General features: G+C 39.7%; 6 protein-coding genes and 1 long non-coding RNA gene across 7 annotated transcripts in view; 6 read left to right on the top strand and 1 right to left on the bottom strand.

The window, feature by feature from the left end:
- The window catches only part of LOC139731086 (uncharacterized), a 19298-nt gene extending 3952 nt beyond the window's left edge, over nt 1-15346 (top strand). The window contains exons 4-12 of the mRNA XM_071641966.1: nt 1-818; nt 5018-5117; nt 5774-5863; nt 8339-8392; nt 10318-10412; nt 11169-11270; nt 12100-12178; nt 13636-13956; nt 15052-15346. The exon at nt 1-818 is cut by the window's left edge and continues 868 nt beyond it. Of these exons, the coding sequence (XP_071498067.1) occupies nt 1-818; nt 5018-5117; nt 5774-5863; nt 8339-8392; nt 10318-10412; nt 11169-11270; nt 12100-12178; nt 13636-13956; nt 15052-15116 (1724 nt within the window). The 3' untranslated portion in view covers nt 15117-15346. The remainder of the gene's footprint in view (nt 819-5017; nt 5118-5773; nt 5864-8338; nt 8393-10317; nt 10413-11168; nt 11271-12099; nt 12179-13635; nt 13957-15051) is intronic.
- Nucleotides 15347-32759: 17413 nt separating this feature from the next.
- Nucleotides 32760-36627, bottom strand: LOC139731085 (lipid droplet-associated hydrolase-like). The gene is made up of 5 exons (XM_071641965.1): nt 36456-36627; nt 35552-35689; nt 34994-35110; nt 33895-34124; nt 32760-33223 (listed from the first exon to the last, which is right to left on the bottom strand). The coding sequence occupies exons 1-5, from the start codon at nt 36625-36627 to the stop codon at nt 32888-32890; spliced, it is 993 nt and encodes a 330-aa protein (XP_071498066.1). The 3' UTR covers nt 32760-32887.
- Nucleotides 36628-42375: 5748 nt separating this feature from the next.
- Nucleotides 42376-47580, top strand: LOC139731084 (acyl-coenzyme A diphosphatase NUDT19-like). The gene is made up of 3 exons (XM_071641964.1): nt 42376-43083; nt 44176-44383; nt 46061-47580. The coding sequence occupies exons 1-3, from the start codon at nt 42385-42387 to the stop codon at nt 46282-46284; spliced, it is 1131 nt and encodes a 376-aa protein (XP_071498065.1). The 5' UTR covers nt 42376-42384; the 3' UTR covers nt 46285-47580.
- Nucleotides 47581-52637: 5057 nt separating this feature from the next.
- LOC139731076 (uncharacterized) lies at nt 52638-73267 on the top strand. The gene is made up of 5 exons (XM_071641957.1): nt 52638-53382; nt 67883-68052; nt 68504-68735; nt 69788-69972; nt 73070-73267. The coding sequence occupies exons 1-5, from the start codon at nt 52899-52901 to the stop codon at nt 73265-73267; spliced, it is 1269 nt and encodes a 422-aa protein (XP_071498058.1). The 5' UTR covers nt 52638-52898.
- Nucleotides 73268-74047: 780 nt separating this feature from the next.
- Nucleotides 74048-75727, top strand: LOC139731083 (uncharacterized). The gene is made up of 3 exons (XR_011710951.1): nt 74048-74087; nt 74614-74702; nt 75371-75727. It is a non-coding gene; the product is annotated as an uncharacterized lncRNA (long non-coding RNA).
- A 451-nt stretch (nt 75728-76178) lies between these two features.
- Nucleotides 76179-116203, top strand: LOC139731075 (uncharacterized). The gene is made up of 33 exons (XM_071641955.1): nt 76179-78346; nt 78690-78854; nt 79242-79495; nt 79768-79951; nt 80671-80774; nt 81385-81451; nt 83090-83262; nt 84203-84425; nt 85855-85982; nt 86307-86532; nt 88171-88251; nt 89085-89221; nt 89543-89701; nt 90166-90374; nt 90648-90827; nt 91371-91774; nt 94006-94268; nt 94570-94783; nt 95378-95515; nt 95910-96623; nt 97054-98613; nt 99105-101405; nt 101860-102033; nt 102813-102965; nt 103636-104020; nt 104931-105120; nt 105728-105936; nt 107357-107535; nt 108808-108956; nt 110137-110328; nt 112110-112278; nt 115175-115315; nt 116088-116203. Exons 1-33 carry the CDS (start codon nt 76753-76755, stop codon nt 116201-116203), a joined length of 11535 nt encoding a protein of 3844 aa, XP_071498056.1. The 5' UTR covers nt 76179-76752.
- Nucleotides 116204-117728: 1525 nt separating this feature from the next.
- LOC139731074 (uncharacterized) lies at nt 117729-142888 on the top strand. The gene is made up of 23 exons (XM_071641954.1): nt 117729-117788; nt 118742-118920; nt 119755-119956; nt 120940-121066; nt 121676-121903; nt 122548-122712; nt 123322-123811; nt 125277-125415; nt 126082-126246; nt 126826-127057; nt 127544-127734; nt 128381-128486; nt 130430-130669; nt 131651-131830; nt 132281-132910; nt 133434-133579; nt 134223-134334; nt 135298-135608; nt 136097-136324; nt 138301-138564; nt 139153-139462; nt 140602-140835; nt 142752-142888. Exons 1-22 carry the CDS (start codon nt 117729-117731, stop codon nt 140760-140762), a joined length of 4866 nt encoding a protein of 1621 aa, XP_071498055.1. The 3' UTR covers nt 140763-140835; nt 142752-142888.
- Nucleotides 142889-144179: the final 1291 nt, after the last annotated feature.

Genomic DNA, 144179 nt, shown 5'->3' with positions numbered 1-144179 from the left:
GAAATGCAAAAAGGTCTGGCCCTTCTGTCAGTGTTGATGGCAAGCCTCCGTCAAGTCAAAATACTTCCAAGTCAAAAAGTACTGCAGTCAAAGCGCCATCAAAGAAGCCTTCATTGTTGTCAGTGAATGATAAGCTGAAAACTGAATCCACAAATACTGGAAAAGAGACAAAATCTGAAACACACAGGACTAAAGATAAATTGTTGAGCAAAAGTCCGGGCAAGAGCAGCATCAAAACAGAAAGTAGACCTAAGCCTTCATCATCAGTGTCGTCGTCGTTGTCATCATCATCATCATCATCGCCTTCTGTGAAAGCTAATAAATCAAGTGCAATTCAGGGAGATGTGAAACATAGCGAATCCAGTGCGAATGATGGTGAAAAAACGAGGAGAAGACTTTCGAGTGGTGGTGGGAACAGTGGTGATGATGAAAAAAACTTCAGCAACACTGGCATGTCTTTTGCAGACTGCCTGATGGGTCCTATTCCCAGCGGAAAGCCGAAAAAAGTGAAAAGATTGAATAATGGAGCGGCAGCAGCGGCATCCACGAAGAAGGTGGCAACAGCCAAAGTGCCAACATCAAACAAATCATCCTCAAAGCAAGCAACATCTTCTTCATCGTCGAAGTTGATGACATCAGTTGGGTCAAAGTCATCGAAGAGTGTGCAGTCATCCAGCAAGTCTGGTGTGCGAGAGCCATCTAGTGGCAGCAAGTCTAAGGCATCAGGAAAGGATAAAGGGAAGGTTACTCCTCGAGAAAAAGTCAAAAAGGAGAGCCAGGGACTACCCCAGGAGATGAGTACACAGAGGACTAAAACAGTGAGTGTAGTGAAAAAAAAGGGCAAACATTGTTTTCCAATGATTATGCCTCCGCCAACGAAGTGGCCGGAAGCATTATGTTTTCGGGTCGTCCGTCCGTCCGTCCGTCCTTCCGTACGTATGTTCGTCCCGTTTTGTTTTTGTCGATATCTCAAGAACCGTGTAGTGGTTTTACGTCAAACTTGGTATGACTGTATATCCTGGGGGGATAATACTTTGTTTGAATTTTAGGGTCACGGGATCAAAGGTCAAAGGTCACAGGTTATTTTGTGAAAAAAAAGGTTGAAAATTCATGTTTTTCTCCATATCTCGCAAATCGTTCAAGGTATCTTCATGGAACTTAGTATATATGCTTGTTCCAATGGGCAGTGATTATCTAGGGAAGTTGGGGGTCTTGGTAAAAGGTCAGGGGGTCAAAGGTCAAGGTCAACTCCTCAAAATATCACTACTTTCCTTATATTTATGCAATGCCTGAAGGTTTTTTTTTTTTTAAACTTGATGTATGCATGTATTACCCAATATATATTCTATGGGAAGTTTCTTGTCAAAAGGTCAAAGGTCAAAGGTCAAGTGAAAGTGCTGAATTGCACTTTTTCCTCCATATCTCAAAAGTAACTCAAGGTATCATCATGGAACTTACATATTTATGCATGTTCAACCTAACAGTGATTCTCTTTGGAACTGTGAGGTCAAAGGTCAAAGGCCAGGTTTAGATAATGCTATTTTCCCATTTGATACTGAAATTATACTTTTTCTCAACACCTTGAAAATTGCTCAATGCATAAACTTGTAAAAGGGTCAAAAGTCAAGTAAAAATCATCAGTTCCCCAAATACCTGCACTCTGACATTTTAATCATTCATCCAATTGAACCTAGTTCTAGGAAAGTGAACATTCAGCACATTTGTGGCAAACCTGTCATTTTGATATTTTGCCAATTGTGTGAAACTGTCATCACACATTGTCAAGACATTGTACCATAGACCTATTAGGAGAACCATGCATTATGGCGGAGGCATATCAGTCACCGTAGCGATATATCTAGTTAGGTGATCCGAGAATCCTCTCGGATCACCTTCTGTATCTGTACTGATTCTTTGTTCTTCTTCTTCTTCTTCTTCTTCTTCTTTATTTCTCCGCAAAAGTTGTGTAGAGATAAGCTCAGAAAGTGCATTGCCTATGAATGTCAAACTTATACCATATGTGTATCATGTCCCAAAGACGACATGTCAAGTAAAATCGTAGTGATCAGTCGACCGTGACGTCACTATGACGTCATTATATGAAAACACATTTTCAATCATATCTCATTAATGGAGTGGAATTTCTCAATGAAATTAACGTCACATAAATTTCAATTCAAGGGAATTCTACCCATATTTTCAGAATTCCTCGCATCGTAAAGACGTGCGCGTACGCGCGCGTTGAAATATTTGTATGCTCCAATCAAGCTCAAATTTTTTTTGCATACGTTTCAGACCATTTGGAGCATTTTTTGAAAAATTGAAAAAATTGGACGGACGCGTACGCGCGCGCACATATACGCACGTACAGCTCATATGCAACAGAAATTTCCCGATTTTTTACATTTATCGGATGTCTGAAAAGTCAAGGAATATTTCTAGCAAGTTTCAAGTCAATCCGACTCAATATGACGTCATACGGGACTGTCAAAGTTGAAATTCCGCGCGCGCGTCAATGGCGATATACAGTACAACAATGCCCCAAAACCGCCAATTTTAAATCCGATTTTACTCGTCAGGATGGACGGTGACCCCCCATTTTTTTTACATATTCTGAAAGCTGATGAGTTGTACATGTCAGTTTATGGGTTGGCGATACTGAAAAAGTCATTCAAAGATATCAAATTTCTTAATAAAGTTAAAAAAGTAAATTTTCAAAATGACGTCATCAAATTTCAAGTTCATTCAAGCATATCTCACTTTTTCTTTAATTGATTTACGTCCAAATTTCAATATGTTGTAGCTTATTAAATGGTCTTTCAGATATATAATAACAACAATTTGATTGGATGACGGCATCACCTCGTAAAAATGGATTTAAAGTAATCTTGTCAAATTTGACCAGTTTACGTGTTATCTCTATGGGAGTGCAGTTTTTCTGGAAATGAAAACTGACATGACTATCTTTATCGAGCACTAGCTCACTTATGCTTCGGTGAATTTCTCCCATATTTTAGTATGTTGTAGCTGAGACTTTGGGCTATCGTTAATGTGCCCTTCGTTTTTTCATACGGAGTCGGCATCATGCCCAAAAACTTGGTTGAAATTAAAGCTTATCTTCCATGTATTTTCATATTCCTTTCTTTCTGCAACTTTCTTTGCAATAACTCAAGAAAAACAAGCTCTATCAGCCCAATATTTTGCACATGTTTAGTTTATGTCACGTACATTATTTCATAAAATAACAACTACTTGATCGGGCACCTTCTTGGGTATGTAAATTAGGGTCAAAGGTCAAAAATGTTTCATCCTGTATCTTGGTTAATACATGTCTTATCTTTCCCATATTTTGCATACGTAAAGACCATGTTACAAGAATCATTTCACAAAATAACCACTTTTTGCTCAGACGCCATCTTGTCTGTGCAAAGTAGGGTCAAAGGTCATATGTACTTCTTTCTTTATCTTTATTATGACGTGTTATCTCTATGGGAGGGAATTTTTCTAGATGTGAAAATTGACATGATTGTCTTTATCGACGACTAGCTCAATTACCCTTCGGTGAATTTCTTCCAGATGTTAGTATGTTGTAGCCAATGTAATACTCTTTTAAGTTTTGTTAATCAAAGTTTTAATCGGATGATGTCTTCACCACGTGAAAATGGATATAATGTAACCTTGTCAAATTTAACCAGTTTACGTGTTATCTCTATGGGAGGGAATTTTTCTGGAAATGAAAATTGACATGACTTTCTTTATCGAGCACTACCTCACTTACTCTTCTGTAAATTTCTCCCAGATTTTAATATGATGTAGCTGAGACTTTGGGCTATCATCAGTGATTCTTCATTTTTTCATACGATGCCGAGATCACGTAAAAACTTGGTTGACATCAAACTTATATTCGATGTATTGAGATATTTCTTTCTCTCTGCAACTTTCTTTGCAATAACTCAAGAAAAACAGCCCCTATCATTCCCATATTTGGCACATGTTTAGTTTATGTCACGTACATTATTTCATAAAATAACAACTACTTGATCAGACACCATCTTGGGTATGTAAATTAGGGTCAAAGGTCATAAATGTTTTAACCTGTATCTTGGTGAATACATGTCCTATCTTTCCCATATTTTACACACGCAAAGGCCATGTTACAAGAATCATTTCACAAAATAACCACTTTTTGGTCAGATGCCATCTTGGCTGTGCAAAGTTGGGTCAATGGTCAAATATACTTCATTCTGTATCTTCTTTATAGTGTATACCGAATTTGGTAACAGAGATAGCAGACCTAACTCTCTTTTCTAAATGAGAATCCAAATATCACACGTCCAATGTCTCTAAACACAGATGAAACCTATATGGTCATGCCTATTGCGATCAGGACTCGAATCATTGATTAAAAAAAATCGGATCACCTAATTTGTCAGTCTTGACAAATTCCAAGTCTAGTTTTTCTCTTGTTCTTGTTCCTATCCAGGATGTCTTCAAAAACAAACAACACCACTTTCCAATCGATCTCATTCTCATAGTATGCACCTTACTTTTTTAATCAGCTGCTTTCAAGCATTCATGCCGCACTATTTCTTACAACACAGTTCAAGAAATGACTCTGATAACTTTTGTTACAATTGACATTCCTGCCAGTTCTTTCTGCAGAGTATTGTGAAACAAATTCGTATATGAATAATAATAATTATTATTATAGTAACTATCATGAATGATGATTATTATCATTACTACTACAAGTACTGCTACTGCTGCTGCTGCTTCTATGTTTGTGATAGAGCTTCTGTCCATTCTTTTCTAAAGAAAGTTAGTATGCCGACTAAAGGTAATCATTCAAATTCATGAAATTCTTCCATTGAAATATTTTCATTGCAACTGATTGACAAATTGCCCTACATCAACGTCGATGTAGGGCAATTTGTCAATCAGTTGCGTTAAAGCTAATCAGTGCACAATTTTAGGTGTTGGTGTACATCTTGTATCATTCTTCCATAATATTTCACAGAGAGAAGAAGATTTGCATCAGGGTATAACTTTTAACCTACCTGAGATTTCAGCTGACTACAAACCTCTACGCCTACCGGAGCTTTCCCCTAAAAAGAAAGGTAAATGTAATGTCCTTGTTTGTTTCATTTCCTCATGTTAACATTATCGTTTGTTGGTTTGTTTTTATTAGGTGGGGATAAAGTTTTCTTATTACAAGGACTCATTTAGAAGCACTTTTTGTTTGATACTGTATTGCTTGTTGTCTTAGTATCAGAGATAATTATGTGCTCTCTTGTGAATTTGAGATGGCACTGGTATTTCATGTGCATTTTGTGAATTCTCTTTGAAAAAAAAAAGGATTGTAAAAAGAAAATCAAATCCGTGGAAGCTTTGAAGGAATTGAATTAGATTCTAGTTACTGATTTGCAAAGATGTCTATTTTGATAGATTATCATGTAATTCAATCATTCATGAGATTAAACTGAACAGTACTCATGGACAAAAGGGGCATAGAATGCAATGTAAATGTCCCCCACCTCTGCGCAAATATCACAATGGCATTTTAAAACAAAAAGCTACATCCACCCAGTGAAGTTAGGAGTGATTTATAGTTCTGATCAAGCCACAGACTTTGGTTCAGGAGAAAACAGACATAATGAAAAGTGGCTGAGTTATGCACTTGTGAGTTTGTTTTAATTGTTGCTGTTGTTGTTATTTTTTTTTGTATTCCTCAGTGACAATGATTTTGGTAATCTCTTTTATTTTGTCTCCCCAGTGTTGGGACCGAGTGATGAGGGATCCTACATCGGGTCAAAGCATGCCAGAACAAAGGTCTTCTCAGGGAAAGCAAGATCAACATGGAGATGTAAGTCCCTAGTAATAATGCTGTTTTATATAATTATGACAAAAATAATTCAGCATTCTACATGTAATGTACATTGTACATATGCAACTGTACCAACCATTAGGAAACTTCTGTGGTGATGACATCACCCAATCTCAATTGCATACATGTATGTGACTGTGACCAATAGTGCTTTGCAAAACTGTCATCAAAGCACATATTTATTTTTATGCCTCCGCAACGAAGTGGCCGGAGGCATTATGTTTTCGGGTCGTCCGTCCGTCCGTCCGTCCGTCCGTCCGTACGTCCGTACGTCCGTACGTCCGTCCGTACGTCCGTCCGTACGTCCGTCCGTCCCGTTTTGTTTTTGTCGATATCTCAAGAACCGTGTGGTGGTTTTACATCAAACTTGGTATGAGGGTATATCCTTGGGGGATAATACTTTGTGTGGATTTTAGGGTCACAGGGTCAAAGGTCAAAGGTCACAGGTTATTTTGTGAAAAATTTTTTTGAAATTTCATGTTTTTCTCCATATCTCGCAAATGGTTCAAGGTATCTTCATGGAACTTAGTGTATATGCTTGTACCGATGGGCAGTGATTATCTAGGGAAGTTGGGGGTCATGGGTCAAAGGTCAGGGGGTCAAAGGTCAAGGTCAACTCCTCAAAATATCACTACTTTCCTTAAAATGCAATATGTCTGAAGGTTTTTTTTTTTTTTAACTTGATGTATGGCATGTATTACCCATTATATATTTTTGGGGAAGTTTCTTGCCAAAAGGTCAAAAGGTCAAAGGTCAAGTGAAAGTGCTAAATTGCACTTTTTCCTCCATACAATTGTATCTCGAAAGTAACTCAAGGTATCATCATGAAACTTACATATTTATGCATGTTCAACCTAATAGTGATTCTGTTTGGAACTGTGAGGTCAAAGGTCAAAGGCGAGGTTTAGATAATGATATTTTCCCATTTGATACTGAAATTATACATTTTCCCAATACCTTGAAAATTACTCAATGCATAAACTTATAAAAGGGTCAAAAGTCAAGTAAAAATCATCAGTTCCCCAAATACCTGCACTCTGACATTTTAATCATTCATCCAATTGAACCTAGTTCTAGGAAAGTGAACATTCAGCACATTTGTGTCAAACCTGTCATTTTAATATTTTGCCAATTGTGTGAAACTGTCATCACACATTGTCAAGACATTGTACTATAGACCTATTAGGAGAACCTTGCATTATGGCGGAGGCATATCAGTAGCCATAGCGATATATCTAGTTGCCTATATCTTCTGTTTCTTTTTCATACATTGTAGGTCAATTCAGCATTCACTGTTCTCATTGTTCTGTTTGTTGGCTTTATTCTCTATCAAAGCCAAATCATATTAAAGTGGAGTGAAGGTCTTTCTGAGCATACATAATATGTATACAGCAGTACTGTAGGCCAAGAGAAACCCTTCTGTCTGTGGGCATCAGTCAGTGTGACTATAAAATTGTCCTATTGACTTCTGCGGAAAATATTAGTAGTCCGCTAGTTGTAGTATGGTAGTTTCTTGAATGTTGCCCACAGCTGCTGCTTGCAGAGATGCCAAATTTCTCAACTGGCAGGGAATGAAAAACTGTGATTTACATGTAGCAAAGCAACAGAAGGGGCTGGGTGTTGAGCAGATGTCTATGCTGCCCTACTTTGGCAAAAGGAAGCAAGTGACATACCATCCAAATCTGAGTTATTGATGTTTGCATAATTCACATAATGAGCTCTTCTTCCAGGGCAGGTTTCATGCAGAAACACTCATCCTACTATTAAAGAGATATGTTAGATAAGACATCATGATGCAGTGTAGTCCATTGACGTCAATGTAAATGACAGACACATTGCTCTTTTACGAGAAATGTCACTTTTGTCACTTGCTTCCTTTTACCAAAGTAGGGCAGTATACTCACATAACTTTTTTTCATCATTGTTGTCATTATCATCATGTTTGAAGATTGTCATCCATATGGCCTATTCTCCTCCATGCACAGACAGACAAATGTGTTCTGTACATAAACTAATATCAAGGGATATATGCAGTCATTTTAGATTTTAGGTTTTGTAAAATGCAATGATTCATTAGGGTATATGAGTCTTGAAATGACCCCTACACCTGCTACAGTGCCTGCATGTGCTTGAGAACCAGAGAGATGCAGACATTTTGTGAAGTTCAGTAATTTTGGGCTGTTTTCTTGTGTGTAATGCCAGCTTTAATCTATTTCATACTTTAAAGGCCCCTTATTTCATGACAAATTTGCATGCGGAAGAATTTCTGTGACTGAAGCAGCAATTTAAAGTGCAGTTTCTTTAATGTAATCTGCATCTTAGTATCCCAATGTATTTATTTTTGTAATGGATTTGTATTATGTTTTAATATAGAAGTTTATCCACATGAGGTGGCAGTCACATAATCCCTACAGATACAATGTAAGACTGTCTCCCATTTTTCTCTACACATAGATGTGCCTACCTTGTTTGAAAGCTGCATGAGGATTTTGCTGGACAATATTGATGGTAAGCCAACTATGTTAATGATTTGTATTTTTCCCATTGAATATTATAATTATCCTAGTACTTACAATGTATGTGTAGAGGTTGTAAGAAATAATTATGAAAAAGAGTTTGTAGTCTTGACTTAAAGGCATAATTTACTATTTGCAGATGAAACAAAAACCCAGCAATAATGCTTTGAAATAGTTATAAAATGTGAGTTAGGGATAGAAACAACCACTGTAAAAATTTGAATCCATATAATTGATGTTTGTGTTAAATACACAAAATGTGAACAATAGTTATGATAAAAATGTTGCCAGACTAAACCGTCTTGGAGTTACGATTTATTGAGAAAAACACTCATATCTCCTTATATTTTAGGCTTGCTTGCAAAAATTTTATATGGTAGGATGTTTTGTGATACAAAAGACCTACACATGTGTATCAAATGTGATATCTTGAACATTTTTGAAATCACTGCTCCCAAAGGTAAACAGGACCTTTAATATGTAGTTCATAATTGTGCAATATGAGAGAAGAAGAATATTTCAGTCAGAATACCACAGCAATTGACAATGCATTTGTACTGGTTGCATAGTCAATTGTAGGGAAATTTTGTCTCTGTATTTTCTCTTTAGTAATTAGATGACTCATTCATGTAAAGATCATTCATGTATAGACTACTTTTTTCTAGATTCATTGTTTTTCTTCGTTTCTTTTATTCTACAATGATTCTATATGCTGTTGAAAGAAGTGATCTATAGTCTGTGTACAATGTACAACAGTATTTTTATGTATTCTGTGTTTTTGTTTTGCTTTGTTTTTTATGCCTCCGCAACGAAGTGGCCGGAGGCATTATGTTTTCGGGTCGTCCGTCCGTCCGTCCGTCCGTCCCGTTTTGTTTTTGTCGATATCTCAAGAACCGTGTGGTGGTTTTACATCAAACTTGGTATGAGGGTATATCCTTGGGGGATGATACTTTGTGTGGATTTTAAGGTCACAGGGTCAAAGGTCAAAGGTCACAGGTTATTTTGTGAAAAAAAATTTGAAATTTCATGTTTTTCTCCATATCTCGCAAATGGTTCAAGGTATCTTCATGGAACTTAGTATATATGCTTGTACCGATGGGCAGTGATTATCTAGGGAAGTTGGGGTCATGGGTCAAAGGTCAGGGGGTCAAAGGTCAAGGTCAACTCCTCAAAATATCACTACTTTCCTTAAAATGCAATATGCCTGAAGGTTTTTTTTTTTTCAAACTTGATGTATGGCATGTATTACCCAATATATATTTTTGGGGAAGTTTCTTGCCAAAAGGTCAAAGGTTAAAAGGTAAAAGGTCAAGTGAAAGTGCTAAATTGCACTTTTTCCTCCATATCTCGAAAGTAACTCAAGGTATCGTCATGAAACTTACATATTTATGCATGTTCAACCTAACAGTGATTCTCTTTGGAACTGTGAGATCAAAGGTCAAAGGCCAGGTTTAGATAATGCTATTTTCCCATTTGATACTGAAATTATGCTTTTTCTCAATACCTTGAAAATTACTCAATGCATAGACTTATAAAAGGGTCAAAAGTCAAGTAAAAATCATCAGTTCCCCAAATACCTGCACTCTTGACATTTTAATCATTCATCCAATTGAACCTAGTTCTAGAAAAAGTGAACATTCAGCACATTTGTGTCAAACCTGTCATTTTAATATTTTGCCAATTGTGTGAAACTGTCATCACACATTGTCAAGACATTGTACTATAGACCTATTAGGAGAACCATGCATTATGGCGGAGGCATATCAGTAGCCGTAGCGATATATCTAGTTTTTTTTTAAAGAAATGAAGGGTCCACTGCAGCATGGTATACAGTACATTTGAATAAGAGTCATCATTTGTTTATTTATTTATTATTTATTTCATTATTATTATTTTTTCTTTTGCTATCCTTTGTAGCCCTCGATGAGATTGGAGTACCATATGACATCATCAAACCTATTCTAGAAAAGTGTACTCCGCAGCAGCTGTTACGACTTGAAGACTTCAACCCGGTGAGTTGATGGATGTCTGGCTACATTACATCCTGTTCTATCAGCTGTTACTTTGTGCTTACTTGACAGTCAGAAAGCTTTTGCAAATTGTATCTATTTAGTAATACAGTGAATTATGGTCCAGTTTTTAAAGTGTGTTTACATTCATATTCATTTATACGTAAGAAACAAATATGGAATCAGGAAGGATCTTTGCTTTAACCCTATTCTAACTGGGCTACTAGTATTTGAGACCAAGTTTTTACTGGGACCCCCCCCCCCCCCCCCCCCCCCTTCAGATCTTGGCTGCCGATGGGGCGATCAATGCAAAATTTTCCCCAAACATAGAGCCGAATGTCAACTACAAGATTATATGGTCATACAATAGAAAAATATTGATTTTCTATATTTAGTAAATTGACTTATATACAAAGTTATGCATGAAATCATATTGTCGCCTGTAACTCTGTTGAAAAGACTGAAGGATTGCTAAATTTTTGTGTCAGAATTCCTCAAGACACGTCAAACAATTTTCTTGCAAGAAAAATAGCATAATCAAGTTCAATTTCATTTATTGTTTTGTGAATTTATTATGTATTTTATTGTTTTTTGACCTTTTGTTTTCTATTCATATGTAAAGCAGTGTAAAATAGGAAGTGAGAAAAATCTGGACCCGTCTTTCATACGCGTATCAATGCATGCCTACTGCCCCTACCATTTATCCATAGTCTAGTGTAAGGATGTGTTTTAACATGATTGTACCCTTTAACTCTCCAGTACTTGATAGAAGACACTGACCCGCTGTGGAGAGCACATGCAGACCGAGATTTCAAGGGTCACCGACCAACGGACATGGAATCATGGAGGGAACTATACCTGGTAAGAAGAGTTGGAGGTCACAAACTACATTCCTATCATCACTGGCCTGTTATTCGTAATCCTTTGCAGAATATTGTTTTTCTGCTTGACACATCCTCTGTCATGCTTTTAAATCACCTTCCTATGCAGATGTTGTAGAAAGTCAGTTGATAGGCATAGCATATATGCATATTTTTATTGTTACATGTGAATACGTTTGTATGTGACCCTGCATCACAAAACATAAAGTTGCCAGACGTAGATTTTTAGTTGTGGGCAGACTCTGAAAGAGCAGATTTTATTAGCTCAAAAATTATGTATTAACTCATTTCAAATGGACTGTCCAAAGCTATCTAAATACTGGAAAGAAATAACACACTCTGGAAAAAGTGTGAGGTGAGAAAACAGGCTCTGAAGTACAGGGTTTGTTCAAGCGCTATTAATCTTTACCAAGTTGTGCTAGCTATGCAATGAATGGAACCAAAACAGGATATGAACCACCAAAGCAACAACAATGAAGGGATTATCAGATTAGGCTGAAATTCACCATGCTCTATTAACACATTATGTCCATGATCAATGCCAACTTTCAAAGCAGTAGCATAATCCTTTCAAAAGTTTTTGGAGTTGAAAGTGACGAGTGTGTGAAGGATTTTTTAAAGATCAAAAGAGATCTCTAAGAGAGACTTACTCTTCATGATGTGCCCTCCTGTCCCACAATTTTGCTTTAGTATACTAGTTTGCTGCTTTATTAAACAAAATCTGGCTCCAAACAGGTGGGCTGAATTGATCACATATTAGTTCTAGTTTGATAATGAATACTTGTATCTTCATCGCATTTTGATTTCAGAGAAAGATGGACGAGAGAGAGGAGAGGCTGAAAAATGTCACAGCAAATATCAGTGCTGCCATGGCAAAGAAAGACCCAGGTAAAGTACATGGCATTTTTTATGTATTTGCTTCTGAGCAGTAGGCCTAAAATTTACAAAGGTACATACATATGAAGACCTGAATATAAGAACGACCCAAGCCCAATTTTTGGCCAAATTCAGTTTGACATGGGAAATTGTAGCTTATGCATGGACTCATCTTGTGTATAAATGATAAATCCTAATTACCCCCAGAAATGCCTGAAATGAATGAGTTAAATCTTATATTAATGTAAGAATTAAGGACTTGGGTCATTCTTACATTCATATGATAGCGCCCTCTCTCATCCTTCTCTCATCTCTATAGCAGAATATCATGTATATATGAATCAAAGAAAGACCCAAGTCCATATGAATCAAAGAACGACCCAAGTCCACCACACAAAATGGCCTCTCCACAATTAATGAAAATGTTAATTGTCTTAATAATATATGTTCTAATTTGTATATACAATGTTGCCTTCCCATCACAGTTAAATAGAATATTATTGGACAATGAAAAAGATATGAAGTTTTTTTTTAGTTTACTCGAAATGGTCTTCCATGGACTTGGGTCTTTCTTATATTCATATACTCATATGTAGTTAAAGATCAAATTTATGGTATATAATTAGTCTGTTAACTAAAACTTGTGTGTGAGATGTGTATGTTTCATTATTTGATGTCTCTTAGCGTCACATGATATTTGATAAGCTTTAATGTAAAGATGTATATATATGTTCATTCTGTGTTCCTCTTCATATCTGTGAAAGGTGCTGTAAATGAAAACAAAAATGACAAATTGAATATCAGCTAAGCAAAGTATCTGGATTATATTTTCTTTTTGATAGGAGAACCTATAGATTGTAAATAACATTTTCTTTCAACTGTGTGTGAGAGAAAAGTATGATTATCATAGAGTTAATAATTACTAAATGGCTGAAAGAGGAAATTGTCCTGGATTGAAATTTGACATTTCATCATCATGCTGGAACACAAGAAATATTAGACTGCATTTCATGTAATGCATCAGCTTTTGATGTAGTGTAACAATGATATTGTACATGATGAACTCTATTCAGAAATTATTATGAACTTGTTGAAAAGTGCAGTTTTGCTCACTTCTCATCTTTTGCAAGTTATAGCAAGTGAATGCATACATGTATAAGTGAAAGTTTACGGCTGATGCCAGTGTAATGTAAAAATGCATATCACTTCATTTCATTGTTTATTCTGAGGTTTGTGTGCATCTTTTTGCACTGGTGTATATAAACTCCAATTTATATTAATGATTATTCAATTGCCAGTACAATTGTAAAAATAGTGTCATCTAGTGTCTTCTCACAACTATGGAAATTATTTTTGTGTGTGTGATGTGGCATGAAATGTATTTCCTCTTGTCAATACCATTAGCGTGTACAGTATGAAAGGTGTTTTATTCTTATTCTGTACTTTCCCCTTCCCTGGTACACTTGCAGGGCGCCTGACAAAGATGGCATTTGTCAATGGACCTGCCAAACCGCCACGAAACGTGATGCGACAACAGGTGCGCCACGGGACGGGGCGTATCAACAGCGCCCCGCCAAGCAACATGCACAAGTCCTACGTGCCATCCAAGCACGTCGGTGACCGCCCCAGCAGTCACAGCTTCTCTGCCAGCACCAGCAGCACGGTGCGGAGCAGCAGCGGTAGTGGGAGTGGAGGAGGAGGAGGAGGAGGAGGAGGTGGAGGTGGAAGCAGTAGCTATGGCAACAGCCCGGGTAGTGGTGGTGGTAGTGGAAGGATGTCTGCTCCAAGAGGTGAGTGCTCAAAATCCATACAGTGTAAAGTTCATTTTGTTTACATTAATTTTTGGGGTTTACATCTGTACATGTTGGCAAATGGAAGTTACATTTAGGACCTACACAATTTGTAGATTTAAAGTTTATGCTTACATCATACATGCACATGGAATGCCATCAGGGTATTTTGCATGTTTTCTTCATATGTAAAAACATTGTTAGCATAATTCATCATTTCTTAATGTATAACCTGCTGTACTTCATGCATTTTTTAATGCTGTATTCATAAACCAAGTACAAACAGTGAATCAATAGAATCAAATCCGTGTAAGCACTCTCGCATGAAGGAAGCCATGCACAAAAACACACAGATGCACATGTGCTCAGATATCTACTCTCTTGTACATGTACAGTGATCAATACATGTGGTGCGTCATCATGTTACCGGTATAAAGTCGGAGCTCATGAAAGGAAGAAAAATACACATAAAGATGATTCTAAATTGTAATTCTTTTTTTTTAAAGAATATTTTCTGTGTAATGAAGTAGGGCGATTGTATATCAATTTCAAACTTAGCATCTGGTAAATTCATATTTGCCCAAACCCCCCAAAATTATTTTCCTAACTGTATGGCCCGAATTCACGAAGGTGGTACAAATGAAAGTCCATGGTTTAAACCATGGTTTCATTTGTACCACCTTCGTGAATTCGGGCCTGAATGGCTTTTTGTAACTACTACTGACAGTACTTAATATTCTGTCATCAGCTTTTGATATAGTGATACAGGAAAATTACATGAAAAACTTTTCTTCAAAATTCTATGGAGGTGAGAAATGCTAGTTCTGTCTGAAATCTAAAAGTAATGGAAGAAAGTTTGAAAAGGGATGAGAATATGACTCACTGATCAGTGAGAATTGAACAAAAAGGGGAAAAATAAGAATATGTAGTTTTAAATATTGACACGGTTATTGCAGTGTTAATATTACTTTTATTCTTTTTCATCTTTTCAGGTCACGTGTTGACTAACTTATAATGTAAAGGGGCAATAATGCATTTCCAGCCATGTAAGATTTGACTGAAACCATGTCCTGTATATATGCACCTCATTTGCAGGAAAGGCTCCAAAGGCTCCGATGATGCAGAAAGCTTTGAAGATGAAAAAGCTGTTTCGCCGCTAGGCTTGGCAGATTTCGGCATCTACAACGAGTACGTGTACCTATCAACCTGTCACAGATATGGCACCCATGTGGCCCAAGTGTGTCGAGTTATACAGCATCTCTGTTGCATCGCTACCTGTGTGAGTCAACAGTGCCTGGGTAATTGATAGTACTCCTGGCTATTAACTACTTGCCCCACTTTCTGCACCAGTACATGTTATTTCAGCTTTAAGGCTACCATCCTTGTGAAGACAGAGTGTGAAAATCTTTCTGCTTTTACTGCAGCAAAATTGCAGTGTGAGTTGTTTGAATACAATGTATGTGTCAGTTCGTGAGTGCTGTCCTGCTTATAGGATATATTCTATCATAACATCAGATTCAACTGAAGAATATTGCTTGATGGCTTCCTGAAAACTTTAATATTTTGTCCATGCCTCGGTGGAATTATTTAAAAGAGATTCTCCCTGGTTCGGACCGTAAGTTTGTCCTTGAGATTTATGCAACACACACAAGTGTAAAGTTCGTGTTTGCCCTGTCACTGTGGAATCTCCTTGTGTTTGATGGGTGAGAGTTGGCAGCCCCTGACAATGCGACTGTGAGGTTGTGCATCGCATAGCTTCAATATCTTGATGGATAGTGCCTGATCAGATTGGGTAGATCAATTATCCTGATTGATGCTGGCAAATATTCAGTATTATTTATTGGGTTTTTTTGGTTTTTTTTAAATGATGTCTGTAATATACACTAGAGTCTGTTGTGTGAAAACAAAAACAAAAGGTCAGGCAGATCAAAATTGTGTAGTTTATGCGACATTAGAGAAATTGAAGATTAAGAATGATGAAGCAGAAACTTTTTGCTCATCGTTATTAACCCGTTGAGGACGAGTCCCGAGTATACTTGGGCAAGTGTCTATGGGAAATGTGTGTTGAAGCAAAATCAAATCATCCTCAACGGGTTAATGGGTGTGGCAGTGAAGTGAAAGACAATGTGATAATATGAACTTCATGAGTTGACCAGCACACATGTCTGATCTTCTGTTTATTCTTAACTGTGATATCAATGTTAAAGGAGATTTGCATATAAATGTTGAAGGTTTGAGGCAGAAATTTCAATTCACTTTGTGGCACTCCCATCTTTGGCGGGGCCCATGCCTTTACGTATTGCAGGCAAAGTGCACTTCTGCAACGTCGTGTTGTAATGCATCTACATGTCTGACCACATCATTTGACTGGACTTTTAATAGCTGCAACATGAAATTTGTGTTCTTTAGTTTTCACAATGTCTTGGTGGTGTCATTGGTTTCAAATGTACACCAGATACATCAGCCTGGTATTTTCTTGTGTTTTGGGTTTTTTTTTCATATTCAAGATTAGCTACATGTACAGTCGTGACTTAATGAATGTTCAGATCAACTCATCTTTAGCTCTCTATGTGTTTGCCAGCATTGCAATATTGTCTATGTTTGTTTGTTTACCTGGTATACAGAATCATGTGGTAAGAATGCTTTGTAATTAATGTGGTACAGTAAGATCAATATATGGTATATTCTGTGCAGAGAGGAAAGTAAATATATATTTTTTGAATATATTGACTTTGGAGTTTTCTCTTTGAGAGTATTAATATACAATGAACTTTATAGGTTTTTTTCCTGTCTTTTTCAACTGAAATTCCTCAGCAATGAAAAAGATGATTTGAATGTGCAAATATGAAAGCAAGAAACTTGCTCACTGCAGTACTCTAGCTTTATATTAGTGGTGCATACGTATGACCATGTATGTACATGTGCAAGTTTGAATTTAAAAAAGCTGTAGTTCCCTTGTGTTACTGTATGTAGTGCCTGTACAGTATGGCATTTATAAACTTATCAGTTTTGATGTGAACATTTGTTGACCAGTGCAGTATCAGAATGGTGAATGTTTGTCTCGTACATGTCAAGCATTTGTTATTTGCAGAAATCACAGTAAAGTGTTAAACTTTAAAGACTGAGCACAAATTCTCAAGGAAGCTGACATAAAGACAGAAATCAAATCACAAACAAATCTCTAAAAGTATGATGAGATTTCATTTATTCCCAATAGCCAGTTTAGGAGACTCCGCAAGTGAAATTTTTGACAACTTCCTATGACAGTGATTTTTATCAAGTACTTAGACTCGCAATCAAGCACCACTGGGACAGATTAAGAAAAAGCGATTTTTCACCTGATGACAATATGCATTATATTTTGTGCTACATGTGTATGGAGCCAGTATTCTGTCGTATTGATTTCATAAAATTCAGTTCCCTTGCACCATGAAATGGCATAAAATGTAATGATGAATACATTGTCATCATGAAAGCCAAATCTCTAGAGTGTTGCCAGAGGCTACTCTACTGTCAATTTCCTCCAACATGTGGGTGGCGTACATGTAACATTCAATTATATGCAATCAAATCTTTTGTTTATGTGCTAATCTGTGACTGAATCTTGTTGTAAAGTGCTGTGAAACCAGTCATTGACTGTGTAAGAGCGCTACATATAAATGATCCACTTGTATTGTATCGTATTGTATTGTATTGCATTTGTGACCACTAAAAGAACCACCACGAGACAGGTATACAACACTAGCTTCAAGACCCCCTCCAAACGATGTGGCAGTGAGGGTGAAGTGCCTTGAATACGGGCACCACTGCTGCAGGTTTAATAGGGGACTTGAACCTGGGACCCTGTGACCCGTAGTCTGTGGCCTTATCCATTTAATAGCCACAACAGCTTGTGTACAGTCTGTATTTAAACTTATAAACCAGTCTAGCACAGCCATTGTGTCAAAGTCACCATTTGTTTACTGTTTTATTGACAAAAGTGAGTTTTTTGTATCTCTGTAGCTCTCTCCTCCATTCAGTCTTGTAACAGCCTGATTTCTGTTGCAGACATTCCCAGTTACAGGGTCAGGTGTCCTTATTGGCAATTCATTATCTTGTTATTTGCAATCTCCAGAGTGGGGAGCATGTGTAAAACTTTGAATGCCATGCTTGCAAACTGACCTATGTATAGACTGTGTAAATTGCACCAGTTTTGCATCGTTTTGACTCACAAATTAAATGATGAAATGAGATTGAATATCAAGGGCTTTTTTGAAGCGTCGTTTGGGGTATATTATCTGAAATTATGTGTTACTGAGTACCTTCCAAAAGAAATGCTTTTCTTATAACTATATGCCATTATATGTCTTTTATTGGCATGATATTGCGCAAGTTCGTACTTATAAGACACTTTCTCGAGTGTGGAATTGCAATTGAGAGTCTCAGCGACAGAATGAAAAAGTATTAAAGTGTTATCTCTTTTCAGGAGAAGGGTTTAATAGTGATTTCTAACCATGGAGATGATACACAGCCAATTTGTGTTACAAGAGGCTGCGTTTTTAAAAGTTGTTTGTGCAGATATCAGTCAGCATAGAATCAAAATACTGCGAAATATACCTCATAAATTCAGCATTCATTAAAGACAAACTGCTCATTAAATTGCGAAGTGGAATATGCTTACCTTGTCTTGTAATAATCCACTTTTTTTATGTGACCTAGGGGTTTGCGTCTTCTGAAGTTTCTGAAGCAAGATTATCCAATGTGCTGGGTTAAACGAAAGAAAGATAAAAGTATTGCATTTACAAATGTAGCTATTACAATATGTAAGTTATCATCCAGTAAAACATGACTCATATACAGGTGTATTGATGAAAATTAACTTTTTTGGCAATCTCAAATCATGCTTTATGGTACATTGTATCTTGAAATGCAGTAACATTATCTTTGAGTAATCATGAAGTGTTCCAATTAACCTATTATGTGAAAGGTTTATAGCTGCATTTTTTTACCATTTGTTACAAACAATATAAGTGCAACTTCATCGGTCAGAGATTTATTATCTGTATTCTTCAACAAATTGTGTGAATCTCCTTTATGGCTTTGATTATGTTTTCAGCATGAAAAACATGGTCATGGATTGCAATTGCCCAAAGCAGTTTGAAGAATGTCTTCCAAATTTTGATCACTGAGAGTCAACAGCTTTGTGCTGAGATGCTGTGTAGAGCAAGCATTATGAACAGAATCAGAAAATACATGTACAAAATAATTTTAAGTGTAGGTTGAAGTGGAGTTGTGTGTAAGATCAAACAGTTTTGTTACCTTTGTAATAATTTTGCTCTCATTGTCTCTGCCTTAAGTTTCAACATATTTTCTTGTTTTTTTTTTCTTTGTCTGTTTCTTGAGAGTTGTGTTTCAAAATGTGAATTTGCTTTTCAGTCATTTGCAAAATGTGTACAGTCTTTAGTTTTCTTTGCACCTGTTGATGAATATACGTGTACAAACATTACACTAGGCAGCTTGCCATGTTCACCCAGGGAATATATCTGGATATTTCCCAGGTTGGAAGCATGACATAGAAACCTGGTAATTTGCACATCACTTTGCTGGAACACAGGGAGAGTATGGATTATTGATTTGTTTGTTTTCCTGTCACATGAATATGATGCTTTGTGGTTACTGTGTGTGGATGGTTTTTTTTTTTTCAATCACATTGTGGCTAGCTATATCTCTACATATTGTCTCTAATATAGAGTACTGTAAAACCAGAATCTTTTGCATGCATGAAACTTTCACCATAATTTTGCAAGGAGCCAAAATTTGCATAAAGTAAAATGCACATGAAAGTTTTTGTCTACAGACATTGAATGCCAATAATTGGCAATTCACAAAAAGTTTCATGGGGCGAAAAAGGCCATCGATCAGGTCCAATTGGCGAAAGTTTCATGGTGGGAATGTTTTTGGTTTTACAGTAATGTATTGCATGTATGTTGTTCAAAATCCACTTCATGAATATTTTAGTAAGCAGATCATGTGAACTTATTGATTATATCAAGTCTTCATTTGATGGAGGAAGGTAAATTGAAGGAACTTGTTCTTTTCTCAGTGCAATGTTTTGAAATATTTCTTTTCTTAGAAAAAAAACAACTTGTTTTATTGTCTAACAAAACCTTTACAAATAACATTCATTATACTGGTTTGTTGATGGAGAAATTGGTTATAAAGTAGCGAGTAGATTGGGCTTGTTGCTCTTTTTTATGCCTCCGCCACGAAGTGGTGCCGGAGGCATTATGTTTTCGGGTTGTCCGTCCGTCCGTCCGTCCGTCCGTCCGTCCGTCCGTCCTTCCGTCCGTCCGTCCGTCCGTCTTTCCGTCCGTCCGTCCGTCCTTCCGTCCGTCCGTAATGAATTTTGTGGACAAGGTAACTATCAAAACCTGTTGAGGTATCCTAATGAAACTTGGCATGTATGTGTATTAGGGGGTGAAGTTGTGCCTATCAACTTTTGGGTGCACATGTTCAAGGTCAAAGGTCAAAAGGTCAAGGTCAAATACATAAAATTTCACTATTTCCACCATATCTATTGAATGCCTGAAGATATTTTCTTGAAATTTAGTGTATGCATGTATTACCCAATTAAGATTCTCTGGTGAAAGTTTGGGTCATGGGGTCAAAGGTCAAAAGGTCAGGGTCAAATACATAAAATTTCACTATTTCCACCATATCTATTGAATGCCTAAAGATATGTTCTTGAAACTTAGTGTATACATGTATTACCCAATTAAGATTCTCTGGTGAAAGTTTGGGTCATGAGGTCAAAGGTCAAAGGTCAAAAGGTCAGGGTCAAATACATAAAATTTCACTATTTCCACCATATCTATTGAATGCCTGAAGATATTTTCTTGAAATTTAGTGTATACATGTATTACCCAATTAAGATTCTCTGGTGAAAGTTTGGGTCATGAGGTCAAAGGTCAAAAGGTCAAGTAAAAATATTAAAACTTCTTTTTTTTTATCCGTACCTTGGAAAATTGTTCAAGGTACCTTCATGGAACATAGTATATACATGTACTGACTGGAAGTGATTATCTAAAGAATGTAGGGTTCATGGGGTCAAAGGTCAGGGTCAAAGGTCAAGTGCAACACTTCAAAATTTTACTATTTCCCTCATATTTATGCAATGCCAGCAGGGTTATTTTTTTTTACACTTGGTGTATGCATGTGTAACCTAATAGAAATTCTCTGGAAAGTTTTTTTTTCTTCTTTTTTTGCCTCAAAGGTCAAAAGGTCAAAGATCAAGTGAAAGTGCTGAATTAACTTTTTCCTCCATATCTCGGAAGTGGCTCAAGTTATCTTGAAACTTAGTACATATTATGCATGTTCTACCTGAAAGTGATTATCTTATGAATTTTAGGGTCAAGGGCCAGATGAAAATGGTAACAATTTACTATTCAATTCAGAAATTGCACTTTTTCTCCACACCTGTACCTTGAAAATTACTCAATGCCTAAATGTATGAATGGGTCAGAGTCAAGTTAAAGTCCTTAAATCCCTAGATACATGCTCTCCTATTCATCGAATTAAACCTAGGTCAAGGAAGGTGAACATTCAACACAGTTGTGACAAACTTGTCATTTCAATATTTTGCCAATTTTGTGAAAATGTAATCACACATTGTCCACATGTACCATCTAGACCTATTGGGAAAATCATGCATTATGGCGGAGGCATGCCAGTCGCCAAAGCGACATTTCTAGTTTGTTTTGTTTTAGTTATTTGCCTTTTGTGAAGATAGAGAATATGCGGAATGTATTATGTAAAGCAATTGCTGTAGGGGATGCACTGTCTTTGTGTGATGAAAAATTGTGAAACAATTGAAGTGAAAGTTGTGGTGTTTGATTTGAAGAGATTACTAGGTATACATGTATATCCTCAAAACAAGATTTCCTGGTGTTATTTGTCGCGAGATCTCATTGAAGTATTGTTTTAACCTGTTGGTGGGGGAAGATTTTGTGGATACCCGTGGATTTTATACAAGGGAAGTGTCTGGGTACTGACAATAATGTGTCAAGTGATGAAAATAGATTATAATGTGCAGTACAATGTGCAAACTTATCATAACACTGCTATTGCTGTTTAGATCTTGAACAGAAATGCTGGAGATAACACAGAAGGAATGAGGTTAATTGAGGTATCACCTGCCTTTTCCAACATCTTTAAAGTGCAATACTGTGACATATTCTGGTATTAAAAAACCAGTCAAGTATTACTCTGTGATTTCGTTATTTGAAAGCTGCCCAGTCTCAATGACATACGTGTACACACATGGTGAAAAGTGCATTGTATATTTCCATACATGCGATTCATAAAGATTTTTAACAAATGGACAGTGATAGCCTTCTGAGGTGATCAGTTCTAACACCATAGTCCTCTTAAAAAGTGAGTGACAAAGTAGGAAAAAGTTTTGTGGGTAAATTTTGAGTGATTTCACCGAAATTAATCTGGAAAATATACGTTTAACTCATAAAGCTAGATCTCTTTGCACAATACATCAGTCAGAGAGTATTTAACCACCAGTATGTGGTTGACAGATGATGAGACATGCTGTCTATAATGAGTTTAACTGTTTACTCCCCCCCCCCCCCCTCCCCCTTCCCCCCTCCATTTTAATCATAGCAGTGAGATGCTGACATTGTTTATGCTTGTACAAAATTTGATTATCCTTGGATTTTTTTTCAAATGTTATGATTTTGATGTTGCTTTTGATTTCTACTATGGAAGCTGCGATGGGCTCTAACCTTTTTGAAATGTACATGAAGCTACATGTACTGAAAGATTTGGAGCCAAGGTTTGGAACCAAAATTGAAAGTCACCATGGGAAGAAATGGATTGGTTGTGCCTGATTGCAGCCATGATGGTCAACAGTCGTAAAAATTTCAAAGTTTTGTTCTATGAATACTGTCTGAAATTGGACCCTGGTGGCTTTCCCATTCTTTCATCACCATCTTTTTTTTTTTCGTCTAACATTTGCTTGCTGCTTCTGCTGCTGTGTTACTGCTATTACATTATGAAAGAAATCAATACAATTATCAATCAAACAGATGCTAATGGATACTTGGGAGCGCATGTCAGAGTGCCTGGTACATATACTTGTTATGTTTGCTTTTCATGAGCTGTATCACCCCCCCCCCCCCAAAAAAAAAAAAAAAAAAAAAATCTTTGTGTTGTGTTTATAGTCACTTGTCGTAAACATGTACTGTATGCGGAATTGCATGTACTCCAATGTGATTTGAAATGATTATGAGAAATTTGTACACCAAAGCCTTCAGAGGAGATAAAAAAATAATGAAGTTGTACCTAATACTAGTGTGTTTTGACTGTGTGAGGGAACACCCTTCTGTGAAATCACTTCGATGTATAACTTAATGTAACTGGCTTTACAAATCTTGGCTATAACAGTGAAGTCAAATACAGAATGGTGTAATAAAGATATATATATTAATTACTGGTATTACCTTGCTGTTTTGTCCCATTGGATTAATTCGAGTGACATAGTACTGTCTTCTTTCGCTTGAATTATCCCTTTGTCCAGTCAGTAAATGGTCCACCTTGTGTTTTGGCTGTCTTAGGGTGAGATTTCACGGAGCACGCGAACGATTTGCAAAGGACGCGAATGGCAAAATCCAGCATTCGTATTTTAGTCTGCAAAAGATCGCCAAACGAACGTGAGAGTTCGGAAGCGTCGTCAGTTGTTCGCGAATGTCGTTTTTACTTCGGCGAGAATTTCAAAAAAGTTTGAAATTTTCTGTGAACCTTTTCTGCACACTTGGTCGTGATTTGCTCGTGAATTGTTCTCGAAAGTGTCTTTATAGCCTCATCATATGCGCAAGACCTTCACAAGACACGCGCTATGTTCGCAAAATGTTCGTGAAACCCCAAACAGACTCCGAAACTTTGGAGAATGTCTCGCGTATGTTATGCGAAATCTGCGAAGTTTTTCCGATCATTTTACGACGTAATCGCAAACTGTTCGCGTACCTTTTGAGACATTCTCGCAAACATTTAGCGCACGTTTGGGGGATGTATGACTTATACGTTTTCTACAGATAAAAATCGTAGCATACATCTAAACATCAAAGAACTATTAACAACTATAGTAACAAAAGAAATTAAAGACTAGCAAAGAGAAAGAAATGTTTGATATACAAAAAAAATCGCAGAATACACTTAAAATGAATCTTAAGTATGTAAAACTTCATATGAACTATAGAGATTATGTGTCGGAGGAACTGAAAAAAAAAATCAGATGCTCGTTTCTAGTGGAGATAGGTATTAGGAAAAAGAAAGTAGGCAAGCACACGATAGAGAAATGAGAGAAAAAGAAAGGAGAAATAGAGGAAAGAAAAAAAAATTCAACTCAAGACAGCTTCCACCTCTCCTTGGGTACATTTTCTCCCGTGATTATTTGAAATGTTTCGTTGTTTGCATTTCCGTCGCGTGTTCTTCGTGTACGTAACATGCTGTACTTTAGCCGTGTTAGCAATGATACACACGACATTCGCACAAACGTCGTGGAAACTTCGCACAAAATGCGCAACAATAGTTTTCGGCTTCATTGTCGGAACACATTCGGAGAAAAACTTTTCCGAATGTTGGATTTTGTCATTCGCGTCCTTCGCAAATTGTTCGCGTGCTCCGTGAAATCCCACCCTTAGTGTGTTGGATATGTAGTGTATGTTCAATGTCATTCTGTGTTTTGAATCTGTCCATAAAACTGTTTAGTCGAACAACACTGTACAACCATGTATCATGCACTATCAACATAGCTGTTTAAATAGTTGAACGGCACTGTGCAATCATGGATCATTGTGGAAGTCAAACGTCCTTTCTTACATTTTTTTTTTCCCCCAGATGGTTGGAAGACAGTGTATTTCTCATAGATAGCATATAACACTTCTTTGTTTACATCCTCTATGATAATTCTTCCTATACAAAATGGGTGCTTCATACACACAGTATTGTAGGTATGCTTCTGCAAAAATAAAGTGTTACCTTGACCACTTCAGGGCATCACAGCACAGCCCCTATAGAGGCACACACACACACACACACACACACACACACACACACACACACGCACACGCAGACACAAACACCCGCACACGCAGACACAAACACCCACACACACACATACACACAAACTCCCCCCCCAAAAAAAAAAAAAAAAAAAAAAAATGTGGCTATTGCCAAGCGATGCATCACCAGCATATCGCAGATTGTGATTAGTGTTTTTCATTGTAAGTTTATTGACCTCTTGACCTTTGACCTTTTCAAACTTGACCAATATTCAAATTTGACTGACATCTTTGGTGAAGTATATGTGGTATGAGTTTTGTGGTCATAGCTCAAAGCTGTGGAAAGTTATTGAGAGCACACATACTTAAATCTGGGAAAGTTAATTGACATTTTGACCTTTGACAATGTCAGAATTCACCAATACTTGAACTTGACTGGCATCTTGGGTGATGTACCTGTGGTGGGAATTTGACGGTCATAGCTGAAAGCTGTAGAAAGTTATTGATAGTACACCACAATACTATGTGTACAGTGCTTATCAGGTAAAGTTCATTACTCCATTTGGCCTTTGACCTTGTCAGAATTTACAATCGTTTGAACTTGACTGGCATCTTTGTAATGAGGTAATGAACCTGTGGTGTGAATTTGGTCATAGCTTAAAGCTGTGGAAAATTATTGAGAGTACACCACAATACCGTGAGTAGAGGGAAAGTTCACTGACAATTTGACCTATGACCTTGTCAGACTTCACCCATATTTGAACTTGACTAGCATTTTGAGGTTATGTTCCTGTTGTGTTAGTTTGATAGTGAAAGCTTACATAATTACAGAGAGTACACCAAATTGCTGACAATGGTGACCAAAGGAAGAATGATGCCAAAATCTCACTTCTGCTTGGGGGTGACCAAAAAAAAAACTAGAAATGTTGCTATGGCGACTGGTATGCCTCCGCCACAATGCATGATTCTCCTAATAGGTCTATAATTCATGTGGACAATGTGTGATTACAATTCACAAAATTGGCAAAATATTAAAATGACATGTTTGTCACAAATGTATCGAATGTTCACCTTCCTTGACCAATGTTTAATTGGATGAATAGGAGAGCATGTATTTGGGGATTTGAGAACATTAACTTCGACTTTGACCCTTTCATAAGTTTACGCACTTGAGTAATTTTCAAGGTATGGAGTAAAAGTGCAATTTCTGTATTGAACAGTAAATTGTTATCATTTTCATCTGGCCTTTGATTCATAAGAGAATCACTGTCAGGCAGAACATACAGTATACATAAATATGTACTAAGTTTAAAGATAACTTGAGCCACTTCCGAGATATGGAGAAAGAAGTAAGTTCAGCACTTTCACTTGATCTTTGACCTTTTGACCTTTGACCTTCTTGGCAAAAAAAAAATCCCAGAGAATATCTAGTGGGTTATACATGCATACATCAAGTTTAAAAAATAATAATCCTGCTGGCATTGCATAAATATAAGGAAAATAGTAAAATTTTGAAGTATTGCCCTTGACCTTTGACCCCTGACCTTTGACCCCACGAACCCCAAATTCCCTAGATAACCACTGCCAGTCAGTACATGCATATATACTTTGTTCCATAAAGATACCTTGAACAATTTCCAAGATAGAGAGAAAAAAGTGAAATTTTAACATTTTACTTGACCTTTTGACCTTTGAACTTTTGACCTCATGACCCCAAACTTTTACCAGAGAATCTTAATTGGGTAATACATGTATACACTAAGTTTCAAGAAAATATCTTCAGGCATTGCATAGATATGGGGGAAATAGTGAAATTCTAAGCATTTGACCTTGACCTTTTGACCTTTGACCTTGAGCATGTGCACCCAAAAGTTGATAGGCACAACTTCACCCCCTAATACACATACATGCCAAGTTTCATTAGGATACCTCAAAAGGTTTTGATAGTTACCCTGTCCACAAAATTCATTACGGACGGACGGACGGAAGGACGGACGGAAGGACGGACAGACGGACAACCCGAAAGCATAATGCCTCCGGCACCACTTCGTGGCGGAGGCATAAAAAAATAATAATAGTAGGTAAGAATTGATTTTGCTACGCTAAAAATAGAGATGTTATTTCACTGCCTTGTCATGAACACAAATGGAAGACTGTGGTCATATGGTGGTAAGCAATGCTTTGCATTTATTATGATCATCTCTTCTTTGTGTATAATTTCAAGAAGGCAAGTACATCAAGACACAGACTTGATACTTTAAAAACATTCTTTGTAGCAAGAAAAGATGAGGAAAAGTGGGGTACAGGGAAGCCCCGTTATAACGAGGTTGGTGGGACCACCATTTTTTCCTCGTTGTGACCAGTTCCTCGTTATAAACGTATGCATGTTTCTACTATTTTAATATGTGCACATGAAAATGGGACCAGTAGAATCTCCTCGTTATAAGGGGCATCTCGCTATATCCGAGCTCGTTATAACGGGGTTTCCCTGTATGCACCAACAGGGAGCTTTAGATTTTGACGCGCGGACGTTTGAGCCGACGCTTGCGCTAGACGTTCTCCTCTCCCTGCGTCGTGTGGAAAAGTAGCTTTAGATTACGCTGGGACGCAACGTATAAAAAATAAAATCGCGCCCCCATATGATCAGTGCATGAAGAAGCTCTCTACGTCGCAAACTGTGCGGACGTGAAAATAGCCCACTACGCGTAGTAAACAACTCAGGCGACGCAAGCTAAAAATAGATTGACTTTACGCGCGCTACTGCGCAAGCTCAGTTCATGTTTTTTTCCTTTGAACGTCCGCGCGTCTAAAATCTAAAGCTCCCTATTGCCATCCTTGTGTTGGAGAATAGAAGGGAACATGGCAGGAACAATAAGTCTTATTCTAATGAACAATCAAGCAAATCAAAGCACAGAACATCTTTTGCTATCGACAGTGGCGTATCTAGGGGGGGGGGGGCAAGGGGGGCACGTGCCCCGGGCGCCACTCCTTGGGGGCGCAAAAAAAGAAAAAAAAAGCGAAGAAAAGAAGAAAAAAAAGAAAAAACGAAGAAGAAGAAGAAGAAAAGAAAAAAGAAGGAAAAGAAGAAGAAGAAGAAAAAAAACTCGCCCGGAAAGGGGGGGGGGGGGAGGGAGAATGGTGGGGGGGGGGGGGGGGGGGGCAGAAAACCAAATCAAACAAGATAAAAACAAAACGTGATGATGACGCGGACAAAATGACAATGTTAATTGTGTTCACACAAGAATTCCATGTTCCGTAAGCTGAAATACAAAAATTTTCGGCGCGCTCGCTGCGCTCGCGCGCCAACTATTATATATAAAAAGAAGGTAAGAACAAAACTTGATGATGACGCGGACAAAATGACAATGTCTATTGTGTTCACACATGTCATTTAATATCTAGCAGGCAAAATGTTTCACTGAGCAGCGGCTGCAATTTCTTTCGTTCTGAAGCGATCGCCAATTGGATCAAAAGACGCCAACGGTTTCGAACATACGGGGAGGGGGGGGGGGCAAAAAAACCCCAAATCAAACAAGATAAGAACAAAACGCAATGATGACGCGGAAATAAACAAATTTCGGCTCACTCGCTCGTACTAATTTAGAGTATTTTTTCAAGTCCTCAGTTTGGTGGTATAAATCGTTATCTATAAGGCCGTCACTATATCTTGATTAGAATTGTAAGATTTAATAAGCAAAAAATGACAAGAGTTCCGTGTTTAGTAAGCTGAAATATAAAAATTTTCGGCTCGCTCGCTGCGCTCACTCGCCAAAATTTATCAAAAAAAGGAAGAAGAAGATAAGCACAAAACGTGACGATGACGCGGACAAAATGACAATGTCTATTGTGTTCACACATGTCATTTAATATTTAGCAGGCAAAATGTTTCACTGAGCAGCGGCTGCAATTTTTTTCGTTCTGAAGGCGATCGCCGATTGGATCAAAAGAGGACGCCAACGGTTTCGAACATACGGGGGGGGGGGGGGGGGGGGGGGGGGCGCAAAAAAAACAAATCAAAAAAGATAAGAACAAAACGTAATGATGACGCGGAAATATGCAAATTTCGGCTTCAGTTTGTTGGTATAAATCGATATAAGGTCGTCACTATATCTTGATTAGAATTGTAAGATTTAATAAGCAAAAAATGACAAGAATTCCATGTTTTGTAAGCTGAAATACAAAAATTTTCAGCTCGCCAGCTGCGCTCGCTCGCCAAAATTTATATATATAATATATATACAAAAAAGAGAGATAAGAACAAAACGTGATGATGACGCAGAAATATACAAATTTCGGCTCACTCGCGCGCACTAATTTAGAGTATTTTTTTAAAGTCCTCAGTTTGTTGGTATAAATCGTTATCTATAAGCCCGTCACTGTATCTTGATTAGAATTGTAAGATTTAATAAGCAAAAAATGACAAGAATTCCATGTTTTGTAAGCTGAAATACAAAAATTTTCGGCTCGCTCGCTGCACTCGCTCGCCAAAATTTATATATATATATATATATATATATATAAAAGAGAGATAAGAACAAAACGTGATGATGACGCAGAAATATACAAATTTCGGCTCACTCGCGCGCACTAATTTAGAGTATTTTTTTTAAAGTCCTCAGTTTGTTGGAATAAATCGTTACAGGTATCTATAAGGCCGTCACTATATCTTGATTAGAATTGTAAGATTTGATAAGCAAAAAATGACAAGAATTCCATGTTTTGTAAGCTGAAATAAAAAAAAATTTCGGCTCGCTCGCTGCGCTCACTCGCCAAAATTTATCAAAATTCGCTACATTTAAATCACCCTCAAAAGACCCCTTTTAAGTGCTTGAAAAAAGCATATCATGTAGACTTTGTTTAAAGTCCCTACCGGGATGGGGTTGGAGTTGAACACTTTTTCAGAAATTAGGGGCGCAATTTTCGCGCTTGCCCCGGGCGCCGTTTCCCCTAGATACGCCACTGGCTATCGACACAGACCAGGGTCCCGTAACAACTGCCACATTTCTATGACAAATTTCCTCTCAGCCAATCAGATGCAAGGATTTCAGTAGCTCATAACAACTTTTGCATTAAACGCGTTATTGATTAGAAGTTTTATGAAACGGGGCCCTGAGGTCCACAAGTCATAATTTGTCATTCAATCTGTACTTCAAAGCCTGCTAAAGATGTACACTGTTTCACAGCATTCTGCACATAAGTTGTGGGCCCACATCTATAAATATGTTCTTTGCCATTCGTACAATGTTTTCTTTGATCAAGTATAAATATATCTGCAGCATAGTTTCTGAAATGGACAAAAATTGGCAATGCCGTGGTGACTGGTATCCTGTATGCACCTCCCACCATTAAAGCTTCAATCAACCTGCTTTGGAATGTTGGATCTACACAAAGCTGCAACTTCAGTAATCAAGTCACTTGAACTGCTATATACTAGACTCTGAAACTGAAATTCAGAGCAAATTGACAGTGATAATACTTGTCATAGTCCGTCCTAAAACAAAGTTTGGTTGAAGTTTGGGAATGTGTACAGTATTGTCCAACAGATACATAAAAGTAATGCCTCACTTTATACACAAATGCAGCCAGCATTCATTTAAGAGTACTTGTTTTCTCTCTTATCATGCTTCCACTGAACTGTTCAAAATACTTCTTGATAGTGTAAAGTGAATAAATAATGAAATTTCCAACAATGATTTTAACCCTTGCGATTCATTGAACCCATCCAAAATCAGAACCAAGACTTTTTCTGGAAAAGAAAGCCCTTGTGTTAAATTTGATTATCCCTGGTCTGGTATACATTGTAACTTTTATCACTACCTTAAGTTGTCTTATACATGTACAATGTATCTGACCTATGACATGCAGACCTCAGCACACGACCTGTGCCCTCTAGATGCCAACAATAAATTTTGATTGGTCAAAAGGATTGCAATGAGTTTGGCAGAGCTTCCCTGAGTCTTCGTTCAGATCGTGTGTAATGCCATGACGGAAGAACAAGGAGCAGAGAGATGGAAAACAATACATTGTACAGTATGTCCCCAAAAAAATTACAATCAAATTTTTGCATTGATAACACCCAACGTGATTAAACTGTCTAAATGCTACTTCAGGGTCTTAAAATATAACCTCTAATAGCACTATTTTGCAGAAAACCCCATTCAATTAGGTTAAGCAGTCACAGAGAAATGTGGAATGTTGTAAAGCATGTCATGAGTCTGATTCTTTCAAGTTCAGCACTTTGATGCTTTTGTGTGTGAATACAATAGACAGAACTTGGAGGGGAGAGATTCTTGACACCCTATTCAAAATTCCTCATTTCTCTTTGACCACTGAAGCAAATCAAATGGGGTTTTCTGTAATATGTGGGCAATGAGTTTTAGTTTCATACCCTGAATTTGTATTTGGACTGATTCACTATTTTTAAAGATATCAGTGCGGAGGGCCCCATTGTAATTTTTGGGGGACATACGGTATTATTTCTTGTTCCATCTTTTCTTCTTCCTTCAAATGACGTTGTTTTATGTGCTGGCAATGTGCATCTATGTACCAACAAATACATTACACATTAAAATGACTACATAATACTGAGCGCAGCTGCATGATCAATGACCAAAGTACACATAGACAGGATTTTTTACCCACCAAATGGATAATATTTATAACATATATATCAACATATAATAATAGTATTTTTCTAGAATCTACTACTCACTTTGTTGAATTTCTGTCGCAGACATGATCACATTATGCCCTGGTCAATGTCATCATTGATAAAATACTTCTCTTTCACATTCAAATTTAACTGTCTACAAAATAATCTTAGATGGGCACAGCAAAGGTTTACTTCAATAAATGTTTTCTGTCTTACTAGTATTAGGAAACACATTTCAGAAAGCATCAAGACCCGGGGGAGAACTTGATGTTTGAATGAAAAGGTAAAACTGATGCACGATCTACCAGTAATAAAGAGTCAGAAGAGATGGCAAGAAGTGTCGTTCATGCACACACAAACTAATAGAGTGAAATGTTTGTTACGAGGTTGGCTATAGCAAGATATGCTACACCTGTACAATGAGATAATTTGCAGATCTCATCCCTTGTACAAGGGAACCTCTTTCATGACGAACTGCTTGGGACTACTGAAATTTCTTCTTAATATTGGGTACCCTGCTACATGAGGGATAAAGCCTACAGATTATAAAAGGAAATGGACAGGCAAAATTACCTCGCTATGTCGAGTATTGCTCTACATGTTGTATATCCGACCTCGTTAAAAACAAGGTTGCACTGTTTATTCCTACAATTTTTATCCCTGATATACATTGTAAGGACAAAATTTCAGTGGTCCAACAGCAGCTGAAGTTGACAAGGTTCACCATGTACTATTTACCTGTCCTCTATCAGTTTGTTCTATATCACGTTAAGGGCGGCATAATTGGGCAATTCAAATGCACAACAATACTCACCTATCAAATTTGCACTTTTCACTATAACACTGCCACTGTTGAGTCATAATCTTGATTCCAAGTATTAATCCACAACACTGATTTAACCCGAAGTCAAAATTGTTTGAAATGGGCATAGAATATGGAGACTGCAGCAAGATTCAAACAGCACAGCAAAAGGTCTCACTGCTTTACCAAGTAATGACCCTGTCTGAATGAGGTACTGGTGTATGCATCATTTCAATGTCAACTTTCATATTATGAGTCTAGATCTCTCGATAGCAAAATGCCTGCAGTCGTAATGGGAGTGAGGTTTGTGACTGACACGCACACACCTGTTGGCACATGTGAGATGGGTGATGATATATATCGAATCATAATGCTCCTTGCAGAGGCAGCATCACAATGGAGCAAGGCCTGGTCAAAGGGGAGCTATTGTCAGTGTCCCTCCATCACAATGGTCTGGCTGCACCAGTTCCAGACCAAGTCTGCCACGAGCTCGCTCGACTCCAGGCAGAAAGCGTGCTCCAGTCCACGGCGGCAGAGCCGAACGTCCGCCCCGGGCAGCCGCTGGCGCATGCTCTCGTAGTGGCTCCGCGGCGCCCAGCCGTCCTTGGCGCCGTAGTAGATAACGAACTTGTCGAGGTGCGACTCTATGGTGCGGTGGTCGGCATGGCCAATGTTCTCCATCTCCATGGCGGCCATGTACAGGCAGTTGTGCAGACGGGCAGGCTCGGCTAGTTGAAGCAATGCATGGAACACACATTCTGGAATCTGAACAGAAAATAAAGTGACGAACAGATTGAATGGTGACTCTAGGGCCTGTTTCCCAAAGCTCTAAAATCAATCCTCAGTTCAATTTAACTGATTTTACAGACAACTTTTGGATCAATCAATCCTCAGAAGTTAGTATCTGTCTCATTAATCCTTTTGGGAACAATGTCTTGTGCCCACCTTGCCACATTCTAGAATACATCCTGACGGTTGGTGTATCCATCCAGTGCGATGGTCCCTGACCAGTAAAAATCACTGTCGGACCAGCAACTTTTTCAGGAATGAACCAGTCAAAAAAGGAAGAACTGGGAACCTACTGGTCTGACAGACAGGTTGGTCCAGTAGAAAAAATGGTTTCGTTTGCAACCCTGATTTAACCCTTGATATTGTTGTAGTCTATATCTTCTGGTCTGATTAACTTCAATGATTGAATATTTCAGGTCTTCTTTATTGTTTTCTGTGTATTCGGATTGCAATATAGTATTGTACATACAGCATTTAAAATTCATAAAGTGCCTACATTCTACTATTTTTACATAAAAAGCTGTTGAAATACAAATGGCTTGACATCGAACATCCCCCATGTGACAAGACAAACTTGGAAGTGAGGCCTTCACTGTGCCCCCCCCCCCCCCCATCTCTTTGAAGCTGGTTGACAAATTTCCTCTTACTCTTCGGCCCTTGAACCACCACTGCACCATTCTCCACTTCACCCAGTCTGAGAGGTAGTAGTTGATGTGGCAGAGCCCCACCAAGGCCCAGCGCAGGTAGACGACCATGTTTCCGATGGTCCTCCCGTTGGGTGTGTCCCATATGTGTTCCAGCGTCGGGAAGAGGAGGACAGCTTTGAGGAGGTTTAGTTGAGGCATTCTTCGGATCAGCTCAACAATGATGTAACAACCTGGAGCAAAAAAGGAATGGTGAAGTGGTGAAGTCTGACTCTTATGCAAACGAAATGGAATCAAGTTAGATTTTAAAGATGTATAGCACAAAGTATATCATTTACAAATTCAAGAAATGATACTAACGCAATAACATAATGATAAAAATGATAGTAAAGATAACACAACTACTACTATAATAATGATAAGAATAAGAATAACAGTACAGTACTTCACAATTCTAAAAAACTAGTGAAACAATGAACCATGAAATGCAACAAATCTCTAACATTTAATGATACATATGTGTACTGCTTTTATATGGCACATAAGAGTTTTGAAATGGTCCTTTTGGTTTACTCTCCAAACCATGGTATGAAGGATGAAGGAAAAAAAAAATCAGTGAAAGGTGAAAAAGTGATAAAGACTGCAATTTCAGCATAGCTAATCTGCATAATCACTGTTTTTGCTGTAAATATGTCTCCATAAGTCAGAAATTTTCATCATTATATTTAAAGAGGAAGAAAATACTGTAAAAACATAAATGTTTGCCTGCATTTTAATTTCACAAAATTGAAATGCATGCAAAAACTTTTTGACGACATTATAATGCATTGGATGCCAGTGGCGATTCATAGAACTTTCATGCCGCGAAAAATGCGGTCTGCTCCAATTCACGAAAATTTATTTCTCACTCTACAGTATGTTAACCACATGTGATTCATCACACCATTACCGCATTCAAAATTGAAATGCTTCTTCTCACAGTATGTCCATGTCTCAATTCCCATTAACCCATTGAGGATGGACCGATTTTGCTGTAACACGCATTTCCCATAGACACCTGCCCGACTATTTGCGGGACTCGTCTCCGATGGGTTAAACTCACCTACAGAATGACCGATGAGAACCAGCTTGACCCCTTCTGGTACGTGGTCATCGATGAACGCCATTTTGTGCTCGATCTGTTGTCGGAGGTCATAGATCTCGTCATCTCGATCAACCGCTGTAAAGGGAACAAAAGCCTTGAAGCGTGAATCAACGTAGGAGCGTGACTATCAAATAAAAAAGAAAGAAATCGGAAGCTACTGGATACTGAAATTGTGGACTTTCCAATATTAAAGATTATGCTGCTCAAGGAATTGCTGTACAAACTTCCTCAAAAAGAATACCACTATTGAAAGTCAAATTGACTCTATCAATATGCCACTCTCTTGGCAAAATGTACTGAATGATCACAAGCAATGTAACAAAGTACAACAAACTTTCCTTCACACAACTTGGCTACTCTTTTCCTGTTTTGTCTGTTTTTATTTTTTGTTGTTTTTTATTAAACCATCATGAGGGCAACAGGCACACACCATGGTATACAATGCTCTGAGTGTGTTGAGAAAGGGAAAGTGCTAATTTAATGCTTTGGAGTACATTGTAGCATTGTTCAACTCACCTTTTAATTTCTCCTGGAGACTTTGTGGAACTTCTGCATGTCCAGCATGTGACACAACCCATGCTGGTGTTGTGTAGCTGCTTGCTTTGTAGAGTGTCTGACAAAATATCTCATAGAAGTCAGGAACCCCTGGATTGCCTTTAAACAAAACATAAGATAATTAAAGAGAAAAAGCCCTAGGTAATGTCTTCACATACCAAAAAAAGAAAAAGAATACAAACAATGAAGACAATATGGTAGAATCATGTGAAGTGACAAGTAGCGGTAACATTTGATTTTGCTTTGGACTTTTTGAAGTGCTTTTTACAAAGAATCTTAGAATACTACACAAAACACAGTCATGCCTTGGTGTTCCTGTCTGTTCAATTCTGTACGATGTTAAATGCCCTCTGCACTTTAACACTAAATAATTACATTGTACTATGGAATTATCCTTAAAACTATCCCAGATGTAATCTCCCTACACCTACAGGTGTTACTTAGTAACAAGAGAGAATACAATATGGCCAGATGACAGAGAAACCAATCAATACAGACTGAAGGACAGATCATAACCCAAAATCAAATGTCTCAAATACACAACATGACATGGTTTCCAACTATACAGAGAGGTATTAAAAACTTCCATAGACATGGTGGCATATTTTATGAACAAGGTTCTTGCTGCTAGCACTGGTCCAACGGTCCCTGATCAGTAAAAATCACTGTCGGACCAGTAAGTTTTTCAGGAATGGGCCAGAAAAAGATGGAAAAAATCGGGTACCTACTGGTCCGGCCTGTCTGTTGGACCAAGAAAAAAATGGGCTAGTATGCAGTCCTGGATTAAGTACAGTTTATAATGACAAATGAAAAACACAGAGAGGAAGAGGAAAATAAAAGCTCCAAAAAGTCAACAACCTCTTACCTGGTATGACAAGGAAAAGTACTTTCGGAGATTTCGTGCTCTTAGGGTCAGAGAATCCCCCGCCAACCTTGATGATTCTGGTGGGCATGCCATCCACCAAGACATTCTCTGTGATGGCGGTGGCATCCTCCTCACAGGACACGCCCGACGACGAGATAGAGGACGATGCCATTTTCTCCCCAAAGATCCAGATTCAAGATGTCTGGGACATGAGATCAACACAAACACAAAGTGAATATTTTGATCAGTATCCTAGCCAGAGCAAAGAATGTGATCATATTTGAAATGCATGCATGATAACTGCAGTCTTTGTACAAACTACAATTTTGTATACTCAGTAGTGTAGACAAAGACTTCTTGCATTGCAATCTCAAAAGCAGCCTTTTCTTTTGATAGTGAAAGAGAAAGGTTGTGTAAATAAAAAGAATCTGTTGCATAAACAAAGAGACGCTGTTTCATTCTTGTGTGCCATAGTTTTTTGTTTGCTGGGCTAATTTTTTGGAAGATAGGATGCACTGGATATGGATCTGGATGTATATGATGCAGGGCCCTTCAGGGCATAAATGCATTAATGTTGAGAGAGACAAAGTGTTCTAAAGGTACATTGTATATCTGTCAATGGCCGTATTGAAGGACTTAGTAGAAGGCGAGTTTATGATGCTGTCACTTTCAGACGGGGAAATAAGAGTGCCTCAGCAACTGATCAGTTCAATCCCAGCTATGGGATTAGAGCACTTGTCATATGTTGCGGCATGATGTTGTTACTTGTTGTCACTTATCCATCAATAATATTCAATAATTGTAGTTAAGTTTTCAAATTGTTGTTTACAGATATTTTTAGGTTGTGTGGGGTGAGCACAATTTTGTACAGTGCACCCTTTTATAAAGAACACGGTTATAATAAAATTCCAATTACAACAAAGTCAGAATTCAGGCCGCAATGTTATCCACTCTATGTATTTTTGTTGTTTATTTGTTCGGTTATAACAAAATTTCTATATAATGAAAGACAACAACCGCCCGGTCCCGAGGACTTTGTTGTAACAGGAGTCCACTGTACAGGGAGATACAGAGCTGGCACCAACCCCCGACCACTTTAGAAAAGGGTGAGTTTGAGGTGCCTCCTTCGTTTCTTTACTTAGGATTGGGAGCTGGTGTTCATCCAGTTTGCGAGTAAAACTTGGTGTAGAGTGACAGGGCTGGGCATATCATAAGCCTACGGTTAGGTAAATCAAGTTGCCCATAATTTGACCATAATTCGGTCCAAAATTCAACTGCTGGCTACATTGAGAAACCTATACTTTTGTGCACAGTCGAATTTTGGCTCCGGAGATCAAAACTTGGACCTTGTGGCTTGGTCCCAGTTTATAAAGTTCTGTCCTATTGTATTTCATACTAGTAGCATAACTGCATCAAATATATCCATCAAAACTTAGTAAAATGAAGTTCAAACTCATGTGAGTGGTCTGATACACTCTTGAAAATATTTTGTGTGATTTTGATGCAGTTTGGTCCAGAGGAACTCGAGCTAAAATCGAATTTTGGAAGTAGGTGGTCTAATCGTTTGCTTGTAGAATAGTGAAACTGCATTTTTAAGCTCCTCTTTCGCAAGTTAAATTTTGTCCGTTTACACTGCCGGGCTCGGCTGCGCTTTTGATTCAAACTTTTCAATATTTTGTCGTAGTGGCGCTCTGCTTGTAAACAAATGCAATTTGGTATTGTCTGGTTTTCAGACCCTTTGCCAAATGAATTCCATGGCGACGAAGTCACCATTCGGGCAAAGGCCTTTGCCAAAAGAAAGAATCCTTTGCAGGACAAAACCACCTTTAAACTATACTACTTTTTGACGTTGAGGGGGTTTAGCAAAAGATACAGGCAGAGGGTTTGGAAGCCAGACTAAGATTGGCCGCGCAATTGGCTGCGCATTTGGCCCAGTTTGCGTTTACACCAAGAAAAGGCCGGGCTCGGCCGCGGCTCGGCCGCAGCCGAGACCACCTCCAGAGAGAGGCCAAATGCGTCGCATTTGGCCTTTTGCGCGTTTACACTGAAGCTGGGCTGGGCACAGCTGCGGCCAAGCCGCGGCCGAGCCTCACACTGTAAACGGAGTCTAAGAGGCCAAAACATCAGATGGATAACTATAACTTCCTCAAAAACAGAAGAAGGCAAGTCGTCTTAGACAGAACTACCTCATCTGAAGTGGAAGTTGAATCTGGAGTCCCACAAGGATTGGTCCTAGTGAACCCTACCTCTTTCTCTTCTACATCAACAACTTGCCCACAGAAATGTCCACTTCATCCGCAATCAGTCAGGTTATTTGCAGACAATACCATCATGCATTTATATGACCATCCAGTCAGAAAGAGATGCCAAGCTTCTACAAGAAGACTTGGATAAACTCAGTATCTGGTCAAGTGATTGGCTGATGGAACTCGACCCACTTAAATGCCACTCAATAACAGTCACCAGAGAGAGGACTAGATATCACCATCAATACACTCTGAATAGCATCATATACAGTCCTGAGCATTGTCACATCTGCTAAGTACCCGGATGGCACAATTGAAACCAACCTCAAATAGAACCAAAAAATTTCAAACATGTGACAGAAGGCAAATAACACCCTGGCCTTTCTCTGAAGAAATCTACAAAACCACTCGACCCAACTCAAGATGACTGCACACCAGGCACTTGTGTGCCTTCTTGCAAACCGTGCACTGTTTGGGATTCCTACACAGCTGGATGTAATTTGATACATTGACTTGAAATGATCCAAAGACGAGCTGCGCCATATGTGCTGCACTGGTATCATGATACCTCAAGCGTATCGGAAATGCTTGCACAACTTGGCTGGCCTTCACTTCAGAAAAGAAGAGAAGTTTCCGGGCTGACCATGTTGTACACTACAAGATGCACAACTAACTGAGTAGACTTCAACCAAGTCCGGCCCATCACAAGACAAACAGGACAGCGCATCATTCATATGCATATACAGGGGTGTATATGGCTATCTGGTTCTCATCTCCAGGACCACAGTTCCAAGGACAGAGCAACATAAACAGTCCTTCTTTCCTCACACAGTACAGCATGGAATAGCCTACCTCATATCAAGAGCTCATTCTGGCACCAACTGCACTTCTGTCACCGCCTGACGGATTTTACCTGCACCATGTACAATTACTTTAGCTAGCTATACCTATTTTATATTGTAGTAATTAGTAATAGTAACGAAAGTCAACTGATCGACCACTTATTTTTAGATCGACCACCCTCGCACAAATGGCCTTTTCATGAATTCAAGATATCTATGCATCCAAGATCCAGACACTGTCTTGCATTGCATGCTCGGGATCAGGTGCCGTGCCCTTGCTGCTTTTGCCCGTGGTCTTGACTCTTCTTAGCCTTGACTTGCATATGAATTATGAGTGCATATGACATGATATAGATACTCTATGCGCGCACACACATTGTCATTGGTCCTACACATACTGAAAGGGGACAACTTTGCACAACAGAGAATGACACTAGAACCAGACAGGGTTTGCCTTTTGAACACTTTAATTCGGTCTTCGGTACCGAATCGTCAACGTAAGTCCTCCATGGACAGTCGCCATCTTTTTGTTTTCATTCCACCCTCTCTCGGCATACCTGTTACACCCGTTTACACATTAAATATGTTCCCTTACAATACACACACACACACACATACACACACATGTAAAATTTAAATCTGCAAGATCAGAATTTTCACCTTTCAGGATTGAAAGAGGCAAAATAAACTAACACAGGCCTAGGCCCTAGGCCTGCCTACCCTACAGAGTGAATTTAAATTTACTAAGAATAAGATTAAGAATACTTTTAGACTCTATACTACGCAATTCGCTGGCGCTGTCCTCGCTCGGAGTCGTAGAAGTACACTAGTTCTCCTTGACCTTGGCCTATAATCCTATGCTAGTATGCTATACTATATAGAGTCTAGTGATGAGAGTCTAGTTAGATCTACTCTATGACATGTACCGTACGTCTCTAGAAACAATATTGTTCAATTCGTGAATAGGTAGGGCACCTACACATATTGCAAGGTGTGGGACTGCATATGCACACATGCCATACTAGCAGCCAGCCATCCGATACCTGCCACTGCACAAGTGCACATCTGCTGTCATATTACATACATTACCTTTTCTGAGATTCTTATTACATTTCATGAAGTAGAGAGTAAGTACCGTTTGTCTAAAAAGTGGAAAGTTTTGAGACCAACTAAATTTACCTTTTATGCACCCGGCAACCTCACACTTTCATCGCATCGCAGGCCTTAACAGCGACACACTTACAGTCACATATCACAGCTCAGACAGTTTGTGCCTTGTTTCACGTCACTCCATAATTTACATGCACTCAAATCAAAAGGTGATTTCTTGTTGACATACATCGCGGTTCCGTAAGTTGAGAGGTAAAACAAAATCATAAAGTCATTATACCATCCCAGTTTCCAGCTTCCCACAAAAAGCTGCAACAGAGATTACTCCTTCAAGGTTCAAGGTGTAAGGAAGGACAATCCTAGTCCCATGCGCGCATTTTCATGTTACTACGTAATTGTAAATTCGTGGAGCATTCATTGGCATTGCATTGCATTTGCCATCGGCATTGGGCAATCCATGGCCAGGTTTCAGCCTTATTAGGGGGATAAATTACTTCTAACTTCAGTACATCCCCTAATCTAACCCTAAATCTAACCCTGTTAAGCCCTAAAGCCATCTAAGTTTACTTTAATCGTCATCACAAATTGGTCATTGACATTAGATACACAGGTCACAGACAGTCACAGTCTACTAGTACTACTACAACTACTAGACTCTACCTCTACTAGATCTATTTAAATTTACTTTGAAACATTTTGCTCCTTTTTTTTCTTCCAATTTTAGCAGGGCAGAGGTAGATCTGCTAGTACTATAAATTATTCTTAATTAATGCATAATGGCAATGGCCCAATGCCAATGGCAGTGCTGAAGTGAAAATCCTGAAATAATTTGGCTTTTAGGTTAGCCTGCAAAATGTGTTGAGAAATGGAAAGGATATGTCTGACATCAGACAGTGCAGTGGAGAGCGGGGAGACATCTCTCCCTGCTGGCAGATCTGGGCTACTACTAGTACTAGATGGATAAGCAGCAGTTGGGTAAGTGACCGTATAGGAATCGGCCAGGCAGTATGTGTGTGTGTGACGTGTGTCTGTGCATTGATGAGTGTCGAGTGTCATTTGATAGTTCTTCAGCTGTGTCGGGAAATGTTTCTGCACACACCCGCCCATTCAAATACATCCTTTTGGCTTTGAGGGAAGGAGATAGAGAGGGCCAGAGAGGAGGAAAAAGCAAGATGTCGTGCAGGTTTTTGTTTGGATTTGACTAAATTTTGATGCTTTGAAAAGGAATTGGTCTAGAGTCTATGGCTAGTCTAGAGTCTATGGCTTACTCAATGCTGTTTGAGCGATACCCGTAGAGGTTCTGTGCTTTGTAGTTGTAACTTGTACATCTATGGTGATCTCTAACCAGGCACAAGAGGCCAAATAATTTCATTTTTCATTCTTGATATATTGAGTAATAATCATAGTGCTTGCAACTCCTCAAAACCTATACAAAAGTACTGCTCCAGTCTGGAAGTTGTACATTTGTACAATATATTTTGTGTGACACTCTTCAGGGAGGTAATGACAACAAATTAAATGGTGTGTTTGCTTCATTGTGTATTTCTTTGCAAACTTGTACAGGAATTAGCAGACATGTTCAAGGTGTGTGATATCTCTTCCCTTCATTAGGGCAAGTGAGAATAGCCCTCCTGCGTATACCCTTTAGATGTTCTAGTATAGTATCTGTAAATTTTGTATTGTGTAACAAAGTTCATCACACTGTTTCATAATATTAGGTCAATTACCACCATGGCGAGCGGCCTAAAGTACTGGCGGGAAGCTGCCACACTGATTCTTGCGGCCAGAGTCAAGAGCCCCATCACCAGTTACCTTGGCAACAGGAAATTTGTCTTTGACTACCAGATCCTCATGCTTCAGCGAAGTGCCAAAAGTGGTTTCTTTCCATCTGCGCAGGTGTTCCCCGGTGGTACAGTTGAGAAGGCAGACTTCAGCTCAGAGTGGCTGGGCATGTTTCGCGAGTACGCAAACGTCCAGGCCCCGTCAGACTTTGGCCCCATGGTGCAGATAGAGGGGAAGCGGCCACCCATGTTTCTACGGGACCACGGGTCTGAATTGCCGCCGGCCGTCGCGTACAGAATATCTGCCATACGCGAGACTTTTGAGGAGTGTGGGATATTGATGCTGAGGGATGCCTCACAATGCAGAACTCTTGCTGGTGTGAAGAGACCTCCCCTGGGAGCAAGCGTAACCATGGCAGCGCAGGACCTACGCACGTGGAGAGAACGGATCCACAAAGATGCAGGGAGCTTTCTTTCCCTGTGCCAGGAACTCCAAAGTGTACCAGACATCTGGTCACTGGCGGAATGGTCCAACTGGCTGACCCCTTCAGACATGATGAAGAAGCGATTTGACACAATTTTTTTCATCTCCTGCCTGGACCATCTTCCCGTAGCAGTTGAAGACAATGCCGAAATTAGCCAATGCAAAGTATGTGAGCAGTAGTGATCCTTCCTGTAAAATGCTACATAACCATGAAAGATTAACAAGAACAGATTTGCATCCCTATCATTATGTAGATGACAATCACAAATATTCAAAATTTAAGATGGAAAAAATACTAATCAACTTTTTGTGTTTATCAAAAACAATACACTTAAGATAATAGCAGATATGAAAGGATGATGAAAAAAAAAGCTCAATTGTCAATTAAAGTAATTCATGATATATCATATGAATATATAAATCATCAAAAATGATTACATCTATCAAAAATGTACACCAGCTGAAAAACAAATTTGTATCAAACTGAACCATATACATGTACAATGTAACATGCTTTGTAGAATAAGTGAAAAATCAGTAGGGGCTTTGCATGTTTGTGTCGCACTGGAATATCAAAATCTGGTATCACACACACACACTCACGCACACACACTCACACACACACACACGCACAAAATAAACATTTTCTCAAAAACCAAAGAATTGAAGTCAGAATGACTTCCCACCACTGGTTAAATATTTTTGACTACATACAATGTATACATGTAGTTTTACTTTTTAATTCTTATTTCTTAGTCTTATTTTTCATGCCATTTCACGCATATGGAGTGCTTATATACAATTATGAGTTACACGCACTGAATGACAAGTGCCCATCACGATGTTTTGCCTCTTGCTATATATTATGTGAACAGCCTACATGAGAGAGGGTTGGGGCTTTCCTGATAATCTACCAAAAATGTGTTCTTTTGCTATTAAAGTGCAGTCTAGAATACCAACTTCTTCCAAAGTCAGAAATTTGCATTCATGCATCTTCCTAGGATTTATCCTCATTTGCATATTTTCCTAAATTTCTTCCTAAACATAGGAAAAAAACAACTTTGAAAGATTTTCAGAAAATCACTGAGGAAAAAAATCCCTTACTTTGTAAGAAATATCTCCCCAGGAAGAATTTCAGAAAACAACTGTTGGTATTTTAACCCAGATGTCATTTGACAGAGAATTTATTCCACATTACCTTAGAGTACATGTACCCTACATCTTAGTCCAGTTGTACGTTTTCTCTTCCCTCGCTAGTGGATTACTCCGCTGGAAAGTCTGCAGCTGTACTCCGACGGCGTCACCTACCTGCCTCCGCCACAGGTGTACGAGTACAGGAGACTGCTGAACAAACAGCGCTTTGATGATCTCGCTCAGTTCTGCCAGAACAGAGCCTTCCAGGGCATGGAGAGGTTCCTCCCAGTAAGGTGCAATTGCTCCAATGGAGTGGCATCCCTGTTCCCAGGTAATGAATACAGTCAAACCTGCCTTAGAAGCCACCTGTCTATAGTGGCCACCTGTCTATAGTGGCCACTGAGAAATCCTCCCAAGAGAAAAGCTTTGTTAAAGACCCTATGTATAGCGGCCACCTGTCTAATGTGGCCAGCGGCCACAAATTTTGTTTCCTGCGATAGATTTTAACCTGTCTTTAGCGGCCACATACCCACATGGAGGCGTAGCCGGAGCCAATAATCCAGTGCCACTCTTTTCGTCTCCCTTGGATGGCTGCTATAGACAGGTGTGACTGTATGTACAAATTACTTCTGCTTCCTGGTGGATTTTCAATAATCTTACATGTTCTTCAAAAAGATATTGCAATGGTTTGAAATATGGATATGTCCAAAGTGCCATCAAGAAAGTTATGATTAATATTTTTATTTTGTTTTTTCAGTACAAGTATGTTTCATAACCAGTCATGCTTTTAGGAATGCTTTAAATGATAGGGGAAAAAAACAGGTAAAACATATGTACATTTTCAGGAAATGGAATTACGATCAATGCTTAACGCTGCTGTCCTTTTGGAAGCCATGGTAGAACTTCACCAAAGTTCAACTTAATGGAATTACCTTTGTGGTTGACCATGCTAAAATATTTTTTTTGATCAAATATTTTATGTATGTGGATCTTTCATTTGATATCGGTGGGGGGGGGGGGGGGGTGGAGTGAGATGTGCATTCTCCTGTTTGCAACTTAGTTGTACTCCTGTTATTTTCAATACAGGAAAATCTATTAAATGCAACTACGGTAAAAGTTCAGCTTCCAAAATAGTTATCCATGTTATTATCCTTATCATGCTTTATTGTTCAGCAATTTCCATGTATCCTTATCCTGCTTTATTGTTTGGCAATAATGGAATTTCAATATATTGAAAGAAAACTGCTGATACCGATCTAGGACTTTGTTATAACTGAAGATGTCTGTGCTGATGATGATAGGTAGCAATGTGTCTTGCTCTACTTTTAGGTCTCACAGATAAAATCCAGTGAGAGGACACAATATTACCAAGTGTCGTGTATCCAGTTGTCATGTACCATGCCATCTGTTAAATGTGATGTATCCCTTTTGCAAATGCCACAAAATTGTGCATGGTTGAAGAGCAATGTCTCCCAACATTGTTTGTCTTAAATGTTAATCTTATGGTAATACATATCTTAGTTTTTCAAAAAGAAGGAAAGAAATTAAAACCTAACCCTGCCACTTGAGAATACTGTAAAACGAGGAATGTTCACGTGCATTTTAATTTCACATAATTCGCGAAATTAAAATGCATGCGAAAGTTCTTGCCTATACAATATGCATTGGATGCCAGTGGCAATTTATGAAAATTTCATGCTGCGAGAAAGCCCGTCGACTCCAATTCGCGAAATGTTCATGCCGCGAATATATCATGTTTTACAGTACTCTCCCTTTTATGCCGAGAATGATACAGGTAGTCGGAATATTATCAGGGTCTAAATAAAGTGACTGGAAATCTGTAATATTGTGTGAGTTGCATGATTTACCAAACTAAAGTTTTCCATAGTTTCATAGGAAGTGATATCAATCACACAAAATAATGTTATTATGTGAAAAGAAAACCATTTACTTTCCCAGCTTCATTATTTTTGTTGTCATTATTGTTGATTTTGTTGCCGTTGCCTAGGAGATGAACATTATCCAGATCATCCAGCGGAGGACACCAATGAGGACAACGTGCTGCTCTATGAGGGTACCATGGAGGACCACACCCGGTCCTCGGCCCACACAAACAGGATCCTCTTCCGCAGCGTGACGGACTACCGGCTAGACGTGTCCGGCCCGGAGAGATGCGGGCACCCTCATCCAGTCACTGTCCATATACCAGCTCGGGACACCTCCAAGATGTGAGGCGAGGTACTAAAATCTCAGATGCCGTCCGAGTAGAGGGGTGGTAGGGAGCTCCATCCCTTCCACATTTCTGGGCCAAGTATTAGAGCTAACGAGTCCATACAAGTGCTCCATGTGTTTATGCAATTTGTATTCAAATTGCTATATACAAATGTATAGACGGTTATAAATCCTAAAGCAAGATATTTTTGTGGCATGAAATTTTCGCAAATTGCAGCTGGTCTTTTTCGTGGCATTGAACTTTCACGAATTGCAGCTGGCTTTCAATGCACAAAGTGTCAAAAAGCTTTGCGTGCATTTTAATTTTGCAAATCTTGGCTTTCACAAAATTTGTGAAATTAAAATGCATGTGAACATTTCTGGTTTTACAGGTATCTAAATTCCCAAAATGTCTGTTAATTTATGAAGTTAATCAGAATTGTGTAACACATGTTGCTTAAAACTTCGCTGTGGAGCCAGTGCAATTTTTTTTTGCCATTGATACTGTGAATGTTACAAGCTTGAAATGTTTTTCGTCAGAGTTGGGTATAAACATTATTTCCAAGGCTTCCATTGCCGTTTTTCAGCATCTACCAAAGCCCTAACTTCAAAAAAAAAGTTCCAGAGAAGTTTATAGTGAGGGCAGTGTAGTGAAGTGGGTAAGACCCCTATGAACTTTAAAAGAGAGGTCCTGAGTGTGCATCCTACCAAGTGCCTACATCCTTGGAAGAGAAGTTTCACCCGTAAGTGTCCCTCTCTATCCAGCTATATGAGTGGGTACCAGGCTATTCTTGGAGCAGGGGATGATGATCAATGATAATGGCAGGACTTTTGTGTAGAGCAGTTATAACAGATTTCCCTTGGAAAATAAAACCATCATTTTTTCATATATCGTCCTGGCTATCATACCATTCAAAAAATTAGCAGGGTGGACACATTGAAGTGTGGCATGAGAGGAAATGACCACGGAAATATTACATTTTTCATCCTGGATGTTTAATACCCTGCGACAACCTTAATTGATCAATGGCAAAATCAAATTCTTCTCATAGATTCATGTAGTCCAGCCAGAAGATTCTGGGACAGCATGGTACCACAACTGTGCTAAATGTCGTGAGAAAGTTCAGTGACATTTGCTCATGGCAAGATGTGGGTATTAACTTGGTCATATGTTGCTTAAAGGTTTGCATGGTGAAGAAAATGAGGGAGAAATGCTGGTGGTAGCACCATGTGTATGTAGTCCTTATAGGGATCATGGCTTGACAAAAGAAGAGCCTAGAAAGAGGAGAGTTAAGGAGGGAAGAGACATAGGGAGAATGTAAGGAAGACAAATAGCGACGAGAGAGGGGTAGCAGAGAGCCGGAAGTTGAAGTTGCCCTAGTGGAGACGGGAGAAAAGGGGACAGAGAGAGTCCTAAGTGAGAATAATAGTGAAATCAGGTAGAAGGTTCGGGCATATCGCTGGGAGGAGAAAGATGAAGTAGAAGGGAGAGGGGAGAGGGAGAAGTTGAAGATTGAAGGTTGGAAAATCATGGAGATAGGAGAAATAAGTGGAGGTTCATGAAATCAATTGGGAGAAAACGAAGTCTGTGAATGATATGGACTATGGCATGCAAAATCAAAGCAACATATGGAAAAATGGATTGGGAAGGAAAGAGGTACATCAAGGGGAATAAGACCCTGCAAGGTCTACATACACATGGTGCTATCGCAAACCTTTCTCCCTAACTTGGTCATGCTGTTGATATGGGCTGCTAATGTTAGTGGAGATAAGGGGGGGGGGGGTAGGGTTAGAACTGGGATGCTTTGGTCCTGAAGTCGTCCTTGATGAGAACAGATTAGCCCACAGAATGTGCTTTCTTTGCTGATCGACAACGCAAGTGTCTGGAAACTATCGTCATTAGAATAGAGAATACCTAATCTAGTACAGTGCACTCCCGTTTATTCCAGTTACAACGAAGTAAAAACTCAGGCCGCAACATTATCCACTCTTTGTACTTCTCTTGCATGTTTGGTTAAAACAAAATTTCAGTTTAACGAAAGAAAACTGCCGGTCTCGAGTACTTCATTATAATGGGAGTCCAGTCCACTGTAATAATTATGCAATATGTCACCATGGCCTTCCTTTTGGACTGAGGCACATTGCTGCGCTGGAGTGGGCTCGCTACGAATATATATCAGTCAAGTTTGAATAAAGCACTGAATGCTAATGAGCAAGCTTGCCTGGACAACTGAAAAACAAAAAAACAAAAAATAAAAACAGTGCAAGTTGCAGATATTTGACAGCAATGCCTCATGGCAACAGGGAGCAAGTGACCAATCACCCCAATCTGAATTAGTGAAATTTTCTAGATTAGACTTGGCATGATCTTCTAGGATGCCAAGTTTCAACTCTTAGTCCCACAGAGAAATATCTATGTCAAGATGTCATCATACACGTAGAGCAGCAATGGTCACGAAAATGGCAAATGCATTGGGATTTCCTCATTACTCATCTAGACAAGAAAACACCCTGTGGTCACTTGCTGTATTCTTCCAGAGTTGTGCAGAGAACTGTATTATGATGCATCCACATCAACAGACACAAGTTTAGCATTTATGGACGTGGCAAGGAACCTATGAAAGGTGATACAAGAACAAAAAGGCAGACAGCACAACTAGTGATGACACCTCCAGAAGCTACAAAATAATTGGGAGTGTGACTGTCTACTCATGGCCTCCTAAAATGTAATAAAAAAGTATAGAAAATAAAAGTGATTCTTAATATTTACGATGTTTTCCTCCCCAGTTAACTATATTTGTCATACACTATTTCTTGTTGTTTCATTTTTTCTTTCTTTCCCATGGTCCGTGTATTATTGCATGACAGTGTCAAGTCATACTAAAATGTCGAGTGTATTCATGTTCACCATTATGTCCAATTTTATTGCTGCATTTTGCATTTCTTACTTCCATCTGAAATAAAGACGTCGGATTTATGTTTCCACTAAAAAGCTAGAATGCAAAATCTTGTAAATGCCGACAAATAGAGATAGCATGTACTCCTGTATTAACAAACACGGTTTTAATCAAAGTCATGTTACAATGAAGTAAAAACTCATTTCCCTAAATTATGATCTACAGTATATTTGTATACTTTACTGTTCAGCTATAATGAAATTTCAATACAGTGTATAACGAAAGAAAACTGCCGCTCCCAAAGACTTTGTTATAACAGGAGTTGCCTGTATTATCTCAACATGTATTTTTATTGTTCACATAATTATCATTATGATTACTATTTTCAATTATATTCTCATTAGGAATGCAGTTTCCTCTTGATTGGTACAGTTTGACACTGTTTTAGATTGTCTAAACTTATGAATGGAAGAGCTTGGTCGTATGAAACTGCTTTTTCTGTCACCGTGTGCCTTTATAAAGTCCAGTTCATGTGTTGACGAGCTTCGATGTACCGTTGGTTGGGTAATTCTGTCTTGATTGGACAAATTTGTATAGATGCATGTACATGTATGTGTGTGTGTCTGTGTGTGCCAGTGTCTGTATATGCAGCAAACTTCCGAATATACAGTCAACCTTGATAAGTCGACCTCCCATAAGTTGAATAATTATCCAAGTCGAAGGTCTTTTCGAGTCCTCTTTATATTCCATTGCTTTTAATCCCTCATAAGTTGATTTTTCTCTATGTCAAAGCTATTTCTTCAGTCCAAATAGATTCGACTTCTAATGCATGTAGGTGCAACACGACTGAATGCGAAGTATATCATAATTTAATCTGTGTATTCCATTGATCTTTATTTGACTGTTTTTTACCTATTACGAGCATCATATATGTAACAGTACTTGTGTACAATGTGGATTAAGACTGCTCTTTGAAATTAGAATTAAAATATTAAAAGAATATATCTTAAGATACACACTGGTTATTGTTTGCTTATTGCAGTATGTGTACATCTAGTCAAAGTACTGAATGTTCAAATGAAATACACACAGTGTACTGGAAATCCAAATCAGAAAGAGAGAGACAATGAGATAGATAGATAGATAGATAGATAGATAGATAGATAGATAGATAGATAGATTGATTGATTGATTGATTGATTGATTGATTGATTGATTGATTGATTGATTGATTGATTGATTGATTGATTGATTGATTGATAGGTAGGTAGATATTATTATACATGTACACCATATGTATAATTACATGTATTACAGGTATATAGATACTATTTAGATGAGTAGATAGACAAACACACAGATAAATAGAAAAGGCCCAGTTGAAATATTGTCAAAAGCTACAAACAAAAAGCTACCAACGAACCAAGAAAGACCAGTCTGTACCCCCCTCCCCCCCCCCCCCCCGAACTTGGCCCCCAACGAAATTGTCCTGATATAGTGGCACATCACAGCATTCTGCTTGAATGTTAGTCCATGTGCAATGCAGCGACAATGGGGGCGCCCTCGATAATTCTCAACTAGAGTACCTATGAAGGTACTAGTCTTCTATTCTCAACTAGGGTCACTTTGTACAGCCTCTTCCACCCAGGCTATAATGAGCAGCAGTTGAAATTCCCCGATCAGGAATCAACCATGCAAGACGAAAATTCTATGCATAATTATTTCGCTGCTTTTTCGGGACAACGTGACCCTTGGAGCAAGCTCGTCAGGTCATAACATACGAGTTGGGATTCCTCGGAGATAATGTCAACAAAGTCCCGAATAAAGTCGGTCATTATCTGTTTTATGTTCGCAATAAAATGGACATGAAATCCTATTTGGACTATGGTGATCGCGCTAGCTAATTCACGCACTCTGAACAAATAGCGTCCTCTTAATAAATTGTTTATGATCATAATGGACTTAAACCTTGATAAAGTCGGACAAGGGTCGCCTTTTTTCGCGCTATCGAGCCATGGAAGGCCAGCGTTTACAGTATTGGTGCTTCTGTACTATTGAGCAAATAAAACGAACCAAAAAGATGGTGACTTAATTAGCGTATGGGACGGTTTATTACTTCAAGGTGTGTAGGTACCACGCCGAAGTTCTCCACTATATTGTAGAGCACTTGAATGTATTAAATGTGTATGTCCCCAATATGAATCAATCAAAATCAACGATTATAATACTATGAGATATCAGGAATGTCAGAATGAAATTATACATGTAATGTTGCATTAGTTGAAAGAAAGACATACGGGTGAAGGTTCAGGTGTGAGTTTCTTCAATTTGTCTCCCTCTACAAATTGGATTTGTTAAAGGCAGCCGATCGCCATCCCTAATGGTACGTAAACTCCGAACGACCGAAGTTTGTGCATGCAATTGCGCAATGCTACCACTGAGACAAGTGTGTGTGTGTGCGTGTGTGTGTACGCATCATACACAAATATTGTCACCGCGAGCTGCGGTGATTGGAGGAGAGAGGCCAGAAGACGCTGCGGCGTGTGTGTGTGTGTGTGTGCGTGTGTGTGTACGCGTCATACACAAATATTGTCACCGCGAGCTGCGGTGATTGGAGGAGAGAGGCCAGAAGACGCGTGGCTCTTTCGGCCTCTCTTCATGTGCATGCGCACTGAGAGTGTGCGTCCATTCGGAAGCTCTCGTGGCTCGCTGGGACAGCATAGCCATTTTGGGTTAGGAGATAAGCACAGGGAGCTCTCTTGTAGCCTATCGTATTTTCGCTGACCCATTGAGCCAGCGCTATTCTCATTCGGGGGTCACTACATTTGATACAGAATGGGGGAGGCAGCGTGTTGCGTTCGTCTCCGTGCCGCAAAAACCACTCGCCACGACTGAGTGTCTTTATAGATTAAGATCGCAACTGTTGATATGTAATTTTTTCCTGACATAATTGTTAATTTACAGATAAGCAGTTGCGATCAAAACAAAATTTAATTTGTAGAGGGAGACTCATTGAAAGAAACTCACACCTGAATGTTGCATTAGTGTCTGTCGCAGATAATAATAGTATTGGCAATACAATAATAGCGGGAACCATAATCATAGTAGAGAACATTATTGTTTACTGCATTATCATTATAGTAACTGTTCATTGTCATCAATCTTTGATTTGTTGTATTCTTGTGTTGTGTGTGTGTGTGTAGGGGGGGGGATCGTATAATAAAGGGCATTTGACACACATGGACGAATATATTCTCACCCAACAATATTTCCCTCCAAGATTTACATCAGTGCTAATTTTATTACGGTCGTTTCAAGTAGTGATTAGGCTCCTCCCGATCCCGTCTTACATCCGGGCCTAGTGATATCTGAGCATGCGCAGGTTAGATACTAAAACGCATCTGATTCGATCTGTCAGTGACAGCCTTATGGTGGGTGGTATACAGCGAGAGACGCACTTTTTAGCTCCTCCTATTATGTTCGACAAACAACGCCAAACCTTTGATTTGTCTTGGCAACAGTGAATGATTGCGAAGTTAGGATTGAGTTTGCGAAAAGAGCTTCCGACTTGCCGAATCAGTAGAAATCGCTGCAATGTAGAATTAATTCACAAGTTTCATCTTGGCAGCACTGATGTCAGGGGGAAAAAACAACTAATTTAAAAACATTTTTTCCTATTTGACGGGCAAACTTTTGGGGGAAATTACACATCCAAGCACTGGCTGCCGTTAGGTAGCAATGGATTGGCGAGAGAGGGGATTTCCCCTGATTGAGCAGGGCCAGGGCCGAGTTACCTCCAACGCTCGTGACTTGCCATCGCGCCGTTGCGCGGATGCTCGAAACATTTTGTTCCGTAACGACGCATCGATGTCATTGACTTGGAAACTGATCGTGGTCGCGTCCTTGGTCGTCCTCGGCGTCCAGTCTGCTTTGAGCACCTGTCCGGGGTCAGCTGGAATCTCAAACCCTCATCTTAGCTGCCCAGACTTCAGCTCGACACAGACACCGATCACGGTTGGCGCCAACCAGCGATGCGAACTCGACATCGCACCAGACCTTGGAAGCGCCACGCTCATTGTGGAAGGGGAGCTCATTATCCGTTTCGAGGAGGATCTCGTCGTTGATCAATTGATCCTCGCCTCTTCCGGATGGATTTCGGCTGACGGGCAAGGCTTTACCCCTGGTAACGGTCCGGGTAGAGGCTCTATTTCCGGTTCAGGAGGTAAGAAATTGGACAAACTAAAACAAAATCTGATACTGTTTCCCAGACTTGCAAGACCTACTTTATCACAAAAAACAAAGACAAAAGCAAAACAAAACAAACAAAGACGACGAAAACAACTGCAAGAACCGCAACACAAGCTATGTTCTCACGGATATTAAGTTAAACATGATTGTGTAGATTACCTCCAACAGTTTATTACAGGAAGTATTTGGCATGTGATGTGATTAATCTTTGCATTATTCATGCACAAGAGACTTCAAATGCAATCATGATACTATTATGACTTCATAACTTGCTAAAATGTGTTGCAAAGACCACTGAATTTTTGAGCAAGATTGTTGATGAGACAGGCAATATAAGTTGATTTTTATAATCCTTCATTTTTACATATTTTGCTTTATTTTTAGAACACTAAAAAATTAATGCATTCCCTTATCATGACCTGTACTTATGAACATAAGTGTATTGTCCCGTAATGACAAGGTATAAAAAGTCGAGACACGTAGGACTAAGTCATTTTTAAACGTTTTAAGTCAGATAGAGTAATACAGATGTATTCACGTTTCTAGTGATGCCCTACTTGTAGAGCATAACAAGGAATATTCTTGAAGTTATGACTAAAGATATTCCGTATTTCATATTATTTCCTCTCTTTTTAAGCAGCTTTAAACTCAAATATCTCAACTTAACAAGAATTGAGTTAGCTTATTGTTTTGCGATACAACTCGTCAATTGATTATTTTGCTGGCATGGAACCAAACGTCCAGTGAAAATAACACAACTGAAAGAAACAGCCATAACATTTTTTTTTCACACACCCAAACAGTTTTACGTGCAAGTATGAATTTAAACACGAACACACATAACGGATCATTTTTTTTCTGTGTTTGTTAATGTGCTATTTACAGTACATATAAACTTACTTTGAAGATTAATTGCCGTCTAGGGCACCAGTTTCTCAAAATAAAATCCTAGTCTTCATCTTTACGACAGAATTGAACTCGAAAACGCATACACAACAGGATCCTGTGTTTTAACTTTCACCATCGGATTTCCGCCTGCCATTTGCTGGCCTTGATCGCGGTATAAGGGGAAGAGGAAGAGGAGAAAATTTTGTTGATACGTCCGGAAACTTTGCGGACAACAATACAGGGAGATCAACACACTGAAGTACACCGGTGTGGATTTTTGGTTCTTTTTTTATAAGTTAATAGCGTCAGATTATCAAGAAGACCGCAAGCAAACAGGGGAAGAAATAAAATGAAATGTAATATGTTTAATGCTTGTAATATGCAACCTAGAAGCAAATTCAAGTGATAACGGTTTTCACAACGCCGACAATTAAAACAATGGGGAATGCTTAAAACTTCACCTATGTGGTTTTCGGTGTACTGTACTTTTTAAGCTCTCCCGTATTTTTATTCATCTGTTTGTGTGTGTAGTTTATATTTTCCTCACTCTATTTCTCTTTATGTTATGAACATTTCTCGACCGGCTCAAAACACGTCCTCTGCCTTCGGTACGTGCTAAACAGGTTGAATGCAGTTTTAACTGAATGTTGCTACCTTTATGCCTGCCCTACTTATCTTTCCTTAGAGCTGTGTGTTGAAATTACAGATGATAACAGAGATCGCGACTGTCGTATAGAATTCCCACATCTGAATTTCCAACAAAGCGTGTGTGTTTTTGTTGTTGTTTCCTTGTTTGTTCGTTGTTTTGTCTTCGACAGTCAAGTTGTATCTCCCAGGAACAGTACACTGTTGTGCTCTATTTGTATTTACATTTTTAATTGTATTGTGTTCATGTGTTGTCATACACTAGTCGATTTCGTGTTAACCCCCGTCCCCGTTTCTTCTTGTATCATTTCGTAGCTTTCAGTTCGGGAGTGTTACATAATGTTTCATCGGTGATATCCATTTTAACAGCATTCCTTTGCGTTGATCTTTTCATTCATGACAATGAAAACAAGGATTGTGTGAACTTAATACAGTGCACTTGAAGGTCGATGAATATTGTCAGGATTATGCGGTGTTAATTCTCACAGAAGATTTTAAGTGTCACCGAAAGAAGAAATTCCTCGCTCTCTTGATCTTTCCTGGTTCGATAAGGCGAGGTGATGAGATGATAATGAGACTCATAATTATTCTCTCGACACCTCGAGGGGAGGGGATTTCAAGAAGAATTTTGTCGGATTTTTTCCTGATAAATCATTGTTATAAACTACTGAAATCCTTGCATCTGACTGGCTGAGAAAAAAAAAATATTGTCAGAAAAAAATATCCAACAAAACACTTCATGAAATACCCCCATGTTCGAGAAAGCAAGAAGGCGAGGTATGAGATCTTGTCTTCCTTATATTGCATCAGTTGTTCCAAGCAAAGGTGAGATGTCACTATATGAGATTTCATCTTCCTGCATCCTTAAACTCGAGTACTCGTAAAGACCCTAGATGAGACCGCTTCATCTCGCCTTTTCATATCAAAGAAAATGAGATGGCAATAAGGAGAATTGTGAGATCTCTTCTTCTTAACATCACGGGTCAGAAAAGAAGGAGAGATCCACAGGACATCTCGGGTTGAAGAAGGGAAGAAGGCAAGATATGAAAATTAATCTAGTCTTTTCAGTATTTTCCTTTCAAAGAAGGCGAGATGGTGAGAAGGAGAATGTGAGATCTTGTATTCTTGATAGGCGGGAAGGTAAGATATGACTATGAGATTTCATATTCCTGCATTCTTGGACTCGAGTACTCGAGAAGACCAGATATGAGATCTCGTATTCTCGCCTTTTCATATCGAAGAATGCGAGATGGCGAGAAGGAGAATTGTGAGACCTCGTCTTTTTTACGGGGTAACAGGCAGGGTAAGAAAAAAATACTAATATAAAAAAATACCGGACGCTATCCGAACGTTGTCGCGGTTACTATGATAGTTTGAAAGGCTTTCTTGAAATGGGGATTAAGAGTATGATTTAGTAAGGTTTAGGGGATCTCATTCGAACCGCGGTATATCAAATGTGATTTTATTAGAAATGGAAGTATATTGCTACCTATATTATGTTCTAACATGAGCTGTAACGGAGAGGGGGGAGGGGTCACGCTCAACTGTCATTTATGCTGATATTATACTCCTGTAAAAGAACAGAAAAACATGAAGGAAATTGAGCTATACAAATTAAGTTAAAGTTCAAAGGGATGGTATAGTTTTGGTCGAGATGGGGTTTCAGGCTTCCAACGTTCTTGTGAGATAATGAGAAGCTTCTTATGACGTAATGAAAGAGCATAATACACTTCTACGAGTAATTCAAAGTTTATTTGATGAAAATCGGGTTTGAAATTGCTGAGATATCCAAAACAAAGCGATCCTAGTAAGGGTGGAAACCCACCTTTTATTATAGGATCACTTTGCTTTACTTTGCTTATAGATATCTCAACCATTTCAAAGCCGATATTCAATGAAATAGACTTTGAACTCCTCTTAGAATTTTCTCCCCAATCGGTTGACAAGCGGAAAAACATTAAAAAGACACACAAAATCACACACACACACGCGCGCACACACACACACACACACACACCACACACACACTGAGTGAGACAAAAAATAAAACGTTTTCAAATTTCTGTTGCCACTCCTCTCCCCAAATCGGCTGACAGGCAAAAAAAAAAAAAATGGATTAATAAATGAAAAAAAAATAAATAAATAGAATAGGCATCCATCACATTCTCTGCTGCCAATTCAAGCAAAACAAAAACAAAAACAAAAAACAATCGGCTGACAAGCAAAAAAAGAAAGTCTTCACTTTTTTTTCCTCTTCTCTCCCAAATCGACTGACAAGCAAACAATACCGTAAACAAAAGAAGGTCTTCATATTTTTGGCTGCCAATTCTGGCGAAAATAAATCGGCTGACTGGAGCTTTTCAATGCACATAACATTTTCACGTGGCAGCCCAAGGGGGGGGGGGGGGGGGGAGGGGGAGGGGGAGTTGAATACATACATTATAATGCACATGCCAGAGTACGCAAAATATACATCATGTCTCCATGCTATGGAACCTGAGTAAGACAGTGGTATACGGTATATAGGAGTAATCATTCAATAGGAATTATTTTAATGTACGCTTGAAAACATTTTGAAGAGATGTTGAATAAATTGTATTGTTATCAAGGGTAAATCATTCTGCTTCTTGCGTTCTTGTAATAATAATTGCATTTACAGCGAAAACTATTCGAGTAATTGGAAGGTGATAGGGCCTAAATATAAATTACTCCGTTGAGTGAAATATGTTATGAGCCCTATGGTTTCTTTTGAACACGTATTGTGTTGAAAAGTTGCTGGTAATATTCCCAGGCAAAACGTGTATAGGCCCACATGAAAATTCCAGCGTTGAAAACATCGTGATGGGAAATGTAAACAGTATGGTGCAAATACCTAGATGTTCTAGCTGAATTCATTTGTTCGTAGGGGGGGGGGGGGAAGAAAAGAAAGGTCTCGCTTTGTGATAGATGTTAAAGGTGACAATGGACAATGGGGAGGGAAGATCGCGCTCTATGACAACAGCGGTCGTCTCAGGGTGAAGGTGGGTTGGAGTGTACCGTATGTCCCTCCCCCCCCCCCCAAAAAAGAAGAAGAAGAAGAAGAAATAAAACGGTACCCTCCACAACGATAACTTTATAAACAGTGAATCAATCCAAATACAATTTCAGGGTGTGAAAGTATAACTCATTGTCCACACCTTACAGAAAACCCAATTCGATTTGCTTCAGTAGTAAAAGAGAAATGAGGAATTTTGTAGAGATTGTCAGGAATCTCTTCCCTCCACGTTTTGTCTGTTGTGTTTTAATATGCTGTTCCAAGAGCATCCAAGCGTTAAACTTGGAAGAATCAGTCTCATGACATGCTTTACAACGATCCTTACTTTCTCTGTGACCGCTAAACCAAATTGAATGGGGTTTTCTGCTCAATAGAGCTAAGATGCTATATTTTAAGACCCTGGAGTAGCATTTAGACAGCTTAAACATATTGGGTGTTAGCAATGCGAAAATGCGATTGTAATTTTTTTTTTTTGACATACTGCATTGTAGAGCACCAACCGTAAGGGCAGAATTTAGTGATGGCGTGACATGCCTTTTGTCATGTCTTTTGAAGTGCTTTGTTTCATCACACGAGATGATAGCAAAAAGACAAACGACAATCAGGACTCAAACAGGAGCTTTTCATTGGTGAGTTACAATCTGGTAACTATGTCAATCTTATATAATATGGGGGGGGGGGACAATGAATTGAAGGCCACCTACAATACAGCCTCACATTTTCCATTATCACACCGACTTTGATCAACACATTCTATATTTTAGGCCTACTCGCACTGTAAAAAGATCGGTGTTAGATTTAACACCACGGGTGTTAAATCTAACACCGATCAAACTTCAATAAAGGACCACACCCACAGGTGTTAAAAATGCACTGTGGTGGTGTTGAAAAGTGTTCACCTGACACTTCGTGGTGTTAATTTGACACTGTACCTGGTGTTATTTTGACACTGTACTGGTGTTAATTCAAAAATGACACCACATGGTGTTGATTTGATATTTGTTGGTGTTAATATCAATGGTTTAACACCCGTCCAGCTTCAATAAGGGACCACACCAGCTGGTGTTACTTTGGTGTAAATTTATTTTCACATTTTTTCAAAAATCTAGTATTTTAATGTAAAATTCTTGATCGTCTTGTTTAAATTAAAAATCAACAAGTGCAGTTACTACGAAACTCTTCAAAAAACAGTTTGAAATTTGGAAATGACACCCGTAGGTGTTAATTTAACACCATAAATGAGCACCGAAAATTTAACACCAGCTCGGTGTTCACTATTTAACACCGGACTTTTTGGAGATGGAGATGGAAACATAGGAAATAACAACATAGAAAGATTAATTCATCTTTTGGCAAGACGACAAACGGAAACTTATTGATTAATGTAAAATCATGCATTTTCAGTTTTCATTTTTTCCCGTACACATCATACTTTACTTTCACACATTATATATAATATTATATACACACATTGCAGTTTCATGCAGTGCAAAATTTGGGAAATGCTAAAAATTGCCCTATTATAACATTGTATAAATGACAATATCTCTTGCAGTATATTGCGATTGATGAAAATACGGAAATTAATCTGATGTAACAATTTTTGCTCCGTTAGATTTATCTGTTTTCTGATTTTCTAGGCATGGCTTTGAGTTGCTTGAGGCTAATTTCAGCACTTACAAATAACTATCAAAATTTTATACAAGAGACTACATATTGTATACAGTATATAACATTTTGATGTACACTGCACTACATATTCAGTCTTATTGGGGCATGCCCAACAGGATTGGCTGCTCGGTGCACTTATCATATAAATTTGTTTTTAAAAAAAGCCAGACGCTTTCAAATTCATGAAATTATATAAGGATAAGAACCAACACTTGCTGTCGGGCAGAAGCTCGGTGGTCCATAGTGGAGATGACGCCTGTCCGGAGATCCGGAGGTCGTATAGGTTCGAATCCTACTCGAGTATGTACTCCCATGATTTCTTTTATCATGGCTACTACTAAAGCACTGCAATTCGGTGCTTATTTATGTCGATGTAGGGCAATTTGTCAATTAGCAGTGATTAGTCGCAAGCCAGACGCTATCTCTAAAATCAAAAGAAATAAGAAAACGGGAAAGTTGGCTACAGTAAACTGTACTTCGCAATAGGAATGGTGGAATCACGAAGAATTCCGATTTTGGTCTGGCTTGTAACTCTTAAAATTTGCCACTTTGCCCATCCTTTTACTCCATGATCAGACGGAACATACCGTTTTCATCACTTGATTATATGCGAACATTTTCTCCTATCTGATCTTGCGTTTAGATACAGAAAAGTTTAATCAGCTGCAACCGGAAAAAAAAATCGTGCTTTTGATAAACTTTGATATTTAGATTGCTGTGTTGCGGGATGAATTGAAGATTACATCGCAGTCTACATCCATTACTACAGCGCTGTTGAAACCATCATTTTAATGTCACACTTACAAAATTCTCTTACTATGAAGCGTTGCGAAGGGAACAAAACTCTGTTTTGTTAAAGCCATATTCAGTAACAAAACTGGTTTGGGCTTACTTTGCAACACAGGTTTGAAACGAACTGTTTGGTCATAACAAAAGTTTGTCGAAATGAAATCTGTCGTTCCAACTTTTTTGATGTAACAGAAGTAGCCGGTTTAAAAAAAAAAAGTGTATGTGTATGTGTGTGTGTGCACGAGTGTGTGCATTTATGAGTGTGTTTCTTTTCTTCTTTTTTTTTTTTGTTCTATTGGACATGCGCTTTCACATACATAACAGCGTCATGATCTAACAGTCCAACCCGCCTTTGTTCTAGTGTTCACACAAACATGACGTCCCTTTTGTTGAAATGTCTATATAGCTCCCAAGGGTCTGTCTACTGGCATGTTACAACTATGAGTTATAGACCAGGCGGTTTTCTAGTTCATTATGTTCAAGTTCAAAGTTCAAAGTTCAAATGTGTTCTTGATTTCCATCAAATAAACAGAGAAATTAATGTATAAGCAGAACATATTTGTAATAATTGCAAAAACGTAAATTACCAAAAAAAAAAAAACCCATGTGAAAATGAGTAACAAAATGAAGAAAACATGATTATATAATATATATATATATATATATATATATATATATATATACATTATATCCATAATATACCGAGTACAAATCAGATAAGAATGGGAATGGAAATGGGTCCCACTAAAAAGCAAAGCTTGTATACTACAATGATTATGGTATACTCAGAAAATACATAAGAAAGCGAATGATGAATTCAGAGACTCCAACTCTCCCGTTTTCGACGGGAGATCTCCCGCCGAAAGCCCATTTTTGCAAAATCTCCCGTTCTCCCGTTTGAGATTTGATTTCTCCCGCCCTGGCTCTGTGTCTCCCGGTGGAAAGGATTTCTTACTTATTGCTATCGTATGTTGAAAAAATAAGCCTTATATAGCACCAGAGAACATCTAGAACCCTTGGAACTTCATGCTTCGCACACATCAACTTGGAGTCTCCCGTTTGCTAGGGGTTTCGGGCGGGAGAATCTCCAGATCAGAAGGTGCTTGGGATTGGAGTCTCTGTGAATTTAAGAAACTACAAACCGATATAAAACAAAGTCAAATGAAACGATTTCAACTAAAATGAAACCAAATTAGGTAGGGGAAAAATTATGTTATACTTTATGTGATATTTCATGATCGACTCAAATACACATCATCGTCTATCATCGGAAGCCAGCGTGATGCTGCAATGGTGTTACCATGATATAACCATTGATAACTGCTTGCAGTTTAGAGAGTTCGACTCTGCATTAATGAAATGACTGCATTGTGACCAGTCGCACACCAGTATTCATGTCGACTGTTTTCCATAATGTCGTAGATTCTATAGTCATGGTAATCAGGAATGTACAGAATGTTTTGACCGTAGAGCTGAATTCGATATTTTGGCAAATGTAGTGTATTTCTCAATTTATAACATTACAAACCCTTTAGAAGGAACATTATGTTTTGTATACTGAGTATTCACTCCCTCGCCAATCACCATTTACGTCATACTGTGTTCATGCCTTATACCTTATAAGGTTAGGCCTATTTGGTACACGCAGTGAAAACAATCTTGGTCTTTTTTTGACTGCATGCAACTGCATAATTGCACGTAAACGAGCAGAGTAGATTAAAATCTCATATGGAATTACAGTAGTTTTATGGTTAACCCCATTGCAAGTTTGAAGTCCGGGTTACTGACATTATAACGGGTTCATACATGTTGCGGGTAGCACGTGGCGGGTAGATGTCGACATGACCAGGCACCTATTTCGGTATATCACCATGATCACATTCCACATAATGACTTGCTGTTTGGTTTGGTTTGGCTTATTTCTGCATTTTCTTTCTCCAACTACAACAACGAATGAAAAAAAAGTGATATAGAGTATGCAACAAAAAAAGGAGAGCATAATATACAAATCAACATAAGAAATTTCAATTTCATAACAACATCAGTCTGTAATAACATATGAATGAGAGTAACATGTTAAGGCATACTGTATTTATATATATATGAACAAAGGAGAAATCAATACAGAGGACCGTCATCATAAACAGAGCTTGACGTGGAAGAGGCCCTATCTTAGATATACGAATATAAATCACAAAATCAATAAACCTACACATAAAACTCTTCTTTTAAATCTTAGCGCTATATTCCAAACACATTTGGCTAAAAACCAACAAGAACAACCGAAAAGAAAAGAAAAACAGTGACTAGGTTCTTCAAAGAAAAAAAAAAGAAAAGTTGAGGGTCCTATTTGTTAATGCTGACACCGGCTATCTTTACACTTTTTAAGAAAGTTCGCAGAAGACTTGCTGCAAGTAGGGAAGCTAGTTGGAAGTGAATAATTTTATCAATGTGCTCATCAATAAGGTTTGGTATCATACACTACATTGAAAAAATAGCTGGCTGGAAAATACAAACAAATAAACAAACAAACAAAGAAAGAAAAGCGTAGAACAAATTATACTTAACTAGTCTATGTAGTTATGCTTGTTGTTATTCGGTAGCACACAGAAATAGCGTCAACAGCAATCTTAATCTTAGCTGATGGAGATATGATCTTGGAACCTCTACCATTTCAATGTCATTGGCTAAACTTACAACACTGTCAGACTGTTGCTCATCATTTCGAACATTACATCAAACAAACCCCAGAATTGTCATAGCACACCGGCCAGAATGTTTCGCGAAATGATTTAGTGTAATAATCAAGCGTTGTTTATGGGATGCTGCTCTATAAAATTATATGAACAAAAATCGTATTGACCTAAATTTTTGTTGGTCGAACTAAACATGAAAAACGTGATGGGTTGTGTAAAGAGATTTTTATGTCGCAAAGCAAAGAATCAAGAAGATCTTTCCTGCATTGTAGAGTATAATCGTACACCGACCTTCAGCATGAAGAAAACAGGGAGTTAACAGCCAAATACAGCCTAAAACGTCTAGATACCATGGACCTACTACGCACATGGACTAGAACAACGAAGGTCTTTTTTGATCCCATTATCACCGCCGCCACCATTATGTACATATTAATGTATACATTCAGATTTTTGGACAATGACGATTGTGTAGTCTTGCATAGTCACTGACAAAAGAACCGTTTCCTTCTATGCAATCATATCAATTTTTTTTTGGCTGAAGTGCCTCTTCAGATCTCGACTGCCTTTGAATAAACACCGATAGGGAGCGGAAAACCTGAAAACATGACAATTTTCCTGTCATAAAAGTGTTAAAGGAAATCCAAACCCAAAGAGAAATGTGGATTGAGTGAAAGCAGCAACATTAGTAAAACATATTATCTGTGAACGTTTGAGGAAAATCGGACAATCGATGCAAAATGTACAAATTTTTTAAGTTTTGGTGTTCGAACCGCTGGATTAGGAGACTACTAGAGGTTATGACGTCATGTGTGGACAACAATATAAAGAAAATATTAAGGGAATTCCACAAAAATCATTTTTCATGAAAATTACACATTCCATCAACTTGATACTGACTTATGTTAAGGGTAGCAATTATTATTCCCCCTGCTTTCTGAAAGCGGTTAGCAACTGGTTAGTCACGTGCTCTTTCACTATGCTAGGAAAGTGATTTTTTTTTTAATTTTCTTTATATTTTCTTCATATTGTTGTCCACACATTATGTCATAACCTCTAGTAGTCTCCTCGTCCAGCGGTTCCAACACCAAAACTTTACAAATTCATAACTTTTGCATCAATTGTCCAATTTTCCTCAAACTTTCACTGATTTGTTCTACTAATGTTACCAATGTAACAACTGCACATGCATTGTTTCTTGATTTAAGGGAGTTATAATATACTATCTTCTGCGCGTATGGTTTTTAGATTTCTCAGAACGCCGTCCTTTTTTTTTCTTTTTTTTTTTACTCACGCTGGTTGTCGGCGGTGATAATGATATTAAAGCAGGAAAGCATGTTTAAATGTTTTTGTGGCACTTTTGACATAAACAGATGTTTTAATTAATTAACGAGCGATGAACATCCATGTCTGACCAGGTCCAAGGTCATACTAACATACGCCCTGCGCTCACGTACACACCTTCAGATAGGCAATAATTGGCCCTCATAACTCTTTTATCAAGTCACAGAGCAAATCAAGTAGAGGAAACGAAGAGGGAGAAGAAAAGATTCACTAAGGTTGAACTTTACTACTACTCTTGCCTTAGAGAAGATTCACATTCAGGGTTCAAGTCCAAATCTTACAAAAGAAATCAGGAAAGTAAGCACGTTTAGGCAAATTGCCTGATATTGGTTTAGTTACGTTCAGTTTCAGTTCGTTTTATTTGATCATATTGCTTCAGCAAACCTGTTCTTCTGCAAATTTGTGAACAAACATAATACAACAATAAAGAAAGGTACAAGGTAACTACAAAAACAACGAAAGATGTACAAGTGCGCAAACAAATGCAACAATAAAAGGGGAAATACCTATACAGTAACATAGAACAATATCAAATAGAGAGAGAGAAAAAAAAATCCTGGGCAGTTGCTTAGGCGATAGTAGAAATATTAATTGATATGTTGATGTAATGGCATCCGACGTCTATATTCGCTTTTAGCGTACAACTCCGCGATAAATGTCTTTTTGACATGAACCTAAAAGGGAATAATGATATCCTTCACATCAAACGGTTAAGTAATTGTAATGTTTCAGCAAAAATTTTGAATACTCGTTTCTTGTGGGAAGGAGATAAAAATTATGATTTGAGACTTTAAGGCATAAAATACACAACGAACGGGGAAGACATGAGGTGATGACCTCATTGCCTTCTATAATGCCTCGTAGAATTTTCATTTGTGTTACAGAGACCAATTTATATCACTAATGGAAATCTATCAAACTACGGGATTCTACGAATTTCTAAATTTCTATGTTTATATGATCATAGATGATTTGGAACAATGTTGACACAAAAATTGATAAAAAGATGATTTCTACAGAATAATGTTTTAAAGGCCAAAGGTATAACTCTGTTAAACATTAGCCCTGGAGGTTCATTACCTCAAATATTTTCGAGCTTTGCAAGAAGAAATTGGTATTGATAGCAATGATTACTTGAGGTTACAAGGTATTCTGCATGTGTGCTGCTGTTAAAAAGAATACAGTATTTCAGGTTTTATCAATTAGTGCAGAATTGCAGAAAGTCGTAAAAAAACACTGTCGTCCTTCCAGAACGTTTACGTCTGAGAGCCCGATTAAAGAGCATGTATTTTCATGATATATTAGTAGAATCTTATAATATGAAACGCCCATTAATACTTTAAGAATGCACTCTAATTTCGATATGACACAGCAGGATTATGTAAAGCACGCAAACTTATAGTGCAAGCATTAACAGATGCAAGAAGCAGAGAATTTCAGTTCAGGATACTTGATAACATACATTACCAGTAAACTATAAGTTGCTTTAAATCAAGTTAGTATATTCTCATTTATATTCATTTGGATGAAACGGTTGAACACATTATGTGGGACTGTAAGATGTTACAAACATTTTGGAGGAAATTAAGTAAAATCTTTTCTTACGAATATGTATTTGTCATTCCTTAATGTGAAGACAGTGTTAACAGGAGTTATAGAGATCGATACAAACAAATTATTGGTAAACCATATTTCACTTGTCAGGAAAAAAGTGTATTTACACAAGCAGCTGTAACGGTACTATTTCCTGCTTGTCCTTTTTAAGACTATGTTATTGAAATCATACTGTGAAGACTCAGTGTCATATGCATAGTGCAAAGAAGTAACGGAAGATTAATTTACATAACCTGAAATGGGAACCACTCAGCGGCATTATCGAGCTTTGATCATTCAGACCGAATATTTCGCCATGGCATTTTCTTTTTTTTTCCTCTTGATATGGCATATATTGTAGGCCCTATGTATACGCGGACCACACTTTGACATGTTGTAAGCAACCTCTCAGCTATGTCAGCTTTTAACATATTCCTTTCCATAATAAACCCACACACTCAGACAAGACACATCAAAAGAAAATGTGAATGTACAATCAACAAGAAGCCGAATAACATTATTTTATTCACTGTCCAGTTTTTCTCAGCTGTGATTGCATAGGCGTAGCGAGGATTTTTTTAGAGGGGGTGTTTAAGATTAGATCTATTCTTTATTTTAACTGAAAATGATTAATTGATTGACAGGAGAAGCGGGAACGCTTTGGAAGTATGGTGGAGGGAGGGGGTGGGAAGCGGGAAGAAGCTCAAAGGAGTTTTGCCGATGAGCCTGAATTACCAAATACAGCATCATTTGCATATAAAAAGACAGGTTTATGTCAGATTTTGATATACTTTTGTAACTCTCTTGAATTCAGTTTGATCCTGCTCTTCCCATCAGGACAACGGGACACACAGTGAACTTTCTTTTTAAAGATAGTAGAAGGCAGAAGAGTAGGCATATGTGAAACAAACGGAGAGCGTTTTTTGAAAAACAATAGTTTGCGTATAATGTCCTTTTTTTGGGGGGGGGGGGAGGGGTGAGTTTTCTATAGCATAGAGATTGCCTTACATAGCATCAACCGGCTAGATTTTTTTTTGAATTTCCTCAAAATCAACATTTGATATAATTATAGTATTGACTAAGACTATAAAGGAGTTTTAGTCGCGCATAATAACGCCACGTTGGCATGTGTCACCCCACAGATGACAACTTAGGCTGCTATCAGAATAACACAAAGCACTCGAGTATTATACATGACGCTCTAAAATTGGTTTACTGTCTGTAAGCATGATAGACACGTGTGCGTCAGGTGCTCAGCAAGTTACTAACACACCGCCTTGTAGACAGTCGAGGCAAGCGATTGCACGAAACAGAAATGCGTGCCTAGCTTTCACAGGTTATGCAATATTTGCACGAGCCCTGCACGCATACTTTTCCGTAGGCCTATATTCTTATTTCTCTTTTATCCTCAGAGTCTGTACTTTCCTTTCCCGAACAAATCCTGCCTAGACTTGTTTCAAACTCGGTGAAATTTGCTGAGGCGCACAGAATAAAAATGGATACAGTTCGCAATTTTTACGATTGCAATGTCAGATTGCAAACATCCAATGAGTTCTAAAAGTCCTTAACAGTTTCTTAGTTTCATTGTTGATTTTCACGGTTGTCACGGGATACAGCGCAAATAACGTGCAGAGCCTACGTGAGCTATGTTTGTGCAGACTGGGATGCTCTATCTCAAGGCAATAAAATTACCATGAACACGAACTAATTCGTACATGCGTCGACGTTTAGATGAAGATGATTACATAGGTGACGTAAATGAAGACATTATCTATCTCTATAGTCTACCATTCTTGTAAAACTATCATCCCTAGGGAGCTTTGGGGGACGAGGGGGAAAATCCACTGGATCATTCTTGGGAGCTACGGATGCCCGTTGCTATGGAAACTCTTCCAGCCCCACCCAAAGAGGCAGTCCCGGAGGAGGTTCAAACGGTGGTAGCGGAGGAGGAGTTGTCAGGATTGTCCAAGCAACACAAGCACAGGTAGGCATTATCATTGTTTTGTCAGTTTTTTCATGTCTAGTCGGTTCAAACGTTGTCTGCGTATTTATTCCTTGTAAGTTATTCTCTCCCTCTTTTTTCTTGATTTGATTTGATTTGATTTGATTTGATTTCATCTGATCTGATTTGATTTGATTTGATTTGATTTGATCTATTCTCAGTATGCCATTTTCATTACAAGTACACTCAGTAACACTGTACAAAATACCAGTGCTATGACTATTTATCAACAACTATCGTCACATACATCTGTAACATAATCACATGCGTTACATCTTAATTTGCATTCTTGAATTCATTGCTGGACATGGCATGTGACAAAACTACTTTGAATCACAGACTATTCATTGGTTGGAAAAGTGCATTTTTGTGTTCACATGGATAAACAAAGACACATCTTTGATGACAAAGAATCTCACTGTCTTCTCCTCAGATTGATGGGATTGTGTCCGCAAATGGTTGCCCGGCAACATCATCCGGAGGAGGCGGTGGAAGTGGTGGAGGCGTGTTCATCAGTGCCACACGGTTGGAGGGGACTGGACGAATTGAGGCCAACGGTGGTCGCTCAGTGGGATCAGGGGGAGGAGGCAGCGGTGGTCGAGTATCGGTCATCTCTGACGTGGCCACATTCCAAGGAGAGCTGGTTGCTGCTGGGGGTCGTCCTGGTAAGAAATCTGACCTTCTCGGCATACACGACATCAGAGCGATATAACCCAAGATCATGGTAGACTAATATTGACTTGAAAGGCAAATAAGATATGATATACATCAATCACAACTGAATAACGAAACAAAAGAAATAATATGTTAATAGAGTATGTGCGTGTGTGTTTTTGTGGGGGGGGGGGGGGGGCGGTAAAGGCACCATGGGGAATGCATGAAAAGAAATAACTAAGTATCATTTGTTAGAAAAGCCGTCTGTCTCATCTGGGAAATTCCGAAACTCTCCGTTATCTAAAGCTAATTTGGTTAACCTTGTTAACCAAATACTGTGAAGTTTACAAATCCTCTCTCAAGCAAATAAGAGCGGCGCATGAATATGGGGCAAATATTGGTTCTAGAGCGATTATCTTGGCATCAAAGCACTTTTGCAAAATGGGATCTTGCTATTTTTAATGTGATTAGAAAGTTTAAGTTTCAGTTTGATTTTATTTCTGCAATTTTTTCAAGAAAATCATACTTGAAAATGACAACACGTGTGTCTGACAGCAAAATAGGGGAAAAGTATTACATTTATATTATAGCAATCACAACAATTTTTAATGTTTAAATTTGATGACAATAAGATCAAAGGAATCGACGATACTCTTGTTTCCAGGTAAAGAGTAGGGAACAAAAAATGCAAGCGCTTGATGGTGATGGCAGCCTCTAAGAGTGAATAATAAACATGATAATACACAAAATTGGGCAATTTCGCATTGAACTGTCTGTGCTAGCATTGTGACTCTACAAGGGGATCCTAGTAGGGTAAAAAGAATGGAAAAAAGAAAAAGCAACATGTGCGGAGCAGTGAATTGTATTGCATATTTTATTTTATACTGTATAAGAATTATATTGTTGTAACATTTCATAAGACCCATTTTATTTCCTATCCCCTCTCATTTGGAAAATAAATTTCAATCTCAGTATATTTGAAGAATATAACGTTGAAGTAAAATTTAGGGAATTTGAGATTGTTTCCTTTTTTGCTTCTAACTCTGCTCAATGCGTCGATCAGATCATGGGACGGATGACGTCATCCTGGCAAAGACCATACAATCAACTTCAACTGGGGTTCGAACCCTGAGTGCAGGCAGGCCATTCTACTTGACGGCAATACGAACCACAGGATCTTCAAGCCAGTACGTGAATGACTTCACGATTCGAACCCGTGTTGGCAGTGACCCATGGACTTCATACAAGGTATATGACTCAAATATTGTCATATTTGCTTGAAGTCTCTAACGCGTTGCTGTATACAGCCGTAGTCATCGCAATGACCCTATTATAACACTGTAAACGTCATGTCTATTCTGGTACACTACCTTACTCGTGACTGCATCTAATGTATTTGCTTTTACATTTTTATTGCTTTCCCCCTTTATTTGTGCACATTTTACAATGTAATGACTGTTTGACACTGCGGATTTCCTGGAATGGGACTGTATGAACAAATATTTGATCATGTTAAAGGGTGTGTACAGTTCTGGTCGAGGTGAGGATTGAGCTTTTAACGTTTTGTGAGATATTCAGATACCACTCTATGAGATGTCAAAGACCATGCAATTCTATAAAGGGGTATCAAAAGTTTGTTTGATGAAAATCGGTTTTGAAATGGCTGAGACAAAGAGATCCTAATCAAAGGCGTGGCCTGTCACCTTTTATTATTATCACTTTTTTTTGGATACCTCAGCCATTTGAAAACCGATTTTCATCAAATAACCCTTGAATCCTTCTTAAAATTACATTCTCTTTCATATTTCACAGGAGGTTTCTCATTATCTCACTTAGGAATATTCAAAACATGAATCCCCACCTCAACCAGTACTGTGACTTTAATGTCTAAAATACTGCGCTCGTTATAAAAGCAAATAATCATCGACTGCAAGGACTAAAGGTACAACCTAACACCACCGAGGTGATCCGCGAGGTGTCTATCAAGCCGAGCCGCAAGCGAGGGTTTATAAACACCTTAAAGGGATCGTACAGTTCTGGTTGAGACCTAATTTCAGGTTTCTAACATTTTTAGGTGATATAATGGGAAATCTCATATGAAATATGAAAGAGCATGCAATTTTATGAGGAATTCAACGTTTATTTGATAAAAATTGGTTTTGAAATGGCTGAGATATCCAAAAAAGAACGATTCTAATAAAGTGTGGGACCCACACTTTGTAACCATCGCTTTGTTTTACTTTGTTTTTGGATGTTTCAGTTATTGCAAACCCGATTTTCATCAAATAAACTTTGAATTCCTCTTAAAATGGTATGCTCTGTGCTATATCATAAGTGTTTTCTTGGTATCTTGCAAAAACTCGAAAGCCTATTTCTCATCTCAACCAAAACTGTACTATCCCTTTAAGGATCAATGATGTTAGGTTGTATCCCCTGCCCGAGAAATCGGAGATGATCATTTGCTTTTTATCCCACATCGATTGACAAACGTGAAGTTAGTGATTAAAAAAAAAGATGTATTCCATCAACCACGCAGATTTTTATTTTATAATCGTGTTTAATAATCACAGCACAGGCGGTACAACCGCTGTCAGCGGCAGTCGAATGAACGAGACTTACATTAGATTTAAGACGATATAAAGCGATACTGATGTATCAATAATTGTGCGATGTGCTCGGATGTGTGCCATGAGAACTTGCTAGCTGCTGGAGCGCCTTAACCGACCTTTACCTGGTCTGGTCAAACAAACGTATGTGGGATATTATAGTAGGCCTAACCATGTCACAGCTGTCCCACTTTTAATAACCTTTTTTTATTGTGGTGTGTAATTAGCTCTATTTTTTTATCTATCTATCACTATCATTATTTTATTCGTTGTTTGTTTGTTTGTTTGTTTGTTTGCTGGTCTGGTTTTCTTGAAATATACTTCCTTTATAACTAATCGATGTGCTCAAATCGTTGTGTTATGCGTATCACATTCTTGCCCTGGTCACTGTTCTCGGTCAATCCGGCACGGTGTCAACAGTCCCTACAGCCCATCCCCCTCCCCCCCCCCCCCCCTCGAGATTTATAGGGAGCTTTAGATTTTTGCGACGATGAAATTCAGAGAGAAAAAGAAAAACAATGTTCTGCACATGCGCACAATATATTTGGTTATAGAAATCGACATCGCGTCGTCTGAGTTTGCACAGTCGGTTCTGGGCCATATTTTGCGTCCGCATAAATTCACACCGCAGCAGAGAGCTACTTGACGCAATGATCTCACGCGGACGTCACTTTACTAAGTACAGTAGGCTGCGTCTCTGCGTTAGCTAACGCTACTTTGCAACGCGACGCAGGGAGAGAGGAGAACAACCAATGCAATCGTCGTCCTCAACGTCCGCGTCGCAAATCTAAAGCTCCCTTTTATCAGCCAGATTGCAACAAGAGCGACGCATCCATTATCAATCCACAGGATGACCGCTTGGTTTCCTTTAGCAGGTATCACTGGTTTCATTCTGGTACATGGGAGAATTGTGCATGAAGACAGTGTACGTCTTGCTCACGGGTAGATCAGTGCCCTAGTGAGTTAAACCAAAGACCTCCTCCTTAATGGAAACAAAATGCAATCCCATAGACCGCGACAAAACATCCCCATTCCACATATATATTTTCTGATCGGGTCACTCATCGGAAGTAGAGATATTTGCTTCTGACCACCAACCGAAGTGTATTGGATCGCAGTCTGATGAATCCGACTCTAGTATTGTGGGACTATCAGGTCAGTGTCAGACATGTCGGGCGGTGATCCGAGGAGGTAAGATCGTCTAATGAGAATCACGCGCAAAATGTCTGACACTGAAATGATAGTCGACTAACACAAATCGATTCATCAGACCGCGATCCGATACACTTCGGTGATTGGCCGGAAGCAACATACTTTGCTTCCGACGAGTGACCAATGAGAAAACGTATCTGTGGGATGGGGGTGTACATAACCCTTGTCTTTAGCTTTACATTCGAACGTAGTTTGCAGCAAGCACTACGAGAATTAAGTCAATGAGACCTCAATAAGCCACCAAAAGTTACTTAATGACCAAAGCTCAGTCCCTTTCCATCTAAGCCGCTCAAGCAGCTGTGCTAAACCATTTCATAATCGCCTATGGGAACCGAATGATGGTTGTATCAATTCCGTGCTCACTCGTCATGCTCGTCATAAATCTTAAAATTTGATGATGTTAATAAGATTACATCGAACATACATACAAACAAACAAATAAACAGGCATGATTTTATGTTGATTCATGTTCCGCCATCTACCATTTTTGTATATAGCAGTTTCTCTTTTAATTTCCACACGAACAGAGAGTGCAGTCTGCGTCAAGTGCCTTTGTATTTCAAGGAAATACGGCCCAGACAACCTCAAGGACGACGTACTTAGACGTACCACTTCTGGCGCAGAGCCTGATATTTGATCTGGGGAGTCGAACGAACCATTTCTATTTGAGGGCAGAACTCCTTGGTTACTACCCTGGTATGTTTCACACTTTCCCCTTACCATAAAAGGTAACATGTCAATCATATCATCACATTAAAATACTGGTACGTCTTAAAATGAAGCCATATCATAGGTACAGACATTTGATAATTATCTCTTAATAATTATTATTTATTACAATCATAACGATTTCCAAGTGTTGTGACATTGGATGCTGACTCCATTGAGTTGTTTACTCGGCGGTAACACTCAGATCTATTATCTCTTTTGAATCTCGTGATCGAATTCTGATGGACTTGTTTTGGCTGGTTTGGCTGCTTTTGTTACTTTTATTAAACGCCACTTTGAATAGAGGATAATAATAGTGAGGACTATGTCTATAGTATCTTCTCAAAAGTATTGTTTCAGATTTAGAAGAATAACAAGATAACCTATAATTTAAATAGATTATAATATATCATCATCATGAAAATAAAATTAGATATCTGGTTGGTTTGGCTGCTTTTATTGCTTTTATGAAACGCCAGTTTGAATAGGGAATGATAGTAGTGAGGACTATGTTCAATATCATCTCAAAAGTATTGTTTAAGATTTAGAAGAATAACAAGATAACTATAATTTATATAGATTACAATATGTCATCATCATGAAAATGAAATTAGATATCTATTGAATGTAATGGCAGGGAGCAGTATCAAAGAGATACCACATGTTTGATGAAACTCATTTATAGTCCCGGATATATATAGGCGCAGTGCCATTTCATATTTCCGTACTTGCGTGTTTTTAAGTGTGATATTCGAAATGTTACATAGTGAACATTATTTTTGTTCTCATCCTTTACAGTCACCACCGAAGATATTTCCTGTGGCCAGGATACGGATAGTAAGTGGTGTATGATCTTTGTAGATATATAATAATACCAGTAATGAGAACGTCGAAATAATTTCGACTGCTCGACATGATTTACATCCGTTTGTCTTAACTCATTGAGGTTGAGTCCCAGGTGTGCTCGGGCAAGTGTCTCTGGAAAATGCGTATTGTAGCAAAATCAGCCCGTCCTCAACGGGTAATATTAGGATCGGTATAATTCATGATCCTACAGCAAATGATAAAGATTCTTTGTAATGAAAAGTAGTGTGACCTCGCCTTTCTTACACTTTCTCCCAAGTTGGAGACACCCTTTTGTTACCAAACTACTGAACATAGATGAATGCACTTTCAGACAACATAGAATAAAGCAGTCTTTGATTTTAAATGTATTTATTAGTTTATCGAATAAAAACAAAATAAATTAGAAAAAAAAATGTACAATAGAAAACCACAGCTATAGACACAGATTAAAGTCATTGTACCATGCAATGTATGTTTTTATACCAATGTCTGTCTTCGTACCAATCAACTTTGGCAGCATCCGAGGCCGGAGGTCCGGGTACTGTCTACATCCAGGATACAGTTAACCAAAGGATGGTTATTGACAACCTCGAACAAGTACCAGTGGTAAGCAGATCTCCAAAGAAGCTCAACGAAATTGTCACAACAAAAAGAAACGATAAATGACTAGCAAAATGATTTTCACTTAGCGAAAGAAATCGAATGTACAAAATTATTGTCCTTTTAGCTCTGCATTTTATGAGAGCAAAAATATCCTCTCTACATTAATTCATTTATCATTTGAAGCGATATTTGTTTTCTTAATTCATATGCATGTCACGCAGTGAAAGTAGGCCCACACTAAATGACGTTAAGTTAGCAATCATATGGGAAGATCAATATGATACTATATGAGTAGAACTATGCGCCTGGATTGTGACAGGTTGTTGCTGAAATGCTGCGCTACATTACAAGTTTCACAGCATTCATTCTGACACTGATGTCGAAGAGTAAAATGGTAATGAGCGGCCACATTTTAATCCCACAGCCATCAGTTTTGGTTGAACTTTGCTTCTGGAGGAAGACATTGCTTTCCCTTGGCCGTTTTATAACAGAAACAAAATATTTCGTTTAACAAAAATGTCCTTATTTTTCTTGCAAATATCAGGATGCAACATCTTGAGCCTCATGATTATAAGAAAGCATCCTAAACTAGTTGCTAAGGTAACAAAAATCAAAAACCTCGATGCCATTTCAAAGTTTCTTACTTTCCTTTCTTAACATTTGCTTTATAGTTCAAGTACTCAGCAGACTGTGAAAACATTCTGTTGTCTGAATCTGGTAAGTTTTAACTTGGAATCACCACCTAGAATGTTTGATTTGCAGTTTTGCGAAGAATATTGCCGGCCGAGAATAGTGGTGTATTACATAGATATCACTTTGTAAGAGAGTCTGTGCAATGGGATTTCCAAGACGTAGGCCAGTGAGCTAAGTTCATGTTATGTATACCAGGCATATGTGTCCTGTATTATTGTATTGTGACAATTTCCTACATATATTGTGTGACTCAGTCTGTTGTTTACCTTATAGATTTCCATACTAAAAGTGATTTTAACAGTCAAATATCTGTGATCTGTTTTCTTGTCATCACCCATGGGTCCTGCGCATTCTGATTATGATATGTTTGTTTTATACCTAATAGTCATTTTATTCCTAAAAGTCATTTCTTTCTGTTTGTTTCGCCTGACGTCATGATGTCAAAATGTTCATACATGGAGTCCTTGACGGGTCTTGAGATGGCCTTATTTCCCAGAGTAATTCACAAAATCTACAAGTTTATGCTTCTCTTGTTATTTCCTCTTTTCCATTTATATAGAGTTGAAAAATATAAACTTGTATCTGCTTACTTGTTTATTTATCTAAAAACAAATTTTATATTATCATAATTGTATCAATGTTTAGTTGAAGCGTATGTGATAAGTTTCCTAAAATATCATGTACTCATGTAAGCGTTATGAATATTGCTTTGTTACATGTAAAATAAAATCATTTGAATTTGAACTTGAATAGACTAGCGGAAGCTTTCCTCATACAAAGTTTGATATTTCGCCTAATCTAGATTTCGTCTAATCTAATCTTATGCTAGAATTGTGAGAATTTCAACTATCCTCGTGTTTCATTTTCAGGTGCATCAGCGTGGCTTTCCCATGAAGAGAACAACCTTATCTTGTCGCAGGTAACTCTCAATCAGGGAGCACATCTGGCAATCGCCAGTGAGACAACAGTCGACACCGTCCAAGGTTATTCAGAGTCTTCTTTACAAGTCTTAGCAGATGCCCAACTCAGAGTGGAGAGTGCTCTTGATGCTGACGTTGCGACGGAACCACTCTCTACGCTCCATTTCTTCCGCAGGACGCCAGGATCGATCACACTCACCCGGAAGGTTGTTGTGCGAGGATCGCTCCTGACGGAGGGACCCATCAGCTTAACGGTGGGTGGATACGGAGCAGCATCCCTTGATGTCTATCCAGATCCTGATGCCGGCCATACCCAGTTCCTTCAGCTACTCGTTCTTGACGTGAGGCGGGAGGCCCAGGTCACACTCCATCCTTCCCCTGCCAGCTCGGTTTGTGGCTATTCTCTGAGAATCAATAACCTGGATGAAGGTAGACTCGTAATGGCACCTAGATCTTCCCTCAAGGTAGCTTGTCCATCGGAAATCATCGCTAGGACAGTGGCACTGGCTGATGTGACATTTGACACAGTTGGAAGCAGGTCCCCATCTCACATAAACATTACAGAACTAGAGGTCATTGGGAATACGGATGCCGGAGTTCTCCAAATTGATGGTGATGACTCATACAGTATCGACGTCTCGCAAGATGGTGTCCTCTCCTTTCAGCCAGTGAACCCTGACTTTGTCTTTGGACAGATTTCTGTGGATGGAAACATCACATCCAGCCAACCCCTTCACGTAGTGACCTCTGTACTCTCTATTGGTCCAGGAGGAATCTTTCAGTGGCCGGGTGTAAGCAATTCCATCATTCAGTGTCCACATGTTTCCGTAGGAGGAACTCTCTACCCGGGAGAATCCGTTGACTTTCTTGATGGAATCAGAACTTTTAATGTGACATCGACAGGAAGAATCACTGCCTCTCTTGTTGCTCCCTTAAGGGTAGAGCACGTGTTCGTGGACGGAATAATGAACATTCTCACACCAACACTCTTCATTCCGTACGATGACTCTGAAACGTATATTGGTGACTTTGTAGTTGGCCCCAATGGTGTTCTTACGCTGTCTGCCCAGCCAGGTAGTTCTGAGGTTCATTCCATAAAGGTCAGGGATTTAGTCATTGAGGGTTCAGTTATTGCAGAGAACTTTGATATTGGGCGAGATGGGTTGGACAGACTTGTAATCACAAATGGAGGTCTTCTCTGGTTCAGACCAATTGATTCCCTCATGCAAATTGGTCATATTTCTGTCGACGGAAATATTACCGCATCGGTCCCACTCCATCTGGACTGTTCCTCTCTGTCGGTCGGTCCAGATGGAATCTTGCAGTGGCCGGGCCAGGACCAGTCCATCCTGGAATGCCACAACGTCATCATCGAAGGAGTTCTGTCTCCGGGAGCAAGGGTTGACTTTGGTCGTGGCATCTACTCGTTTGAAGTTGGAGCCGGAGGTCGGGTGACCCTGACTCCAAACTCTCCATTCTATGTAGAGACGGTGTACATAGACGGAGTCATGGACATTCTAGAACCTGTCTCGTTTGTGCCATATCCCGGTGAGGATGTCATCCAGAAGCTCAAGATTGGACCGGATGGGATCCTAACACTGGCTTCCAAACGGAGTGATACCTTGCCAAAGATAAATTCTCTGGACGTGGAGAGCCTCCTTGTAGAGGGTACCTTCAATGCTGAAAACCTCGATATCGGGTCGGATGGCATCAACACCGTCAGCGTCAATGGATCGTTCACTTTTACTGCTGAGGATGTGTACCTCATCCACCAGATGGATGTGTCTGGCCATGTCGAGTGTAGCAACGCGCTAACCCTGGTTGGTTTGCTCAATGACTCATATCTGGAGGCATATCGTGGGAGTAATATTGTCATCAACAGCGGACAGCTGGCCAATTTGTCATCATCCTTTGATGTTGCGCTTGACCGTCTAGCAACTAACGGTGCCTTGACTGTGATAGGACGAGCTGATTTTCATCTTTCAAGTTCCTTTCAGATTGACGATGATGGAGTTGTTCAGTTTCAAGATCGAGGTGAGTTGCATCTTCGTACCAGTACCAGAGTTTTATATTATTTGCAACCATGTACATAGACGAGTTCCTTGTTAGTTCTCTTTTGAGTATCAGGTGGAAACGAAAACAATAGTGTATTTTATAATGTAATATACTTGACTACCTTCCAGGACTTATCAACGAATTAATGTTTGTTGTAATGTTTTTCTGCGATGCGTGAAGTACTCCACTGGTAGTAAACGGACACGAATAAAGATGGTTAGGCTTTTGCATTCTCCTTTCCCTTTGTGCTTTTGAGATCTTGTTCATTTATTATGCTCTCGTACATGTCTTTAGTGAACAATGTATGCATTCACAATTACAGGCATTCCATTAGAGGACGCTTCGTCGAATATATCAACGGGGTCTCTTGAAGTTGATGGTCAATTTTTCAGCCCCGCTCTGAGCATCAAAGCGGATAGTCTGTCCTTAGGGCCAGAGGCAGTCATATCGGTCAGTGAAGGTGGTCATTTGTCCGATAATGGTCCAGGTAAGTGCATGCATGTTAATGCTAATGAAGCACACACACACACACGAACACACAAACACACACGCACGCACAGACACACACACACGTGCGCGCGAGCGAAACAATTTATTTCTGATTATGTATGTACACTTTGGTGTCCATGCCCTATTTGTCATTAGCAAATGTTTGACATTGTTTTAAAACAATGTCAAACAGTTTTCAAAACAATGTCGAATTGTTTTCTCAGAAGATAGTATTTCTAGGAATTTAGCTCATAAGCAAGATACAGCTAGGTGTTAAGGCTGAATTGGTGAAATGTGAGTTGATTAATGAAGATCATAGATAATGTCCTTGGCTTTGTATTTGGCGATTGTGTAACTTGCTGTTTACATATTTTGGACTGAACAGGTGCGGGAGCAATGAGCTCCTCCGGAGCCTCGGGGGCCAGTCATGGTGGTAGAGGCGGCCATGGAGGTGGAGCGGATGCTACCCAAGCTGGAATGCCCTATGGAAGCCTGTATACCCGGGGTACCTTGGGTAGTGGTGGTGGTAGCGGGACCACCGATGGCTCAGGAGGGAGGGGTGGCGGTTTCATGCATGCCATGGTCAAAGGAGCTGTGACCATCTACGGTCAAGTCAGGGCCAATGGTCAGGCCGCCAAGGCAAGTAAATGGTTCTCTCCTGCCACCTTTCCGCTGATTTACAGTTTGTCTGTTGCTGTTTTATTTTCTTCTTCTTTTAGAACCACACCGTTACTATCTTGCCAGTGGTACAATGCGCATTAAAATAGGACTGACGTACATGAAATTAACATCAAAGCAACGACATAAACAATCGACACATGAAAGCGCAGTAGCCATTAACTAGTTATAGCACAGACGCCACAGTGCATGTGTGTTCGTTTGCTTATTGAATTCATTGATTTAATATCCAGGGTCTTCATGCCGGAGGAGGCAGTGGTGGAGCCGTTTGGGTGTCATGTGACATTTTCCAAGGAAGTGGGCGTGTGTATGCTGATGGTGGGAGTGGCCAAGGACAGGGTGGGGGAGGTGCCGGAGGGCGTGTCTTCGTTCAAGCACAGACGATATCTTTCGATGATTCGAACTTTGGGGCAGCAGGTAAGGCATGTCTCTCTCGGCCAAGTTAAACATATCATCCATGTTATGACATAGGGAGGACCTAAAACTGTCGGTGTAATTGCTGCTAGTGACGATAGCAGAGACAAGGTGGTAACTTTGCGGTTTTAATAATTATCCGTTTGTTAACAAGATTTGTCCACTGAATGCAGCACAATTCGTTAGCACATACACACATTCACACAGAAGTCTTTTCCCCATACATGTATGTATATGACAACATTCACAACGTTATGCAGGGGCAATTTACAAGAACACACAAAAATGAAACAGTGTATATGATACCACATCATCCAGCACTTGTAAAACCATGGCAGCGTTATGCGTCATTTACATATTGAAGCATTTTCTCTTTTTACCACGACAAGACAGATATAGCAGATGCCTTATCAGTTTGAGCTTAAAAGGACGATATAAGAGAAAATTTCATTTGACTTACGCCACAATCCTTTGATAGTCAAGAAAATTACCAGATACATTGTACTTCTAACACCAATTAATGAATGTGTGTTTTACACACTTGTAAACTTATTCTCAAAGTGCATTGTAACGACACTTTGGAGGATAAGACAAAAACGCATATACACATACACATACACATACACATACACATACCAATACACACACACATACACACACATACACACACACACACATGTATGCATAAATGCATAACCTTTTCCATGATCCTTTGCCACCAGGTGGAGATGGTGCACATGTCGGAGGCCCAGGTTTGACCTACATAGAGAGCTCCTCACCTTCCATCCGACTTGTCCGTGTTGATAACAAGTGCAGGAAACCCGTGGTAAGTTTGAAGGCTACTATCAATGGCCACGTGATGAAAGGTTTGACATAGTATATGAATTTCCTTTCAACACACCTTGACTTCTTGTAATGTGTATAACACAATGCAATAGCGCATTACATTTTGATTAGGGAATCGAAAGTGCGTGGACCTCCACAAGATCATGTCTATGGGATTCACTGTTTCGTCACCAAGATAATTGAAACATCTGGACACAGAATCATTGACTATCATTGGTTGTCACTATTACATAGCCCTTATGAGAAGAAAACAAAGCATAGTACGTTCAAGATGATTATTCTCTTACATTAAACTTCATGAAATAAGAAAATACGCATACACCCGACTTGTTCTGTTAACGTCAGTTTTTATTTCGAAAGTAAACAATCGAAAAGAACAATTTATTTCTTGAAGCTCTTTTAAATTACCTAGATGAAGTAAATGTGTCAATATTGTATTTTTACACAAAGAGAGATTTATTTTTGTATTACCAGTTCGGTCTCAATTTCATGCTAACATCGTGCTGCTTAGAAGTCAGGAGGTTGCACCTCTATATCCTTTGAAAATGATTGTGATACGATTTGTTTTTTCTTTTGTATGACCCTGACAGGTTGACATGCCACACTCCTCAGATGACAGAGCAACAGCAGCGAGTTACAGTGATTTCACTCTTTCAAGTGAGTTTCTCTTTTTACTTTTGCAAAGGCGCAAGGAACGCCTTGGCAGAAGTGAAAACAAAATAACAAGAAAAGCACTCGGAGAGCACAGACCTCCGCCAAGTCAGCAACTCATATCAATTTCACCCTTACACGCATCCAATTTCAATATATATATATATATATATATATATATATATATATATAAAGATAAGTAACAAAGCTGCAACAAAGTTCATGCTGTATTCACCAACGGTTTATTTCTTCACACAAATTTTCGAGCGTCTCGCCGCCCTTTCTCAAGTGTTGATACTTGAGAAAGGGCGGCGAGACGCTCGAAAATTTGTGTGAAGAAATAAACCGTTGGTGAATACAGCATGAACTTTGTTGCAGCTTTGTTACTTATCTTTTTATCTTGCCAACACGTGGACTACCTTATCAACATATATATATATATATATATATATATATATAATATATATATATATATATATATTATATATATATATATTATATATATATATATTATATATATATATACTATATATATACTATATATATTATATATATAATATATATATATATATATATATATATATCAGCATTGTTTACGTCAATGCACGCAAAGATCGGCTTGAAACCCAAGTTCGTTGACCATAGATGTCAAAAAATGAAAAATCAATCCATATGAATGCATGGATCACTTCCAAAATTGAATGAGGTCTTTCTTGTGCCAAATCGACTATTCATGCAAGTTTCACTTTAATCCGTAAACAACTTTTTTGAGTTATTTTGCAAACAGACAAACCAACGCCCATGATCACTTAACCTCCTTTTTTGGCGGAGGTAGTAATCGCCGCTCGTTTAGCGGGAATTGGAGCAGGAATATTCCTTTCTGTACGTTTCATTATTGTCTGTATGTTAAAGACAGTTTGCGATGAGTTGACATGATCAATGTTACTAGATCCTTTACCATGTTTACCCTCGATATTTTTCACGATGCAACATAGCATCTAATGATTTATATTTGACATTTCTTTGCTGCATCGGAAAAAAAATAAGTTTAACCTTGATGGTGTACATTCATTACAGTTGAGTCCTTTTTTTGACGTCACATTGTATTATTATCATTAAACCAAGCATGAGATTTATGACTGTAATCCTAGGGTAAATGCTTAAAGCAATTACGTATACTCGCTGATCAAAGCTACGAGTTATTCTCAAACTCAGTCAAAGATTGTTTTAATTCATTAGAAATTTCCTTACATACTTGTATTGCTGCTTTAAAGCAAAGTCTCAAAACGGCCACATTATTCATTCGAAGTCTTTGTGCAAGCATGAAAGCAAGATGTATTTTACCGGGTAACTACCCGTCCGCAACTTCAATACAAGACGACCTTTCTGAATGAACGCATTTGTTGGAAAAGACATACAAGTCCGGCATGATACCCAGTTTTATCTAATCTATCTAATCTAATTATCATCTAAGAAAGACCTTAAGTTCATATATTTGAAATTCGAGAGTAAGAATCCAATTCCTATCTGCCTATTAAATTCTGATCCGCAACCATAAATTTTACAGCATTCTGTTGAGATGATTAATCTCTAGTGAGTTTAAATGTCTTATTGATGGTGTGCGTTGTCGGTATGTATTATCAGGTGGCGTGGCATGGCTTGATGAAGGCTTTCACGACCTTACGGCAATCAGAATCAACGGCAGCGCCCACCTCGCCATCTTTGGCAATGAAACTGTGGTGAAAGTCGGCAACATTGATGGTGACGAAACCGGTTACATTCACGTGGGCCCCACCCAGACACTTAACATAACAGATGTGAGCATCGTTGTAATAATATGCCATATAATATTCCAATTCTGAGTGGAAGGGCTGTCAGTTCACAGGGGCGGATCCAGCAATTCCGTAGACATGGTAGGGGCGCCTTTACAAAATTAAAGGGGGGGGGCGCACATCCCCTCCATTTTTTCTTTTAATTTCTTTTGCTAAAAATAAAAAAAAAAATAAAGGGGGGGGGGGACGCGCCCGATGCGCCCCACTTGGATCCGCCACTGGTTTAGAAATAGGGAAGTGGTAAGAAGGAGTTTGCGGAGTGGATGGGGAGGATCCAGAATCAAGAACACCAGGGGCCTGTTTCATAATGAGTTGCAATTGATCTTACTCTCGATTTATTGAGCGTAACTCGGAAAAACGAGCGGAAGTTCAATATTGAGCGTAAGCTCTGTGTCATAAAGACACTTGCGCTTGATTTCAAGAAATATCAAGTGTAACTTTCAGAAGATTAACCGCTACTCGGGATCAATCGCAATAACTTTTTGTTTATGGATCGCAATTTGCGATTACGCTTAACCTCTTACGCTTAACAACTTACGCTTAACCTCTATGAAACGTGCCCCTGGTTAGAAATAGGGAAGTGATGAGAAGGGATTTGGGGAATGGATGTAGTTGATCCAGAATCAAGAACACCAGTCATAGCAATGTGCATCAAATCTCATGAAGGCCTACTTTAGTCTAAGACTCATCATACCATGTTTTTGTCAGAGGAAGCAGTACATATTTAGGTTATCATGAACCTTGCAAGTTATCACCTTGATGTTCCCAAAATATTGCTTTTTAGCTTTTCCACTGGGCACAATTTTACTTTTTTGATTTTTTCAGTAATATTTCTTTAACCATGTCCTAGTTTACGTAATCTGTTTTTGTAAATTTTCTTGGAGTCTGTTGGGTACCGCTGATTGCGATTTTTTTTTTTTTGTAGGTGTGGCCCTACAAACGTCACAAAACGACATGGCAACCAGTGATCTATGAGAGTGCCACACTAGTACTTCCGGAGGCTACGTTTGAGATCAGAGCGCCTTTTGATTGGAACGAATTCGCCTCGACGGCACCATACGCCTGTCCGGCCGGTCATCGCCGAGAACCGGACGTGACCATCTGGGGTATTCTTGATGGTGGCAGAGGTCATCTTTTGGTTGGAACTGGTACGTTTGTGCTTTCGATGGCTACATTTTTGTAAGTCGTACTTGATATGTGATAGGGAGAGACAAGCGTTTTTTGTTCTGCGCCCGTGACTTCGTTTTCGATAGTATTTATACTGGCCTGTATATTTCAATGTTGGCTTCCTTGCTGGAAAGAACACAGTGTCCCACAATGTGAGAACCACAGTGTGAAGACAGTGTGAACACAGTGCAAACACATTGTGAACACAGTGTGAAATCTCTTCATCCTTTTAAATTCGAGCGTTTTAACGGTTTGAACACAATGTGAGTCATCAATTCACAGTGTGGAACAAAGCATTACTATGTGAACACACTGTGAAAACCACACCACAGTGTGAAATCATCTTCACCCCGTTAAATTAGAGCGTTTTCACATAATTGACTATAATTATGTACGCACTATGGGACACTGATGGGTTCTTTCCAGTAGGGGTATCATATCATCCAGTCTGTTTTATTTGTAATATTCATGCGGAACAGAAGTTGTATGGAATGATAGTCGATGCAATTCTAGTCATGCTGACTGAAGAATGTCTAACGTTATAGTGATACGATTGTGAACGAGTGGAATAATCGCAATGATATACACTTGTACTACAATTATTATTTCTTTATGAATCAAAACAGGAGTCAATGATGACCATCAGGTTCCTCAACTTAGATTCAAATGCAATTAGATATCTGCCTTCCACTGTAAGCCTAAATGCGTGTGGGAAGCCACCTGGATTTTAATTGCCATATAGCCACAACTAGTTGTCATAAGATGTCTTACAAGATTGACATGTGACTAACACTTGTAGGAGGAGGCGTGGAGGTCAAAGAAGAGGAATGCTTGAGAAATTTCGACCAGTTGGTATACGACTTGATTTGCCCTTCGAAAGACATGGTGAATTCAACCCTGAACCACTTAGAAGGACCAGGAGTTGGAAGCCTCTTCAAATCAAGCTCCCTACTTCCAGAACTGATCTCCATCTACACTCATTCTTCCCAAGAACCACCAGATACTGGAATTCCTTATACCACAAGCAATAACCAATATAGCTGATCCACGTTCATTTAAAGATACATTATCCAACATTTTGAGTAATGTCCCTCCTACCATGACCTATGAACCAAAGTTGAGTGTTGCTCTACCAGGGCTGATCAACGTACACCATCAAGATCAAGATCACGATCGATCTACGTATAATTCTTAAAATGTAACAAAGCAGCTGCATGATGACTTCTAAACTTACAGGCTGTGCGTTGAGGACTGGCTGTGCAGTCAGTGTGCTAGGATCTGGCATTCTTGATGCCGCATGCAGCTGTAGGACCTAAATATATGTAGTTGCTATTGATGATTACTTGAAACGAGGCAGATACATGTACTACAGTAATCGAGAATATCAACGGAGTATTTATTTTTCCCCAGGTGCATTGGTCCGTATGGCAATGCCCAGCTATCGCAGTCTCCAGTTTGTTGGCATTACTGTCCAAGATGGTGGAATTCTTCAGCTCGACAGCCAGTATAACAGCACTCAAGATTCCTGGCACATTGCGGTAAAAAATGTGTTTGTTTCTTTTTGTTTATTTGTTTGTTTATATGTTCTTTTTTTTTAATTGGAAAGAATCTCGTAAGAAAATATAAAGTGTGTGATATGCTCGCTGAGGTTGCACTATGTAATGATAGTTATCCTTAAAAACTGCCAAAAAATGATAGCAATTCCATTGTAGGTTGTTGTTGTTGGGTGTTTTTTTTTGCTGCTTTGAGCTGCCCATTATTGGGAAATATCAAGTGAAAAATAAAATCAGACGAAGAATTCCTGTAATGGTAAACTCTGAATTCTAATTTCATCCAATATTCCTTTTTTTCCGGTTGAAAAGGTCTCACCTGGTAGTGGTGAGGGTCAGAGGTCAGGCACAGTCACTGTTGAAGGTGGTGGACAACTGACGGCAAGGGCGCTAGTCCTCGAGACTCATTTCCTTGTAATCGATGAAGGTGGCCTTCTGACAGCCGAGGGGCTTGGTCTCTCGGTGGGACCAGGTTCTCCGGGGAGTGCGACCGGTGGTGCTGGGCATGGAGGACTAGGGGGACGAGGATCAGACCAAGGTAGGCTCACAACACTTGCCTTTAAGTAGGTAGGTTCTATCTCACTAGCTTTGATACAAGGTGGCCACCTTATGGTCAATCAGGTCTGCATAGTCGCAGCGTGGTCGCCGAGACGTCCTCTCGACGTGTCCAGGAGACTGTAACTTGGTCTCCGGGAAGTCGCAAGAGAATCGAACATGTTCGATCTTTTTAGGAGACTTTCTCCAGTCTCTAGCTGGTCTCGGAGAAGTCTCCGTGACGTCTCCTTAGTCGCGGAAATCAATTTTGTCTGCGAGGTCCCCAAAACGTATCAGCGACTTTGCGGAGACCCATTAGTGGGGCAGATATGTGAAAAAGATGCTCACATCCGGCGGAAAGTATGAAATTTTGCATATAGGGGTATTTTGAGGCGCTGATTTCCAAAACTGCCGGATCCAAGAGATCTGATCACGGGGTCGGCCGCCATTTTGAATTCCAATATGGCCGCCGTCAAAGATCCCTATCTTCAGTTCTGAATGACATTAGCCATTGGAATTTGATATATAAAAGCATGAAGATATGATGACTTCAATAACAGACTTATTTGATACGTCTGACAAGCTGCACGGCAGCCAATTTGAATTTAATACATATTTGCCATGTTGGAGTGTTGAAAATCTCTATCTCGGGTTTGTAAATTAAGCTACCTGATTGAGCGCGCGTTTGTAAGTGATAGAGTGCGCGCTGATGTATTTACGTTGTGACGTCAGTGAAAGGTGCATTATACTTCATGTATTTACATTGTGACGTCATGAAAGGTGCATTATGCTTCCTTTTTGCTGCACTTTTTGACATGCCCGTGAATGTTAGTCGTGATGTTTGTCTTCGTATCCACATTGGAATTCAAAATAGCAGGCATTGCGTTTGTCAGACACATCACATCAGTTAATATTTTAAATCAGTATGTTAAAATACTTGTTTACACCTAATTTCAGGGTCACTCACCACTTAGAAATCGAGATAGGGATTTTGAATATTTCGTCGAGGCGGCCATATTGGAATTCAAAATGGTGGCCATTCGATGTTTGTCAGACACTCCGAATCAATCTGTCATCAAATTCAATGTGTCAAAACGCTCATGTGTACCAAATTTTGGTGCCACAGGTCATTCAGAACTGAAGATAGGGATCTTTGAATTTGTTTTGTGATGGCGGCCGACCCCGTGGTCAAATCTCTTTGATCCGGCAATATTTGAAATCAGCGCCCCAAAATACCCCTATATGCAAAATTTCATACTTTCCGCCGGATGTGAGCATTTCGACCAACTTTTGTTACATATCTGCCCTACTACATTAATTGGCGACTGAGAAGAAGTCGTGGAGAAGTCGCGGCGACATTGCGGCGAAGTTTCTGAGACTTCCCAGCGAGTAGGTTGTCACCTTATCTGGAGACGTCTCGGACGTCGCTCTGGACTCTTTCTTGGTGAGAGCACAAGCCAATTCTTGGTCTTTTGAGTCGCATGAGTCCCAGCGACTGATCAGTGGCAATAGACCCCTTCGGTGAGATAGGCCCTCTAGTCAGTTTTGATAATGAGGCAAGATTCTTTCTGGGATGAACGAGGAAATTGTTACTTTTTATATTTGAAAATATAGAAATATAATAATTTTGTTAAATCTGCAGACGCAGAGGTCGGGACTGTCTATGGCTCTCTTCGACATCCCTGGGAGTTTGGCAGTGGAATCGGTGATGACAGTAGAGCAGGTAATAAAAATGTTAATGTATTATATAGCGCTGTACTTCCTAAGCCAAGAGATGCATAAACTGGTTATACGTTTGCGATGTCTCATGAGTACGCGGAGTTTAGTATCAGGTTTTAGAGTAGCCACTAGTGACAAAAGTTCATCTCTCTGTGTATACCCGTGGGGTATATAAAGGGGCTCAGGCTTTCATGATATAGATTTGCCACACCTACATTCACATAACAACAATAACTGACGGGTGGTTAATACCAATTCTATTCAGAAGTTCACGATTTCAAAAATACAATCGGCTTTTCAGGAGGGTGCAGTTTCAAACACTTTCAACAACATATTCAACTCTGATTTCTAACGCTCTAATTTCTAACGCTAATTCTAACGCTAATTACGGGATAATTTCTTTTATTACACAGTGTTTGACCATTAAGTGATATTTTATGTCATTCATAAATAAGCAAGAAAAATATGCTTGACATTATGTTAGAGTTGAAAATGAATCTTCAGATTGCTCAGAAAGATCACTGAAGATGGCGGCAGCAAACCGGATCATCTACAGCACACATGCACCTGTGGAATTTTTTTTTTTGTGCATCTCTAGAAAACTAACAGCTGTTTGAATGATTTAAGCCATTAGGAACTCTAGATCTTGAACCTCCTTGGTGTGCCCGGATTGAAAGAACTTGTCTGTATTATCATGATTGTAGCCATGTGAAAAGCCGTGTATATTCAAGCACCTCTCGGGCGGGGAAATAAGAAATTCAGACAGATGCTACCAAACAGCCGCCCAGGACGTTGCATTCTTTTCTTTTCTTTTCTCTCCTTCTGGTATAAACTTAGGTGGTGGAGTGCTAAGACTGATAGTGAATAGTGTGCTGACTGTCGACGGTACCCTCCAGGCGAATGGAAATTTGGGTTGCAGTGGTGGCTCTGTATGGATCGCCACCAAAGAGCTTGAAGGATCTGGTGTGGTTCAGGTATTTGATCCTACCGAATCGGGACATGCAATAATGTGTGTGAAGCATCTCACATGACACAAACCTACTAGAAAAGATAATAGCAAATTAAGATCCATTAAAGTGGTATTAAAATGGATTATAAGATTTCCTCTTAAGTAAGATGAAATACATTCCTTAATTGTGTGTGTTGTGACACATTTTCAAAGCTTTAAGAATAATTCTCTATTTACTATTTCATTTTGAAAGATGCAAAATAAAAACGGCATTACAGCGAGGTAAGGTTTTTGTGATTTTGATTGTGATTATGATAACACCATTGCGTCAATTGAATCCGTGCAGGTGAATGGTGGAAGTGGCAGCACCCAGGCTGGAGGGGGTGGAGGGGGAGGCCGTTTGGCGGTGTACTATCAAGAGAAGAGTTGGTGGTTTGGTAAACTACAAGCCTACGGCGGCACAGCAACTTCCGGGAATGGAGGCGCTGGAACTGTCTACATGCAGGTAAGAGTAGACACCTGCGTTTGGTCGAAGTTCAATAAATCCTGTGTCTCAAATTCCATGAAGATTAACATTTGAAAAGTATTTTTGAACTTAACACAATTTATTTGCACCTAGTTTATGTGTGTGCTCCTGTATAGCGTCTGATCGAAAAAGTCAAACACTTCGTTTTCGATTGTTTTTGCCTCTCTTGAATCTGGAATTTGGATATTATTAGCTAAATTTACACCAGACGTAAGCCGTGAACTACACTCATAATCCAAGACATACCTAGCTTAAACTTTAGAACAACAGCAGCTTTGACCATGTGTGTCTTCAAAATATACTTCCTATAGTTTTAATAACATCTAATTAGTAAAAGGGAGAGCTCGTCAATACTGCAAGAATTGGGGGCGGGGAAGGTATCAATCCCCTCTTGTTTTTCTCCAGATATCACGTCGCTCTCGATATGTATTCATTCAACACAGGATGTAACACCAGGTGTTAGCAACCAGACCCTGTACATCTCTAGCAACAATCAAGCCCCGCCTTCAGAAGTCGTCCCCACCCCTGGCCAAATATCCTTGGACTCGAGCCGCACCTGGCTCTCAGATGACGAGTCCAATGAGACGGTTGCTGTGGATACATTGACGCTTGTTGATGGCGCACATTTTGCAGTCCACCCTGACATTGAGCTGTAAGTGTGTGAATGTCATCAGTACACCAGTGTGTGTTCACAGCTGTGTTTAATCTATCAATTTTCAGGGAATACATGAATGGTTGACCTAGTCTCATCTCATTGACTTGAATTGGTTACATCATTTGCTAACCTGGTGCTTATATTCCTGTTTTTCTAGGACTCATTAATCTGTCAGAAAAACGCTGCACTTCGATCTTGAGCAAACCAAGAAAAAGAGAGTCAGTTCGTTCATTCGAATTCAATTTGATGTGATTGACTCCTGCTACTCAGATTCCACGCTGGAAGATTGATCGGTGACCAATCATCTTTCTTGCACGTGGGACCGGGCCAGGTGTTCGTTGTCCACGTGACCGAGTGGGAGGAGCTTGAAGCCAACATACACATCTATGAGGGAGGGACTCTGCTGTTTCCGCCTTCTTTTACCTGCTACAATGTGGTCATCACCGTAAGGTACTGATTGGTGTCAACTGACTTATGGGATAGACACTGATTTCCATGATATTCGATATACGGATGTGGATGGAAACAAAACAAAGTTTCATTGATGTAGAATTAGGACTGGCGTGACACTGTATCATAAAAACACACAAAGTTAATTTCTAACCTTTTAATGTCAGATCATTCTTCGTCATATAGAGACATGCTAGAAAATGTTTCGGTTTCCTCAGGTGGCGACAATTAAACTAATAATGAAATGATGTACTCCAATCTTTATTTGCTTTACTTGATCTTGTGACTTAGTCAACAAGTTTTATGAATTGTATTATTGTATGATTATGTTTGTATATGTTTGTTATGTTTATATTTTACATTATCATAGTTATTACAGCAGGGCTCCCTTGAAAGACATGCCTTGCGGCTTGAATGTGACTACATTGCTTTTATAAAGAAGATAATAGATGAATTTTAAAAAAAAATCTTCTGCAAACGTGCAGCGTACAATTTTTGTAGTTTGGTTGCTTTTATTTTGCTGAATTGTTCTTGTTTTGTCAGGGGAACAATCAGTGCCCATGACATAACGGTCGGCTCTGGATGCCGTCTGCTCTTCTCAGAAACGGGAACCTCGAGTCTCCTTCGCGACGATCTAGAGACATCCCTGGATGTTGCGGCTGGCAATCTGGCCGGTCACTATCGGTTTGATTCCCTGATCGTTGCCGATGGTGGCGAGGTCACGATGGTCGACGACGTGCCGGCCACCAATCGAAGCTTCACGCTGACCGTCGACACGCTGCGCATCAAGGGAGGGGGTCGGCTCCACGAGGTGGACTTCACCATCAATGCCAACCATCTCATTGTCGATGACCTCGGGATGCTGGTTGCCGATGAGCACGACATTCCCTGCATTCAACCCGATGGAGACGGCTCAGAAGCCTCGCAGGCAAACACGGGTGCTTCAGGTTAGTCGTACCTATCTTGCCATTCGTGACATAAAACCGCAAAAGTGAAACGCCTCCCACCCTTAAGTTGACTTTAATGAAATTAATAGCCAAAAACTATAAACACAAACTTGGAACAGTAAATGCTTGATCAAAATCACAGAAAATCTTCGGGATTATGGGATTTTCAGACGACACGAACTTTCCAAAAGCAATGATATCGCTCAGGGGTCACATGAGCAAAATATAAATTGAGATCATGACGTCATATTCTTAAAGATCTCTCTTCGTGTGCACGCAAATCTTCACTGATCTTCCTTTATTGATCTAAAAAAAGACCCGATTTTACCGCACATCAAAATGTTCCATATATATAACGAATAATCAACGATAGCTTACAAAATGCAAAGGATGCCTAATATTCCTGTTCAAATAGTATAATTAGTAACAAACTAGGTGGTGTTTAATCTTTGAACCAAAACTGATTGAGAGTTGTGAGGCATACTGTTTGAGTAGCATGCCGTATATTAAAGAGCAATATTACAGTCTCGTGAAGGCAGTCTCTTTATTTCCAACGATATCCTTAGCTGTCTAATTGTTCGTTGTCTGAGATAATGATACTTTCTCTTACAATTCAATTCCCCTTCCTCTTCTTTCTTTTCCTATGAAACAATCAACTTTACTCAAATTGAAAACTACATGTTACTTATTTGGTGTTCTATTTCAAAAATGATTCGAACCAAATCGGAAATTTCCCTTCATTTGAAACTTGAATAGGGGGGTGACATGACACGATGAGTAAAATGATACGCGATGACTTTCATACGACTGAAGAACGAGTATAGAAGATAACGTTTGATGTTTTAGAAAAGCAATGAAGGAAGAAGATTTAAAGAAAATATGGCATAGAATTATGCACAACATCAACACAATAATGTAGCGACCTTGGAAATAGATAAGCCTGACGGACATAGGTTTCGCTGCGGATGAGGGACATAGAAAGCACAGGAAGGTGAACAGGAAAGAGCCGTAGAACAATGGCGTCAAATTATTTCTGTCCAGATGCGTTTGTATTTGTTTCGTGTTCGGCATGTTCGGGTATAAGTGTTAATGTGTGAAGGCAGCATGCTTCCGTTTGGATGTGTGCACGCCGTGTGCTTGGTACAAAATGATTGTATCTGACCACTGACGTGATAAGAGGAAAAGTGGAAGATTAAGTAAGTCCACACACATCCTCACCGAAAATCACACACACGTGACTGCTAGTATGGTCCTAGAGAGACAGCAATGTATTCACTTTGTTATTCTTATGAGATCGAAGCTGCATTAGCTTCATCACACTGTGGATTACAGAAAGGAAAGGACTTGTTAAATAAAGATTAGCACGACTAAGACTTGAATAACAATCATCCTCACGTCAATAAACTCGTTAAACATTGAAATGCATCACACTAATCACACTCTTCTGTCTATGTCTCTTCCATCTTGATGGTGCCAAAGAGCTCAGAGTTGTAAAAGAAGGCAAGAGTACTCTGTCTTCGTGTATTGGAATGAATAATTCCGTATTGGATATGATGATTTCGCTTGTTATCAATCTGAACATCGATAAGATGAAAACAAAAATCATGACAGCATCATTCGATTATGATTATAAATTTGAGCAGTGTCGGTTAGAATGCTCCCGGTGTATTTCCGCAATGCGAAGTGATTCAATAAAGTAATGAACGCATGAAACCTTTAGGTGGCAAAATAATGCTAAGTGTTGATACAGGCTCTGAATTTAATTTGTGTCATACCCATACGTGAGAAAACCCTCAAACTTCACCTTCACTCATGTTTGTGTGGGGGATACGGAAATTAGCAGTAGCATACACGTCCGAGAGAGGATTATATTCTTTTGAGATACTGATGAACGCATCCCTGAATATGATTGCACTCACGCACTGATGAACGCATCTCTGAATCTGATTACATTCACGTACTGATAACGCATCCCTGATCTTAATTGCACTAACGAACTGATGAACGCATCCCTGAATTTGATTGCACTGACGTACTGATGAACATATCCCTGATCTTGATTACTCTCACGTACTGATGAACGCATCTCTGAATAAGATTGCACTCACCTACTGATGAACACATCCCTGATCTTGATTGCACTCACGTAGGCCTACTGATGAACGCATCCTGAATATGATTGCACTCAACATAATGATGAAGGCATCCCTGATTTTGATTGCACACCACAGGTGCTGGCCATGGAGGGAGAGGAGGGCGTGGCACTGGCCAGCGCATCACTGGTGCCCCATTCGGTCACCTCTTTGAGCCATCCCATCTGGGATGCCGAGGCGGGGGCACGGGAGGTGGTCTGGGAGGGGGTAGAATGTTGCTGGTAGTCAACGACACCCTGAAAGTCGATGGAGAGGTCAGCGCTGATGGTGGAGCAGGAGCAAGTTACGCCGATGGAGGAGGTAGCGGTGGATCCATCGAGATACACACCAGACTAATGCAGGTAAGACATTGCCTGCTGGTTGGAATTTGGACAACAAAGATTTGATTCCTAATAAAAACTTGATTTCGTAGGGATCAAGCCATATCACGGTTTCTTTTTTTCTTACCAGTTGGTCCCGAGAAAGGTCTGTTGATTTCGATCTTATGTTTTTTTTTCTTCGTCGTGTTTGTAGCATCCATTTACAGTAGACATCGAATTTCGATCATATTCACGTTTTCTCTATATAGATTACTTGTTTGAATGTGCTGATTCAGCCATATCTTTTTTTAACACTATATGAATATTTCTAATATACACATAGGGTTATGGTAGAGTGACGGCCAATGGTGGAGACGGACAAGGCTACACCTCCAACTTCGTCACCTACCACGGTGGGGGCGGTTCAGGAGGGCGCGTTGCAGTTTATTTCTCCTTGAATCGGACGTTTTCTGGCTCCTTTGAGGCCCAGGGTGGATCATCCGGTGGCTCAACAGCAGGACACGGGGGTCCGGGAACCATGTTTTTCTACCACACAGGTATAACGCATCCTGAACCTGTTTGGGGGGGGGGATGTATCTCACTGAGCATCAAATGTTAGCGAGCGTAGCGAATTCTAGGGAATTTTAGGTTTCGTCAAGATTCGTCAATAGTTGTAATCAAATTCGGAAACAATTGCAATCAAATTCGCAAACAGTTTTCATTGTCATAAACAGTTTTTCTTGTCGCCAAGAAATTTTGAACATGTTCAAAATGTTTTAAGCAAAACTTAATTCCCTTCAAAGACCAAAACAAAATTTCTCCTTATCAACTGCACCACGAATCATCGTGCATATACGGTATATGCAAGTAGGCATGGCAGGGCGGTTATTGCCACAATCGTCCTTTCATTTGAAGTACATGTACTACTATTATTTGAAGAGCTTTCTTCCAAAGGGCGCTAAATGTATCATTTTTCAATGGATTTAGCACCTTTTGGTTGAAAGCTCTTCATTTATTGATCAACTACTAGTATATTGAATCTTATTTTTGTCGTTCTTTATGTACTGTTCACATACAGTTTTAAATGTCAACCAGTTTTGTCGGGACTAATTTTCACTCTATGCCCATTTTCCTCTATTCACTTGCACCAGAATTCAACCATCGCACCCTGATTATTGACAATAAAGGCAAGTCTCCCGTCGAGGACGACATCCAGAACTATGCGGACCTGAGTGAGGACTCGGGTAGGGCGTGGATTTTGCCCTCTTCCGGGAATCACAATTTCTCAGGTAGGGACAGGAAAGACAAGGAATGCTGAGAAGGCAAAGGCACCTTGATAAGAAGTTATTGGCTCGCAGTCATAATTCCTGGAGGAACACACAGGATTAAGGAGCAAATTTGTGATGTGGGAAGTCTTTGTTACCCTCATGAAAAACCTGATAACTGTAGTGTTACATTATTTTACATGTAACGTAAGTGTCGTGCAAATTGCAGTTTGCTGAAGAAATATTGTGTTGAACTATTCAGAAGCAATTTTATCATATCTGTATTTTATGGTGCCGTTGTCATTAGTAGAGACGAGACGACCCTTGGTTTTTGTCCATTTACGTTTATAATATATGTGAATGCAGACAATTCGCTCAATCTGGCACGAGGACTGTTGTTTTTTGTTTATAAATGCAGGAAACCATGAGTACTACTTTGAAGAGTTTCAGCTGCTTGGTAACGCCCATCTTGCTCTCAGAGCGGAAAACGAGAGCCAGACAGCCAGTCTCTATTTCGAAAATATGATTGGGGACCGTACTGGTACCCTCCACATCGGACCCAATCAGGTCATGGACCTGTATCGCCCTCAAATTGACCTTCCCTTTAACACAAGGGTGTACTCCAGTGGTACGCTTGGACTTGCCAACGACACCATAGTACACGGCGTCACCATAACTTTGGATGGCACTCTCGTGTTTGTCACCGATATTGTGTTACACCACGGTGGACGTTTGCTCTTGAATCGCGGCGGAAAAACCGCCCTCGCTCCTGTGGCCGGTCATTATGAGTTCAACACCATCCATGTACAGGATGATGGGTATATCCGCATGACCGCTAACCCTGTGATTGACCCGGGGATGGCATTTCGTGTGCGATCCCTTCAGATAGACGGAGGCGGCCTTGTGGAGGCCACGCACCTCTACATCCATGCAGAGAACATCACCATCGACGCAGGGGGTATTCTGAGTGCCGATGGACAGGGGTACTCGCCGGATGACGGAGACCCTCGATACCCTAACGGCACCTTCAGGATGGGTCTTCACGGTGTTATAAACTTTGGAAAAGGGTTTGAAGAACCTGGTGCTGGGTCGTCAGGTGGTGGACATGGTGGCAGTGGTGGTCATGGCATTGGTAAATTAACCCAAGCGCCTGCTTGTAAGGACGATTTGGATATCAACGCTATGATTATAAGATTGTTCTTGAAATTGTATAGCAAATCATTTTAACCTTGAAACCAGAATATGGTAGAAAAGGGGTTTATTGTGATAACACTTGCAGATTATGTGAATGGAAAAGTTTATAAACTGAGATTGACTGACTTATCAAAATGCATCTGGAAGCTTGAAATAGCGCCCGTCTTTTCTATGTTTTTTGAAGATTCAGTTGCTCCCTTATTGATATGATTTTTCGTTTTGTACTGCTTTATTTGCATTACTTAAATCTATTCATGAACATCGCCATATTATGTAAAATTTCCAGCCTTCCTTTTTGTTTTTGTAAAACACTTCAGTACTAATCGAACTGAAAAGATGTTACACTCGTCTGTTCATTTATAACGCAGGTGTACGTCGAACTGGAAGACCTTACAGCGATCTCTATGAACCTACGGAGTTTGGCAGTGCGGGAGGGGGCAGTGCAGGAGGAGCTGGAGGCGGACGAATTTGGTTCAATGTCACTGACACTATTCACATCGATGGGGTGGTGTCCGCCAATGGTGCAGTCGGTGGTGAATCCAGTGGGGGTGGTAGTGGTGGCAGTATTTGGATGCACTGCAATCTCATCAAGGGGTATGGTTCCATCGCGACAAATGGTGGTGGAGGGGGTTCTCAGTCCGGAGGTGGAGCTGGTGGAAGAGTGGCCCTGTACTTCTGGCAGAACCGGACATCAACGGGCTTCAAGTTTGAATCTCATGGAGGTGCTCCTTCTCAGTCAAGCCAGGAATGTGAAGGAGGAGGCCCTGGCACCATCTTCCTTTACCACATGTTCCATGATCATAGATCACTGTTCATAGAGAATGGAAATCTTGTACCCAAACAAAAGCTCATCGACTGGCAGAATCTGGAAGAGGATGGTTGCCGAGGTTGGATCCTACCCATTTCAGGATCGCATGATTTTGCTGGTTCCAACAATGAATTCCTGTTTGAGGAGCTCCAGATCTATGATGGAGCTCACGTGGCCATTTTGCCACCTAATCAAACCGAAGACTCACTGGGTGTACAGCATGAATTCTTTAGCCATCCATTTGGAGCTCTGTCGACTGAAGGCTTCACTGTGTCATCTGCCCCAATCCTTCATTTCCTGCACATGATTGGAGACAGGACGGGAGCCGTTCATCTGGCTGACATGCAAGAAATGGATCTTGAACGAGAGGACATTGACCTTCCATTCAGTGTATATGTCTACAGGGGTGCACATCTTGGTCTTGCGCCCAGGACCGTGGTTCATGGTGTTGAGATTTACAACGCTGGTACACTCTCCCATATTGTAAACCTTACACTGCATCACGGAGGGTACATGTGGCTGAGGCATGGCGGCCATACTACTGATGAACCAGAAAGCCACTACCAGTTTGAATTTGTCAGGATACAGGACAGTGGCTGGTTGAACGCTGTCACGGATCCAATTCTTGAACCAGGCATCACTTTCATTTCCAAAGCATTTTTCATCGAGGGTGGGGGAAGGATGCAGGGTTCGAGACTCACAATTCTCTCCCAAAACATCACAGTTGATGATGCTGGACTCCTCTCAGCTGATGGCACAGGGTACTCGTGGCACCATGACAATGTCACCCATGGTAGTAATTCCTTACATGGAACAGTCAACCCCGGTAAACCACCGGATGACCTGGGGTTCCGAGCAGGGGGAAGCCATGGTGGTACCGGAGGTCGTGCTTTCTTGCCCAGTGGCGGATCGGGTCAACAAAACAGTAACTCACAAGGAACCTGTATGTTTGACAATTCTGGCTGCCAGCAACACATGGACTTAATGTCTGTGTCGGGGAGGGCAGGTTTGCCGTATGGCGACTTGTATGAACCCTACGTGTTTGGCAGCTCCGGTGGCTTAGGATCGGAGGACCAACCAGGTGCTGCAGGAGGTGGTATAATCTGGATGAATGTCACAGGTATACTCAACAGGATATGTATATCTCTATTTAATCTTCATTTTTTTGTTTGTTTTATCAGGACTCAAAGAAGAACTTAAATAATCAAAACATGCCATAAACGAAAAACCAAAACTGTTATGAAATGTTAGAATTCTCAGATGTCTAAAGAATGATCAAACTTAACACTTTTGATTCAGGAACATGTTACCATGTTTTCTCGAACAGATTAACCCTGGACAAAAACATTCATCATTGAAAAATGACTTTTAGAACCTTTTGCCAATGCTTTTGTCAGTTGTCAGTTCGCGATATTCAGGAATATGGCAATTTACAATGAAATAGGAAAGACCTGGCAATAATGCAAGAAGTTGTAGGCCTAAATATAGAAATATAAAAAAGATTGGAAGTGATTATTTTCTTGTTTAAGGAGTGAAAACACGGGAGTGGAATGAATTTCGCTGTTTTCCCCATTTTCTTAAAAGTCAAGTCTTTTTTTTCCCTATCCACAGATACCTTGCATATCGATGGTGAGGTGACTGCACGGGGATCTGATGGTGATGGTGGTGCAGGGGGAGGAAGTGGTGGGAGTATGTGGATCTTCTGCACCACTGTCAAAGGCTACGGAAGGTTCTCTGTGGACGGAGGCAACGGTTTCATTGACTCGTCTGCTGCTGACATTTCAAGTGGAGGAGGGGGCGGTGGAGGACGGTTTGCACTTTACTTCAAGTTCAACCAAACTTCCACAGGTTTTAGTTACCACGCTAGGGGAGGAGAGGGGTGGGCCAGTGCTAGTTCACAAATGGAAAATGGGGGAGCTGGAACTGTCTTTATCTACGACATGACTATTCAGCATCGGACATTGATATTGGACAATGGAGGTTTGCAGCCGCGGACTCCTCACCACACTCTTTGGAATTACGCAGAGATAGCCTTGGATGGTTGCAGGTCTTGGATCCTACCCCAGTCCGGGCGTCACTTTTTTGCCAATGGCACCTACACCTACCACTTTGAGGAACTTCAGGTGAATGGTGCTGCCCATGCTGCTGTTCTAACTGATCCCGTCGACTCTGAAGCCACCTTGTTCTTCCTGTACATGATTGGGGATCGAACGGGCACACTACATATTGGTTTCAATCAAACCTTGGATTTAGAACGACCCGAGATTGATCTACCATTTAGCACCAGGGTGTACCATGGAGGGTACCTTGGCTTGGCACCAGACACCACCGTGCACGATGTCAGCATATGGATGCATGGCACCCTTGGCCACATAATTCACTTGGTGATTCGCCACTATGGGGTGTTCTCTATGGAGCATGGTGGCCATACCGAAGGTCATAACAGCAGTTTCTACAGTTTCAAGACAATCGTTGTTCAGGATTTCGCTTTGATGTCTAGTAGAACTTCAACAACCCTCGATCCAGGCATCACTCTGAATGTTGGAAGTCTGGACGTAGAGGGAGGAGGAGAAGTGAGATTCTCCCATGCATTCATACAGGCAGAAAATCTAACAATCGACGATGGAGGGCACTTGCATAGCGATGGACTCGGCTACAACACTACGAACATTCTAAATGCAACGAATGGGGTCAATATTGGTAGAGGAAATTGTCACATCAGTGGGAGTTCCGGAGGTGGCCATGGCGGCACGAGTGGGCGGGGTGTTGGTGCTGATCAAACTGGTCAGCCGTATGGAAATCTCTACGAGCCCTTTGACTTCGGTAGCGTAGGAGGCGGAGACTGCGGTGGAGGTGGCGGAGGATTTCTGCTGCTCAACATCTCTGACACGGTGAAGATCGACGGTGTCATGAGTGCCGATGGAAAGCCTGGAGGGAACGGACGTAGCGGAGGAGGTAGTGGAGGAAGCATCCTCATGACATGCAATCTCATACAGGGCCGTGGGAAGATCACCGCAAACGGTGGCTCCTCAGGGGACATCACCCAGAGTGGTGGGGGTGCAGGTGGAAGAATTTCGGTGTATCTTTGGAGGAATGAGACCTTTCGAGGCAGATTCGTGGCTCACGGTGGAGTGGGATATGAGCCTGGAGGCCCGGGAACTGTGTTTTTGTACCATCTCGTTCACGAGCATCGCACACTCTTGGTTGATAATGATTTCCTGTCGAGTAGCCATGTCTCTGCGGTTGAATCCTACGCCGACATCACAACGGATAGCTTTAAGGCGTGGGTTTTGCCACAAAGCGGAGAGCATCACTTTGCTGGCGGTAAACATGACTACCACTTCGATGAACTGCAGATCTATGGCAATGCTCACTTTGCTATCCTGATGCCAACTCCCAATGACAGCACCTCCCTGCACTTCCGTCACATGATTGGTGATCGTTCAGGAGTCATTCATGTCGGACCTAATCAAGTGGTGGACCTGAGGCGAGACTTCCTTGACACGCCTTTCAGCTCCTATGTGTACCAAGATGGCTATCTTGGCCTAGGGCACGACACGGTCCTCAGTTACGTCTTCGTCCACATTGCTGGCACGGTTGATCACATCCACAATCTTACTCTTTACAATGGTGCGGCAGTACAAGCGCAACTTGCAGGTTCAACAAACCGTCTTCCAGCGAGACAGTTTAGATTTAATGGCACAGTGACTGTAAAATCGCGCTCCGTCTTCAATTTTTCTTCTCCCTTTGCCCACGGTGATGCATATCTCCTGAAGACGGGGGATCTGATTGTGGAAGGAGGGGGAAAAGTATATGGCAAGAACTTTGTCCTAGAAAGCCTGAACTTGACCGTTGATGACGGTGGCTTTGTGGACGTAAGTGACGGAGGATACCTCGCAGAGCGTGGTCGAGGTAAGCATTTGCTGACACCAAATATAACCATAATATATATATAACCATAACTACTTCCAAATAGTACGCAAATCAAGTCAAACATTTTGTCATTTAGAATATTCTGTGAGTACAGCAAAAGCCTTTATAATATCAAGTATTTCATATCCCACGAGGGGACTTCATCTTTTAACCTTTGATACATCAACTTTTATGCATTTGTAGTCTTCACGCTCCCAGAACTTGGACATTGCCAGTATTAATGGATATTCCGCCACCATCTAAGGTTTTTTGGTTTTTTTATTCATTTGCTTGTTATTAACTTCTCCCAAGACCTGAGACTGTTAGAATAAATTCAGCGGCCAAGAGCCTGGAACCTGAGCCTTTAAATTCAAGACGGGACCGGCCATTCTGTAGAACACTTGAGGCCAGCTAAATTGTGGCTGTCCTCTTATTTTCCCATGTCATTCGGCAGGTGCTGGAGTGCTGCATCATCTAGGGAGCAGCGGCGCCTCACATGGCGGGCTCGGTGGGAGAGGGGAGTGTCGAAACTTCACAACATGCTTCCTACCCAAAAACCTACCCTACGGCTCTGTCTACTGGCCAAGGGACTTCGGCAGTGGAGGTGCAGGAGCTGATGGTGGTATAGGTGTGTTGAAAACCTGTGCAAATTATTACATATATAATATACTTACCTGGAAGTATTACCTCCTCAATCTGCATCACTACCAAAGACTTCTACATGTTGTTAGCGGCCTGCAGACCCGCTCAGATGAATCTGTTTGGAAAGTTGTGTAATGCTATATTATCTTATTTTGGGAGGAGCTTATAGGGCTCTGGCTGAATTAGGACTAGGCCTAAAGGATATTAATTTTGGTGGTAAAATATATGAATAAAGTCGACAATTTGTTTTATGTTACTGATGATTCTTCAACCCAGGGTTCTTTCAGTTTATTACATGCTCCTACAGATGCGTGTAACCTAGGATTTTTTTAAAGAATTTTTTTTAATCATGTAGATATTCAGACAAAAGCATGATATGTTGACCGGTCCATTACCTTTACACAGCTGTAAACATTAACAATTGACTGTATTACAACATGAAAACATTAATGAAAGTTGATCGCTATAAGGATGCACGATCATGTATCGTTGATAAACGCTAAGTGGCTTGATAGTTAGCCTTAGAGGAATGCATTACATGTAACTGTCTTACGGAAGCACAAAACTCATTGGTCTGTCAGTTTAGCTCACTTGGTACCAATGTGTTTGAATGATTCTTCCTAGCCAATGTGCGCCTTAGTCATAAGATCAATCTGCAAGATTTTGGCATGAAGTCTGCAGTTGTATGGTCGTTGATTGTATGTCTATGGCCGTGCTGTAATATACTTTTCAAATACTTCTTAAACCTTTGCGCTTTTCGTTTAGGTGGTGGAATGCTGCACATCATCGTAGAGGACACTCTCCGCGTTGACGGCACGATCGCAGCCAACAGCCTTGACCTCCCCTTGTCCTCCGTAGGAGCCACGAGCTCCGGCGGGAGTGGAGGAAGCATTCTGGTAGAGACTGGGGCCTTTGTGGGTAAGACGATCCACACATCCAACACACACTGACACACGGAACATAAAAACATAGCCGCCAAGTAATCACATTTCTTGATTGCCATAAGTCACTGGCTTTGCTTTACATGATAAACATTATGCCTTGAATAATAAAAACTATTCATATTTCAGTGGCCATGAAAGAATCGTGGACTCCTCCCTCTCCGCTTCTGCAACTCCAAACCATGAAATTAATTCAAATAAATGCAGGCTTGAGAGAATTTTAATGTTTTAACTCCAAGAGTGGTTCTCGTTTTACATAGATCATTAGGTTTTTTGTACTAGTTCGTGATTAAGTAGATAAATATCTTCAACATGTGAAGATATAGAATGATCATAATTATCGAGAATGAGCAGGATTGCGCCCGTTCATCGGTTGTAGAGAAGATGTTGAGGGCTGACCACGTATTGTGGATGTTGAAATGTTTTATGAGTTGTCCATAATCACATCGATACAATGCTTATTTCTTTATAGGGGTGTTGAAGTATGACTGTAATGTTGGGACCCAACATCTTTGTTGATGACCTTGACTGATGATTGCATAGAAGTGGTTTGGAATGTTGCTACTTCATATTGATATCATTTATCGATGTCATTCATATGGATATCGTTTAGATAAATGCGGTGTATGCTCTCCGTTTTACTTCAGGTGGTCACACTGGTTCCATAGAGGCAAGAGGTGGTGCAGCCAGGTTCACTAATGGTGCCAGTGGTGCCGGTGGAAGGATTGCCATCTACCACCGGAGCAACGTCACCCACGGAGAATATCACGGTGCCTTGATAACCGCCGGTGGTGCCATTGCTGCTAGTGGTGCCGAGGCTGGGGCAAGTGGCACTGCGTACCTCCAGCACACAGTAACAGGATACTCTGTCTTGCAGGTGGACAACGCCGGGAGGAGGCCTGTCACGAAGGAAATTGAGAATATTGGGCGCCGTCTGAATATGGACGGGGGCGCCAAATCCAAATCTCGGTTCTACTCGGCGCCCTCCGGCGTAACCGTTACCTCTACCGTCAGTGCGTTTGATGATCACCGGTTAGTGACTAATTATTATTACGAAGAAGAGTCAGGAATAGAAACTTTTGTTGTTTTGTTATTTCTAACCGGTCTGTTCCTGTCTTTCAAGTATTCAATAGAGGAGTAAATTTGTAAGATAAGCCTATTTGCGCGGGACTCACTTTCATCACTTTCCACAGTGTTCTATAACCTTTAACCCCGATGTACATGAGGACTCTTCTTTGAATTGGAACGATGTGCGAAAGTATTTCATAACTCAAGATGACTTACAAGGACGATTTATAGCTCTTTAACCCTCAGATAATCAAATTCAGAATGAAACAAAATTCATCTTCTCTTAGGCAATGTGACCATTGAGACTGGTCTGCATAGTATCCCAGGTGCTCTGCTTAAAGCAAGCCGCCCATAATTCGACCATAACGCCGTCCAAAGTTCGACCGCGAACAAAATGCAAAACCTATGCTTTTGCGCGTGGTCGAATTTCGGCACATGGTTTTTACTGCTATTCCATTTTCAAAGATTGCAATGATAGCCATTTCCATGATGTATGAAAGTCTTTAGAATAATAATAGTAATTTTCTTTGAAAGCAATACTGCACTTATCATTCAATCACCTAGTGAATGTGATAACGATAAACTTGTGGAAGCAGAAAGGCAGTTCAGACATCTTTGCACGTACGGATCATCTCGTCCTAGTCGACCTCCGATAAGTAAAAAAAAATAATAATTCGAAAATAATGGATGGATATTAACAAGGGTTACTGTAATTCTAATGCGTAATTCGAAATTCACATAAGTCGAAGATTTTCTCAAGTCCTTTTAAAATCGACGTAGGCGAATGTGACTGTATATTCTCAGAACACGGTTGAACCTACAATAACCTTTTTTTATCCAGGTTTGAATCCTTGTCTCTGTTTCTGCCCCACAGGACGCACACTGATGACCAGTTCTACTTCTTGGCCTATCTCTTTGACCAGACCTTCAGCAATGACGCCAGGTCCTATTATCGCAGTGAATACTCCAGTTCTTCCCCAGTCTTGACCTTTGACCTGGGTCAAGCCTTCTTCGTCAACGTTCTCAGGGTGCACGTGGCTTGCGCTGTGCCGTCAAGTTTTTGGGTAATTGTGAGATCAGTTTTGAATTTAGGAAAACGATGAAATGTACTCGATATCTATGCAAGGAAATCTAATCAAATGATATTTTTCGTATCGTAACGGAATTATTTTATACGATTTAAATTTTGATAAAAAGATTTTTTTTTTTGGGGGGGGGGGTTGATTTATCTATGTATTTATCCGTCTGTCTATTTATTCATCTACCCACCTGGCTATCTATTTAATATGCTTTTATATAATTATTTATTTTGTGTGTCCGGATGTTTTGATCTTCCTTCGAAAATTGCCTTGAGAAGCAGTTGCCTCCAGAAACTAACGATGCATTCGTTACGTATTTGACGTATAGGAAAGTGTCCTACCATAGAGGCAAGAAGTAACCAACTTTGATAATTCATCGTGATCTATCTGTAAATGTTATGTGAGACCTTGAACTGTTTTTTAATAGCAAACTGTCGAATATTTCAGCATAATTGGCGACTAAGGATACGCATTTACCTCATAAAAGTGTGTCAATTTAAGGGGTTATCTTTTACCTCTAATTTCAGAGGGAGTATTTAGGTGAAATATGTAGAAGTTCATGTACCTTAAGTTTTCATAATATATAACACAGGTTACATCTGCATTATCCGGGGTGTCCCATCCGGTAACCGAAACATGGGTGAGTCCCCCAAGTCCTTGCGAGGGGTCCGAGCCGTTCATTGAACTTCCGGTCAAGCGCAGAGCAGACACGCTGACCATCTCTCTGCAGCGGAGCTCGTCTAGCACAGCAGCGCTTTCAGAGGTTGAGATCTACGTGGGAGAAGCACACGTTCACTCCAGGTATTTTGTTTGAATACACACAGAGCTTGCACGATTGTGCCTCGATGTGGATAAACACGGATTGTGTTTTGGTTCTCATGTACGTAATCACATGTATACCTATGAATCATCAAGTCATCAATGTCTCGAAATGAAAAGAGATGGTATTTCTCTACTCAGATATGAGCTAGAAGACTCACGCATTTCCCCCCTTTCACCAAAGTTTATCAGAGGCGACTCCCGTTATAACGAAATCCTCTTATCTTTCGTTGCATCGAAACTTCTTTATAAGCAAACTATATAGTATATAAAGATAATTATAGCGAAACAATAATTTCGGAACCTGAAGTTTTACTTCATTGTAACGAGAGTGCAGTTATAACTGTGTTCGTTATAACGGGAGTGCATTTTGTATATCCCCGAGTCACCTTCTAACTAGAAGGTGACTTATTCCTTTCTTGAGAAGCCCGGAAACGAATGTATACGCTTCCTATGTTAAATCACAGTCCCCTTTGGGACTCCTCAAGAAAGAATAATCTCTAGTCATCACTGAGTGACTCTACCTTTCTGTTCACCTATTCCTGTGTCTTTCCTATACACTCTAAGAAAACTAGTTTTAACTTAGCACCTTTTGTCACACTGGGAGCAACCTTACGGTTGCATTAACTTACTTTGCACCTTTTAGACCGGAAAGGTGCAAAGTTGCACCTTACAGGTGCTAACTGGTTTGAAAGGTGCTCCCAGTGTGAGGCTGGTAAAGGTACAAGATTGAACTTAATTTTTTTTTTTTTTTTTTTTAGAATATACCTAACAGACTTACCAGGGCCCCATTTCATAAAAGGTTGATACGATGACAACTCTTGCTGGAATGGCAATTGTCATGGTAATGACAAAAATCCAGCTTCCTGATTGGCTGTTGCTATTGGAAGTTGCCATTCCAACAAGAGTTGCCATCCTAATATCTTTTATGAAACGGGGCCCAGGTCTACCAGCAGTTCATTAATGACCTCTTAGAAAGAATACATCCTTCGTTTTTTCTGTCTTCTTCCTTCCCGCCACCTGTCTTCCGCCTTCCACTTATTTTCTCTCTTTTTCCGTCATCACCACGTTGTTTATCTTACCGTTCAAATCTTCTCACTCCCCTTTCGTTATCCAAACAGACCTTGTCAGATCTATCTCACATGGTGAGCCCTAAAACTCTACATCGTAATTACAACGTCTTGTTTATTTGCCTCTGTCAAGGTCTATGTATAGTTCTTTTTTTTATCGTGTCTGCTTTTAAGTCTCAATTTATTTTCTGGGCAATTCTTTCGATCTATACTTACCTAATTTGCTGTATATGCCTACATTTCTGTTTGTTGGTTTGTATCTGTGTTTGTGTTTGTCTTTAGTTTTTATTTCGTGTGTCTATTTTCCCCGTTTGTCTGTTACATGTGCGAAGGTATGAGGTCCGCGAACTGGACAGCGCCAGAACCTGGATAGAAGGCGAGAGTGGGACCAACTCTCACATGTTTGACAAACTTCACATCACGGGTGGCGCACAGCTAGCGTTCATGCCGAACGGGAACCTCACCGAACCTGTCACGGTACAGGTTGGGGAGCTGCTGGGCGACTCGACAGGTGGGCGTGGTTTCATTTCCTTCTCAACGACCATAACTTTACAATTGGATCGGTTAACCCTAAGCGTACTGGCCGTTTTGGCTATGCTATATTGGAGGGGGGGGGGGCTGATTCAGTCCCCCATCTCGCTGTTGATGGCGCGATTGCGATGAAATTAAATCAATTTTGCACTCGCGACACCGGCATCGTAATCCACAACTGCGACTGTACCGTTAAATCTTTCAAAGGTATCGATTTTTATTTTGGATTGATTTGATTCCATTTTATTGCAAATTAGGCCAAAAATGTTACTTCAGGCTATGAAACACCAAATAAAAGCATTGTGAGTCATTTTTTTGGTTTCTACAGCTGTTTTAGCATATATAATATAGTTGTACATAATAAAACTTCCAAAAGTCATTTGAACTGTTATTATACTTTGTTGCTTGGAGATCTTATTTTTTTACATTATTTCCTCATTTGTTCGACTTTCGTTTCTTACTTTGTTTTTCATTGGAAATTGTCACTGACCACTTATCTTCTATAATCCATAATTAGCGTAAAATTAATCAATCAAAATGATTGATAAGAAATAATAAAGTTTGTATGAGTTTCATGACAGAGCACTACTTGCCATGGAAAATGTACTCAAAATCACAAAATTGTACTCGATTTGGTGTGACATGCATAAAGTACATTAATTTATGATAAATGTATACTACAATGGTGTAAATGCGGACGTCGCATTTCTAAAAAGTGTCGCCAATCTAAGGATAACTAATAAGTTTCTGCAACGTGAACAAAATGAACAACGAAAGGCTTAAATGAATGCGAATGTTCCATACTACTTTTTGAAACACGCTCACACACACAAACACACGAGCAGTGATATCAAAATTTAACGTAATGATATCAATTCACAGAAAGGTGGATTTCGAGTCGTGATGGATAGAACCCTTAAAATAGCAATGTATGATAACTCTTTACATGCTTTACGTGCCTCGATGAGAATTTACTGACGAACTGAGGTAATATTTTGAGAAACCAATCTGGAATTCCTCCGTCCGCCAGGTCTTCCTTTCTAACGGAAAGCAGAATTTCTTGGAGTTCGTTGCATGCAACATGATTCTCTGCACTGTGCGAGAAAAAAAAAATCCAAGAATTTAAGAGAACAACTTACAATCTTACGCAAATCACGGTGGAAAATTTTGATTCTGAGATTTGAAATGCATTGAATATGATTGTAGTCAGACCTTTATAGTCGAGAAATTTGTATGTTCCCCTCCCACTCAGGTCGTCTTCATCTGGGCTTCAAACAGACGATGAGCATCAACGTGACGCACCCCGACATTTCCTTTAGCACGCGTGTGTACGAGGAAGGTGGACTGGTGATGCCTTCTCGGGCTTTCTTCAAGGGAGTGGAACTTGTGTCTTCTGGCAATGTAAGGTCACCAGTTTCTGTGTGAGATTAGACTCTCAGAGAGGATTAAGTTCTCTTAAATGCCTTGTGTGTTTCATATTGCTTTCATTGAATGCTTTAAAACTTGATTTGCCCTGCACCCAAGAAGCACCTATACGCTAGTAAAGTTCAAAACTCTTCTTCTTTTTTTTGTAGGAGGCTGAATGAACATTGTATTAACTTCGTTCTGTCTGATCTGCTTTCACTACATTTATGGTACAAATGAGACCACAATCTCAATACGAAATATGCAAACATCAAATTGCGTGTTGAAACCTATAAAGCCTATGGAAAGGACACAACGGAGTTTTTCGTAAACGTCCACAAAGAACTATAAAAGTGTCAAAGTGCTCTCAGGCTGTACTTTCTCTGAAAATTTGGCTAGAGGAAAAATGTTTTCCATGTTTTGTTTTGTTTTGTTAATTTTTTTTTCCTGTCTTGCAAGTCCTCGTCTTTACAGTCAAATGAAATGCTGTAATCTTGCACATCGCAATCGCTAGGATTTCGTCATAGCTTCAATGTATAATTGTATATTTACTCTATCAAGAAGAAGAAAGCAGTGATGTGGTGGGCTGCCTGAAGCTGAATAAAATAATCTCCATTGAAGTGCCAAATGCATTCCTCTCCACACCTCCTTTTGTGTATAACAACAGAGATTAATATTTGTACTTTCTTAATAACAGCGTTGTCGAATGCTGTTGAGGTATTATGCGTCTTTTCAAGATAAATTCACTATCAGTTAAAGGCACAGGTATGGATATTCGGGATTCAAAGGGGCGCTTTTGGATGGCCGAATGATCCCGCCACGTTCATTGAGAAGATCGACGATGTAAAGCGCTAGTTTGCAGTCAGTCTTGCGGATCATGGGGTGCTCTCTTATGCGTGCGCGCTCTTACATGTAGGCCTACAGGTCCAATAGTCGCTACAATTCGCCGACACATCTAGTAATTTCCGACGTTCGGAACAGATGCGTCCAGTGCCGTGATTCGTCCATACAACAGCGCCCTCTTAAATCCCTGGTCTGTGTACCTTTAAGCTAAGAAAAGTTGGACCCTTGTCGTGCGACCTTGTAAAAATTATGAAGCAAAAATGCATCTTCTTCATCTGCCGTTAATTTCATTTTATTATTACTTTTAATTGTGTTGGTGATGTGCCTCATCCAGGTTGCTGGCATCGAAGACTTGTTCGTATTCGATGGCGGGTACGTTCACATCGACTCGAATGGCAGCCTGGGGTTAAACAGCGCCCCCAGTGAGCACGAGCTGTCTAGTCTACACGTGCAGGATGGAGGAACTTTCTGGCTTGAGGGTGCCACTGTCTACGATAGAATGCAACTCAGTGCCACAAATGTTACAGTATGCTATTTTCTTGAACCCTTATACAGTTGCACGTTGTCAAATTTTGCAAACCTGTCTTAATTGCCAATGATGTTAAATGCATTTCCCTATATCTTCCTGACATTCAGTCAGAAAATTAATCTGACGAAAAATAATGCGACACCGTATACCGCACTTAACTTTATTGCCAAGCTTTTGGCCTCTGGTTTTGTACGTTATGTGTCTATGCGGTATATTATAATGACAAACGAAAGTACATTTCTAGGATAAGAACAAAAGTCCACAAAACACATTATAGATAGCCTTAGTAATCCGTATGAGATAAACTATGACGGATATAATAAACGGAATACATAATATATGTATATATGAATCATGCGGAATTGCGAAAATTCCTACAATAGTATAAATCTATCGATAAGTGACGAATGTGAGAAATGCTCAGTGTAGTTACCTGCCAACCTGCCTGTGCGTGGCTTTGTGTCTCTCCTCGTGTGGTTGCATACGTGATCAGCTGTATAAATATGCTAGCATAATTACACATTATGGATTTACGATATATGTGTATAGGTCCTAAGCATATATTAATGATAAGTGTGTGAGTGATGTATTAATATACAAACTGTTTTATCTATTTGGTGAGATTATATGCAGATATTTATTTCGACAGAATTAAACATGTTCTGTTTTTGATACTGCATATTATAACACAACATTTATCTAAATTGCTAGAGGAGCCCATAAATATAAGAAACGTAATTCTATAGGCCCCGAGTTGTTGTGTGATTTTTTTTTTCAATTTACTGATAAAACAATTTAAAACTGTATTATCTAAGCGCTTGCAGCGACCAGTATGAGGGAGAGGGTGTGGGAGGGGCAGGCCCTATCCCCTTCCACATGAGGGTCGCGGCATTTGCAGTTTTAGAATTGAGATTCGATCGGGCTGGTCACCGGCACTGACAGATAAGCAGCCGTGAATGGCGTGCGGTGACCTGGGCACCATTAACACCATGAAAGTTGTCAGCCCTGACAATTATAGTCAGATACTAGTTAGTAGTAGTTGTCAGTCTGTGGCAGTTACTAGTAACAGTCCGTGAGCAGAGCTCCTCATCGGCCAATCAAAACCAAGGATTTTATTATAAGGATTCTATCATATGACAACGAGAAATAATATGATTACCAAAAGGTTACTAAATTCTAAATTGTCGCATATTTTTTTTTTTTTTTTTTTTTACCGATCAAAGTTACTTCAAATTCTGATATTCGAGTACCTGTGTAGAAAAAAAAAAAACAACAAAAAACCCGCTGGTATAAGAAACCTTTCTTCCCAACTGTATACAACCATGGTTGAGTTTTGGTAAGTACCGGCTACTGTCAAGATATCCGCGCTCGATCAGCCTTTTACTCGGAGGCGGCAAGACTCCCTACCATAAACGCCAACGAAGCGGGAGTTGGGGGGAGGGGGGGGGGGGGGTTAACTCGTCCAGAATTGTGACCTATTTTTAAATGTAAAAATCTGTAGAAAACAATAACAACAAACGAGGAAACAAAAAATACACTCTTCAGCAGCATTCGGAGACGGAAGAACTTTAACCCCCCTCCCTCTCTGATGGACTCTCTCTCTTTCTCTTTCAAGCCGACATTAACTGCTCACCGGAAGCTCCCTCCTCCTTCCACTTCCCCTCCCTCAAATTTTTGTTGGTTTTGTGATGCACGGTCACACCATGGATAGGCCCTTAATTGCTGGTAACTGAATATGAAAATGAATACATCCCTTACACTAAATTTTGACACTTCAGGTGTACGGAGGTGGCCACTTTCAGTCTAATGTGGGCCTGAACGTGTCCTGCTCTCATCTCTTTGCTGTCTACTCTGGAGGTGAAATCAACCTTGAGCACTCTGGGTTCGGCATTCAGCTCTCGACTGAATCTGGGCCTACACCAGTGAGAGGACCTGGTCAGGGTTATGGTAGGTTGAGGCTTCTGATTTTTTTAAATGTATTCTAAGTGCAGAATCATGCTCAGAAAAGAAGCGTTTAACCAACTATTATCATTATTGTGGTTTGCAGTGATGACCATCATGAGACTGCATACAGAAATCTTAAAGTCGTAGACAGGGGGCATTTCATGAAGGAACTTGTCGGATAAAATATCTGACAAGTCAATTATATCCGACAAGTTTTGAGAAATTCTTTAGTCTGATTGGCTAATTTCTCTGAACTTGTCGGATATAATTGACTTGTCAGATATTTTATCCGACAAGTTCCTTCATGAAATGCCCCCCGATGTCTTGGAATGATCATTTACACAATGTTCATACTTCACTTTGTAGGCATCGGAATTCTATACCAACTGAGAAACTTGGTTTCTCAGAAATCTTTGTTTATATTGTGTAATGCTTTAATATTACCTTGTATACGTATTGTAACATTGTGGGAAAGCGATTTATGGTACTAAAACAAAACTAAAACAAACTCAATATAATATTACTTTTACAAAAACGAGCAATGCGGTTGATTACAAACTCCCATTACTTATCTCCCTCTGAACCATTGTTTTCTTAATTAAAAACATTGAAGATTAATGAAATTCATATTTTCAAAACGGCAATTTTCATGCACATATTATTCCTACACGTTCAACCAACTTCCCTCAGTGTTCAATGATTTCCTAATTCCTAATTTCAATATTCATTCTTACCCCAACTCTCCGTTCATCTGATTATCATCTTGAAAACCCAAGAATTGTTTAAGCACAAAAATCCTTAAAACATCATGGCCCTGATGTTTAGATTTTTTTACCCGATATCTATATCTATATTTGTTTAAAAAACAGCTTAAAGATATGATATTAACTCAATGTGTCCGAATATTAGAGCATGTTGCTATTTATCTGATTTTTTTTAACCTTCTATAGTTAAAGTAAAGGCTCCGAACTGAACGTAGACAACAAACATGAACATTAACACATAATAATTCACAACTCATTTCCACGCAAACACTTCACATTTTGGCACAATGCACCGCACTTTTTTCTCCTCATTCTCCCCTTTCTTTCTTTAGCGCCACTCAGTGAGTGGTGACTTGAATATTATATTCTTATGTACTGTTGTATTGTTTAGACAATCATTTCTGAGGCAATTGTCCTCGTCAAGCGTTTGCTTATAATGATGGTCTCCTATGATTTCTGTTACATCCAGAGTTGCTTAATATGTCTTTTAACGACAGATACAGGGGATCCTATGTTTGCATAAATTTAATATATGCATAAAACAATGCCTGCTTGTTTTCATTTTTGCATTGTGTTGGAAAAATTGTTGGATATATTTGAATTAATTATATAACATCTGTTTTAACTGTCGGATTCAAATTATACTGTGCTCAATTAGTTCGTTCTATTGACTTTATTTTTCAGTTACGTATGAAAAAGACATTCAGAAATAAAATAAAATCAAAATCTATTCCATCATATTAATAGTCAAGTTCAGCGGGGTCGATCCGTTTTTAAGATTGGGGTGAGGTGGGGGTGGGGCAAACTGGGAGTTGCAATATCTGTGCGAGGAAGCGGAGCGATCGAGATGGGGGGGGGGGGGGGGGTTGGAGAGGGGATACCCCCTCCCACACCAGGGAGATTTTGCATTTTGCATTTTGCACATTTTTTTTTAATAGAAATTTTTGGATTTTTTCCCCTCATATCAAGAAAGCAAGAAAAATAAATATTCACAGATAACTGAACGACTAAAAGCCGCGATAACTGGTATCCCCCTCCCACTCAAAGGGGAATTTGTCTTTTCAGAATTGAAATTCAACAATCTGTTGCACAATGGGTGAATAATTTGGACAGATCAAAAAGGCAAGAAAATTGTCCTCATTTCTGGAATTATTAGGGGACAAAATGGCGTTTGCCCCCCCCCCCCCCCCCCCCCCCCCCCCCGTCCATGCATCGGGATTGATGCCCCTCATACGATGGACGATGTCCAGGGCTTTTGCATTTTTAGATTTCAAACGAAAATATCTCGTCAAAAGTGCACATTTGATGGAATTTGGGAAGCTGTCATTCCCCCAAGATCGACTTAATTCTACAATAAATAGGCCTATGAAGAGAAACCAAGCGGGGAAAGGCTAATTGAATGGAGATATATCCGTATTATTATTTTTATCCCCTCCACCGTTCATGACGGAACTTGTGCATTTTTTTTTCTCAATGAAGTGACAGATCTGGTGCACAATTCATTTTGATGAAACATTAGGGCCTCGGAAATCTGGCAAAACTAGTGCACTAAAGAAGTTAAGTCTATGGGAAAAGGACCCAACGGGAGAGGGTGTACATTGGAGGGGATATTACACCCCCCCCCCCCCCCTCCCAGGCCCACGAGAGATTTTTGAGATTTTGCGTTTTTAAGATTGAAATGCAGCAATCTTGTGCACACTTTGGGTGAAAGAAGAAAAGCTTCTCATCTGGAGAATTATGGGTGGGCGGGGGGGGGGGGGGGGGGGGGGGGGTCACGATATGTTTGCTCCCCCCACCCCCCCCCCCCCCCCCCCCCCCCCCTGCCGTCCCGTCAACGTCCCTCTACCTACCTGGCCACACTCCTGACGGGTATGACGCAATCAAAGTACCGGCAGTCTCCATATCGATCGGTCTCGTGTGTGTGGTTTATGAGGAGAGAAGAGAAACGCTATAACTAAGAGACGTATCAGGATCAACACGGGGACCAACATCTGGCAACATTGTGTAACTTTTACCATTTATGAGAATGATTGTCGTGGACATGGACTCTCTTGCATTTTAAGTGTGAGAAGGGTATGTACTCTTGCTGGCATTATACGCGTACTCCAACTAGTTTACTCGATCCATTTATTCAGGTTCGGGAAGTGGTGCCAGCGGAGGAGGACACGGGGGAAGCGGTGGGCGGGGCTCGGGAGAGTCCCGGGTTGGTCTGGCCTACAGTTCCCTCTACCAGCCAACCGAGTATGGCAGCGCAGGAGGCTTTGGGCGGGACTATGGTAAGGAAATCACATCTTCTATTTACTTCGTTTTCTCCTTTACTGAAAGGCTGAACATGTTGTCTGTATCTCATCAGCCTCCATTATCTTAAATTATGTCCACTGTATCCTAACCGCAGCAGCGACCCCAATACGTACTGTGTTACAGCGCCCCGCGCCGGGGTTAACTGTATCCAAGATTAAGAAAGTTCAACTATGTTTTAAGCTGTATATTAAGATACCAGTATCGATTTAGAATTGTAAAAAGTAATCAGTTTTATACAGTTACACTAACTTGAACACAGACTTTCTTTAATCATGTCTAAGTCTTCAGCTAATTGGAGCGAGGCAGGATTAGGTACTGTGGTAGACAAAGCAGAAGAAGGAAGAAAAAGAAGAAGAAGAAGGAAGAAAAAGAAGAAGAAGAAGAAGAAAAAGAAGAAGAAAAAGAAGAAGAAGAAGAAGAAGAAGAAGAAGAAGAAGAACTCGACCCCCATTGCTGAACTTTCACTGTGAAAGAGAGATCAATAGAAAGACCCCAATTTTTTTTTTTTTTTTTTTTTTTGGTGTGTATTTGTGTATAGACCTGCTGGTATTTGTGTTCGTATTTCTGATAATCTGTGCAAAAATACAGGAATTTAGAGTGTATGGCAATGGGCTGCTGCAAGTCTATGGAGCAGATTTTTATGATGTGCATTAACTTACTCAGTTGTTGAGCTGTGTTTAGTGCCAAAAAGACATTATGAAATCTTTTGGCACAAATTTCCATGTGATCCAATTTTATCTCAAACAGTGTATGATAACAATGCCTTGGTTCTGCAGGTCAACTGTACTTTGGCTCCCAGCCATACAAGAACACTGTCCAGCTGCTCGGGAAAGGCGGAGGTGGAGGCGGAGCTTTGGGAGTGACATCACGTCACGTGATCATTGATGGAGTGATTTCAGCCAATGGAGAATCAACACAAAACGTTGGAGCAGGTATATTGTTTTTGTCAGATTTATCAAACAATAATGATTATAGTAGCAATAATGGAAATAACAGTTATCATAATTACCTTGTATAATCCATAGTGATACTTGATAGTATCTTTTAGTGCAATTCTAGTATTGATAGTAGCCATAATTATCATCATTGTAAAGATGATGAAAAACCTCACCAACTTGTCTACATAATTACATGTGCATTTACAGATTATTTTCATTTCAATTTTTGTTTTTTAAGTATTCAAAAGCAAAGGTAAAAGTCCCTGTTCTCGATTTGACTTTGCTCTGATTTGGTACTTGTTAGCACAGCTAGAAAGGGAGAGGATTTGTTTTTTTTTAATTCAAAAGCAAAGGTCAAAGGCCCTAGCTATCCCCATTGGGATTTGCTCTGATGCGGTATAGGGCCCATCTTATTAACACAATGGACTTTAAGGATATGATCATGTTGTGTAATGACGGATGCTGCTGTTGAACATAAAGTTAGTTTTTGTAGTCTTGTTTTTGCTTTCTTTCATCTTCTTAATGCCGATTTTCTCTCGTCTCTGCACCCTCTGCCAATAGGGGGCGGTGCAGGAGGTAGCGTGTGGATTGAGTGTGAGGACCTCGACGGATACGGCGGCGTCACGGTGGAAGGTGGAGATGGCTCAAAGAGTAGCAATGAAGGAGGAGGAGGAGGAGGCGGCGGAAGGGTTGCCATTAGCTACCAGAAGAACGTCAATTTCAACGGGACAATCAGTGCCACTGGTGGTAGGCCATTTTCTTAAAGTTGTGTTATGGCTTTTTGAAAACAGTTTCACTGTATGCACAATTCACTCGAATTCTTTAATCGGCTATGTCTTCATGTGTATGCATTTTAAGGAACTTTCACCACTTCTCCATGCCTTGTAATGCAACCTTCTTTAGCTTTTGGGTGTTATTAAGTGTTATTCTTGTTTTCTATGAACATTCGTTCAAAATCAAATTAATCTATGATACTTTCATGATTATGATAGGACGTACTCTTTATTTGATTTAATATCAAGTCTTTTCTGTGTTTGTATCAAATCGAGTTATCAGACACAGTCTTTGTATGCAAATTATCTGTCACGTTACAGGAATGTGTGGATGAGACTTGATTACAAAAACTCTATTAACTCATTGAGGACGAGTCCCAAGTATACTCGGGCAGGTGTCTATGGGAAATGCGTGTTGTAGCAAATCAAACCGTCCTCAACGGGTTAAATATGGCTAGGATGATTTTTTTGTTTTGTTTTTAGGGTCGGGAGGTTTTGAAGATGGCGGAGCAGGAACGATATATCTTGAACAGCACATGTATGTGAAAAATGGCACTGAAAGGCAGATCACTCACCGCGTACTGAAAGTCAGCAATCGAGGGAACAATGAACCACTGGCAGACGACTGGACCCAGGGACCACGGCGCAATCTGCTCGATGGTCGCTATGATGACATCATGGAAGCTGGCGGTATAACGTGGCTCTATCATCCTAGCAACCAGTATGAGTTTGATGAGGTGAGAGGGAGGAAAGGTAACAGTGAGATTCACAAATAATGGTTTCAGATGAAGTTCACTCATGGGTAATACAGGGCTCCACACTAACTTTTATTTTTGGTGGCCCAAAGGCAAACATCCGACCTTTTTTGGTGGCCCAATCAGACCACAAAATTCTTCATTTCTGAAATTTTGGTGGCCCGACTTGTGTTTTTGGTGGCCCGACTTGTGTTTTTGGTGGCCCCAGGCCACTGGGCCACCGTTAGTCTCTAGCCCTGGGTAATATGATGTGACGAAGGATCACAACACATGATGTAGAAGGGGTAAAAGTTTATGATTTGATCGTAATGGATATTGATATTTCATGGTGGTTGAAATCTATACGACTCCTTTTTCACTGGCTACAAAGATTCTTGGTACAGTTCATGTTTTTCAGCTTTTGATATGGAGCTGCCCGGCCTACGTGTTTTACATCTATGTCCCTGCCTAGCTCACAGCACTCTACCAGACCAAATATATAATTGTAGAGTTGAAAGCTGTGACATCTAAGTTTTGACTTGAGATCCTTTATTTATCACAGGTCATTTTTTTTTTTCAAGATGGTGTCGCCCAAAGACAAGATGCCATGAATAAATCAACAAAATTAAGCCAATGAGAAAAGGAACAGTATTTAAGATTGTGCCAAAGGTAGAAATCAAATGAATATTGTAAAGAAAGAAAAGCATAAACATAACAAATACTGCATCTAGGTATTCTGTGTTGTCATAACAATAAGTGGTGTTTTTGTATTGCAAGAAGTATGATAATTGTCTTTAATTTATTTGTCTTTGAAAAGAAAAGTTTCCTTTGGAGGACAAAAGTCAAGAAAATTCCTTTTGCCTAGTAGGTATTCTGTCTGCAATGTTTGTCACTGAAGCAAGTCTCTTGTATGCTAGATATATTACTAAGTCCCCTACCCCAAAATCTTTCCATAGGTCCATCTCCATGGCAATGCTCACGTAGCGATTCTCAGCAACACCTCCCATGAGTCTGTATTGGTCAGCGGAGGAGAGTTGTACGGGGACAGATCGGCAGTTCTTCATATCGGGGTGAACCAGTCCGTAGACTTCGACTTTGTAGACGTCTACTTTGCAGCTAATGTCCTCCTATACAGGTTGGTATCAAAATGAGGAATAAGAAGAGCTTATGATTTATGTACTACAGACATGGATAGGATGGCATCTTTTGTCAGTGTATTGTACAGTTACTATATGTTGTGAATGCAGACAATATGCATAAATTTTTGCATGTACATGTGTGTTTACATATGACACCTTGCATCGCGAAACCAACAAAAATTTTCAGGCTCCAATTTTACATGAGGACTCAAAATAGGGGAGATGGTCAACGTGGTCAATGGTTAATACCGGTAAGTGGTTTGTTTTTTTTCTGAAAGAGCAATTCTTCTTCTACCTACTTATTAAGTTGGGGATCATAAAGTGATTGGTAAATTGTGAATTGTGAAAAGTATGATTATGCATGTTTTTCTGCCCCATTACATATCTTAAAAACCTCTGCACACTCTTCTCTTTTAACTCTGATAACTTTTGAAAGGATACTGCTTCTTCTTCTAAAGTTGGTAGTAGTCATGAAAATGTAGCCTGAACTTAATCATGTCTGTCTCTCTCTCTTCCCCTCCTTGCAAATTATTTGTGTTCAACAGGCCTTTAGAACGAATCTATTTCTGCTCTATTAATTTAGAAAGTGAAGGGAAAACTATTGAATCCTGTTGCAAGGAATTAACTGCATAGATATAGTGTTTCATGACTCAATTCAATTGAATACTGGTAAAAGAAAGAAAAGAAAATGAGATGTTTTCTGAATCATTATTCCTGTATTTTATTAAAGCTGGCATTCATAGATTTGTGCAGTTAAACAACCACTTCCACTTTTTTCATTTTCTTTTTCTTGAGAAGCATGGATAACTTGTAAACATCATAATTAACAGGTATGGAGAATTGACGGTTCCCCCACGACTCAGTCTGCGAGAGGTCTGGATGGACATAAAGGGACGGTTTAACGGAGTCGACGAATTTACTGTGGACAGCCAAGGACAGCTGACCCTGTGGTCAGTGGGTCACTCAGATGGTCAGCGGGAGGGGGTGTACGATGCAGTCAATGTGACTGTGAGAGCAGGAGGAGAAATGAAGGTAGAGTGTCCAATGCATTCCTACAGGTAGTCCCTGTCAAGTACAAATAAGGATATTGCCAAATCCTTGAGGTCGGGGTTGGATATAATCACATGTATCAGTGAACTTCTGTGTTAGTGAATAAAATCATCATTTAACTTCTCTGAATATAAGTGAATAAACTTTATCAATAAACTTGTCTGAATATAAGTGAATGGCCACCTATTCAAGGTAACATGTTCTGATCGTAAGAGAAGACGGAGTTATCTTAGCTTAATTGCTCCTCTTATTAAATGAAATGAAGGAAAATGATTGCCTGTCTTGCTGTCAGATCCAGCACCAGATGGAATGACTTGAATGCTGAACATTTATTCATAATTTTTTTTAAAGCAAATTGTAACTAAAGACTGGTCTTTTGGACATGGTGAATGGGATTGCACAATGGTCAATAGGGTACAAATTCAGTGCTACAAATGGGGTCACAAGGACTTGAGGCATCATCAAGAATATATGCCCCAAAGATTTTTTTTTCCATACTGTAATAATATTTTGTATGTGATTCCATACAGAACATGCATAAATGAATCAAGATGACAACATCAAGTGTCAAAGCTGTCATGTGATGTTTTAACATCATCACACAGATAACATGATGTTATACTTGAAGCAATCTTGCCGGATGTTTTCAGTTAATGTGTCAACTACATCAGAGGCGGCTGTAGAAAGCAATAGTATGATTTGATGTCATTCTCCTCAGTATATGATTTTTAACCCATTGAGGATGAGCTGATCTTATTATAGCACACGCTTTCCATGGAACCTGCCTTTAGTATACCCTGGGCTAGTCTTCACTGGGTTCAGTTCACTGATCTGATGTATTTCATATACCTGTTAGAATTAAATCTTGCCACACTCCCCAAGTAGGAAGTTCTCTTGTTATGCTTTTCTGTCCTTTTTTTCTTGCCTATATCAATACCTGATACAATGAACACCATTCCCACCAGCTCTTGGCAGTGGAAGAAGATGACGACATCACTTTCCAGACCGGACTACTCACGATACACGCCGGGGGTGTGGTTGAGACCAATAGATTGATCCTCAACGCCCAGTTTGTGACCATCGATGCTTCCGGTATCTAATTCATCATACATTCCTTTAAATAGAAATTTCTGTGAACCATTTTTAATACACATTGAAATCAATAGGTGCAGTGGCTTGTATTGGACTAGTAGCGTGCAGATTTTGTGGATTTTCCGACCTGGGAATCCATAATGCGTAGTTGAAAAACACTGCTCATGTGATTGTAGTGAGACTTTTTCTATAAGAGCACAGGACAAAGATGTTTTGTTACAAGAGATTTTGTTGTGAGAATCTCAAGGTTAAATTGTGTATTTGAACTGTATAGTCTGCCAAGTATTATCAGTTATGCTTTGAGATGTTGAACATGAGAGGATTAAGAATGTATTGTAGAATACACCTGTTGTTCTTTGACCTGAAAGTGTAGCTGTAACAATCAAATATGAAATGAAAAATTATGTAGATGTATTGTAGTCTAGAAAGTGATAGGAAGTTACCAATGTAAGTTTTTACTCAATGTACACTTATGCAGATGTTGAACTTCTCAGGAGAAATAAAAAAATCAGTGTACTTTACTCTAAGATTCTTGATGAAGTCAAGTTACATTGTATATGGGAGTTATGTCTTGAGCCGACGGTCATGTTTGCTTTGCCCTTCTCTCAGGAACCTTCCATGCAGACTCTCGGGGCTATCCAACAGGGAATGGTCCTGGAGCGGGACTGTCAGCCTCTGCCTACCCTGGACTCCGGGGAGCCTCGGGGGCAGGGCACGGTGGACGGGGTGGCCGGTCCCACCATGGCATCTATTCATCAGTGGCCTATGGCTCCACCCACTGGCCTAGAGAGATGGGTAGTGGGGGCGGAGTTGGAGGAACTGGTGGTCGTGGGGGAGGTGAGACCATGCCCCTTTAGACTTCTTGCATGCGGATTGTGCCGTTTTGGGCTGTGTCATGAAATTTCAGTTGTTTAACCAGTAAGAGCTGTTTGTATGTTGTAATGTAATGTGTAAATTGGTCCCATTACAGTACTAGAAGTTTTGCACCTTCAAAACTGTCACATTCATTAAAATGTTTTACCATGGCCTGTTCCAAGTCTTTTACAACAAGTTGTGAGATCAACACAGAAACCTTCAATATTGAAATTCAGTGTTTAAAGAGAAAAGATAGCTAATAAAGTCATTAGCTCTTCACTGATTATGAGTAGAATTATGCACTTTTCAGTCTGAAGATTGTTCAAACATGCATTTTTTACATTAAATATGTTTCCACATCATTTCATATGACAAAATATATCATTTTTCGTACATATTCTGCTCAATTGTGTAATATCTGTGACTGGTTGAGTTGCGTGGAAAATACATTTTGTATCTTATTTCTATCTAATGTTTACGGGTCTGGGAAAATGTTTTTTACCGATGTCTGCACCCAGCACTGATAGTATCCCTTGTATCCGTACTAATTATAATTATTGTTATTTTCAAATATACGTACAAATAATCTCACTCTACTTGTCAATTGTTAACTCCCTGTCACCAAGGCACTATGATGCTTCATGTAAATGATACACTAAGGGTCGAAGGTCGTCTCCATGCCAATGGAGAGGATGGCCAGGCAGGAAGTGGAGGAGGCGCTGGCGGCAGTCTTCTCTTAGATGTCTTCCACCTAGATGGGTCTGGGAGCATCGAGGCCAGGGGTGGAGATGGTAAGATCACTGTGTCAGTGAGAACACGATCTCTTCTTCAGCATAGTGTTGTGTGACCCCTATTTCATTTTGTATATATCTGATTGAGTAGAGCTCAAACAGTTTTTAAAGAATGTTATTCTAATCAAGACTAAAGTATATAATGTTATAACAGCTAAGATGTGTGGTGCTTTACCTCTCTTGAATTCAAAGAGAATAAAAATAGACTTAAAGGGATGGTATAGTTTTGGTTGAAATGGAGCTTCAAATTTCCAACGTTTTTTGATTGATTTTTCAAGATAATGAGAAACCTCTGATGAAATATGGAAGAGGATGTAGTGGTAAGAGGAATTCAAAGTTTATTTGATGAAAATTGGTTTTGAAATGGCTGAGATATCCCCAAAAAGCAATCCTAATAAAAGGTAGGACCCACCTTTTATTTAAAGATCGCATTGTTTTACTTTGTTTTTGGATACCTCGGGCATTTCAAAACCGATTTTCATTAAATAAACTTTGAATTCCTCTTAGAATTGTATATGCTCATTAACATACAGAAGCTTGCCCAAAGTTAAAAGCTAAATCCTCACGTCAACCAGTACAAACTATACCATCGAATAATATTCCTGATAGGTGACTCTGACAGAAGTGGTGGTGGCTCAGGAGGACGTGCAGCTATCTACTACCAACACACCAGCTTCTCGGGGAGTTACATCCTTTGGGGAGGGGATGGCGCAGAGCAGAATGCCGCTGCAGGAACGCTGTACCTTCAGCAGAACTCCAGCGAGGGAATGCCAGTCTACCGCCACCTAGTGGCAGACAATGGACAGGGAGACGCACAATCTTCTTCCATAGTGGAAGAAGAATCCCTGAGCATGGCTGGACCAAGCTCAGGTAGTGGGAGGAGCTACTCCACATACAGTGGAGCACAAGTAACTACCACGGCTACACCATGGTGTAGCATCTTTAACGGCTACTGTCGTAGATACGAATCTCTCAGCAACATTTTCAACTCGGTGTCGGCCGCTTACATCGCTCCAGCCAGCTCTGCTGTAACTATCACTGTCTCCCTCCCTTTTGCTGTCTTCGTTCGTGCCCTGAAAGTTACACCAGTGTGTTCAGGGTAAGTCTGAAAATTCATTTTCGTAAAATACCCAGGGACTTCTGTACTTACCAAAGACGTATGGATTGTGTGTGGTCTTTTCAGAGTACCTGCTAAGTATAGCACGCCAAAAGGCACATGGATATAAAGATGTTTGCATTGTTCTACTATCTAATGGGGGGGGGGGGGGCATGCAGGAGGACTTAGCTTGCATTGATTGCTTCAGGAGAAATTTGCTTTCACAGTAAATTGTAAAAGGCAGAAGAAATGTTGCTCTTTATCTTTTTAATTGAGTACGCTCATGTACAAACTTAAATTCCACAAAGTATTAAAAAGGAAGACATCCTGTTAAAATGTTAAACTAGCAATGTGTGTAAACATGGGATGTATACAGAGCGCTACTGGTAGACACAATATACTGAGGAAAATCAAACAAAATTGAAACAAACCACACATTGCCAGGTCTCTTTGGCATGGATGATACCCTAACCCTAACCAGGCCGGGCTTTTTTGGGTGTTCTGTGGCCGGGGAGGGGTTGATTCATCCCCCCCCCCCCCCCCCGAGATCTCGGCCGTTGATTGGGCAATCGCCATGAAATTCGGCACGTACATTACCTGTGGCGTAATCTACCAAGCTATACAAAAAGAAATGAAATTTTTTGTCATATTAATCAATTATGCTAATATATGCATAAAATCATACATTTTGCTCTAAATCAGAAATTAAAGCTCTTAGAATCCTAATTTTTGGTGGAAGCATTCTTTGTAGCATTCCTAACAATATACTTGAAAAAAAAATTGGTATCAAAATCAATTTCTTATGTTTTTTATTGTTTTATGAATTTCTTATGTATTTCTCTGTTTTTTCGACCTTTTGTTTTATCATTTTTATTCCGCGAAATTTATGACAGAACCTATTTTAAGCATAATTATGCTAAAATTAATTAGTCTCAGCCTATGAAAGTGAAACTAATCATATCTTTATGAATAAGAAGAGAAAACTCAATTTGCATAGACTTTATACACAAAATCACGTTTTTGAGCCATTTTTGGTCTGACAGGCATGTATAAAACATTATGCAGCGTCGTAACGGTATGCGCGATTTTCGCGAAAATGGTGTCAAAAGATGTGCGAGACTTGAAAGTAAAAAGTCAGTGAACGGCGCAGTCAAAAAAGCGAAAAATGTTGAGGGGGGGTTGATTCAACCTCCCTCCCCCAGCCTTTTTAGGGTTAATAACTAAACTACATCTTGCCGACTTGGCTGCATTCAATTTCTTTTGGAACATACATTTATTTTCGTCATGCTTTTTCCTTGTTATCCACTGCTTTCGTCGTAATACAAGTTCAATATTTACATTATTAAAATACATAAATGCAATAAACACTAATGGTTGATTACAAATGGAGACATTACAATGAAGGTATAGTTTTGTGATGTAATAATGTAATTATGCTTCATTCTTGATATCTGTTACCTGATGGAAGGAATGGCATGGGAACACAGTTCAACATCAGATACAGCTTTGGCTCACAATCAGTCGAGGTTACCGAGGGTTTCGTCCAGACAGTTGGCTGTGTGGGTTCACCCCATGCCACGTACAACATCAACGGATATGTGGAACAGGTGAGTATTCAACATTCAACCACTCATAGAAACACAAAATAAAAGAAGCAAGGCAAGGAAGGATGAACAGCAGGGAATAATGGGAAAAAAAAGGAAAGAAGTATGAAGTGAACCTTCAGAGTTGAAAGCCTTGGCAATATTCAAAGTCAAATGAGAACATGAAGAACGTGAACAAAAAAGAAATTATTCAAAACATGCCTGTTTATGATAGTGTTGTCTTATACCAAGTGACTCATGATATGAAGTATATGCAGGGTTTGACATTAGTCGTGGCCTGGGGCCACTAAAAATTGGTATCGGACCACCAAATTTATCTTCTTGTGACCCAATTGGGCAACTAAGATTCAAAATGAATTGTTACCTTTGCTTTTTATTTCTGGCCACTACATATCTTTTTCAGGCCACCAAATTTCAGACTTAACAGAATTAATTGCTTGAATGGGCTACCAGAGAGAAATATTAGTGTCATGCCTGGTATTGTTTGCGAAACAGAAACTAGAATCATTGCACTTCACATAAACATAATCTAACTTTGAAACAGACTCATCTCCTTTTCATCATAATTCTTCTATTTTCTCTTTACTGTATTGGTCATTCTTCCTCTCAGCTCTTATGTTCTCCTGTTACTGTTCCATGAGGTTATTTTCTGGCTTTTGGTCGTCACAGATTGAGATGAGTTTGCTGCCCTCTGGGGGCTATGTAGGGATGCGATACCTGGAGATTGTTGCCCGGGAAGAGCCTGAATCGTCCAATCAGATGCCGTTTGCCACCCTGCCCGAAACTCTCGTTGTGACTGGAGATGAAAGGGAGTCTGTCTTCGAGTATGAAAAAGTGAGTTGCACTCATGGGCATGGTTGAAATTTATAAGTGCACTTTGAAAATAACGGGGTATCAGAATCAACAGGTTATTTGTAAAGTAATGATTATCTAATTGGTGTGTTTGCAGCTCCTCCCCAAACTTGGTTATTTGCAATTTTAGAAAGCCCTAATAAACTGAAATTTTGCATGATAATAATGAATCTTAAATGCATGTGTGATAGTACAGGACTGCTCTACAAAGGTACCGGTAGTGCCAGGATTGGAGATGATACCATCTTAAAAACTCTAATTATGTCGTCGCAATAATGATGGTAGTGATGATTATACTGATGATATAAATGATGATAATAACAATGGTAATGGTGATAAAAGTAATAATAATAATGATTTTAATTACTATGGTAATGATTATAATAACAATATTTGTTATTATTGTTACTACTACTACAGTGTATTCTTTTTATCTTACTGTAATTATTCTATTTTCTATCATCTCATGTACCTTTTAAAGCATTCCCCTTAGCCACCCCCACTCCCTCCCCCCAATAAAAATACAAACTTATATTTTCCAACTCATTATCATTATAAAAGGTGACAGTAAATGGCCAGGCAAAGCTGAGGTTTACATCAAACTCAACACAAGTGACCATACAGGAATCATTGACGGGAGACCACACCGGTCAGTTCAGTGTCTGTAGCGGTCAGACTCTGGACATCCTTGCCTCCCGCATGTTTCTCGCTGTGTCTCTGCTGGCCAACCCAAACAGCGCCATCACTTTGTCCAAAGTGCTGGAGTGTCGTCGTGTCGGGATGAAACTCTATGGTTAGCTTTGAACATTTTATATATTAGTTTACACAGTACATATGATTCATGTGAACATTTCTTTTTTTATAGTTTCTGTATTTATTTTCTTGCTAGCTTGAGGGTTTGTGGCTTTTTATACAGTTTTAAAACTTCAGTTTATGTGCCATGTGTGTAGTCATAGTATCCATTTAAGATGTAATAATCTCTGTACACAGTATATATGAGCTTGTTTGAGGTTCAAATAAAGTCCATTATTATGTGGAAAAAAAAATAAACTCCACTTTTGTGTAGGTTTATTTGAACCAGACATAGGTCTAGTTGGTTCCAAGTGAACATTGCCCAAATTTGTATTGTTGTTTAATTACTCCCCGCTGGATAGGTCTTCCAACTGTGTTGTTTCTCTCCATGAAAGATATTGCCAAATGCAAACAGATTTCTAGGTATTTGTGTGGTCATTCCTCGGCCCATTCCATGACAATCCCTCAATGGTTCTTTGTACTTCAGGTGAACTTCATGATATGGACAGGATGACCATTGGTTCCCAGTGTAGCGTGAGTCTAGAGAACCCTGGCCATACTCATACAGCCATTGACCGACTGGACATTAAGACACGAGGTTCCCTGGACATCAATGATGAGAGCCAAGGGTTGACCGCCATAAATGGGTCGACGCTTGACGTCAGAAGTGGCGGATTGGTCAGTTCCAAATATTCTTCTTTTTATTTTGCATTGTTCTGACTAGTTGAAGATTAATTATTTTCTCTTACTTCCCCAAACAATGATATCATCAGAGTAAGTACTCAGAATGATTGTGTATGTTTATCACAGAACCAACAAAAAGTCACATGCCCTGATTTTTCGTGAGAACTCAAAATAAGAGAAACTGAATGACCCAGCCTTGAGTTTTTCTACTTTTTTTTCTCAGTAAACACCAGTCCAGAAAGTGTACTTTTTTTCAATCTGTTAGATGGGTGAAAGTCCATTTGTATTGAGTTGTACATCCTTTAAATGCTTAGAATCTGCTCTTTTAGAAGATACCCTTTACTAAAAATCCATATGTGGTGATGTGCATCGATCCTGAATATTTTTTGGTGATTTGTATATACATGATGTATATTCTCTAGTGAACATTACTGACAGAGTAATTGCAAGAAGTGAATGTGAATGAACTACAGTAGTAATCATTTTTGATTTGCTTCCAAGTTAAAATAGAAGAAGATATCACAGATGTGCATGTATTTGTAGTGACAGTTGTCTTTTTGCATTATCGAAATCACGTCTTCTCCCTTTAAATGCCAGGGAAATTCAATAATTTGTTTCCTGTGTACTGACAATGCTGCAGGTACGGTGTGGAGATCTGAAGCTACACTTTGACAGAGTTAGCGTCGAGCCATCTGCAACTATTCAGGCTGGTTTTTCACCCGAATATAGACACAAAAGTGAAGGAGGTACTTACTAATGAGCCTTTTTATACAACAGAGACTTTTTTCTCATTATTTTGATCTAAATGGCATTCCATTTGTATTGTTCTTTGGTTAGCCACATAAATCATTAAATTTTTACACCTCCGCTACCAAGTGTCACTGGAGGCATAATTGTTTCAAGTTTTCCATCCATTTGCCTTTTGATCATTGGATGCACATGCTCAAGGTCAAAGGTCAAAGTCAAATACTTAAAATTCCACTCTTTCCCCCATGTCTTTGCAATGCTTGAAGGTATTTTTATGAAACGTAGCATATACATGTACAAGTATTACCAGATGAAGAATCTCTAGGGAAAATTTTGAGCTATTGGGGCAAAGTTCAAAGGTCAAGGGTCAAGTGAAAATGCTAAAATAACATTTTTTCTCCATATTTTTAAAATGGCTGAAGATATCTTCATGAAACTTTGTATGTATGCATGTATTGCCTGACAGTGATTCACTTTAGAATGTTTCAGTCATTGGTGTCAAAGGTCAAGGGTCAAAGGTTAGGTATACACCCAGAAATTTGCTATCTGATGCTGAAATTACACAGCATTTTCCAATACATGGAGAATTACCCAGTGCATACACTAAACTACATATAATATTACACAGTGATTCTTCAACCCGTTTAGGACGAGTCCAGAGTATTCTCAGGCAAGTGTCTATGGGAAATGCATGCTGTAGCAAAATCAGCCTGTCTTCAACGGTCAAGAAAAGAATCTACAACGTAATAGAGTAATTCAATATGGTGGTGGCATATCTGTTGCTATAGCTACATTTCTAATTTTAAATATATGTATTTTTCCTGACAAGGGGGTTAACATGCAGTCATTTCAAAGTCATACAATGAAATTGTTGTCATTATTGATTTGTCAATAGTTTCATATCTAAGGTAGATGTGTTTGGTCATCTGAAAAATCTGAAAAAAAGAAACAGAGTTGGTATGATCTGGTAAACATGAACACATTTATAAACACCTTTTTTGCAAGATACCTAAATGATCATTTTAAAATAAGCTATCAAGAACAGTGTACTACCAATGTAACCAGCCATACTGAGCAACCATGTCAGATGACAAAAAGGCCGCACAACATTTGATAAGGAAATATACATGGACAGTGTACATCTGTGTTGTTTGTGTTGTGTGATCAGTGTTTAAACTCCTCAAAGCCTATTAATGTGAAGTGTTATTGCTTTAGAATATTTCCCCTGCTTTCATTTTAAAGCCCTGTATTTACACACACACCCTGTACATACATACATACATTGTACGTCCGCCTATGGATTTGTGCTTTTATGTGATATCTATTCCTATACAGTATGTTTTGTATTTTGTCACATGTTGATGTGTTATGTACTTTACATTTGTAAGTTGGCCCTCATTCTTGCGACACTGCTTTACACCAGTTTTAGAGCTCTTTGCTTGTACCCCCCCTTCACTCATGCTGTGGTATTTCACCCTTTCCCTGTCATTTTGCCTGTCCTTTATCTTTGAATTGTTCCTGATCTTGTTTGATGTTGCCTCCCTATTCATCTTTACCCTTCACAGGTTGCCCTGGATGATCCTTGGGATCATCACTGAGCCACCTCTTCCTTTTGTTTGCTCACTCCTTTGTTTAATTAATCCCCCTTCATCGGGTTTGACTCCCTGCCTACTTACCTCCATTGTTTTCTTTGCCCTGTGCCCTAGCCCCTCCTAGACAGTGCATGTTGATTGTTGTGTGTGGTCCACTTGTCTGCTAACCCTGCATGTTTGTTATTTTTCCTGTGATGACGATTCTGCTAGGATCGAAAGCTCAGGCCCCTTTTTTCTCCAAAGTGAAATTGTTGTTAATTTGGGAGCACTGTCTGTACTTTGCGCATTGTAATGATATAAGAATCGATAGCATATCCACCACCACCTACTCATTACTTTCTTTGTTACAGCAAATGGAAATGGTCTGTCCGGCAGCACTGGAAGCTCGGGAGCAGGGCATGGTAGCAATGGGGGTCAAGGGTCATCGCAGCCCATTGCTGGTGTTTCGTACGGTTCCTTCCTCACCCCAAGCACCTTTGGTTCGATGGGTGGTTCCTCCATCTTTCCTCATCGAGGCGGATCTCTGGGAGGTCGTCTGTACCTTGGAGTGTCTGACACCCTGCACGTAGATGGCACTATTAGTGCCGCAGGTAGGCAAAGCTCATTCTTTGCAAATTAGATTTAGAGGTAGCAAGAATTGCCTCCTCTGTCTCTTTTCCCTCTACGAATGCAATACAATACAATACAATACAATACAATACAATACAATACAATACAATACAATACACTACACTACACTACACTACACTACACTACACTACACTACACTACACTACACTACACTACACTACACTACACTACACTACACTACAATACAATACAATAATTACATTTGTATAGCACTCCTAAAAAACTATTAGCTATTTTACAGAGCTCAAAATCAATAATCTATAGCGCAACTTCTATATATACACATAGACTCTACATGTATATCTATTTGATTTCTCTTAGATTGTATACCCAAAACAATTGCAAATCTAAAACCGAAAACAGCTTATCATTATAACTCAAGCAATATTAATAACAGACCATAACAAAAACACATAGACTGTACCAAAGAGACAAAGGAACCAGGAACCCCCTACCCGCACCCGTACCTCTTAGAAATTCCTCTTAGAAATATGTGCTTTTTAACATTTCATGAAGTGGTTTCTGAGTGTGTGGCAAAAAGCTTAAAGCTCAAACTCTCACTTCAACCAATATATACCATCCCTGTAAAGGGTCACTCTGATGTGATAAATCAGATCAACTAAATACATGCATAACTAGGAAATGATAATGATACGAGGGTTCAGATTGTAAAATCGGAGATGACTTTGTACAGTTGCTCATAGTATTCAATACCCTCACAAAGTTGTGAACATTCACATTATAGCAATCTGTTGCCTCTTCAAAATGGGTATTCCCAATGCGTGTATCCTCGGCATACCAATTCCCTACAAGCAAAGTGTTAACCTGTTGAGGACGAGCTGATTTTGCTATAACACACATCTCCCACAGACACCTGCCCAAGTATCATGTGCACTAGTCTTCAACAGAGTAAATTGGTGTGTCTCATCTTCTTCCTACAGGTGGGGTGGGGGATTCCCCCCATGCAGGCGGAGGCAGTGCAGGCAGCATCTGGCTGGAGACGGAGACTCTGAATGGAGACGGGTTAATAGACGTGGAGGGCGGGGCAGGAGCGGATACCGGTGGAGGCGGAGGGGCAGGCGGAAGAGTGGCGGTCTACTACACCTACAATCACTACTCAGGTAAGCTCTTGAGTCACACAGTGAAGGTGTTGTGAGTTGTGAAAAGAAAATTGAGTCATTTCAGTCCTCAGCTTTGATACTGTAGCTTCACTATTAAAGGTTGTAATAAAATAATCTGTTGATGTTTCTGATTCAATGAGTTGTTAGGGAATAGGCCTACCCTCAAACTCGACAATCATGGAACTAAAATGCAGAGGGCCTTGAGGTGAGGGACATTGGTTGCTGTTTGAAATAGTTGCGTATTTTCAATGTACATTCTATGCCACCCACTTTACACCAAATCTTCATTAAATTTTCTCCATGCACATCATATGATAAAAACTTTGGCAAAAACATGTAGTCATTGCCATTCTCTGTTGTGTCCATAGGCTTCGTACAGGACAAATCAGTTTCCCATAGGTCAACCTGTTCTTATTTCTTTTTGCTCTCTTTTAACTGGATGCGTCTTAGGATCCTTTGTAGGAGCAGGAGGTGACTCCCAGTTTGAACCCGGTGGTCCCGGCACCATCTACCTCCACAAGCTCCAGCCGCTGAATGCGAGCACACTTCTTGATGCTACCCTACCGGAGGCGCAGATCACCCACGATTCCAACGTCACCGCGCCCCGCACCAATCGCACCTTGTATCTGAACAACCTCGGGAGACTGCCTCGCGCTTCCCACCGAAATCTGACGGAGTTTTACTCGGCTTACGAGAGGGCCACGACCGTCACGTGGCTAGAACCTGGTCACGTGGCTGACATTGCGCGATGCCTTTGCAATGAGTCCAGTGATTACGAAGCTGATTTTGTCATCGATGAGTTACACATCTATGGTGGAGCCGAACTGGCCTTCATTGACCCCGCTAGACCAAGCGAGGGCCTCCATATGAGGCTCGGGACGATTGCCGGAGACAGGTCGGGACGGATGCTGATCGGGTTCAATCAGACCATGTTCGTTGCGCAGCCGGACTTTCCCCTGAGCGTGGATGTGTACCGCGGAGGAGACATAACATTGAACGGGGAGCTCATTGTGAGTGGCGTGACATTCAACATTGAGGGCGTCCTTCCACTGGCTGAAAACATAACAATAAGAGATGGAGGTAAATCATGTTTCTGAAAAAAAAAGAAAAGTTTTTTCCTAAGAAGTTTGATGTTGTTGTTTTTTGTAGATTTTTTATAAAGCCTGTCGTGTTTGAAGGTGCAAGCAAATCGCTATTTCACTGTTTTTCTTTGTGAAGTAAATAAAACAGTCAACTTTGTAATCTGGATATCTGTTTATCACCATTATCTGATTTGCAATTTATTACTGGAGTAGAGACTATTCCTATATATCAGTTGATGAAATATTAGTTATTAGGACTGTTCACAATGCAGACTTTACAATAATTGAATGGAGCATGAAATTAAAGGTTGATATGAAAAAATGTCTGAACTCAGCTATTGTGCAATGCCTATATCAAAGTCTATTGTTGTACCCTTTTGGTACAATTGGTGCAGTTGGACTCAAAAACATCAACAGTTCCATGGCATTGCAGCAATACTCAATTATGGAAACAAAATATTAGAATGTGTTTAATATTGGCAGTCACCTATATCAATGTAATTCCTGCTAATATGTGCTAGGGGTACTCAACATGCATGAGATGGTAGGATTGGACGGTGAGGCCACGGAAGAAGTCGAGTTTAATGCCATTAGCATCAGGAACCATGGTACGCTCCTCTCTCACAACGGGGATCAGAGACGGACACTATCCGGAAAGTTTCTACAGGTGAGTTTCTGTACCTGTTTGAGGATTTAGCCAATTATTGGTGGTGTGTGGAGTGGGGAGGGGTGTACTGAATGCACCTTCCACTATTCTGTAAGCACAAAAATGAAAACATTGGCTTGAAATACACTGTGATAGGCCCAATGATACGGCATACTCAAAATTTGTTATTACTAGTTTCTCACATCAATGCATATTTTCATTTCATCTTAGGACCGTCTAACAAGTTGTATTTCAGCCACCCACACATGTAAGCTACTAGTAAATGCATTTAAATACGTAAATTGCACTTTGCCTGCATCCATTGTTTCTATGTCAGAAAATCCTCAGGCAAGCCCTCTGGTTATCAGGAAAAGTATTTTCTATTATAATTTTTGTAGCAGCGTAAATGTGTTTAATACCAAATTGGTCTATTGAACGTATGTGCCACTACAATTGTAGCTCTTTGGTATGAAAGGTATTGATAAATCTAAAATTATTTAAGTATTATGGCACCTTTTTGACTCCTTGCTGTCTTAACCCGTTGGGGACATGTCCTGAGTATACTCGGGCAAGTGTCTCTGGGAAATGCATGTTGTAGCAAAATCAAATCGTACTCAACGGGTTAAGAATGCCTTTGACCCTTGGTACAATATGAATCCAACAGGTGTATGGTGGTGGCGAGTTGAGGTCGAGAAACCTCCATCTGGAGGTCGAGAGAGCCATAGTGGATTCATACGGCAGCATCTCCGTCAATGGTGGTGGCTATGATGCTGGAGGTAAGGCTAGTGTTCTAGTGTGCTTGCTAGCAATGATAGTTATTACCTCTGCCAAGGGAGGAGGTTATGTTTTTGTTACCATTGGTTTGTTTGTTTGTTTGTTTGTTTGTCCCTGTGCAAAATAACTAAAAAATTAGTTAACGGATTTGGATGAAACTTACAGGAAAGGTTGAGAATGACACATGTAACAAACGATTAAATTTTGATAGTGATCCAAGAATTTTTGGGAAATTTATGAAGGATTTTTGATATTTTGACAGGTAGGGTCAATGAACTTGGGAGTTAAAGCTGCGCATTTTTGAGGTTTTCAAACGTGCACTAAAGTGCGTGCTCCAGTTTCTGCAGCTGGGCGAGGTGTGCCATGCAGCTGAGGGTTTATGACGTAACAAAGGCTTCTATATTGGGAAATTGGGCGATTTTTCAGTATGTTGTATACCCATGGGTGTGGAAATCACTTATCTCTCTATGGAAGAGCCCAAAGAGCTTTTCCCCAGTGATGGAGAGGAGAAAATTCTCTTTGGGAAAAGCAAGATCATCGATGGAAAGTGACCGCTCTCAGAGTGCTTTTCTAGTTATTATTATGAATAGACATGGAGGCACCTGATGGGATTTGAACTAGGGTTCTCCATTTTAATAGAAATCAAGATTTGTATCCCCTATACCCTAGTTCACCTACTTGGTTAATCAGCATAGTACATGAGAGCATAAAAGTTAAAAGAAAAAAAAACGACAACAATATGAAAACCCATGTTTGTCAATGACACTCATAGTGATATTCTGATCTTCTGTTGTCTAAGACTGTGTGTTACTATTCCTTATGGCAGTCTTGCCACACTCCCATGTACATCCTGCCATTTCCAACTTTTCCCCATACAATGTTAATGTCATTTTCAAAAGATGGCCACTCAAGAGTTACGTTACTGAGATTACTGTAAAATTTCTCTTCACTGTCTTGACTGGTAGAGGGACTGGGGAGAGCCTATGATTCAACTGGAGCATCCCATGGTGGTGAGGGGGGTGGTCAGCATTCCTCGGACATCGTCCCTCCAGCGTACGGCTCCTTCACCCTACCAGGGATGTTTGGTAGCGGAGGAAGGGAGGGTTCTGGGGCCTCCGGAGGGGGAATCCTGTCGGTTAGCGTCGGGGACGAACTGAGAGTCGAAGGTCGCATCTCTGCCGATGGTTCGGACTCACCTTCCGCAGAGGGAGGGGGAGCTAGTGGTGGAAGTATTCTGATTCAAGCAGAGACCATCCATGGCACTGGAGTTATCTCAGTGAGTATATAATATGTGATGAAACATCACAAAATCCTGATGAAGCTACGGAAGACTGACTTCCTTCTTCTATGTGGTAAATGAAGATTGTCCTTTCAAGTTTTCATGTGATTAATGATTTATCTGGCTTGATACAACCCAAACCTGCCATAAAAGGGAAAAGAAGACCATAGCGAAAAGTATATGGCTTGGGGAGGAGGTGCTACTGTTTCTCTCTCTCCCTTCCCTCTTTGTTCTCTGGCTTATGACTTGGAAGTGTAGAATCCATGTGGAAAATACTGCACTATCTAGTATACTACTGTATGAATAACTCACCCTGTACTCTTGTGTGCACAAGTATGCAGAAAAGACATTTATTACCTAACTGATCTCTCCAAAACATATGAAATAGTGCGTGAACTGTTTCATGTGCACACTGTATGTGTGTCAAACAAAAACACTCTGTATGTGTTTGATATATACGCTGTAATTTTGTTGTATACCACTAGGCCAATGGGGGCGCTGGTCAAGGTGGTGGCGGCGGAGGTCGTATGGCACTCTACTACCAGTATCTAAGTGAGGGAATCGCTCACCGGGTGGAGGGAGGTGCCTGTACTAGTAGTAGCGGGTCGACGTGCGAGCATGGCGCGTCGGGAACGGTCTATCTGAAGCAAGAGGGCGACGCAGAGAGGAGAGTCCTGAAGTCATATAACGACTTTCCAACGGCAAGCTCTCAGGTATGATGCCAATAACTGACTGCCGACGACACATTCTTGATGTTTATGTTACATTATTCTTCCACATTTACTAACCCTGCTATACCAGAAGGCAGACGATGTAGTAGCAACGAAGCCATGAAACACGTCCAGCGGTCCTTACAACTCTATGTACAGAGTTTAATTCCAACAGTTTATACCAAGCTCTATGCATTTTAATAATTTCGTCATGTGTTGTACACAGTTCTGTTGATCATTATTATATGAATTTTAATCATTGTTAATAATTGTATCTTTCATTCCAATGTTACCCTCATCACTTTACCGCTTCCACCAGAGTTATTGGCTTTACTTTAAGTTCTAGATATTCAAATTTGCTATGGTCACTACATTGTATCTGCGGTACAAACAGCCTCAGAAGAAAATCAGACCATCTGAGTGAGGTAAAACCTCAGACCATTCATAAGAATCGACGTTTGCTGGTTACATTCCAAGAGCAAGACAATATGTGACCCTGCATCACAAGACTAACAAAAAGTCTCATGCGCACTGACTTTGTGTGAGGATTGAAAATAGGTGAAATGAGTCAACCCAGGCAATCTTGAGTTTTTTATACATTCTGAAAGAGCAAGTCTTCTTCTACATTATGCTGAAGTTTGGGATTATAAAACAAATGGGAATTTGTGTTTTAGCAGTTTTTCTCAAACATTTTTTTTGTTGTAGAATAGTGTGATTAGGTGTGTCTTAGAGTCCCCTTTTAATTTCTTAAAAACCTTGTACACACTCTTCCTTTTTAACTCTAAAAACTTTAGAAAGGATGTTATTACTTTGAAAGTTTGCACTGATCATGGACAGAATGTGTTGATAAAGCATGCTCAGTTTCAGCTTAATCTGATAATCCCTTCATTGTTCCTGCTCTGATGGTCTACATCCTTTATTTTGTCACAATCATCTTTTCTCAGTTCACACTTTTCCAGAGTGTATGTTTTCTTTCCAATATTTAGTTAGGTTAGGAGAGGCCATTTGAATTGAGTTATACATCATTTTAAAGGACAAGTTCACCTTCATAAACATAAGGATTGAGAGAATGTAGCAATATTAGCAGAACACATCATTGAAAGTTTGAGGAAAATCAGACAATCCGTTCAAAAGTTATGAATTTTTGAAGTTTTTGTGCAGTACCCGCTGGATGAGAAGACTACTGCAGTGTATGAATAACTTAGATGTCACATGCGTACAACAATATAAGGAAAATATAAAGAGAATTTCACAAAATTCCATCTTTTTAAAAAAGTACACATTCCCCTGACTCGTTACCGACAAATGTTATGGGTAATATTATTCCCCCTGCCTTTAGAAAGAGGCAAGTCAAGTGCACTTTTATTATGCCAAAAAAGTGAAAATATGTTGAATTTTCTTTTACATTTTCTTTATACTGTTGTACGCATATGACTCACAAGCTGTAATAGTCTCCTCATCCCGCGGTTCCAACACAAAAATTTTAAAAATTCATAACTTTTGCAACGATTGTGCAATTTTCCTCAAACTTTCACTGATGTGTTCTACTAATATTGTTGCATTTTCTCAATCCTTATGTTTATGAAGGTGAACTTGTCCTTTAAAGCTTAGAGTCTGCTCTTTCAGAATCTGCCCTTAACTAAAAATCCATGTCTAGTGACTTATTGTTGGTTTTGTGGTGCAGGGTCACATATATTGTTTTTGAAAAAATCCAGTATGTGTATATGTCATCCTGTGATATCTTTCTAAACATCTTGGAAGGCAAAGTTGGTCTATTTTCTTTTTCCCATGCAAATACATGTAACAATAGAAGAGCAAATCAAATGGAATTATTGTTGAAGTTCAATGTCAACAAAATCAATGATAACCTAAGCACTGGCATCTTAGCAAATCATATGATGTCAGTAGGCTATGAAAATATTGGGTCCTGATGGGATAATAAATCCGATATCAAATTATCCTTGAATTTCCCTGGCCAGACGAGGAGGACAGTCATTCCCCTCCCACCAGGCTCCAACCCAGACCATGACCTTGACCTACTGGACATTGGTCAGTATGCCCATGTGGAGGTAGAGGCAGTGGACATTGGCGGGGAGCCCGAGCCAGATGCCTGGCAGAGGAGTCTACGTGTGTCGAATGTCGCGGGAGACTTCAGGGGCACGCTGCATGTGGGAGAAAATGACACTGTGTGGATTGGGGAGAATTCTACCTCAAGGATTCCTTTTAGTGTTGCTGTGTATCAGGTATGCACTCTGTTAACTGTGAGGTCTGCTCTTATTTCCTGTGGCACTTTCTTTTATCATTGTAAATCTATTCCACCTTACACAACACAAAATGATTCATTTATTTATTTACTACTTCAAGTACAGTTGCGATTTTGTATCGTTGAAGACCAGGGCGGTGATTTGACTCGGTCAGTACGAGCATGTGTGCCACCTTATCCAAATTCCCAGCTTCAATTCTCGCATCTACCGTAGTTGAGCATTGTTGTGCGTAATCATAACATGAACCAAAAATACTCTGTTCCGTTGGGACATAAAATGGAGGTCCCATATGTGAGAGAGTTTCAACTCATTAACGTAAAATATCCTGCTACATCCATTTGTTGTTAAGAGTGTTTATCATAAAGTGGTCTGCCTCACACTCAATTGGACCCCATGGAAGACCAGCTACTGCAGATGAATATGGACTATTGAGCCATAGTTTGAAATTGAAAATGAAGCAAACAAATCACATTTTCTACATTTTCTACATGTACATTGTATTTGATATCGCAAATAAAGAGAAGCATGTCTGTCACCTATAAGCATTTTAATATCTGTTTTCAACAGAATGGCACAGCTCATTTGCCACCAATTTCCCTCTTCCAAGAGGTAGATCTGACCTTGCTCGGGGGTAGCGTTGAGGGCGTGGCTACCCTGGAAATCGGCAAGAATGCCCTGCTGACCTTTGACCCCATGGCTTGTGTCAATGCCGAGGCGGCCAGCGAGATGTACCTCGACTCCTTGCTAGTGCTCGGGGGTGGAGCGTTAGAGTTCACGGGAAGTGTCTCGGCCAATCAGGAGCTCCACATGACCCTCGATGGGAAGCTGTTGGTGCGAGGGGGCGGAGTTATGCGAGCCAACAAGCTGTCTGTCACAGGTTTGTTGATACAGTCTGGTGTGAAAGGATCCTCAATACCGTGTGTTTGTCTCGTCTGCAAAGCAGAATCAACTCTGGTTACGTCAGCTTAATTATAAAAGGCACGCCACAAAGCCTCCCAGCCCCCCCCCCCCCCCCCCCCCCCCCCCCCCCCCCCCCCGATCTCAACAGTTGACCGTGCGATCGCAACAAAAATTAGCATGCACATTGCCTGTGATGTAAATCTATAAAACTGTAAAGTTGATTTTTCGAAAAATTATCATTTATGCTAAATTATGCTAATTTATGCATATTGATGCATGAATATCAGACTGTAAATCACGAAATAAATCTCGAAATCACGAAATAAACAGGCACATTTTTTTTAATATTCTTTGTAGTGTCCTCAGCAAAGGTAGATGTAAAAAATTGTGCCATCAGAAAAAATTCTTAAGTATTTTAATGTTTTTTAATTTCTTTTGTATTTTACTGTTTTTTCGACTTTTTGTTTTTCTTTGTTTTTTCACTGAAATTTGTCCACGTCATTGTTCCACAACGTGGAAGTGTGCTATTAATTGATTTTGATTAATAAAACCCCCAAATAATCATGCTTTTATGAACTTTGTCTTTAATTAATGACTGAAACATCCAAAAACAAAGTAAAACAAAGCAATCGTAATAAGGTGTGGGTCCCACACTTCATTAGAATCGCTCTTTTTTGGATATCTATGCCATTTCAAAACCAATTTTCATCAAATAAACGTTGAATTCTTCGTAGAATTACAAGCTCTTTCATATTTCATAAGAGGTTTCTCTTTATCTCACCCAAAAAATGTTAGAAACCTAAAATTAAGTCTCAACCAAAACTATACGAATCCTTTAAGCACCTTTGCATTGAAATTGTACAAAAAATCACATTTTTAGGCGATTTTTTTGTCTGACATACATGTACATATTTATGCATAACTTTGGTAGTTGTGAAACATAGTGATGATAGCTTTAACATAATTAACAACGTAAGACTGATCTAGGAGAAGTTTTGGTTCTTGGTATGACTCTATACATTGTACATGTAGACTTCATGTTTCAACTGTAAAAGTGTTGAAGTAACAGAGTATGAGGCAAAGAATTTTAATGAATTTTTGTTTAAATTCGAACAGCTGGAGACATTGAAATTGATCAGGATGCTACAGTGGACGTCAGTGGCAGGGGCTGGCCAGCAGGTTTGGGCCCTGGGCTAGGCATCTTTGGACTTCTTGGAGGATCCGGTGCCTCTCATGGGGGCCGAGGAGGCAGGGGTGCTGGTACCCGGGTCCAGTAGCCCCGCCTATGGAGATGTGACACGCCCCTTGGAATATGGTAGCGGGGGAAGTCTACTCAGTGGAACAGCTCAGGTGAGTCATGGATATGGTATGGTATTAATATGAAGAAATATTTACTTTTTTCTTCAAATTTTGCCTACAAAGATTTCACTAAAAGTCTAGAAGGTTTTCACTCTGTCAAATGTCCTCTATTTACTGGTGACACAACATTTTTGTTCCTGCAACAATAACTATTACTATTATTAATTAACTTAGGGTTAGAGTTGTGATAGCCAAGTTATAGGTTTAGTTTGATGTGAGGATTAGGATTAGGGTTAGGATTGTGTTTGTGGGTAGAATTTATGTTTGGCTTAATAGTGTACAGATATTTTGCGTGAGCAGTTGTCACAGGAGTAAATGTCACAGAACCATGGAGTATGTACTTACATCATGAATTATTGTGAACAATTGTCACAGGAGCAAATGTCACGGAACTATACGTACGTCATGAATTATATTGATATCTGCTTTATAGACATCTAGCTTGTTATTTTGATTTTAAAGGGATCGTACAGTTTTGGTTGAGACCTAATTTCAGGTTTCTAACATTTTTTTGGTGAGATAATGAGAAACTTCCTATGAAATATGAAAGAGCATGCCTGTAATTCTATGAGGAATTCAACGTTTATTTGATGAAAATTGGTTTTGAAATGGCTGAGATATCAAAAAAAGAGCGATTCTAATAAAGTGTGGGACCCACACTTTATTACGCTCACTTTGTTGTCCCCGCTGAACGAGTTCGAGCAGGGGACTATGAAACGGGCTCCGTACGTGTGTGTGTCCGTGTGTGCGTCCGTGCGTGCGTCCGTGCGTGCGTCCGTGCGTGCGTCCGTGCGTCCATGTGTGATCAAAATGTTCAATTTGCTACTTCTCTGTCATTTATGAGCCAATTTTGATTCTGTTTGCTTTATATGATAGCACTACGTGGGAGCTTTGAAACTTCTGCACAGAATTTCAGTTGTGACCTTTGACCTTGACCTTTGACCTATATTGTACATTTTGCTTCAAAATGCTACTCCTTCGCCATTTCTAACCCGATTTCGATTCCGTTTGCTTTATGTGATGGCACTAGGTGAGGGCTTCAAAACTCCACACAGAATTTTGACCTTTGACATCTTTGACCTTTGACCTTGATTTTTGACCAATATTGTACATTTTGCTACAAAATGCTACTCCTTCGCCATTTCTAACCCGATTTCACTTTCGTTTGCTTTATGTGATGGCACTAGGTGAGGGCTTCAAAACTCCTACACAGAATTTTGACCTTTGACTTCTTTGACCTTTGACTTTGACCTTTGACCTTGATTTTTTACCTGTATTGTACATTTTGCTACAAAATGCTACTCCTTCGCCATTTCTAACCCAATTTCGATTCCGTTTACTTTATGTGATGGCATTGGTGAGGGCTTCAAAACTTCTACACAGAATTTTGACCTTTGACTTCTTCGACCTTTGACCTTGATTTTTTACCTGTATTGTACATTTTGCTACAAGATGCTACTCCTTCGCCATTTCTAACCCGATTTCGATTCCGTTTGCTTTATGTGATGGCACTAGGTGAGGGCTTCAAAACTTCTACACAGAATTTTGACCTTTGACTTCTTTGACCTTTGACCTTGATTTTTGACCTATATTGTACATTTTGCTACTAAATGCTACTTCCGGCGGGGACATATATTACGCACCGCGTAATTTCTACTTTTCCTTGTTTCACTTTGTTTTTGGATGTTTCAGTCATTCCAAACCCGATTTTCATCAAATAAACTTTGAATTCCTCTTAAAATGGTATGCTCTGTACTATATCATAAGTGTTTTCTTGATATCTCACAAAAAGTTAAAAGCCCAATTCTCATCTCCACCAATACTGTACTATCCCTTTAAGGCGCGTGTCATTAAATTGTTGATATTTCCGCCTCAGCAGCTAATAACTATTGATAACTGATTTACAGACATCTAGTGGTGGTGGAGTTGTCAGTTTCCATGCAAGGCGTAATTTTCTACTGGATGGTGAGATTCATGCTAGTGGGAGGGACGCCAACCAGGTGCGGACGGGCGGAGGAAGCGGAGGCAGTGTTTGGCTTTCAGGGGCAACTGTCACAGGTATGCACTACAGTGTACATTTATATATGTACATTAACCCATCGAGGATGGACTGATTTTGCTACAACACGAATTTCCCATAGACACCTGCCCGAGTATACTCACGACTCGTCCTCAAAGGGATAATGTGTACATGATATCATATGTATACATAATTTGTAATATCATATATGTACCTTGGAAGTGGGCATAAGTTATACCAAATTTTTTGCCTCTCTGCACCAATAAGAATGATTAATTTCTGTGTGGTAGGCTCTGTGCAGCTGGAGTACAATGTACATGGACAATATTGAAAACTTCATCCGAGTTAAAGTCATCTATCTTACTTGCCCAAAATTTCTTTAGATTTTATTTTGAATGTGTTGATTGAAGAGATCTCTACTTCGTATCAAGATGGTGGACAGTTACCATATTCCATTACCACTCTGAGAAAAAGAGGATCAACCCAACTTTTTTGCTTCTTCAAACCATTAAATTGATGTCCTCCTGTTTGGCTGCTGGTGGAAGGGTCAAAGAAGTCAGATGACTAAAAATCATTTATATACCCTGTACAATTTTAGAGGTTTGTTTCATTTCTGATCTACGACGTTTGTAGACCAGTGAAGGTACAATTGTAGCTTTAATTAAGTGTTCAAGCTGTGATGCATATTGCAGACATTGGAGGGTGTGCACTTCTCACATAATGTCCATGTGAAGATATCTATTTCCTCCAATAATAATATTTATGAGGTAAAAATGTGTACATTGTATTTAGGCAAAGATAATTGATTTTAATGTGACCAATTGGCTTTCAAAGTGGTGCTGTCCAACTAGTTTATTGAGTAACTGTGTATCTTTTTATACTGGAGTTAAGTTCCCTGTTGCACTGTTTACCTTTGGAGCATTTTTTAAAATGATTTTAAACCTCATTTCCTGAACCGTTACAAGCCTTAATAAGCAAATGCATGCAGGAATCTTGGGGTTCTTTTGTCAGAGCAAACAAGCGAACAAGAAGAAACAAAACCAGACAAAGAAACACAAACACTCCAAACAGCAAAAACAAAACTTAAGTTTTGAGAAATGCAAACATTTTCTGAGTGATAGACATAACAAATCATTATCAGTGATTTTCAGTGATAAAGGAGAAAGAATGAGGGGATTGTTGTTTTTCACTTAAATTGTTAGAACACTAACTGTATGTCAGTAGGAATCAACAACTCCCCTCTGACATTTAAACACGTACAAACACACACACACACATTCTCCCTCACAGAGCAGACCATATCAAGAAGTCACGA

The sequence above is a fragment of the Diadema antillarum genome, unplaced genomic scaffold (assembly GCF_040938485.1).
Source record: "Diadema antillarum isolate AM-2024a unplaced genomic scaffold, OU_Dant_1.0 seq00000356_RagTag, whole genome shotgun sequence".
NCBI lineage: Eukaryota > Metazoa > Echinodermata > Echinoidea > Diadematoida > Diadematidae > Diadema > Diadema antillarum.
The sequence above is the reverse complement of the archived record's forward strand: the minus strand, read 5'-3'. Positions and strand labels throughout refer to the sequence as shown.

Coding starts and splice junctions, on each gene's coding strand:
- LOC139731085 (XM_071641965.1), bottom strand. CDS start 36,627: ATGGCATCGTCCTCTATCTCGTCGTCGGGCGTGTCCTGTGAGGAGGAT. Junction 35,690..36,455: donor ACTTTTCCTTGTCATACCAG/GTAAGAGGTTGT, acceptor TTTTGTTTAAAG/GCAATCCAGGGGTTCCTGAC. Junction 35,111..35,551: donor TCTCCAGGAGAAATTAAAAG/GTGAGTTGAACA, acceptor TTCCCTTTACAG/CGGTTGATCGAGATGACGAG.
- LOC139731075 (XM_071641955.1), top strand. CDS start 76,753: ATGGCACCTAGATCTTCCCTCAAGGTAGCTTGTCCATCGGAAATCATC. Junction 85,983..86,306: donor AAGATTCCTGGCACATTGCG/GTAAAAAATGTG, acceptor CCGGTTGAAAAG/GTCTCACCTGGTAGTGGTGA. Junction 98,614..99,104: donor AATCTGGATGAATGTCACAG/GTATACTCAACA, acceptor CCCTATCCACAG/ATACCTTGCATATCGATGGT.
- LOC139731076 (XM_071641957.1), top strand. CDS start 52,899: ATGGATTGGCGAGAGAGGGGATTTCCCCTGATTGAGCAGGGCCAGGGC. Junction 68,053..68,503: donor TCCAAGCAACACAAGCACAG/GTAGGCATTATC, acceptor TCTTCTCCTCAG/ATTGATGGGATTGTGTCCGC. Junction 69,973..73,069: donor ACCCATGGACTTCATACAAG/GTATATGACTCA, acceptor CCACACGAACAG/AGAGTGCAGTCTGCGTCAAG.
- LOC139731074 (XM_071641954.1), top strand. CDS start 117,729: ATGGAAGCTGGCGGTATAACGTGGCTCTATCATCCTAGCAACCAGTAT. Junction 133,580..134,222: donor TATCCGGAAAGTTTCTACAG/GTGAGTTTCTGT, acceptor TGAATCCAACAG/GTGTATGGTGGTGGCGAGTT. Junction 138,565..139,152: donor TTAGTGTTGCTGTGTATCAG/GTATGCACTCTG, acceptor TGTTTTCAACAG/AATGGCACAGCTCATTTGCC.
- LOC139731084 (XM_071641964.1), top strand. CDS start 42,385: ATGGCGAGCGGCCTAAAGTACTGGCGGGAAGCTGCCACACTGATTCTT. Junction 43,084..44,175: donor CCGAAATTAGCCAATGCAAA/GTATGTGAGCAG, acceptor TTCCCTCGCTAG/TGGATTACTCCGCTGGAAAG. Junction 44,384..46,060: donor AGTGGCATCCCTGTTCCCAG/GTAATGAATACA, acceptor GCCGTTGCCTAG/GAGATGAACATTATCCAGAT.